At 33.0% G+C, this 144,179-nt stretch overlaps 1 protein-coding gene across 1 annotated transcript; it reads right to left on the reverse strand.

Moving 5' to 3' along the window:
• Nucleotides 1-2,209: 2,209 nt before the first annotated feature.
• Nucleotides 2,210-102,844, reverse strand: LOC129950440 (uncharacterized). The gene is made up of 2 exons (XM_056062381.1): nt 101,771-102,844; nt 2,210-2,446 (listed from the first exon to the last, which is right to left on the reverse strand). The coding sequence occupies exons 1-2, from the start codon at nt 102,842-102,844 to the stop codon at nt 2,210-2,212; spliced, it is 1,311 nt and encodes a 436-aa protein (XP_055918356.1).
• Nucleotides 102,845-144,179: the final 41,335 nt, after the last annotated feature.

Raw genomic sequence — 144,179 nt, forward strand, 5'->3', positions numbered from 1 at the left:
CAGAAGGAACAAATCAACTGAGCGACGGACATCGACAACGGCGACGGCGGAGACGGCATGGGCCTGGACTTGAGATCACTGATCGAGATCGCAAAATTTATATAAAAAATACGACCACAGAAGAGTTTGGTAGCCTGATATAAACATTAGTTCGCAATAAATATCATCATCAAAATCGCATAACACGGACTGAATTGATGTTTTTTTTTTTGTTTGAGTCTTCGACCGTCTTCTAATATTAGTTTTATATTTATGGTTGTTATGTATGGCTGATAGCCGATTTGGGGTTCTGGTCGGATGGTGATAGCGGCGGTGGTGGCGCATCAGCAGAAGAGTGGCCCTGGGACAGAATTTGATTAATTTGAATGATATTCATTTTATACCTATAAAACGCGACGTGTCTATCTATAGGTAAGGTAGACTTCTACATTATCTAAAGTCGTATACCTTTGGCGGTGTATATCAAATGAAGAGTTAAATCTACCATACCCAAGCACCTATGAATGAGAATAATATGGTATCCATGATATAGGTTCCAAGCCATATGATTCATTGACACATGAAAGGAATTTTTAAAAGGCCAAACCAAAAGACTGAAAGACTGATTATTATTATTGATACAAGATGAGTGGTGATGGTGGTGCAGAAATATCAACAAACCTGATATGACCTTGATAACGCCTGAAGCATTAACTACATATTCAAAGCTTGTCTAATCATGTCGGAGAATTTTGTTGACAAGAATACGAGATTTATATAGAATTTGTATACAAAGAAGATAATTTGTATTAATAACTATGACAGTAAAGAAAGTTGATTAATTTTTTTAGAAATTCATGGTTCGTTTAAGATAATTCCTAATCTTCAGATGAAACTTTACCCATCTTTTTGTGGATTTTTTAATTATTTTTGAATATTTCGCCTCGTTATGGCCTTCAAGCAATTAAATTTGCATCCTTGATCCAAATAGCGCATAAAGATAATAAAAGTAAAGAGAAGACAAAAGTTTGCTCCCTAGTTGTGCAGACCTTTTATGTGTAATTTCCCATTCGAGAAATTTAACTTTTTTTTTTTAATTTAACAAAATGAATTGATTACATATATCTATTCGCTTTGTTAATTACTAAAATCAATTCGTTTTGTTGAATTAAAAAAATTAGAAATCTGTCGACATTTGAAGGCCTTTAGAATCTAAATCCAGGGTTTTTAGAACGACACATATATGTACGTCTAAGTAAGGATGCTTCAAACTGAATATAGTGATAGGCAATGTTGTGACCTTTCGAGATTTGGTAATCTTTTTATACCGAATTGTAATGGTTTTCAAGACTCTGTTATTATAACCCTTTGCCGCAGGAATTATTAAATTTTTTGATTGTACAAAAACTATATAAGAACTTTCTTTATTAATATTAATTAAGTTTGTTTTAACTTAAACATACAAATTGTAACAAAAACATACTTCTAGAATTTCTTCTGTTTGTGTGAAAAATAGGATGCCACCATTTTTCAACATATCGGCCTTATCAACGAATCCCATGTTTTTGTAGTATACTGCTTTCATTTCTGGACAATTGATGGATTCCGATTACCGAAGTACCATCTTTTTGCTTTCGCATTGTGGTTGTATTTTTGGAAGGGTCCAAAAAGTTTCCTAAGATATGGACAGCCTTCGTTTCCTCAAGAATAAATGTTTTGGTTTTTCAAATCTTTTTCAAGATGTACAGAATTGAAAAGAAATGTGAAAAAACATATGGTGCCCTTTTTCTAATAATTTTTCAGTTAGGACTTTGACAACACAAGTGCCGAGATTAAAGCTTCGCATAGCAAGGAAAATAAGTTCGCTACAGTATATCGATCATTCACAGGGTTTTAAAGCCTGTTTGGTATTGTCATTCAGGTAAATGCTTCTCAGAAGCCAAAGAAATCTGTTCGTGTTCAATATCGAACTCAGATACTGATCACGAAATTCTGGCTTTGCTTCAGCTTGGCAGTTTTTTTTTTATACCCATGAACAGATTTATTGCCATAAAAATTTCGATCTCTTCACCATCCGTCGGAGTAAAAGATGAGACGCCTATACCAGCTTTTTGTACTGCAAACAAGTTAGTTTAAAAAACAAGTTAGTCAATAAGCTCTTCTGAAAAGATTTGTACACAAATCTGAGCAAGTGTTTCCAGATCACGCGAAATATTTGGTCTAGTCTCTGCTACAAAATCCTTGATATTATAGTTACAGAATCTGTTTTTTTAGTCCACACAGTATTATTCTTAATTTTCTTAGCTTCTATTTCACTAAGTAGAACTTCATTCTCAGAATCCCAATCTGATTCAGACACATTCGCAAGGCTCGAAGAATCTTCTTCATTTTCATTACCAAGACACATACACTCAGCTTGGTCATCACCATCAACATCTCCGATTTCAGAATCGAGATCAGATGGAATCTTTTCATGAAAAATTTTATCAAAAGTTGAAATTCTTGCCCTGATGAGGTTTTCGTAAAACAAAAAAAATAACTAGTTACATCCCAGTGGCTTCGCACAGAAACCACCCATAAAAATATACACAAAAGCAATACAAAAACTATTTTATCACAAAACATAAAGCATGTATACATTAAATATGATTCAAATATCTTGAAAATGAGTTTAAATATATAAAAATTGACGTGATCGGGTGCAAGTTTTAACAGGCAACAATAGACAGTCATCAGTGTTAATTGCATCCCAACCACTTCTTTTGATACTAACGGTCTTTTGAGAATTCGTGTCAAAAAAAAACGAAAAATATATCTATGTTATTTCATATTTTTAATAACAGACTGCTCTCAATCTTTCTGAAAATAATTTAGTTTATAAAAAAGCCTAGTTTAAAAATAAAACAATTTAAAAAATAGCCGAAGTAACACAAAATTAAAAAATAATCAAGGTAATAAAAGCACCAAGATTATAAAATAACCAAAGTTAAAGAATAATCAAGATAGTTAAATAACTCAAGTAAAAAATACACAGACTAAAAAATAACGCTTGTTAAAAATAAACAAGGTTAGAAAAAAATGACTTAGGTTAAAAAATATTCAAGGCTGTAAAAGAACTCAGGGTAAAAAATACCTAAGGCTAAAAACTAACACAGGTTGAAGAATATCCCAGGTTAAAAAATTCCTCAAGAAAATAGAAACTGGAAAAAATCACGAAGATTATAAAACAGAACTCAGATAAAAAACCAAGGCTTAAAAAATATCAAAATTTAAAAAATTATTCCAGGTTAAAAAATAACTCGAGTGAAAAAATTATCAAGGTAAAGGTAACCCAGGTTACAAAATAACTCTGGTTAAAAATAACCAAGTTTATAAAATAAGCAAATTAAAAAAAAAAAATAACCCGGGTTAAAAAATTTAAGAAGTTAAAAACTAATACGTATTTAAAAAAGAAAAAACAGGGTTATAAAATAATCACGGGTTAAATATTGTATAATCAAGGTATAAAATAACTCAGGTTAAAAAATAATTCAGGTTGAAAGAAAACACAGGTTAAAAATTAACTAAGTAAAATAAATAAAGGGCTTGCAAAATATTCCATGTTAAAAAAATAACTCAATTTAAAAACTAACCAAGGTTAAGAAATAATCAAGATTATAAAATATTAGGCTATAAAATAACTCAAGCTTAAATATAAATATTGTTAAACAATAACCCAGGTTAATAGATAACCAAGGCAACTAAAAAATAGCCAAGGTTAAAAATAACCCAAGTTAAAAAAGTACACCGGTTAAAATATAAACCAATTTTTAAGAACAACAATGGTTAAAACACAATCAAATTAAAAAATAACCCAGGTAAAACAACTAAGATTAAAAAATAATCCAGGCTAAGAAATAACCAAAGTAGAAAAATAACTAAGATAAAAATAATTCAGTTTAAAAAATAACTAAGGAGGAAAAGAAACAAAATCCGAACCGACTATTTTTGTTAGTAACTTTGACAAACCTATCCTCGGCAGCAGTGGACGGATTTCCTTAATTATTTTTTTTTTAATATTAAATTACAGAAAAAGAAACAAATACTTTTTTTCGTCCAAATACTCTTTGAGATTGATATACCTTAAAATAGTGACTTAAACGATGATTGATTGAAAAAAGTAGCTTTACTGAAAGAAGGACGGTAAATTTTGTTCCGTTCCTATTAATTGCCTACTGCTGTATAAATTTTCTAAATCTTCAATTTTTTTTTGATTTTCGAAAATAATGTTTGTAAATATCTTTCCTGAAGAATTTTTGATGCATTTTTTGGCCAACTTCCATTTCAGATTTCTGATGACATTTCCCACTTGTTCAAATTTTTTCAGTCTTATTTAAGTATTTGTTATTTTTGACATTTAATAAGCCTTGAAATGTACATTTAAAAAGACGTACAAATTAAAGCACCTTGATCAACAATACAAAAGTTTCAATTTAGATTAATTTAATTTATTATTCTTTCGTATCCAATAAACAACTTTAAGTAAACTTTAACGTTATAATGAATAAAGCCTCTGTCTCCTCTGAGCTGATGCCCATTTAATTCAATTCACAGTCAACATTTGTTTCCACAATTACACGTTATAACTCTCAAAGAATCCACTCAATTATAACATTCCATATCAATATCATCCCCATTGGCTATTAAAATGAAAATGAATACAAAAAGTAAAACTCAATTGACTCGTAATAATTTTTATTCTCTAAACAAATCTTTTTTATTGCTTTATATAGGAGTGCTATACGTTCCGTCCACATGTTGAACTAATTTTCCATCTTAATACCTACTTCATCGTTCATCCAAATCCCTTGGCCAACAAACTCCCACGAATTTATTGCGTTTCTATCAACATTTAAAGTGGCTCCAAATAAGCAAAGACGAAAAACTGGGTTAAAGGTTTCCACACTAATTTCCAATTAAAGCATCCCCAGGAACGTTAGCGCACTCGAGAAAAAGCACACAACACAATTATAATCCCTCATTCGAATGTTCGTTCACTCATTGCATATCCATTGGGCATTGGACTCGTAAATTAAAAGGAAAAAATATGGGCACTTAAAAGTGTCTCTAGCACATTCACATTGCGCGACAGTCGACACACAAGCTTGCCTGCCTGCCTAGTGCCTTGCCTCAATGCCTCGAAGCGTCTCGTCGTCAACGACGACGTCGTTGGTGCCATAAGTTAGGAGAGATCTGTTTAAATTAATTTTGGAGATAAAATTGATTTAGATACTCCCCCACCCATCTTGCCTTGGGGGGGATCCAAGATCCAACAGATCGCACCCAGCACCCAGGGCAGTTCAATTTGAATAAATCTCATCTCGAGAGCTCGCCAAGTTGAACTCTTAAGGGTGATGCAACTTACATAGTATAAAACACATCATCAGATCAGAGGAGGCACAGTACACACAGAGTGTAAGCTACGTCGCCTCGCAGTTGTTGGGTCCATAGAGCAACGTTACAACAAATCGCACTTGCACTCCTCTTTTTACTGCGCCTGCCCTTAAGCCTGAGCTCCAGCCCCAACCCCAGCCTCAGCTTTAACCTAAACAGAAATGGGAACGCGATCTATGTACGGTACGTGCGGTGACACGCGGGGTGAACATCAGCAACTGTAAGAGCGTGCTGCCGCAACTACGCCACGTCTCTCAAGCGAATAGTGTCACCGGAATAAATTATAGTAAATGCGATTAGAAACAATTCCAGATACTCTTAATGTTCGTTTCGGGGCTCCATGTCTCCATGTGCTTTCAATCAGCGACATTATACAAAACACTGAACGTCCAAGGCAACGATCGACGACCGACCGAAGACGACAACGACGGCGATGAACAGTAAGGAGCGGCAGCCGCGTGGGGCAGCACGGTGGCGGTAACGTTTGGTGGAACTGTATGGGGGCGGGCATGGTGAAACTCAGCTCACTGTGTCAAGTGATTCCTAATGTTTTCCTGAAAGACACTAGCAACATGGGAGCTGGAAGACATCATCGCATCTCCTCCTGTTCGGGTAGGCAGCGCTACGGGTACCTACTTGCATCTGTATCTTTATGTGACAAAGTATATATAAAAAGGCGAATTCGAAAAATAAATCACAAGATGAAACGTTCGCAATAAAACTTTAAAAATGTAAAATATACTTATACGTACTATATGGTGGGTATATGTATATGTAATTTAATGGCGCGTCCCAATTTCAGAATCATTGCATTGGGTTGATGTTGTCGTCGGTAGTTGCATGTGGCCGATAAAAAAAATGCTAGCGTATATGGGCTTTTCAACCAGGCACGCGTCTCCGATCGCCTACACTAGAATCATGCATATTATCTAAAGTAGCACTATTACAACGCGATTGCAAGATCACTTTATCTGGGGTGTGGAAATGAAGCTAGCTGAAATATGGAAGAGGTGGCAGATGAAAGTTTGGAGGCTGCACAAGAGTTGCCAAATCAATCTTAGTAATTCAAATTAGTCAACTTATGAAAAATGAAGTTTCTGGTATTCTTATGATTCCCATTTTTTTTTACTGTCACTGTTATCTGTGAGAACATTTAAAAAATTTGGTATACCGCAAGGCACTGTTTTGTTTCCGATTCTTTTAATAGTTAATGTACTCGTACAACAGACAAATGGATTTTATTAAAATTATCTCTTGGTCGGTGTTTTACATTATGCCATTTTGAGGCTATTCATTTAAAGATATTTTTGTTTATAAGTTTTAAATAAACCATTTTCGTTTCCACAAATGTTGTTTTTGTCTTACTTTCACTTCTGATGTCAAAAGAGTCGTCTGCAAAGTGTAAACAGCGTTTTGCATAAACTTTGTCTTTTAAAAATTGCAATAACTCTTGGCAACCATGTTCGTATTGAAGTAACTAACGGGAGTATAGTATAGTAAAAATAAGAGGTTAATTGCCTTATTTTCAAAATCGTAAAACTAACGACTTTTTTATATCTTCGACATCAATATGATTTACAAAGTGATGTGCAGTGTTCTATAGCAAATCACGATTTTATAAAATTGTGCGCTGGCTATCGATAAATGTTTGTCTAACTATCTAACTATAAAAATAAATAGACTTCTAAAAATTCTTGATCCAATTACTAAAAGCTTTTTTAATCTTCTATTGACTTTTAATTACTCAAGATTTTCCCAAAAAGTATTTTCAAACCTTAACAGATGATTTAAGGCCACTTTTTTTTAAGTTGCATCTTTCAAATTGGCTTTCCCTTATTTGGTCTATGTTTCCAAATTAGTATGGAGAATTATATCTAGAAAATTATAACGACCCTTATTGTTATGGTAAGTGCGCAGGATCAATAAAATAAAAAATAAATAAAAATGGAACTTAATGAGGGCCGAAAGTCATGAGTATTAAATATTATGTGTCGTTTAATTTAGTGTATCCGTATGGGGTTGTTAGTTGTACGTTATTGTTAAGTAGGCTAGTTTTATAAATTTTTGTCTAACGTTAAGATAGTAGTGCCACAGCGGCGTGATGGTAAGTTTGTGGGGCTGTCATTCCAGAGGAGGTCTTGGGTTCAATCCGTGCATGTACCATCGAAAGCAGGTACTCCAAGAGTAATTATTGTCACCAAACTTCTTTTTTGAAATAAGCCGTTTGGATTCGGCATAAGAGCTGTGGGTCCCCTCTATTTCTAATATTACTCGCACACAGGAATTTGTAAAAGTTTTTAGTCACTACGTGCTGGTTTTGTATAGACTGTTGTGTTGCGTAATTTATTCATTTTTATTAGTAAATATTCCACACGAAAAAGAAACGTTTTACATACGGGCTTCGTGCAAATTTGACAATGTAAACATCGTTTGAGACTTTTGGAACTACTTATAACTCATATATGGTTTTGATCTACAAACTTTTAAAATGTTTGTAAGCTTCCTATGAAACAAATTAAATTAACATAACTTTACAGAAACCCATAGTAATTCAGAGTAACTTCATATTTTTGTTTCAAAAACTACATATGAAACCCTTCATATCATATTGTAGCTTTTTAATACAAGAGCAAAAGGTTGTATTTTTGAATGCAACTTACCCTAAATATGTCCCGATACTACAAAGATTTATGGTTTTTATTACAAAACGCCAATTTCAAGCCTGAATTTAGTTTTAAAATAGTTTTCGCTTTCGTTTCAAAGTTTTAAATTCAGATCTTATTGACTGCTGTAGATGATTTGAGTTTTCATTATTAGTTATCGGAAGAATAAAGTAAGGGTCCAAGGACGGTTGTTTGTGGAACCCCAATTTTTATATAAAACGTGGACCGTTTAATTGGAAACTTAAAAAGGGTCTACATTTGTCATGCAGCAAGGCGAGCCATCAAGCATAAGCCAGGGGTCATATACAAATCAATGTATTGGTCAGGGTTACCTTTGGGGACACATTAACATTAACATTAGGACACCTCTTTTTAAAAATAAGTCGATTTTTAAACCTTTTATAAATCTGGCAACTTTTTGGACTCTATTTTAAGCAAAACAAACAACTTTGACAATAAGATCCAAAGTGAAGAATTGCAAATTATATACCTAGTTTCTTTCGGAAGGGATATTTTTCATCATCGGTATATGAAAACTTTGTTAAGAAAGATTTGTTTTTAATGTTAAATTACATAAAATAAACAAAAAGACTGAAACTAAATAAAAAATAAACTTGATATTTATAACAGACACGACACTGAAATGAGCATTTAAACTATAAAAATGAAAGAACAAGAAGTTCTTTTGATTGAAACAATAATTTAAAAATATTATTAAGTAATATGTGACCAAATCACAGCTAGGATTAATATTAGTGATACAAATAATATTTGTTACGTTTCTGGGACCCAGAATTTATAAAATTGGTAAATGAATTGAGTTATTTCGATTTGGTTTTAAAATTTCAAATTTTAATTATTTATAATCCATAATAATGTATAGAAAAGTTTAAGGCCTAAAAGTTAAAAGCACATAATTCTGATTTTGAGAGTATTTTCAAAATTAAAAATATAGAACAACTTTGGTGCAAAATGGGAAACTTAAAAAACCACTTAAATGAATTGACGTATCCGAATATATTCAAATTTGTATTATTGACTTTTCCGCAGTGCATGTGCGCAGAGCCTATTTTCCAAGCTTACACTCATGAAAAAAAAACTTCCTACTAAATTAAAAAATTGAAACATGACATTCAGTGCTTTCAGCTGTTTATAAGAGCCAACGATTTGGAGTTAGAGGCAAAAGCATGGGTTCCAGTAATGTTCTTATACAGAAGTATAGAGAACAAATATTAAAGAAGTCTTTTTAACTTCCCATAGGAAGTTATTGTAATAGGTCTAATTTTTCAAATTGAAAATTTTGAAATTTCTTGTTTCAAGGTCCCCAGAGTCGAAATAAAAGATTTTAAGAGAGATGCCTGTGCGTGCGTGCGTCCATAGCTCAAAAACCAGAAAAAGACATCGACTTAAAATAAATTTTGTTATACAGATAATAATGCAGAAAGATGCAGGAATAGCTTTCAAGAAAATAACGTGGCTAGTTTTTTTACCATAGCAGTTTAAAAAAAGGTGACAATTTTGGTTAACCCTAAATATCTCACGAACCAATGACGCTAAAGCCTTGAATTAGATTTTGTTTTTTAAATTTTAACGTGCTACGAAACGAGTATACTTTTGGAAAAAATCCAATAAATGTTTTTTTATAAATCAAAAAAACTGAAAAAAAATTGTCACCTCGAAAAATTTACGAATAAAACCGATTTCATCTCAAATTAATTTTGTGCAACGAAAAATAATGTTTTTAACATCCGATAAAATTTTGATAAAAATCTAATTGATAGTTTTTTTTTTACACAAAATAAAAACCTTACTCAAAGTTGGTAATAATTGTTTTTTTGCACTTTAAGATATTAGCTTTAAACTACTTTCATCTTTTAAAAACATTGTTTTCAAAATTTGCAAACATTTAGGTAAACATCGAATCGACAGTTGTTTTTACAAAAAATAAGAATCTAAACAAAAATAAATAATAATAGAAGTTGGTTACAATTGGTTTCGACTCAAATATCTTTTCAAACCGTTGAAATATTAAATTTAACTTCTTTTATGTTTAAAAAATATTGTTTTCAACATTCTCTAATATTTTGAGAAAAATCAAATTGGCACCTTTTTTACAAAAAAATTAAAATCTTAACAAAAAAATTAACAAAAGTTGGTAAAAATTGATTTTCGACTCGAATATATTTTCAAAACTTTGAGATATTGGCTTTAATTTACTTTTATCTTTCAAAAAATATTGTTGTCAACAATCAGTAAAATTTTGACGAAAATCTTAAAATCAAATCAAAAACCAATGCTAAGACTTGGTAAAAATTTACTAACCTCTCAAAAAGCTTTTGAAAATTTAAAATATTGTCTACAAAATCTTTTTATTTCACAGAAAATATCGTCTTCGACATTCAGTAATGTTTTTTATAAGAATCCAAGAGTCCGTTTTTACATACAAAAATTAAATCTAAGAAAATAGTGCGCAAATTTGGTAAAAATTGGTGTTTGGTTCTTGATATCTCTCAAATTAATTTTATTCATAGAATTTGTAAAAAATTTAGAAATGCTACTAAAATTGGTTAGCATTTTTTTCGACTAAAACTAGATTTTCAAACTTACTATTTCTTTATATGAAATATTGTTGGTAATTTTAAAATTTTAGAATAACAACTTTTTTAACCCAACTCGAAAATCTACAACTCTTAGGTAAGAAAATAGACAGTCGGGATGGGTCGCATTCGAAACTCTTTTTAAATATATTTTCTAAATAATTTTCTAGTTGTTAATCCCTTAAGCATTATTTGTTTGTTCTTAATTGTTATAAAAAAAACTTAAATTTTTCCACTCTGACAACTTTTTCTTAGGTAAAACTAGTAGATTAAGTTGTAAGCAGATTTGGATTAGTCGTTTTTCATTTTTTTTATTGTTAAAAATCGAAAATTCGGAATTTTTTAAAATCGTAATAGATTCTTACTTAATTTTCTCTGAATTTATTATTCTTAACTTCGCTTTTTTAATAAAAAATATTTTTTTAATTTTCCAGACCCTTCATAGAACCTTTATTTTGTTTTAAATTTTTTTGATTAACCAAATTAAATAATTATTTGTATGGACAAGAACTCTTATTGTCTAAATAATATTTGATGCTATATGTAAATTTTGTTTGGATTTAAAAAAATATTAATGTTGGGATCTCAAAAACGGGTCCACATTTTCTTTTTAAAATAAAATATTAAATGTAAATTAATGTATTCCAAATAACTGAAGAACAAAAATATTTTTTAATAAAAATAATAAGTTAACAAAAAAACGTCTAACGATTGTCAGAAATAAATGTGTAAAATAAAGGTTTTTTGAAAAATCAAATGGCATTTATGTTTTTGAAAACAATCTTATTTTGTAGGTATTTTTTTAAATCTTAAAATTTAAGTTTACTAAGAGACTCTTAAAACACAGGAGCAAAGTTTTGTTTGATCTATAGTCATGTTTTTTTTATTTTATGTCAAACCTGACTTCATATTGATTTCACACTCTGTTTTTAACAGTTTTTTTTTTGGATGCTTATGTAAAATTGCAAATACATGAAACAAATAAAAAAAATTAAGTAGCGCAATAGTCCGTTGAGAACTAGGGCCTTGTGACTTACAATACTCAACCATTCCTGTGTGCGAGTAATATTGTCATGGATAGAGGGGACCTACAGTTTTTAAGCCCATTCCAAACGATTAATTTGAGAAAGCACTTTTCATTACAAGAATTACTCTTGGAGGATTTGTCAATTCCTCGCAAGAGGCAGTACCCGTAAAAACGTTTTTTTTTTTTAAATAAAGGTGGCACAGGCAGCGGTTGAACCCAACAGCTCTGTCGTGACATCCCTCCTAAAACGAATCTCTGAATCTGCTAACAACATTAATTTCAAGTTTTAACTCAATCTAGTGTTTCCCCTAAACATTTTCATAAAGTGACATAAACTACTCTTGGAGCATTTGTCAATTCCTCGTAAGGGGTAGTACCTGTTAAAAAAAAACTTTAGAAGGCACTTTAGATGGTACAGGCAGGGAGCAAACCCAAAATCACAGTCCAACGCACTAACCATCATGCTACGGGCACTACCGCGGGTAAAATTAAAGATCCAAATCGAAAATTCACAGTTTACTTAAAAATTAACAAAATATGTCCCTATTTTCTGTCATATAATGGTCTACATATTTTTTAAAAAAAAGTTGGTTTATTCCCCATTATTTTGAACAGCTGTTTCATATGTGTTATTTCTATACGGCTTCCTTTTCCCGTAGAAACCGTGAATCAATACTCATCTAAATTCTTTTTTGAAGAAATGAAAAATGTTGTTCTTATTCCTTGCAATTTTTACAATTAAAAGTTTGTATATTAAGTTTTTAAAATTTTAAATTAAAAAACGTATTTTTTCTTTATTTCGGAAAACTTAACCATTGGAAAAAAAACTGCCGAATATACTTTGACAATAAACATTTATGAGATGCTTCCTCTCATCCATGCAGCATGACATTTTAAAAATGTTTACTCAAATGACGTATAGTACAGTATTACTCATGCATAATTCTAAACAAAAATTTGGTCTTCCTTCGATCTTGTATTTCAAATTGGTTATAAACGTCACTGGAACTTTTATCAGTTTCAGATTTATAATTTCATTGAACCCCATGAATCCAAAACAACAAAAACTTTATTAGTTCTAAGTCGTTAATTTTTCGTATAGAACAATAAAACTGATGCATTCAACCTATTAAAAAAAAGAAAACAGTATTTTTCAAATCAAAATCTATACCTTTACAACAAAGAAGACAAAAACCAAGCGCGTGCATCAATTATTTTTACTAGAACTGATAATTTTTTACAACTTGTATATGGCAATTATAAAAATGTTTATGGTATTTTTATGGTCAAGTGTCTATTTGTTTTATCGCTATGCGTTTTCTTGTGACTCTCTGAATATAACAAAGGAAGTATGAATGTAGGTAAGGTATAACGTAAACGCATACGCATACGCATCTCATCTAATATTCAGCTACTATCAATTCGTCACGCAGTACAGTCAAACATATAAATTTGTAAACCCAAGTTAAAGTGCAACAGCAGCCCCATCAATTCTAAAGTCTTTTTTTTATAGTAATAAAACGAAAAACCAATTCCCAAGTATTGCCTTCCGCTTTTGGATGATTATGCCCTTCACTTCATCATATAAATGCATCGTCGTCGTCGGGCGGAATCGTCGTCGTCGTTATGGTATCTCAAAATGACACAATCGATTATTCAAAAGTTAGACAGTTCCGTATTTCGTGTATCGGGCCACAGTAATTAACGCACATGCGGAGCTGTAATAAAACACTTATCTTCTAGTTCCAATACTCTACTCATAGATACTCCGTCATAGGGAAGCTCGATGGATTCCTGTTAGACATCAAATTACCGAAACTAATAACGCCCAGGGCCCATAAAAAACACGTCGTCCACAACAAACGATCGCATGGGTTCTATTCCACATCCATCTGCCCCCTGCCCTAAACTTGACGTCTTGAAAGCTCACATTTCAGGTCACATTCTGGACAAATTGGACTTCTAGATATTTTGTTTGCCTCCGATAGGAAAAGACAATCAGTGCGAGCGGTAATCCCAATTCCCAATTCCCGATATCGCCGCCCGATCATTATTTATGTTCATTAACCTTTGGCTTTCGACGAGCGTCGTCGGTCGTCGCGTCGTGGACGCACGGGCGATGGGGCGTATTTATTACGTAAACTCAATGTATAGTAAAATTCTTTATACCAAATACCTACTTTCTTGTTTCCCATTTGTTTTGGAACACACAAAAATTTGTCAACTGATAAGGGAACATTGGCCCTGGCTAATTGGGAGCACAATATACAGTTTCTGCATAATGCATAATGATGGACGTTGACTAATTTTTATTTTATTTTCTTTCTCTTTCTGTTTAATTTGTTTTCTATAGAAACATTCTCGGGCGATTATTATTTACGAGTGTAATGACCTGTGAAATTTTGTTTTAATTTATGGTGTAACTTATGGGAGAGAGATTGAGTTATCAGTACTCGAAAGCCGTAACATGTTTATGAAATTTTCTATAAATGACTTGACTGTGTTGTGGTCCTATGACAAGAGGTTCAGAAGCAATAAATTATAATTGGAAATACAAAAAACAAACGAAAAAATATATTTTTATAAAAGACATATCACATTATTATGTAAGTAGAACCTACAGAAACTAAAATTATGATTTGTTAAAGGCTTTTTCATTGACCTTTTTGTTTAAAAAAAAAAATAATATTGAGTAGGAATTAAAAAAATCTTTCTTGTAAAAGTGTTTAAAAATTAATTCCTTAACCAAACATTAATATAAAAAAATGGCTGAGATACGAAACACACTGATAACTTCTCATCCCGTCTATAGATTTGTCTTGCTTAAAAGTTTGCAGATTTTCGTGTTAAGTTAAAACAGTTGTTAGTTGAATTATTCTCAAAAATTTCAAAATTACCAACAATATTTTTCATATAAAGAAATAGTTTAGTTTGAAAATCTAGTTTTGTTAAATAGATTTTTAGTCGAAACCCAATTTTCACCAATTTTAGTAGCATTTTTATTTTTTGAAGATTTTATTTTCTTATAAATAAAAGGACTATTGGATTTTATAAAAAAAACTACTGAATATCGAAAAAAATATTTTCTGTAAAATAAAAAAAAGTTTGAAAACAATATTTTTAATTTTTAGAAATCTATTGTAGTCGAAAGTAAATTTTTACCAAGTTTAAGTATTGTTTTTTTTAGGTTTTTATTTTTTGTAAAAAAAACTCTCAATTAGATTTTGCTCAAAATTTTACTGTATGTTGAAAACAATATTTTTTTTAAAGATAAAAGTAGTTTAAAGCCAATATTTCAAGGTGTTGAAAGATATTTGAGTGGAAAGTAAATTTTTACCAACTCTAGGTAATGTTTTTTTTTTATAAAAAAATATAACAAAAAAAATGTCAATTTCGTCTTTTTCAAAATGTTACGAGGTTTTATAAACGTTATTTTTTGTTGCACAAAATAGTTTTGGAGATGAAATCAATTTTTATTCGTAAAATTTTCGAGCTAACACTTTTTTAACCTACTATGGTAAGAAAAACCACCTACATAATTTTATTGAGAGCCCTTTCCGAATCTTTTTGCCTTATTATCTTATAAAAAAAATTATTTTAAGTCGATATCTCTTTTGGTTTTTGCGCTATGAACGACGAAAAAATGTCGTGAAAGTAACGGATAGGAACCTTGAGACATCGAGAAATTTCAAAATTTTCAATTAGACAAATGGGGCCCATTACAATAATTTCCTATGGGAAGTTAATAACGTCACTATAAAGGGTTATCCATTTGGCGGTTTCAATAGTATATGGCTGAAATTCGACATCTGTGAAACTTAGTCGCTAAAACATTTTATTTTCAGTTTAAATTCTGAAATTTACGAAAATGGATTTCTTAACTATCGCACAACACATAAAAATTGTTAATACCTACTACGAAAATTGGCCACTGCCACATATCGGGCTTTAGGAGGAGATTATGGTTTACATAATCGTCCAACTCGGAGATATTTTAAGACCTGTACAAAATATCGCTGTTGCAAGTGTTGCCGAAGACCCGAATGTGTCGTTTCCTCGTTCGTTTTGAGGAATAAGGATCTACATCTACATCCATTTAAAGTCCAGTTCACACAACAACTGAAGCCAGCTGACCATTCACAACGTCGCAGAAACGTCGAATGGGTGCTTGACCAATAGGCGGTGGACGGCAATTTTTTGAACAACATTTTCTTCGTCGATGAAGCGCATTTACGCGATATGCACGTTAATAAACAAAATTGTCGTATTTAGGGTTCTGAGGACATTACATCTACAAAAAGTCACTATTTGGTGCGTTTTTTGGTACGGTCTGCTTAGACCTTACCTATTCGAAAACTTGATGGAACTACCGTCACCGTCAATTCGGAGCGTTATGATCAATTTACAACCAATTGAGTGAAAGAAATAATGCTATTTGGCCGTTTTACTTATTCATAAAACTTTAATACTTTTTAGGATTTAAATTGGAGTTTATCAAAGTAATTTTTTTTTAAGTGAACAATCAAAACTACGGATTCAATGCTGTTCTCTGCAATATTGATCGATACATTAATAGTGTTTTTTTCAAGTTTTTCTGAAAAATCAGTCTATTTATTTAAATCTGCTTTTATTGTTTATAGGCAATAAATAACCTGTGACATAGACCATTCTATTTTTATAAAGATTTTTTTTTTGAAAATGATGATGCATTATATTCTGTATTAGTGCTTAAAGTTTGTAAGAAAATGGTCAGTTAGATTTTTTTTAACCTGACTATATTTGAAAATTGACATTTTTTGTAGTGTATTTTTTTCTGAAGGTAGTATCGTGTTCTTTAAATTCCTAGTTGAAAAATAATCAATTTTCATTTTTATTATATATATATAAAGGGTGATTTTTTTGAGGTTAGGATTTTCATGCATTAGTATTTGACAGATCACGCGGGATTTCAGACATGGTGTCAAAGAGAAAGATGCTCAGTATGCTTTGACATTTCATCATGAATAGACTTACTAACGAGCAACGCTTGCAAATCATTGAATTTTATTACCAAAATCAGTGTTCGGTTCGAAATGTGTTTCGCGCTTTACGTCCGATTTATGGTCTACATAATCGACCAAGTGAGCAAACAATTAATGCGATTGTGAACAAGTTTCGCACTCAGTTTACTTTATTGGACATTAAACCAACCACACGAATGCGTACAGTGCGTACAGAAGAGAATATTGCGTCTGTTTCTGAGAGTGTTCCTGAAGACCGTGAAATGTCGATTCGTCGCCGGTCGCAGCAATTGGGTTTGTGTTATTCGACCACATGGAAGATTTTACGCAAAGATCTTGGTGTAAAACCGTATAAAATACAGTTCGTGCAAGAACTGAAGCCGAACGATCTGCCACAACGTCGAATTTTCAGTGAATGGGCCCTAGAAAAGTTGGCAGAAAATCCGCTTTTTTATCGACAAATTTTGTTCAGCGATGAGGCTCATTTCTGGTTGAATGGCTACGTAAATAAGCAAAATTGCCGCATTTGGAGTGAAGAGCAACCAGAAGCCGTTCAAGAACTGCCCATGCATTCCGAAAAATGCACTGTTTGGTGTGGTTTGTACGCTGGTGGAATCATTGGACAGTATTTTTTCAAAGATGCTGTTGGACGCAACGTTACGGTCAATGGCGATCGCTATCGTTCAATGCTAACTAACTTTTTGTTGCCAAAAATGGAAGAACTGAACTTGGTTGACATGTGGTTTCAACAAGATGGCGCTACATGCCACACAGCTCGCGATTCTATGGCCATTTTGAGGGAAAACTTCGGAGAACAATTCATCTCAAGGAATAGACCGGTAAGTTGGCCACCAAGATCATGCGATTTGACGCCTTTAGACTATTTTTTGTGGGGCTACGTCAAGTCTAAAGTCTACACAAATAAGCCAGCAACTATTCCAGCTTTGGAAGACAACATTTCCGAAGAAATTCGGGCTATTCCGGCCGAAATGCTCGAAAAAGTTACCCAAAATTGGACTTTCCGAATGGACCACCTAAGACGCAGCCGCGGTCAACATTTAAATGAAATTATCTTCAAAAAGTAAATGTCATGGACCAATCTAACGTTTCAAATAAAGAATCGATAAGATTTTGCAAATTTTATGCGTTTTTTTTTAAAGTTCTCAAGCTCTTAAAAAATCACAGTTTATATAAAAAGTTGTTAGTCGAAATTAAATTCATATCAATTATTTATTTATTTATTAACTTCATTTAATTAATTTATCATTGAAATATTGCTTAATAACATTCCTTTCTAGGCTTATATCTAAATATAATTCAAATTCATTAAATGATTTTATGCATCTTGAAATTGGTTCATTTAAACCATAATTAAATCTGTGATATGTTATATAAAACAATTGTCTTGATCTTATACATATATCTTTGATGAACATACAAATTTAATAGATTAAGTAAATCGGAGCAATATATCATGAACACACATTACAAAATTAACAATGCGCCGATTTTCTAAAGAATTCAGACAAATTAAAGCCCATAATTAAGAATTACAAAGCATTGAGTCTAAATTCCATTTAAGTTTAACTTTCTTAATACGATTTTTTGAAACTGTATAATGAGGATCCCAAGCAACTGAAAAATATTCCAAATGAGGACGTACATATAGAGACATATAGACGGATTTTATTGCATATGGATTCGAAAATTCTGCAAAATTTCTTTTAAGAAAACCCAACATTGAATTCGCCTTAGCAATAACATAACGTTTGAAATATTAATTTTTTACACAATCATTGATGTTTTTAACAGTTGCAAATATTTTAAAATCATCCGCAAATAATAGACCATTTGTCAAATTCGAGTATAATGGTAATTCGTTTATGAAAATCAAAAACAACAATGGACCAAAATTGCTCCCTTGTAGAACACCAGATGGAAAATACATTGTTTTGTTGACAGCGAGTTCAAAATTTTCACAACTTGTTTTCTATTAACCAAAAAACTTGAAATCCACTTGAGAAAAGTTGAATGAAAACCGAATCTATTGAGTTTTTGAACAAGAAGTGGTATACAAACGCTTTCTGAAAATCAGTATAAATTACATCGACCTTAAAACCAGATTCCAAGGCATTTGAAAAATGTTGAGTAAAAAGTGACAAATTAGTTGCCCATCCACATCCATGTTGACATGAAAATAAATTTTGTTTTTTTCAATCACCTCAAAAAGCTTTAGTATAGCGAAAGTTTGGTGATTGCACGATAATTCTTATTTTATGTTTTTGACCTGATCGAAAAATGGGATTTATAAACAAAAACTTCCAGTAATCTAAAAAAAACTCACTTTGGTTAAACTAAATAAAAACAGTTGTATAATTAAATAGGATCGAATACCATCCGGAGCTGGAGTTAGACTTGAATTAACATTTCAAATCCCTTCCTTAACGTCTTCTAATGCCAAGAAAAGGTGCCCTAAATTTCTCCATAAACATGCCCAAAAAATGAAGCGTTGTATTTAAATCTGAAGAATATTAAAATAACCCAGTTCTACTTCTTAGTATTTATGAAAGCCCAAAATAATTTTGGGTCTCTTGATATCTTTGATTGAGTATTCAATCTCGTCGCATCTGAAATTGTGAAGTCTTTTGTCTCTCCAAGGCAATTTTGAATTCCACCCATTTTTGCTTTTTGGAATAAATCGACAAAAACCATCAAATAAACATTCTAAAAAATATTTATAAATATCATCCAAATTTGTTTCAAAAAGTTATAATGACCAGCCCTTTGATAAAAAGTAATCATTCAAGTTTTCATATTCTCCTTTTAAAAAATTGAAATCCGTACAACGGAATTGTTTGATTGAACTAGAAACATCATTATTATACATTCTTAAACTTAAGCATATCGCTTTATGATGAATAAAATAGTTTACAATTGGAAATAAAGATTCTTTAACTTCATAATCTAGGTTATTATACGAAAAGAGCAAATCCAGATATCTTTGCATAGAATTGCTTTAACAATTTACTTGAATTAAGTTAAGAGGCAATATCGAATTAACAAATACAATTTCAAAATAATTTTTAACATTATAAGCAATCAAGTATTTATCATCTCCGGAATAGTTCCAATGAATATCACATAAATTGAAATCTCCTAAAGTACAAGACAGTAAATGTAGAATACAATTAAATTTAATAAAAAATCATTTTCTTGGATTAGGTAGTAAATTAGTAAACATTTAAAAAAAAATTAATGATTAGTTGTTTAAGTTTTTGTTCAATATGTTTTGAGTTATATTGGGAAACAGACGCAACAATGGATGTCAACTGATATATGGTCTTACAATCGTATCCTAGGACCTTAATCGGTATTTCCGTTCTAAAATATGTACACTTGTATTCAAAAATTGAAATTCAAATTTCAAGAGAACTCTATTTACGTTGCTTCCAGCATTCGAATAACAGTGTACAAGCAAAATTAGAGATGAATAGAAAGATGATTTCAAAAAAATAAACTTAATTAAAATTTGTGTTTTTAGTGACAATTTATTTCATTAAAATAATAATTTTAAAATTAGTTCAATTGTTAATAAACATGTGAACACACGTGCTACTTTACTTCTTTTGGTTCGAGTTCGTCATGGTATAAGAATAAGAACCAATTTTTTTTGGATTTAATTAAGCAATGATGGAATAGATATTAATATCGGAAATAACTTTTAAAAAATTTGTACTTTCGAATCGGATTACAGAGCTAAGCCCCTGATGCATAACTTAACTATTTCAATCAGTCCAATATGAGACATGTTTTTTTTTTTTTTGAGAAACAATAATTTTCCCTTAATTATCCTTAACCTTAAACAAAACACATATACACCACACGTTATCTATAGACGTTTTACCAATTGAGTATTTTAACCTCATGATGGATAATTTATTCAACGTGACTGATTCACGCCTAAACATCCGTTCAAACTATACTTACGAGTATACAATCATGGTGCATTATAATTCTTCTTCTTTTTTTTTTGTATTCTTCACTTGCCCTAATGGATCTTCTTCTCTAAACATTTTCTGTCTTTCACATAATATAACCTTATAAACGAACGATCCGATCTATACGAACCAAACCATCATCATCATCATCAACATCAACATCGGAACTATAAACAAACAATCTTTTACAAAAATTTAACGACAACGAAGACGACGACGACGCTGCTAGCAAAACGACAGACCGACAGTGGATGTGGTTGTGGAAATGTGGAATCAGTGAAAAGTGCATCTTTCGTGACTTACATATTCCAGCAGAATCAACAGCACCAGCAGCAGGAGAGGGGTGCATAGGATAGCGATATGTAGGAACAAAATAAAATATATAGTAGGTAACTGGAAATGGCTTCAAGGACACAAGTCCACCAAAACAATGACCTTCTGTATGGTGTTGTGATGGTGATGCCTTTTTATACTTATATAAACTAGTCATCATCCAGTAAAGCAATGAGAAGTTTGATCTGCTGGCAGAGGGCAACAGGCTGTTCAAATAGAGAACTCTGTCGCCTTAGTTAAGGTGAATATCACAAGTGCTTAGAATACTTTTTTAAACTATTTTATAGTATTAAAAAGTCGAATCTAATGAGATAAAAGTGGAAAAATCTGTCAGGATATTAAACTGTATAAAACTAAGCTAAATAGTTTGTAGATTTTGAATGATTGTTTTATTTATCTTGCCCTTTAAAGAAATTCTTAGTCATAATACATATTTTGAATGCTTAAGCAATAATAAATAAAAAACAGAATAAAACCTTAATTCGTTCAAAACTCAAACAAAACTCAAATATATGTACAGGAGCTACGAAAACAAGCTTACTTCTTGGATATAGTAGTTTAATATTATTTTTATTAGTAACATCCTTACGAAATAGGCAGTTGCAATACCCTCCCTAAGACAACGCTTCTTTAATGTTGGATCTCCATCCCACCAGTTTACTATTGATCTTAATTATAGATAAATTTTCAAGTACAGAGATTTTTTTCTTCGTCGCACATCAAGAATGTTAAGATAAGTAGAACTGGAATTTCAATAAGTAAGTAAAGTGATTTTATTTTCAAATTTAAATAATGTACAGTATAAATATTAACTAATCAAGTGTAGCATGGCAATGCCGTCTGCCAGATTAACATTTTAATTGAATTACTATAACATGTGTCTAAACTTTTTAATTATCAAAAAATTGTATTAATATAAATTTTTTCAAAGGATTTCATTGAGAATTCTGTTTCGATAAGCTTGTGCTATTTTGCAGTACATAAACAGTCACATACACCTCCATTGTATTTAGATAGGCTTTCATTTCTGCTTCAGTTAAGAAGTTGCAGCCGAAGAAGGATCGCCTAGTTTCCATTAAAACCGGACATTTCCCTAGGAAATGATAAACATCTTCTCTATCCCTGAGGTTACACAAACTACATAAGATTGGGAGATCCTCTCTGTGTGGCATATAATTCAGTTCAAGAAGTTCAGCACGCAGTCTCAACATCGTTGAAATTTCTTCCACACAATTCTCATCTCTAAAGTAGTTTTTTGGGCCTAGATTATGACAAAGTTGAGTGTAGATTACTCTGTGGTTAAAGCTGACTGCATCTTCAATGTACTTATCCCTAAGTTTCTCGTCAACGAAGGCAATAAACTCGTACAGTTTACCCCTCCATTCATTGAGATTTCCAACATGCAGGTTCAGTTCGATACCACACCATTGCACGAGCTCCTTCCATTCCTCATACCAACTGAGACTTCGGTTGATTACGTGCAAAGCTGCTTTCTTTTGAAGTCTATCATTATTCATATGTAGAACTTTTATAACATAGTATACCTGCCTTTTCAGCGTCTGAATAAAGAGTGGTGAGATACCAGTTTCTAATGCAACTACGTATTTTGGTGTGTTGGCAGGTGAAATATCCTTTTGATAAAAAATCTCAGCAACTTTTCTACTCAACCGTATTGTTTGTAACCCCATACTTGCGATGCATAAAATAGTACTGATTCCGACACTGCTTCAAATACACGAAACTTACAGCTATGTGCAATACTTTTGTTGGTAAAACACTTTTTCCATGCAGCTCCAATCGCACTCTTGGCCTTAGAGAGTTTTTCATTAAGATGTTTTTCCATACTTAATATTTTTGTAAAACATACTCCTAGGTAATTAAACTCCTTTACCACCTCAATAGAAATTGAATTAAAGAACCATCTTTCATTCTGACTATTTCCTCCACCTCCATTTCTGAAGAACAGTATTTTCGATTTGTTAGGTTCACTTAGAGTTTCCACGTAAATATATAAACGGTGATTTCTTAAGAGCTTGAGAACTTTTTTAAAAAAAAAACGCATAAAATTTGCAAAATCTCATCGATTCTTTATTTGAAACGTTAGATTGGTCCATGACATTTACTTTTTGAAGATAATTTCATTTTAATGTTGACCGCGGCTGCGTCTTAGGTGGTCCATTTGGAAAGTCCAATTTTGGGTAACTTTTTCGAGCATTTCAGCCGGAATAGCCCGAATTTCTTCGGAAAAATTGTCTTCCAAAGCTGGAATAGTTGCTGGCTTATTTGTGTAGACTTTAGACTTGACGTAACCCCACAAAAAATAGTCTAAAGGCGTCAAATCGCATGATCTTGGTGGCCAACTTACCGGTCCATTCCTTGATCCTTGTTCTCCGAAGTTTTCCCTCAAAATGGCCATAGAATCGCGAGCTGTGTGGCATGTAGCGCCATCTTGTTGAAACCACATGTCAACCAAGTTCAGTTCTTCCATTTTTGTCAACAAAAAGTTTGTTAGCATTGAACGATAGCGATCGCTATTCACCGTAACGTTGCGTCCAACAGCATCTTTGAAAAAATACGGTCCAATGATTCCACCAGCGTACAAACCACACCAAACAGTGCATTTTTCGGGATGCATGGGCAGTTCTTTAACGGCTTCTGGTTGCTCTTCACTCCTAATGCGGCAATTTTGCTTATTTACTTAGCCATTCAACCAGAAATGAGCCTCATCGCTGAACAAAATTTGTCGATAAAAAAGCGGATTTTCTGCCAACTTTTCTAGGGCCCATTCACTGAAAATTCGCAAGCGTTGCTCGTTAGTAAGTCTATTCATGATGAAATGTCAAAGCATACTGAGCATCTTTCTCTTTGACACCATGTCTGAAATCCCGCGTGATCTGTCAAATACTAATGCATGAAAATCCTAACCTCAAAAAAATCACCCTTTAGTTGGTTGATCATCAACTGAAGCGTTTGTGGTGCTGCTGATAGAAGTACTATGTCCTCAGCGTAGAAAAAAGCCTTTATAGTGGTCCCCGCAAACTCAACTCCTCCAGAAATATAATCTGTTAAATCTTCTTTAAAAAGTGCGAATAGAAGAGGGCTCAGCGTACAGCCCTGTCGAACACCTGATTCCGTTTGAAACCATTCCGAAAATTCCTCTCCATTCCAAACAGCTGCCTTTGTTTGTAAGACTTTTCCAAACTTTGAAGACATCCCCAGTGCTTAGAGTTTGTGGATAAGCGCTCGCCTATCCACAGCGTCAAAAGCTGTTTTTAAATCTACGAAAGAGCTGTACAGTTTTTTCCCGTTTTGAAGAAAAGTTTCGGCGATACTTTTTAGCACAAAGATGTGATCGATCGTAGAGTAACCAGGCCTAAAACCAGCTTAAAATTCTTTTAATAACCCGTTTTCGTTTATCCACTCATTGAGTCGTTGATGCAAAATTAACGAAAATATTTTATATGATGCATTAAGAAAGCTTATCCCACGGTAGTTCTCTGGATTTTGTGTACTTCCTTTTTTGTGAATCGGAAAAATTAAGGCCTCTTTAAACTCTTGCGGTATAATACCATGTTCCAGAATTTGGTTAAATGAAATATAAAGTTTTTCAATAAGTTCCGATGTTCCTTATTTATAAAACTCAGCTGGTATTCTGTCGGTGCCTGCCGCTTTGCAAATGTTGATAGAGCGCAGTCGATGTTAGATTTCGGTGAATCTTAAACTTATTTCCATTCAAGAATTTTACCAGACTCCAAAAATCTGTAGCATTCTTACAGTGTTTAGACTCTTCTATAAAATATTGGTTTCGTTTTTGTTTACAAAGGTCTTTGTATATCTTATTGGCTTCTAAGTATTTATCTTTGCTGTATTCATTATTGTAAACTCGAAGGGTCTTCAGCCACGTAAAAGATCTCTGTCTAGCACGCATACACTGACTATCAAACCAAGGTTCTATTGGCAACGTCTTCCTATGGTTGGTTCTAAAGGCTGGATATGCAGATCTTATGGAATTCGTGATCGATGTTATTTCGGATTCCACATTCATCAATAAAGAATTGAGGCTACTCTGATAGGAAGCTAGGTAATTAGGATTCCACTTTAATTTTGGTAACAATTGTAAACGACTGCTGCCATCCTCCTCACATCCACCGACTCGTAATTTCATAGTTGTGGGTAGATGATCCGATAATGTCACTACATCAACTTTAAAATCAAGAAAATAGTCGCTCCATGTCCCTCCTTTCATGCAATAATCTATTTCAATACTTTTTGACTACAAATAAACCAATGACCAAATTTATATTAGATTTGAAAACCCCTGTTGGCTTTTAGTCTTTAGACAAAAGATTTATTCGGGTATTGAATTAAGGTTCGGGCAAAAATTTGATTTAAAGTCTAAAACATTCAAAATTTTATATTTATTCAAAGTTCCACCTCAATTGTAGAGCATTTTGATGTTTTTAATTAATATTTTTTTTGATAACATTAAATGAGAGGGTTATCCATTTTGCGGTTGCAAAAGTAAAAGAAAACAATGAATGAATGAAAACATATAAAATATTTTGATTAAGGTATTTTTTGTTAATATAAAGTTTGAACGTTGAAATTATGTGCGAAACACTAAAATTATCGATTCTTTTGAGGTAATTTCCGACCACTTTTTGACACACATTGTTTGGTATCTCAGTCATAACTTGACGAGTGTTGGTTTTTAAGTGCTCAAAAGTTACACTATTATCTGCATAAACACAGTCTTTCGTGTAGCTCCACAATACCAAATATGTTTTCTTCAATAGCAGGCAAAACAGCGGCTATCATATGACCGTAAAGCTCCGAATTGACGTTTAAAGTGGTTTCATCGAATTGACGTTTAAAGTGGTTTCATCGTTGTTTTCGAAGAAGTAAGGTCCAATCACACATCCGGACTAAAAAGCGCACAAAACAGTGACTTTTTGTGGATGTAATATCTCTCTTCAATTACTTGAGGATTCTCAAAACCACATATACGATAATTTTGTTTATTAACATAACCACCGAGTGAGAAATGTGCTTTATCGCTGGGAAAAATTTGGTTAGAAAAATCGCCGTTCATTATACAACGTATGGTTAGGTGGCTTCAGTTGTTGTGTAAGCTGGACTTTATATGTATTTAAGTATAGCTTCAAATGCAAAATACGCCATAATGTGCCATAGAAAGTCCTAATTCCTAAGGGCGACAAGCGAATACATGATGCACAATCGTTAAAATATCTCTTTAAATTTCTTCACCAAAATCTCCTAAGGCACAATATATGGCTGTGGCAGAATCACCATTTTTGTTGTAGATTTTAACAATTTGTATGCATTGTGCGATAGTTAAGCGATCCATTTTCGTAAATTTCAGACTTTTAACTGAAAAAAATAGTTTAACAACTATGTATGTACAGATGTAGAATTAAAGCCGTATACTTTTGAAATATTAAAATGGATAACCCGTTACAAAGCAAAAAAATGTTAGTCTTCAAAAGTGTTTAACAACAAAACGTCCGTTATAATTCAAAGACTATTTTTAGAAACTCAAATGTTTTACTACTCAGAAAATATCAACCTACCAACTTATTTCAATAGACTAGAAAATTTAATTCCTATGTTCTATTATCAAAATTGATTTTTGCTCCTTCCCAAAACTGTCCTAATTGGTGAAATTCGTCTATAAAATACATGATATAGAAATAACATCTATCTAAATCGGCAACAGACCTGTCTTGGATCTGTATGTACAAATGTTGTAATTGGAGAGTTTGTTGATCCTTCGAATTGGCGACTTGAGTGATATAATTCCCTTATGGTACATGGCGTACATTGTGATAGCCTGAGAAGGCACAAGGCATCAAATAACCTCTTCTTGTTGAATAAGAGACTGTTTTCTTTTTTGTGTGCTCTTACAAAAGATATTTTATACTAAATTATTAACAAATCATGTGGATAGTTATTTAATACAAGGGAACAACATTACCATGGGTCGATGATGATTAACAAAGTAAAATAATGTATAGGTATACCTACTTTAACTCTCAAACCAAAAAATGTATATGAGGATAAAAGTGCCGTTTCTTTTCGAAATGGCTTCAAATACTGTTATTTTTTATTTTTTGGTTAAGTTGAGGGGATTTTAATATCCTTGCGTGTTAACATAAATTATGTAAATTAGTTTTTGATTCTCGGAAATAAAACGGAGCTTGATACACATATGTAAGTCTTCTTTTGATATACAGTTTATGCTTTGACCAACCCTTGATTTTGGATACCTACAAATGTGAGGGACTTCTTCATTATAATGATATACTATCTGTATCTTCATCATCATCAACGGTATTATAAGGTAGTAGGTTGGTAGGATATTAATTCACAATTTGGTAGGTAGAAAATTATGGTCGCGAGTTTAATGATTATGGACTGTGAAAACACTTTTGTTATGTCGTTGAAAGTTATAATTTTTTTGCTGGCCCCTTTTTACTCATAACATGTGTTGCGTCCTTCCCATTGTGATGTTAATACATTTTTAGGAAATTTTTAGTTAAAAAGATATCTGTGTTTTTTTTTTTTGGAGGCTTGGAAGAAAAAATAGTTTGGGATAATACCAACTAATTAATTGTTAAAAGTATTCATACGAGTTACAAATTCTACTAAATTAACACATCCCTAATTAAACAAATCAGTGTGCATGGGTATAAAAATACAGAATTTGGTAGATATTATTTTATTATAACATAATTAAAATTGATCTTTATAGGTGAGTCCCATTTAAGAAATTAAAAATTCATAAGCGCTACAGAATAAATTCATCGTTTTTATCGAAATATTTATTAAGAATCAGAAGACAAGCTTTTTCGGCTTTTAAAATAGTTCCAACTTTTGAAGAATTCTGTTTCGCTGAGTTTACGTCCATATATCCCAGTGTTGCCTTACTCTCTTACATGCATTAGTGGGATGTATGGAATTTCTTATTTGTTCTGTTACGAGTAATTATAATAGGTCTGTTCCAGACATATCTCGCACTAAAAGCTGCTCAAATGTCAAATTTGAAGAGTGCGGATAAAATACTCTCCAAAAGAAAGCAAACTGTCAAAATGTCTGGAAAGGTTATCGCACCGAAATTATTCACAGAATCGATTTTGAAACAAGAATATTTATGTTTGAAATTAGGTTTACCACAATTATGAATTGGAAAGCTAAATTGCCTACAACTCAAAGCATGAAAAAATATATTGTAATTACAGACTCGATGGCCAAATGTTTTAAAAGTCATATATTTAGTTTTTTTCACTAATTATTTACTTATGGTTAGAAAACCAAGTTCTTAGAACTTCGAAATCTTCTTCAATTAGTAAAACACAATTAAAATTCGATAATTAGAATGGTAGGTAAATGGTATATCATCAGCAAATGCCGTTGAAAGGCCATTCAAACGAAGCTTAAAAATAGAGTTAATATACACTGCCAATCACTAGGATGAGGCCACATACTTTTCAACCGATTTTCGTTCTTTATACCTGCTGGAAATTTCGTACCAATAAAAATTTACTACATTTTAGTAGGTAGATATTTTCTTTAAAAAAAGTAATAAAATTAAGGGGTTAATTAGAAAAAACTGTTGGAATTTCCCTACATCAATTAAAAAGCTACTTAAAAACAGTATGAAAAAGTGCGTCACTTGGATGAGGCCACATGAAAAATCTTATAAAATATCAAAAAAATGAAAGAAATGTTTACAGTTTTTGGTTTTCAAACATTTATTTATTAAGTTTTTCCCAATTAATAATGAGTATGCCCCCCATTTTTCGATATGACCTTTATTAGACGGTTTGGAATGGAATCATAAAGTTTTTTTAAATAGTCAAGTGAAATCTCGTCCCAGGCATCACGGATAGCTTCAATTAAGGAGTCCTTGTCTTCAAATTGTCTACCGCCTTCATAAACTAACGAGATAGCCATGCCCATAAGTTTTCGATTATGTTCAAGTCCGGTGAATAGGGTGGCCATGGCAAAAGCTCTACGTTTTCTGATAAAATCCAGCTTTTGACAACCCTGGAAGTGTGGATGGGGGCATTGTCTTGTTGGAAAATCCAACGCAGAGGTCCAAAAATATTTTTCATCTTCGGAAATGAGCGTTCCAACAAGTATTTGTAGATGTTTCCGTTCATTGTTAGAGAAAGAAACTCTAATTCGATTTTGCCATAGTAGGTGATAGCTCCCCACACCATAACACCTGATGTACGGCTGTGATGTCTTCCCAAAATTAGTTCCTCTTTTCTTAAATCATGGAAATAAAAGTTGTAACCATCGGGGCCGTCAAGGCTAAACTTTTTTTCATCCGAAAAGACGAAGCGTTTCCATTGACTGCTCCAAGAGACATGTTCTGTTGCAAAGTTCATTCGCAGCTCCTTGTGTACTTGCTTTAGAACAGGTTTCTTTTTAAGTTTTCTTCTCTGGATAGTACCATCTTTTCTTATTATCCTTCGGACTGTCGGAATACTGGCTGATACTCCGCTTTTGGACCTTATTTTAGTAGCTGATTGAGTAGAATTTGAAGCAATACGTAAAATTAAAATAGTTATTTGTAAAACGTTCTTAAACATTGTAACCCAAATTTTGAAAAAAATTGCTGATCTGAACTTCTACAACGAAATATTCGCAATGGCCTCATCCAAGTGACTCACTTTTTTATATCCTTTTTAGGTAGCTCATTCATTAATGTAGGGAAATTCCAACGGTCTTTTCTAATTAACCCTATAATTGTATCACTTTGTTTTAAGAAAATATGTACCTATTCTCATGTAGTAAAATTTTCCGGGTTAAACAAATTCCAACAGGTATCGGACCGAAAATCGGTTGAAAAATATGTGGCCTCATCCTAGTGCTTGGTAGTGTATATTAGGAAAAATAAACGACCTAGTACAGATCCCTGTGGTACTCCATTTTTTAAAAAAACGAGCGAGTTGTAGGAACGGTGGCAGCAGTTGTGTCTTTACTTGCAAGAGAGTCGGATGCAATCGAAGATGGTATAGGCTGTGTGAGTTTCGTTAATGATGTAGTTGAAGACTATTGAACTAGAGTGACATCAGAAATAGATCCTCTCCTTTCAGCCGTATAACTAGGGTATCTCCAACTTGTCTTAGAGTTTTTCATAAATTCATTATTATTTGCTGTAATTTTTGCACATTTTCCATTGAAATATTTATTGCAGTTACTGCATCTGATTTTAGCTCAGCTCTATCTACCTTTTTTTAAAAAATTCCGCACGACAATTTATTTTGATGAATTATAAAAGTTAATAAAAATGATTTGTAACTATTTTTAAAATGAAAAAAAGCTCCTGAATATGAGTGTACGCCACAACTTCCCACTGAAACTCCAATAACAAAACCCAATAACTGGATTTTTTAAGGTAGGTGCATATTGTGATGTTATTAGCTGTACAAGAATATGTGTTTGAAATCGATATTTTTACAATTTTTTAGATGTGTCAAAAGTGGCTCCTACTTTAAGGAAATTTAGTCTTCTCTTTAAAAACCATAGATTTACTTTTTAGGGACCTTAAAACGTCGAGAAATGTAAATCTTTTTGGCAACACTGGTTTAAACAGCTGAAGCATGTTTCGTGTTTTGTTTTACTGTCCAACATCTTCAGTTTGGTCTATAATTTAACCATGAATCATTTTACAAACGAACAAAGCTTGCAAAATAGTAAATTTTATTATCGAAATGAGTGCTCAGTTAAAAAAGTTCATCGCGCGCTTTTCCCAGCGAGTGACGAAAATCATTTTTGGCTCAATGGGAACGTCAACAAGCAGAATTAAAATTTTGGAGTGAATATCAGCCAGAAGAATTGCAAGAGCTACCAACGCATCCACAAAAAGTAACAGTTTGGTGCGGTTTATGGGCTGGTGGCATCATTGGACCGTACTTCTTCAAAGATGATGCGAATCGTAACGTCACTGTGAATGGTGAGCACTACCGTGAGATGATATCCAACTTTTTTTGACCAAAATGCAAGTGCTTCACTTGTATGAAAAGTGTTTTTAACAAGACGGTATGCCACATGCCACACAGAACGCACAAAAATGGACTTATTGAGAGGCACTTCTGTGAACATTTTATTTCACGTTCGGGACCGATCAATTGGCAGCCTAGAACGTGCGAATTAACGCCTTTAGACTATTTTTTGTTTGTTTGTGTAGTACCCGTGGCATGATGGTTAGTGCGTTGGACTGTGATGCCAGAGGTCTAGGGTTCGATCCCTGCCTATGCCATCTAGAGTCTTTTCACGGGTACTGCCTCTTGCGAGGAATTGAAAAATTCTCCAAGAGTAACTCTTGTCATGAAAAAGTGCTTTCTCAAATTAGCCGTTCGGATTCGGCATATAAACAGTAGGTCCCCTCCATTCCTGACAACATTACTCGCATACAGGGATGGTTCAGAGTTGTAAGTCACTAGGCCCTAGTTCGGAAAGGACTGTTGCGCCACCCAATTTATTTATTTATTTAGACTATTTTTTGCGGGGCTATTGTAAAGATCATGTCTATAAGGACAAGTCCGCTTTAATTGATGCATTGGAAGACAACATTGAAGCATTTATTCGTAAGATACCGGCCCAGAAGTGTATGTCAAAATTGGACTTACGGGATGAACTATTTGAGGCGCAGTCAAGGTCAACATTTGCATAAAATAATCTTCAAACATTTGATTCTACGGACCATACTAACGATTTAAATTAAGATTTTATGCCGTTTCCCGAATTTTATGTTTTTTTTTGAAGAAGAAGGACTTTTCTATAGCTTTTAAAAAATTACTTTTTATTAAAACTGCCATTATAGTACAAATTCAAATAAACCTTAACAACAAAAAATAAATGACTGTCTTCAGCATTAGGCCTTTATTCTGTTTCAAGCGAATATTCAAAAACGACGAAAACTTTGGACGCACCATCTTTAACAGAAAGATTGATTTTGATCGATTTTTTTAAGTTTTCCTATTTTTCTTCGATACTTTTAACGACCCAAATAGTGAAAAAACTAAGTCTTTAAGAACAGAGTAAATTTGAGAAGGTAACCACGCTCATATCGTACTTTACAATTGAAAGGTCTGTTAGAAACGAATAATAACCAAATTATTTTAATTTCTTTTATTTAATTAGCAGCCTCTTTTGAAATGAAGGCTCTATACTCCAATAGTGTCCATCTCTTACTTTGATACTTCTCAGATAAAGATAAGAGTTCACTCACTTTTCCTGCTGATTGATATCTAGAAGGTAGTTACTCATCCTTCACCTTGTCTTGTATGTTTTCTTTTTGATTTTCAAAACAATCAAAATACATAAACGTAATAAGAACATTTATCTTAACTATAGACTTTAATGGGCATGTTTCTTATGTCTTTGATCATAATTTTCTTTGAAGTTTTCTCCATCCCAAGGCTATCTGTCAAATTATAATTCTATATATATGCAACCTTTACAATTACTATTTTAGACAGCTGTATTCCTACTGAAAATATACAGCTTTATTACTGAATCATAAAATTAATTCTATAGACTGATCATAATTCAGGAGGTATTCAACTTAAGTCAAAAAATATCTTCTCTTCTTCATAACACCTTTTTTCAAATAACCCTATAACATAGCAGAGGGCCATAGATCACTCCATTCATTGTCTCACTATACGAACTCACTATGGGATGTTGCATTTTAATCATCTTGCATCTTTTATAATTTTCCAAAAGGAATCCACCAAACAATGCCCCAGCAGGCATCTTATGACTGTGTCGATCACCAAACACACAAAAAAAACAACAACAAAAGAACGCCCAGTGATCATTACAACACCGCAAGATCGATGAATAACACCCCGGGGCAGCTTCCACCAGAGGAACGGACCAGACCGGACCGCATCGATCGAGGGATACCTCTATAATACTCGTACTACATATGCAGATAGAGATACATTTTTATCTGAGCGATTTATTTAATTCATCGGGTCGGGGCAACATACGACTACGAATAAGTACGACTTGCGAGGAGTTGGTTGGTGGAAGGTTTCATAATAACTATAAGAGTACGCACCTGGAGCAGGTGGTCCTGATGCTGATGTTGTTTGGTGTGGTCAAGCTTATTCGCTTTGTAATTCTTGCTCAGTCCCAGTCTCCTTCTTCCTATAGGTACCAAAGAAAAAAAAATAAGTTACTGGAACATAATGAACAATGATATGCACAAATAAGGATCTGCTTATGCAAATGCTTATATTTTCAAGCAGGATGTATGAATTCTGGAGAAGCAAGGAGTCTGATGGCTGGATATGTGGACGTGGTGCGTCAATACCAAATTATTGCCACATCAACAATGGAACCCGAGAAGGTGTGGTACTGGGTTCAGATCTTTTTGTTAACCACAATTGGGACTACTGTTCGTGATGTAGGTACGAAACTAGGTACGAAAAAGAGAGCATTGTTCATTTCCGGCATCAATTGCACAGTCTGCAAACGATATGTTTTGTATTAAAAAATAATAATTACTGATCGCGCTATTTAATAAGGGGGAAAGTTTTTTTTATTTCGTTTGTGTAGTGTACTTTTAATGGTTGACTAATTAAATGACACTTGCGCTTTGTTCGAATTAAAGTGAACACAAGGGATACGAATAATGAATTGTACAGAAGGACAAAGCCACGAAACTTTATTTAAATTCTAGGAAGCTTTAATTAATTAGTATAACTCTTTGTCGACCCAAAAATGTCAATATATCGGTTGGTAAGTACAAGTTCGTATGAATAATAATTTGCTGTCAAAATATAATGGCACTTTTTACAAGGTAAAGTAATTTATTAGCAACAAATTTAATTAATGCGTTTTAATACAAATTATTTCGAAACAATGGAGTATTTTTATGTTCATCACAAAGGGAATGAGGGATGAGGCAAGATTCTTGTCTGTGATTGTTGACTAACAATGTTTATTTTGAACAAAAAAATTAAACTTACAAGTTCAATTATTCATCTTATTTTCAATGTATTTCAAAATTGTTTGTAAAAAAATGAAACACTTAAATATTAAAAGTACGTATACGCCCAAGTGTACCCCTATTTTGTTTTAAAAATGACCAATTTTTTTAAAGTTAGTTTTATACACATAATTCCATTTCTCTTGCACTTAATATCCAAAACTAGGTATTTTTGAAGCCTTTAAAACAACAATTGGGCATAAGATTCAAACTAAATTTATTTGTGAACGATAAATTTGACATATTTTCAAATCAATTTGCGGAAAGCGTATTGCAATGCAACGAATTCTGGCAAATTATTTGTTATGTAACGAAATTTACAACGAGCTTCAACTAAAGAACATAAAAATGATTTTAATTGTTACATTTCTATTTCCACAGAATTGCACCTTGTTCTATTTTAAAGAATATTTCAAGCCTTAATTAATTAGTGAGGTAAGTAGTTGTTAAAAAGAAATACAATGAATTGTATAAGTTTGTTGGTACTGATGTTAAAAACCATTTTTATTTCTTTTGCAGGAGGGAAACCTTATAGAGAAAAAAAACAATTATTGTGTTCTAATGTTGAACTCAAAAATCAATACTTAATTAACCGATTTTAATAAATATTATTATTTAGGTCAAAAAATCAAACATTTTGAGCATTTTATATCGCCATTTTAATCAAAAGCACATAACTAAGATATTAAATGGAGAATTAACTCAAGCTCTTAAACATTAACTACCTCGAAAATCCTAACAAACACGATATTTTCGACAGTATTTTTTTTTGTATCGTTTTTATTTCTGTTACATAAGTCGTGTATTTTTGATATTAGGTACAAAATGTGTAGCAAAATTAAATTCTAACACAGTTTACACGTCTTATGCTTAACATTATTTGTATAAGAAGGTCATTTTTTCATACAACTGTTTTTGATGAACAATATACAAAACTGAGCGTCACTTCCGCTTTCCACAAATAAGTTTATAAAGAAAATTTTTCTTTGAACGCTAATTTGCTCAGAAAAGAATGTGACTTTAAACTGTTTTTTTCAGAAGTTCAAAAGAAATATTGTTTTCTGTAAAGGCTAGAAAAATTCTGGAATTTTTGGTAACATTGTGAATAAAAATATGTCAGAAATGTTTGAGGAAAAAAACAGAAAATATAGTGTACTATAAGAAAAAAAGGCAGAACTTCATTTTATAGCATTTTTCCAAAACAATTCTGATGGAATTTTTGTATTTTTTCAGAAAAAACAAATTTTATAAAACAAACAATTCTTTTATCTTAAGCCAGAATTTTATGAAGAATTTTCATTTTTTTTCCAAAAACAAAGCGCTTTCCGGAAGTCCTTTTAATTTGTTGGCCATATACTTGTTTCTATAAAAAAAAACGGTGCTCGGTCTTCACTGCATTTAATCAATAATAATCAAATAAACATTAAAGAGGTTTTAGCATGTTATTTTATATAGATAAGGCTTTAAAAAAAATTGGGTTGTACGCAGCTTGCACAGAAATTTGATATTTGAAATATATTCTACAACTGAAAAATGTTATGAAAGTTAATAAAAACATTTGAATTAAGAAAAACTATATTTGAAGTAAAACATGAAAAAAAACCGTCATTCGATATATTTTATAATAAAAAAATTACTAGATTAAAATTACAAACTAAAGGAACTGCCAAGTTGGTTTATAAGAATTTTATAATTGAACTAGCGGCCCGTCCCGGCTTCTCACGGGTAGACATAAATAGGTACAGATATTTAAGTTATAAGCTAATTAAAACGACCATGAATCATTAAATTAGAAAAAAAATGTACGATTTTATTAAAGCCTCCCTGCACAAAAACGTATCGATTTTCAGAAGATCCTACTCGAGAAAGTGCCACATATTACCCGTGGGAAAAGCACTCTTTCCTTAAGTAGATATCAACTATGAAAAAGTTTGTCCTTGGAATTTATTTACTGTAGAACAAAGGATATTTTTAAAGGGAATTGTAAGCTTTTAAAAGATATGGGCAAATTAGTTGGTATTATCGGTATCCGCGGTAATGTGCGAGCTGACCGGCAGCGGGACCCGTAATAATAGTTGCTAAAAATACATTATCTCTTAATTCTTTGATCAATAGTTACAAACAAAATAAAAACCTTCCTTTTTAAAATAATAGTGTAGGTAGATATTGTCTAACATTTTTTGTCCTATAATTACTACTCTTCGCAGCGTGTGCGATGAAAGAATTTTTACGTTTTTAATGAAAGAGTGTTTTCTATTTAAATTAACTTGATATTTTATCTTTTATACACAAAGATTTTTCCAAAATTCAAACAAATTTATTTACCCGTATCTGAAATTTGTTAAGTATTTATTTATTTTTTAAAGATCTTTAATTGAGAGTTATTATTAAATTTCAGAAATATCTCTCACCTGTATCCAAATAAATGAATAAAATTAGAGAATGTAGCGCAATCTTAAACATTTGGTTCAAAAATTAAAAAAGCAACAACAAAAAACTATTTGCTTCGTGTTTAAAATGAAAACAATTGTATTGATTAAGAATTCAAGGAATATGCGTACTTCTACGAACACTCATCAATGCAACCCAAAGCCCCCTTTCGGACGTACTTTCAAGTAAAGAGTTTCTTTTTCCAATCGCACTTCACGAATGGGGAATTATTTTTATCATGCCCAACATTCAAACATTTAAAACCAATGTTTTTTAACTCTTTCCTACTGATTGTTCACAATGTGTTTTTTATTATTCAGGTTTTATATATCGATGTGCTACATTAAAGAGAAAATGCAATTTTTCTAACAAGATACAATCTAAACCTTTTAGTTAATTTACTAAATTTGTTGATATAATTCTAGATTTATTAAACGCGTTGGTTACAACTTTCAAAACTAAAATTTCAAAACTAATACTATTTAGAAAAATAATGATTCAGATCTAAATTACTAGAACCAAAACCCAACACACCACAATGCACTAAAACTAAATTCACTACCCAATGTAATTAGAAGTTGTATTCCCAATGGGTGCCTCAAAAAAATTAGATATGTTTTTAAAGGTATCTGTGTGTAGGGAATTTAGAATGATGGTTTTGTATTTAAATATATGGGTATTTAACAATTATATTTAAATTTGTTTCACGATAATAACATTTTGGATTTTGAAATACTTTGTTCATTAAATAATTTAGTTGCTTTATGCCTTAATGCTTTTTGTTTTATATGCCTTCCATAACTCTGAACCAAAAACAAGTTCCAGGATACAGTTCTATAATCAACTAAATTTAGAAACCTAAGCATTATCGGTCAAAGGATTGTTTAATTCAAAAATAATTTTTCTATAACCGTTTTTTTTTTTAAACTATGAGGTAACTTATCAAGGTCTTACGAACACAAATTTCAAACTATTGAAAACTATTGAGCAAATATTAACGACATAGAGTGTAGTCTTTTATATTATATACATATGTATGTATGCATAGCCCTGAATCACACTATATTTTTATATATTTTATGCCCATCTTGTTAAAGTACAACGCCTTAAATAGGTATCCCTCTCCCAATAGTGCGTGTGTTGCAAATTGCGGGCCATTACTCCATTTACGCCATAAAACAAATTAATTAAGCAAAAGACATCTCACCATAGACATGACTTTAAAAAAAGAGAGAGAGACTGTGGTCCTACTGCGATGATGTTGCTGCTGCAGTAGGAGTCTGAATATTTTATGTGGTGCACAGGGACATGTCGCCGATTTGCTATTTTTGGAAAAAGTTACAAATGCATTCCCGTTTCAAAAAACAAACTTTAAAAAAATAATAAACCAAAATAAAACAATAAACTTAAAACACTCAAACGAAAGTACCAACCATATTAGTCATCCATGTGGTAAATAGCCGCCACTATAAGAGTGTACGTTCAATGAGTGTTCCTGCAAATGCCTCCCATCACCATCTCCATCACACATTAGCCACCTCTCCCACCCAACATCCACAAACAGTCCTTTTAGAGTTTTCCATATTTAGGGTGTTCTTTAACTGCATTACATGTATCCAATCCAAGTGCAAACGAAACCAACCCGAACCATATCGGCGACAATGAACAACATTCATCTGTCTTGCGTTGTCAAATGCAATGGTATACCCAGGAGCAGGAAGGAACAGCAGCACCACCACGACCAACAACAACAGCAACTCTAGAGAGGGTGACTCCGACATCGACTTTGAGGATGCAACGCGCACATAACATGCACTGCACTGGCACTGCACAGAAAAGCACATTGCACTGCACAGAGGAGCACACATGTGGCACACAAGTTGCAAGCGATGCGTGTCGACCGACCCGAATAGCAGAAGCAGTGCCCTGACGCTGACAGTGGCTCCAGAGCTCCATAAAAATTGATTAAGAAACCTCCCTCCAAACGTCTAAGAACAGAAATGTTTTGCCTTGCCCGGCGTTTATAGCATTGCAATGTTTGTCGTGTTGCAACAAGCACCGCCACTCACATTGACGGTATCACGGAGCACGTCAATTTACTTAGCCGTAGCCGGGAATGCCTTACAAAAAAACCTTAAAATACAAAATCAGGCGGTGGATGTGGATGTGGAACTGACAGCGGTGGCGTCCGTCGGAGTCGACTTAAGTGTCACACGCCGCATAATTCGTTTTTCGTTGCACTGTGTGCTTGCTCGTGTTTATCTAATTAACACGACGAACAGGAAAAGAAAGAATTCAACACTTTGACACGCAACAGTGGCCACAAGGAAGGGCAAGGCTTGATAAAAGAACTTCCAATATCACTCTTGAAACGTCTTCAAATTAATTTGGGATTTGTTTTCAGACTTTTTTTTTGTCGAGGGTATTTTAAGGATATGTGTCCTCTTTTCCTCCTTAACTAACAAATGGAATTCAAAAAATTATTTGTATAATTTTGGGTTGCTGATTCATCACAAAAATGTGTTGAAAAAATAAAAGAAAAAGGATCCAAATGTCAATCAACAATTTTTTTTTATTCATGGAGAAAATTCACTGACCGAAAATAATTTTAAAGGAACAAATTAAAAATAGTTCTGTTAGGCTCATTTTACTTTCACTTCAACTAATATTTTTAACTGAAAATATGCTTGACGTATCCGAGTTTTTCACCTACGCATTGGAAATTACACAGAGACATACTTAGGGATGCCAAAAGCTTGTGAGATAAGTGGATTTTGCTCAAATGCTTTTGTAGAGTATTTTAATATTTTCTTCCAAAAATGTATGAGATCCTAATGAAAATTGGGCCCAAATAAGGTCAAATCTAATTTAAGGCAATATTTTAGTAGTGAAAATGATGAGATTCTTTTTAAGACGTTAAATTACATGAGCATTTTTAACCACACTTAGAAATTAAAAATAAATATCATCATAATATAATAATATTTTCTGAAATTTTATTTTAAAATTTAATTAAAAATATTTTTTTGTAAGTTACGTTTTACGAAATGAACATTTTTTTTTAATTAAAAAAACAAAATATTTCTAGGGGTTGTTATAACTTCCAATTCGTGTCTCAATGTTGATATTTCTTATGTTTTACAAAAAATTAATAACTAAATATTATTAATAAAAAGACGTTCGAATTAAAAAACATTTTTTATTAATCTAAGTTGTTTTAGTACCGTTTCGCTTTTTCGTAAAATTTGTCAACTGATATTTTCTTAAAAATTAAATAAAACTTTATAACTTATTTTGCATATGATAAAAAACAATTTTTACCAACAACAATATTGTTTAGGGTTTTAATTGTTTGTAGGAAAAGTTGTACCTTTGATTTTTCGAAAACTTAATATTTAAAACTTCTACAGCACATGCCATATATAAAAGTACGGAGTAGAGACACAACGCTTTGAGCGACTAAGAATATTTTGCTCAAAAGGTAAGACTTAAGAGTCTATCTGTATGACTTTTATAAAAGTGTATTTTTAGCTTGCAATCTTTGTTTTAAAACAATTGAGAAGAACAGTTTTCAGTAATTTACCTTTATATATACAATTATATGAATAATAAAATATAATTTAGATGAGTAGAGTATTGAATACATTTATTATTGTTCTTTGACTTAAGTAAATAAATAAATTAGGTGGCGCAACAGCCCATAGAGAACAAGGGCCTAGTTATTTACAACTCTCATTCATTCCTTTTTGTTGTTAGGGATGGAGGGGACCGCCTGTTTTAAGCTGAATCCGAACGAAATTTGAGAAAGCACGTTTCATGACAAAAATTACTCTTGAAGAATTTGTACCCATGACTAGAAAACTTTAGTTGGCACAGGCATTAACTGAACCCAACACCTCTGGTTTGACAGTCCTACACACTAACTATCACGCCACGGGTACTACTTTTGACCTAAGTGCTTTTACTAAAACAACTTTAACAGTTTTTTATTTACTAAATATCCTTAGATGTTGTTAGGTTGGTTAAACCGTTTTTGTGTTTTTTTGATTAAATTTGGTAAAACATAGTTGACATAAGCGATTTCAGTTTTTAGATTAATACTATTAACCAATGCTTCCGAACGGCAACAGGTGCGCTAAAAAAAACACCTATAATAGCACATCGAAGAGAAGCTGGTAATCTACCATTTGAACTCTTTGCTAAGAAAAGATCAATTTTACTTGCATGCAAGGCTCTGGGAAATCCCTCTCAACCTTCACACAAGGCTACGAAGAAATGGCTTAGCATAGAAAAGCCTCGCAAAGAGATGAGGTAGTTCAGAGTCATCCTCCACCTTGGAAACGAAATTTGCTCTTAATCGACACTTCCTTAGCAAGTCATAAGAAAAACAACACACTGGATCAACAATTTAAAGGACTTTATAATCAGATGATCGCTGATAAAAAAGCCGATCGTATTTTTTACACAGATGGTTCGTTTAAGGATCCAAACTCCTTTTATGCAGTAGTGGAATTAGAATCAAATGAAAATTCAAAAATGATCTACAAAGGACTTCTTCCCGATTCAATTGGAAGTTATATTTCAGAACTTACTGCAGTTCTGAAATGTTTATCTTTCACCAAGAATCTACCTGAAAAAAAAATAATTTTCACTGACAACCTCAGCATACTAAACGGCCTTAAAAGTGGTTTCAATAAATGCCAGTCCTTAGAAAACTTGAGAAGTCTCTGACACTCTTCCAAAGATACTTGTTTGGCTTGGGTACCTGGACATGTAGGCATCAAGGGCAACCAAGATGCTGACACCGCAGCTAAGGACACTTTCAACTTACCATTAACAATTGAAGTACCAAATTCATCGCTTTTAATTTAAAAGAGGCAGCAATTTTGTGGGAAGTAGTCAAACTTTCCTGTGAATGTACGAAAATCACAACAAGCGTACTCCCTACAGTAAAAACCTTACCAGAGAAAACTGCATTAAATTACTCCGTATAAGGCTGGGCAAAACACTTTTCACCAGTAGGCATTATTACACCAGAGAAACTCCAGAGAAATGCAATTTTGTAACGTCAAATTGTCAATATATCATTGTCTAATTACATGTCCTACACCAACGGTTCTTCAAGCAGTGAACAACAACTTGCGGAACTACTAGATCCTGCCAACCCTGAATCTTTGAGATACATCAAATTAGCAACAACACCTCATCATAAATTTTTCGATATTTTAAATAATTTTTTCTTATAAAAACTTGCTATTTATGTACAAACACATACTAAATTTTGTTTTTCTGCATATCTTTTTTAATAATTTTTGTATTTAATCATGATGATTCTAATCTTAACTTAAATTAATTTTTAAACTTAAAAAACGACTTCAAATGGCATTGTCGCCCTGGAGTCTTCCTTAGTAGATAATTTATAAATTAATTTTAATTGTTAATTGTTTAGAATAAAATAATAAATAAAATAATAAAATAAAATAAATAAGTTGTTTTACTTTTTATTTAACAAAAACTCATAACTTTCTTTTATGTTTTATGGAAAGACTTATAAAAAAGGGTAAAATAGAAATGTAGTTTGTAGAGAGAAAAAGGATAAATAGCTGAAACCACTTAAGTTGACTTAAGAGCCTTTACCTTTTTAGAACAGTTTATTAAGGTGATACAATACAAGACATCAATATAAGACAAAAGGACAAACTTTACAAGAAGTCAAAAACGTTTTACAATTATTTTAAAGGCAATATAATTTGTGTTCGTAGTATTCGAGGTGACAATGTTTTTGTTCAGTTTCATTTAATTTATAAAAAAAAACGTTGACTTCATTTGCCAGAATTTATACGAATTTGAAATCGCGTCACTTTAGTTATTGGTTCGAGAAATATTTGGGGATGTACCAAATTTTTAACTTTTTACTTGGAAATAATGTTTTTAAACAGATTCATGTTTAATAAGAAATTGAAAATTATAATTTTCTCTTCTCAAAAACCAACTGATTTTTATTAAATAAAACTTGGATTCTTTCAACAAAAAATATGTTGGTATTCCTCCAGAAGGGTGCTCCTCAGAAAAGCTTTATTTTAATTTTAAATTTTTTTGAGATATAATGAACCTATTTCAGTATTTTTTTTACTCAAGCTCTTCTACTGTTTTAATAATGTTTTTGATGGTCGAAAATTGTTTTTTTTTGGTTTTAGTTAAAATTTTGTCACTTAGCTGGTAAAAAAATCGACCACTCTGTGTGTTAGCTAAAAAAAATTTGACCAGCAAACCCCTATCTTCCCTAAGAGGTTTGCTGTATATTTTTTAATTTTTGGTTGAAAAAATTCCGCGTTATCCAAAAAAAATAAGACAAAATAAATTAATTTAAAAAAAAATGTTTATTTAATTAGTTGTAATAATTTCAAGTGTTTTGTGCTTTGTATGCTTTCTTTTTGTACGTTTTTTCGCTAGTTAAAAAAGCACCCGTAGCAATCAGTTAAAAATTGTATATTGAACAAGTTTTGTTTCGTTAATTTTTCAATAACTAAACGTTGATAAATTGAGTCGTTTATTCCATGTATACCTAAAGAAACTTTTGTCTAACTTAGGAAGGGAGAGACTTTGACAAAACTTATAAGAATAAAGAAATACAAGAAATGATAAAATCAAAATCATCACAACTAATTAAGTAGGTACAAATTAAGACCAAACTATCCAACCCCTAACTTTTAAATCAATAAATGTTTTTTTTTTTCATTATACAATATTTGTCCTTAAAATTTTTCAAATTTGCCCTAAATTCTTAAGATTTCATCTCAATCAAACCAATGATAATAATAAGAAACCATATGAAACAATATGTAGCCTCTAAAAATTAAAAAATTTACCAATTCAAAACAATTTTTCTACATCTCAAACACACCTGCCTGAAGCCTACATATAATATCACCCAAGCAATAGAGATAATACGTATCCAATTTCACATTTTTCCAACTACATACATAATAATTATTAAATTTTTAATTACTGCCGTTTCTCTAATGGATTTACATTCGAAATATAGAACAAGCAAAAAATTACACAATTTTCAACGCAGGGAAGAACTTTTCAAATGAATTGCATTCCAAAAACTCATCAAACTGGATCATCTCTATGTTCCTTCATCAGTACTTACCTACGTAGGTATATGCCCAGCGCACGCATAATAAATTCTACCATAGCTACCTTAAAAATTCCATCACTCATACTTGCAGAGCAATTATTTAATCCTTCTTCTGCGCAAAAAATTAAATGAAAAAGAATGAACGAAGAAACAAAACAACCATTACAAGAGGAGAAATCTTAAGGAAAACGACAAAAATTCCATTCTACCAGATGCTTGGAAATTATGTCAAAAAACCAAGTTGAAAAAAAACCTACAACAACAACAAAAAAGTCCTGCAATGAACAAAAACCGCATCGAACGTATTAACCATGCGGTGCGGTCGGTGGTGGTATCCACTCAACCGCCAAACGTCCTTCAGGCTTCTTTCAATACTTAGTGATAGGTTAGGTACCTTTTTCTATACCTACCAACAACGTGTACTCCTTATGTTTTGGTGCTTCATCATCTCAACTTGGTCTTTGTGGCGGCTGCTGCTGTTGCTTCGTGCTGCTGCCCCTGATTCTCCCCTTGGCGATGTTGCCATGGCACTAAACACATCCCTACTTTGGCTGCTGTTTTTGCGGTGTTCACAAATGATGATTAAATGCATATTTCCTGTTCTTCTGTGGTAATTTTTGTCGGCACTGCCATCACTGGCCGAAGTCAGTTTCTGATAGGTTTTTATTTTTGTTTCCTTTTTTTGTAAGACTTCTTTCTGAGAGAAGTCTGAGTCCATTTATATTGCAGTTGCATTAACATCAAGCAACCTTTCCTGAGAAGCATCATTTAGTCAACAACTGCCTCTTCTTTACTCTCGTATCATTGTATGATGGTTTTCTTGTGAAAAATAGTTTATTAAACAAGACCACACTATACACAGGTTCCCTAGGGCTAGAGCTTTAAAAATACACTTTCACAAGGTATCCGCAAACTTGAATTTAACTAGATACCAGGTCATTGGATTAGTTTGCCGAGTTAAAAAGAGCACATACCTTACCTACCCACAAGCTTTGAAGTATAATTCGATTCGTTTCGTATGTTAAGCAACCGACTATTAGGTGCTATTACACCACCCACTTCTAGCCGGGCAGTAGCGCAAATTACAGATTCAAGTCATTATGATAATGGATGTAATATGTAGTTATGGTCCTACCTACATGTCTTTTTGCATATCATCTCGGTTTATAGGGTGGAGGAAAATAACTATCGTTAATCACAGTGACGGACTCACGCTTCAAATGACAGGGAACACTTTTAAAATAGTCAGAGTTTGAAAACAAAGCTTCTATTTTAAGATTTGGTTTGTTTCAAACTGGTTTTAAAGACATTGGCCTATTTTACATTATTTCCAATAAGTTTTGTAAAAAAAACTGAATCACTGAAAAAATGGGCCTTACTCGAGTTTAAGCTGAGCTATTTATTCAATTCAGCCCTGTCTTTTTGTTTACACTGCAGGTTCATGAATGCAAAATAACACTTATCAGCTGATGGTTGCTGTGCTCACAGCAAACTGTTGCTAATTTTTCACTTTGCCCTATAATCGATTTCATTTTTGATCTTCATGTGCAAAAGAGAATTAAGCCAATTTGGAGGTAGCATAAAATTAAAAACAATATACATTCATATTTATATGTATTTATAAATATAACCCGGTGCAAGAATCTTGAAATTTGCTTCCAAGTAGTTACCTAAAATTATTTCTAGCATTTCTTTAGTCTTGAACAAGAACTGTCGAAACCAATTGCCTATTATAAAGTAAGTAGAATACTTTTTATTTTCGACCAAACAATATTTTTTTTAATCTGCAAAACTAAACATTCCACACCTTTCATTCTCTAGCTTTGCCATCCTGAAATTACTCAGAATAAAAGAAGTAATTTATCTAATTTAATTATTATTAGTACCGGAAAACTAATTTAAACAAGGGAAATATTTTTAATGTTGAAAACGCTCTATTTAATATTTTAAGAACTATCTCGATACCTTGGAATCTCTAGTTCTCCTTTGATATTTTAAATCCTCCCTTTTTTGGAGACCTCCCTTGAAATTTCTAGACGTCGTCGCATGATATTTTTAGACTTCCCTTGAAATCTCCATACTTTCATGAACAATGTAAGACATCTCTTGAAATCTCTAAATCTCCCTTGAAATATCTACACCTCTCTTAGCATTTTAAAATCTCTTTCGATATTTTTAGTGCTCGCTTGAAATCCACAGACCTCCTTTAATATTTTAAGACTCCTGCAATCTCCAGACCTCTCTTTATATTTTAAACTCTCCTCAATATTTTAAACCCTATCTTTTTTTTTTTCAGACCTCTCCTGAAATCTACAATCCTCACTTAATATTTTTTAGAACTCCGTTGAAATCTTCAGACCTTCCTTGATATTTTGAAACCTACCTTGTTTTTTTTTAAAATTAGCGAACAGTAAAAGGGTTTTGTACACCTTTAAGACGCCAGAGACACAGTGTGAGCATTAGGAAGAGGAGAGAAGGTTTGGATAGGAGGTGTCGATGTGCATTGATTTTAAATTTCTGAACATTGCAATGACAGGGAAAGATAGAGCGTGGCAAGGCGTTCCACATTCGCGTAGTACGGCTAAAAAATGAATCTCTGTACTTCATAGTACGACCGAAGTTGGGCTCAAACAGGCAAGAAACATTGCGTCGATTTTCGAGTGACGTAAACGAGTAAAGTAAACAAATTTCTTGCAACGTCTCAAAAAACCTAGACTTCTTGCGACATTTTTGGCAAAAAGGTGGTTGCTGTTGTACATTCCGAGGATGTCGAGATTTTCTGTTTCGTTAATGCAAGTGCCACTCATAGATAGTGGCAAAGAGGGTTTATCTCGCTTTAACGATACAATACAGCGTTGCGTTTTAGAAGCATTAAATTCCACACGATTTTTTATTCCCCAATTTTTATTGTACAATGCTGTGTAGGTCAGAATTTAATGAGCTAATCATATTTTTCCGTTGCAGTTCCATATCCGGAGAGGAGGGTTCTGAGTCTGGAAACGAATACGAAATGATAAGAGTGCTATCGTCAGCAAACCAATATATTTGATTAGAAGTAGCAGAAAAGAGATCATTTATAAAAATGAGGAAGAGGGTCGGAGACAGAACGGAGCCCTGAGGCACACCAGCATTTTCTTATGAGTTTCAGACTTAAATCCGACCAAAAAAACTTGTATTGAACGGTTCGAAAGAAAATTTCTAATCCAACGAAGAAGAGATTCCTCGATACCGAAAGAACGCATTTTCGATAAGAGAGCAGGATGCCAGAAATATCAAGTGCAATAATCTTACTTTCCCCAAAACAATGCAAAGATTTGTTACACTGTTCGGTGAGATGAACCATGAGATCACCAGTGGACCTATTGCTATGAAAGACGTATTGCCGGTCATTAAGAAGCTTCCGTTCCTCAAGATATTTCTTACGCTGATAATTAATCAGCGTTTCCATGACCTTAGAAAGAAGGGACGTGAGTGCTTTCGGTCGGTAATTTGTGGGAGAAGAAGATTCGCCTTTTTTTGGGATTGGCTGAACAAATGCAGTTTTCCAACTACTCGGAACGAGCCCAGACGGATATGATAGATGGAAAAGCTTACGCAGTGGTTTTGCTAGCGTGGAGGAACACCTCTTCAGAATAATAGCCTGGATACCATCTGGGCCAGCATATTTATGAATGTTGAGATCTTTAAGAACTCTCGGCACAGTTCGAGTACGAAAAAACATTGGCCCTATAGAATCATTTTCACTCTCAAGAACTGGGGGAGTCATGGCACTATCTGTTTAGGTGGAATTTTTGGCGAACTGTCTTGCAATTAAGTTGGCTTTATCAATAGAGCTTAATAAAGGAGTGTCATTGACAACAAACGTAGGAACCGAGGAAAATGAAAAATGCCACATGTTTTTTAGGAATGACCCAAAATTCTTACTGCCTTTGGGACATTGCAGTATTTTTCAGTTGTTTTACAACACTTCTCCTGAAGTTTCTAGAGCTCCTTTGATAGTTAGATAGTTAGTCCTGCCTTGAAATCTCCAGACCTCTCTTAATATTTAAAGACCTCTAAAAACAAAATAGCGTACACGATTAAGTTTGGTACCGAAAACCTTTCAAAATCTTGTACGAGAAAGCTGAGAAGTTGTAGTTAAATTTAGGTAAAAAAAAACATTTCTCTTTTTCGTCGACAAAACTAGTTTTTTTCTTCCAAGATGCATTTATTATGAGATTCTGACATTTAATGATATTGTTAAATTTTTTAATAAATAGACTCATGTGTTCCTGAACAACGTTTGCAATTTTTTTAACAAAACAATTGTTCAGAACGCAACTCGCAACGAAATAATCAATTTATCGAAGGAAACTTTTTGTGAGCGCACTATCTCACGGCATGGGCCTATTGCGTGGTCTCCAAGATCGTTCGATTTATTACCGCTGGACTATTTACTGTGGAGTTATATAAAGTCACTTGTCTACGCTGATAAGCCAAAGACAATTGACGCCTTGAAAGAGAATGTTAGACACGGTATTGACATAGGGCCGTAATTGCTCGAAAAGTGGTCAAATATTGTGCTATTCAGTATAAAGATATTTAAATGGAACAGTTCTTATAAACGTCTTTTTTAGTGATGCTTTTCTTAGGCCAATATCTTTTTAAATACAGTGATGACATATATCTTTCTTGACCCCTTACTTGAAGGTCTCTGAATTGATGAATTGATATATAATTTAACTTTACATTTTCAAATTGTTTGCTTGTAATACAAATATTTTTTTTTTTTTCAAAATGTACCTGCGGGGAAGACAGAAATCATAAGATTGATCTTCAAGTTTTGCATTTATCAATGTTGAGAAGAAGACAAATACACCAATCAAAAAGTGAGTCAGGATCAGATTGCAATTCTTCACAATCAAGGAAACTTGAAACAATTTTGAAAATCGACTAAGAGAAAACAGACGAGAAATCGTTCATAAATAAAATTAAGAGATAAAATTAAATAACTACCTTGTGGAACTTGTTTGATTCGCGACCATTGAAAAATATGAAGTATGACCTATCTAATATATACATTTTGAGAATTTGTTAAACGTTTACTGAAGTCAGTTAAATTACAACTCAATTGTTTTTTACTTGTTTCTTTACTTTATAAACTTTTAATTTCACGATCGTATCAATCTGTAACAAAAGATCTTGATTTTACAATTTTAAGAGCGTCAAAACTAGGACAATAATTTAAAGCAGACCAATTTACATATGAAAATTACGAATTAAGTCTAACAAAATCAGTTTTTTATTTAATTGTCGAAATAGCATTATTACAACTATTAAAGTTTTTTGAAAGTGAACAAAATGACATTAATACGAAAACTATCAGAATTTCTTACAAAAAGCTAGAATTATTTATCATTATTTTGTTTTAAATTTGTCATCCAAGGTGTTCCTATAATACAAAAAAGACAAAAACATCTTTGAATAAATTTTAGACATTTGAATGTAAGAAAGGTATAACGATTTGTTCGTGTACACTTTTGACCAGAAACGAGCAATACCCTTTAATTACAACAAAAAAAATTCATTCAACCATTCAAAAACCCAGTGGCCACCATACAAATTTTCTCCTGCCTTTTTTTCAGTTATGACCTACTTTAACCTTAAAGATAAAACTAAAGGTACTCTTATAATGTACACATAAAATGAATTCACTCAATTATCTCAACAATTAAAACTTCTAAACAAACTTAATTACCAATTTTGTATGTTTTGCCAGAAGTTTTTTTCATGCAAATATTTAAATTAACAAAAATATTAAAAATTCTTAGAAACAAAAACTTAATAAAGCTTGAAACATCCATCAGTGGTTATAAATAGTGAACCAACGCAAATGCTAATTCAATTAAGTGATATTTAAAGCCATGATTATCTTTTGAATGTTTTACAATGCAAATATATAATTCCAGTTTAAAACAAAGTTTTGAATATAATAATTTGCATAAACAACCATCTGAAGTAGTTAAGAAAAAAATAAAAACAATAAATTTAACCTTAAATAGAAATATCACAATCGTTAATCACTCTCAGGTCAATCGGGGAATCATTACAATAAATATACAAGAGTATAACGTCAATATAAATAACACTCCCCTTTGATTAGAAAGTGATCAAAGACTAGATCTTAATTTATTATTATGATGATGTTCTTTGATGAACTTATAGTTAGTCCAAGAAGTGAACAGGTACTAAGTTACCATAATTGGAAATGAGGATAAATATTTAAAGATTTTTCTTTAGAAATGAGATATTTTTAAATTTATCTCAATAATTTTAATTTTATGAATATTTCTGAAGGATATTCCATCATTTATGCCAAATGGACCTGATATCACAAGCAATTTAACAAATTGTCACTTGAGGGATGTGAATAGCCGAGACCCCTCGCCAGCCGCTGCTTCTTCCCAATTCATGAAAGCGCCTGATGGCATTTATATTTTAGGATATGCTTCACATGATAAACAATAAAGATTCTGTTCCTATGGGGGTGGACATGACATGAAATGGAATGGACGCATATGCAACCTACAAAATTGCGTTCCAATTTATTACCCCCATTCCACGTCAATTTGCATAAAGGAGGGGGTAAGGGAGGTGGTTGGAAAATAACCCCACGATGCTGTATGTTGTATGGGGTAGAAGCCTCCCCACGTTTCACAATATAATTTGAGAGGTCATTTCACTTTGGCTCAGCCTCACTCACATTGCTTCTGCTGCAGTGTTTTTTAAATTTTTATTTTTATTTTTTTGAATGAATGAAATTAATTTTTTAACACGAAAATTATACCTACGTACTTTTTGTATTTAATTTTTTATTATTATTAATCCTTTTTCTTTGCAAAGAGAGAAAATGAATGGTTAAATGAAAAATTAATTTCACTCGAATAATAAATGATGACAGTTTTAATTGTCACTTTGGTATTTTTGGAATCCCACAGATAAACAAATTTGTATGGGAAAAAATATTAAATATGTGATTTTATTTGTTTGTATTTTTTTCAAAAAATTATTATTTATGCAAAAATATGTATCTAGTAGTAGAATTGAATAAGCATACATTAAATATATATTTATATGCGAAAAAAGGCTTTTAAATAAAAAATAAAAAAATAACGCCCTCTATTGGTTTTTCGAACTATCTTTATGTTTTTCCGAAAGCGACCAAAACGATGACGACGAAAATAAGTATTTGTACGTCTTTAAAAGTTTATTGGCCATTTACATTGACAACAACAGCAATAACAGAGCGCGGCGTCTTCGTCGTTGATGATGGACGAATTCGTGTTCACTTTTAAACAATTAATTAAAAGAAGATTTAAGATGCGAATGCGTTAATTTATGAGCAAGATGTGTGAGAAATTAACAATTTTGAGGAGGGTGGTTTCTGGTTTATTTGCAGAATATATTGTTATTTTTTAATTTCTTTTCTTTTAATTCGAGATTCTGGGAGGTTTTATGATGATTTATTTTTGTTTGACCGTTCATTAACCTACATATATATAATATTGAACAAATAACATTTTGTGTGTGTTTTTCTGGTAGAAGATTGAACCTTATAGGACAATGGTCCCAGCAAAGCTAATTTTCGATTGTTGCATAATACAATTCTACATAGACAAATTTCTGTAAGGTATTTGAACTTGGTGGTGATTCCTTCAGTTAGATGTTATTGAACTTTATTATAACGTTTGCGTGCATATCAGTTTCAATCAATAATGTATATGGTCTTTCGAGCAGAAGTGACTTAACCTCAAATTCATAGAAGTGGAACAAAAGATTTAGAGGAAAGATCAAAACTTCCAAAGAACTTTGAACTGTCACTATTTCGTACACAAAGTTGAATTGTAATCAACGGCACTGTGCTAGGAAAATAAAAACAAACTTTCTGTTAAAATAAGCATTTAGGTATGATGTTATTTAAAAAAAGCTCTTAAACCTCGAAAAATGTAAGTAATATAAAAAAACACACATTTCTTTTAAGATAGTATGACAGTTTGTAATTTGTTTTTTATTCAGAGTTTTGAACACAAAAATATATACTTTTAAAAATTCAACTTTTTTGATGAAATATTTTCATTCAATATTTTGAATTTTAATTTAAATGTAATGGGTCCGATTTGCCAAATTGAAAATTTTGACATTTCTCGACGTTTCAAGGTCGCTAGAGTCGAAATAAAAGATTTTTAGAAAGATGTCTGTGCGTGCTTGTCCGTAAGTCCGCACGTTCGCGACGTTTTTTTGTCGTACTTAGCTCAAGAACCAATAGAGATATCGATTTCAAATAAATTTTGTTATACAGATGATAGTGCAATAAGATGAAGAAAGGGCTCTCAAGAAAATTTTGTGGGTGGTTTTAAAAAAAACGTGAACATTTTGGTTAACCCTAAATATCTCAAGAACAAAAAATAGAGACTTGAATATATTTTCGATTTAAATATCTTTTCAAAAATTTGAGACATTAGCTTTAAACTAATTTTATTAAAAAAAAAATATTGTTCTAAAAAATCTTTAGTTCTTCAGTTCTTTATTTAAAAGGAATAGCATTACACAGTAGATACAATATCTTCTTTATAGCCCAAGCTTTATATACAAATTCGAATTCGTTTGCTACTTTCGGAGTGATTTAACAAAGCAAAATTTGAGAAATTTTAATTATTTAATGTTATACATACGTAACTCAAAAACCGTACTCAAAAATAAACTAAAATGTTATTAAAAAAATATTTATTTAAAAAGTATAGTATTTGGAAAATAAACAAAAGAATATTTAATTTAATTTAATAGGTACTAATTAAAATATATATCATTTAACATCCATCTTAATTAGGTGTCCCTAGATATTTTTTAAGCCTTAGTTTGAACATGGCTGAGCAGCTTATTAATCTAACAAAACAGGGTAAGTGATTCCATTGACGGATGGCATTTATTAAAAAATGACGCTCAGATATTAAGAAAGTATATCGTTCGGGTATGAGATCACATGATCTCGTACACTGTGGAAAACGGATTCTATTGTTAAGGTAGGAGGGTTGATGTGTTTGCATGATATTATGAAGCAGAATAAAAGTCCTAAACTTGAAAAGATTTTCTAAAGTGAGGCCACATATTGATTTAGCGAATGATGAAACATGTTCTCTTCTTTTCAGTCCGTAGATATATCGTGTAATACAGTTATAGGCGACATTGAGTTTTCGTTTTTGCTCATAACTACAATTCGAAAATAGTTCACAGCCAAACAGCAATATCGGAATTAGTAATGTTTTTGCGAGAATCATCCTAGTTCTAACTGGTGTTATCTTCTGTGTGACGTAAAGCATTCGGAGACCCTCATATGTTTTACCCAGAATTGATTTTATGTGATTGTCCCAATTAAGCTGCTTCTTAAATATAATTCCAAGATTTGTTGCCGTGTCGACTATTTCAATATGATTTTCATTTAGAGCAATTTGAGAGAAGCCTGATATATCAATAGGCCTACGGGATATTATTTAACATTTTGATTTTTTTGGGTTTAAGCAGAGTACATTTATTTCTGACCAGTGTAAAATTCGATTGAGATTATCATTTAGTTCGCTTATTCCATTCTCTACAAGACCTAAAGAACAACTTTTCCGCAATTGGACATCATCAGCATACATATAAATGGAGCAGTTTACAAGACATGAGGGAAGCTCATTAATGTACATAACAAAGAGTAGTGGTCCCATAATTGATCCCTGTGGGACACCCCTGCTTAAAGGCAAGCAGTCAGAAATACAATCACCAACTGGAACTGCTTGAGATCTACCTTGAATGTATGAGTTAATCAGCATTTCTGACATTGATGAGAACTTGAACTGCTCTTTAAGTTTCTTGCATAATATACTATGGTTCACAGTATCAAAAATCTAATAATGTGAGTAAAGCAATGTTGTCACTATCTACCGATTGTCTAATATCTTCTACACTATGCCTTGGACGATGGCCAGACTGGTTTAGGCAAAGTAACTGATTTGTATGAAGAAATTTTCGTATCTGTCCATTCATAATTTTTTCAAATACTTTTGATAAGGAGGGTAAAATAGCAATAGGCCTGAATTCATCTTTGTTCTTGGGAACAAATAACGTCTAAAAAATCTCGTTAACAAAAATAATTTTGAAATCAAACTATCTCATCATATGCAAAATATTGAGTTGGAGTTATCAGGAAGGGGTCGCATCCCAGCTTTTTTTTAATGGTATTGAACACAATCTTTTGTCCATTCTGTGATTTACTTGCGCTATTAGTTTGAAGCGCTGTAATTTTTCAAGTGAATTTTCAAAACAGTATGTGAACAAAGTTTTAAGTTTTCAAAATACAAATATACTTCATGACTTAGTTATAAAATCGGTCAAAAAATTAAAATTAAACTCTTAATCTATAAAATTCTAATCACAAAATTAAAAACTTAGTATTTTAAGAATGGTTTGATATTTTCGAGGTGTACAAAATTATTTAAGTACTGTAAAACTAGCTACATAGTAAAATGTACAAACTTTGCTAGGTAAAATATTACAGGCAGTGTAATTGAAGTTCAAGATATTTTCTGTCAATATAGTCTTTTAACCATTTAAGTTTTTCTTATATTTTGGAAAACAAAATCAATAGGGTTCAATAAAAGCATTGCCATTTCATGAATAATATTTGGGCGACATCATTGTTTTCCAAATATTTAAAATGAGCATTTTTTACTATTTTCTTGAAGTTTTTTTAAAAACACTATCAATTTTTTTATTTTTAAATTCTACACAAAATTGAGTAAATAGTTTTTAAGATTCAAGTAACTACTAATGGAAAAAAAATAGGCTAGGATGCGACCCACACTGATAACTTTCCATCCGGTCTGTCGATTTGTGTTGTTTTGAAAAAGTTGTCATTTGAATTGTTCTTAAAAGTTTCAAAATTACCAAAATATGTTTCAAATAAAGGAATAGATTAGTTTAAAAATCAAGTTTTGTTAAATAGACTTTTTGTCAAAAACATATTTTTACCAATTTTAGTAGCATTTCTTAAATTTGTACAAATTGGATGAATGAAATTAATTTGAGAGATATCAAGAACCAAACATCATTGTTTACCAAATTTCCGTACTATTTCTTGTAGATTTGATTTTTTATGAAAAAACTACTGAATAACGAAACAATATTTTCTGTGGAATAAAAAAAGTTTGAAGACAATATTTTTAGTTTTGGAAAATTTATATGAGTCGAAAGTAAATTTTTTACCAAATTTTTGTATTGTTTTTTTTTTAGGTTTTTATTTTTTGTACGAAAACTGTCAACTTGATTTCTCTTAAATTTTTGCCGAATTTTGAAAACAATATTTCTTATAAGTGAAAATTAGTTGGAAGCCATAATCTCAAACTTTTGAAAAGGTGTTTGAGTCGAAAGAGAGCCTCTTCTGCATCTTTCTGCATATTATTATCTGTATAACACAATTTATTTGAAGTCGATATCTTTTCTGGTTCTTGAACTATTAAAAGTCGAGAAATGTCAAAATTTTCAATTCGACAAATCGGACTCATTACAATAACTTCCTTTGGGAAGTTAATAATACTACCCCAGGCATAGTTTCATATTTTTTTTTTCTATCTGATGGAAATCTTTACAAGATTCAAGAGTGTAGGCCTCTTTTTTTCGCACTAAAACAACTAGTCTATGAAAGATCGACAAACTATCTGTCTCTTTTAGTTTATAATCCATTCAAGGGGAAGTTCCTTCACAAAGCTCTCAAAACATTTTTTCGTACATTAATGATAGTCTCCATTTCGGGGTTGATATGACGTTGATTATGGGATATAGAGTGTTTTAATTACTTTTGTACCATTTTAATTAAAAAAAATGTTTTGGAATGTTTGGTTTGTTAACATTAGTTTAGACATTAGTTATGAATAGACAGGTCAGAGCTCTTGGGAAAATTAAACATTTATTTTATATGCTTAGAATTTCAACTTGGGTGGAATCGCGTTAGGTAATAGTTGATTGTTGACCATCAAAATGGATAATTTTGCTCCACGTAAGGTGATTATCAAATTGACTATCACTTTGTAGCTGTGGTTTGTTAGTGACAGCTATTTAGGTGCCACTTTTATATATTGTGATTAATTTTTTGTGAGAAAGATAATTTGTGTGAACTTCAACACCATTATATATTTAACATTCTGTGAAAAAAGTGAAAAGATATCAAAGTTAAAATAAAAATAAGTGAAGTATAATTCAATGCAAATTTTCTATCAGAGCACCAGAATGAAAAATGACTACAAAAAAGTTCAATTGCTGAGAATCAATTTAAGGAATAAATCAAATATTTTGGAACTTCCTTAAAACTATCAATTTTATTGACTAAGGTGGCGTATAATTTTGGAAGAAAGAAAGTTAAGTTACAAGCCGATAAAAGTAGTGGAAGTGATTAATGTATGTGCTGCATTGCACAACATAGCAGCTCTCGCAATGTGCCGCATCCTGAACCAGATCGTAATGTTCCTTAAAATCATGGGCTTTATTTACCTTCAGCTGAAGGTAACCTCGCAGTACAGCAACCAAAAGAATCCGTGATGGTTAAAGGGATTATTTGTATACGAACAATTAGTTCAATAAAAATGTCGCTACGGGAAATAAATAAATAAATAAAAAAACAATGTCAATGCTAAGAAGCAAACAATAAACAAACTTTAAAATACAAAACAAAACAAAAAAAAACATTATGAACACAACATAAAAAAATATCCCAATAAAAAACAACAGCTGGTCGAAATAACATTTAAGTCTGTTTGGTGGCTTGAAAATTTCACCAAATCATCATATTACTTAAACTTGCAAAAAAAATTGCACAAAATTTCATGTGACCGAACATTCCAATAATAATATGTAACTACTACCAAGCAATTATAAACTTTTAGTGATCACTTAAGCAGTACAAAAGAAGAGTTGATAATCGAAATTGGCTATCAAAACAGTGACAGTCAACTATCGCCTTCGCGATTTAACCCCTGCATTTAGCAATTTTTCGTGAATCTTTTGTTACAGATTTATCCCGCACCAATACTGCAGTGTTATCAACAACGGTGGCCATGATAGCATTGATATTTACTGATAAAAGGCTGGCCCTAGGGCACTTCCTTGCGGTACACCGACTTTATTTTACTTCCAGGTACTTTTCGTTTGTGGAGAGGTCCTTATGTGGTTTGTGATCATGTCTCAAATTCCAAACCTAGTCAAAAGCTAGAAAAACATCTAAGAATTTAAACGTACTTGTTTTTCCCTTTTCCACTGCACCCGTGATTCAATTGTATTGTTCCAAAACTCCAAATTCATAGTTCAGAATAAGTCTTCTTTCTTCTTTTGTTTTCCTGAGCCTTTTCAATATAAATTTTTCAAAAACTTTTGTACAAGCGATATTGATCTATAAGACGTTGATTCTGTTGGTGCGACTTACCTTGACGTCTGCAATTTTCCAATGTTATTTTACATATCTTAGTTTAAGGCACTCGTTTATTATAAATTTGAGTTTTTAAAGGCTATTGAAAATTTCACATTCTTCGTTCGTACCAAAAAATTGTAAGGAACCTGTAGACGTATTTACTGGTATTTTTTGTCAACATTTTATAATTTTTTTGGAAAAAAATATGACCTATTATTTAAATATATCATTTGTTATTCTTGTCTCGTTTCGGTATCTTCCCAGTCTAGTTCAACTGTTTCTTACCTTTTTTTAAATTACTATAGTATATGATTTCTATACTGGAAATATTGTTAAAAAATGCGTTGAAACCATAAAGACCTAAAAGATTGACGCTTTTCGGATATTAGAACAAGAAATTGTTCGTCTCGTGGTCAGTTCTTAATATAGTTGTTCAATAAGTCGAATGCTTTCCCTTTTTTCTAAAAACTCTCATGTTGGTTTCGTAAGCTGTCTTGACACTTAATCGAAAAAAAGAACAAAATCTAATAATCCGTCCAAGAGAAGGTATTTTACGCACACTTGAAATGTGTGTTAATTAAAATAAGAAACATCACTACTTCTGCCCTGAAATTAAAGTCTGTTTTTATTTCGTAGTTTTTTTTTATAATGTGTTTATACAAGAAATTACATTACAAAAAAAAACGCAGTTTATTGACCTCTAAACATAGAAATAATTAATAAATACCGCATAAAGTTATTTTTTACCACTCGGACTGATTCATTCGAATTTGATTGCTGTGGTCGTGCTATTGGCGCCAACATTCATTAAAAGCAATGAAATATTCTCCAACTTAACGCATTAAATTGTTATCAAATCCACACAGGAACATGCAGTCTACAAGTTATCCAATATGGATAACTACGAATTAAATAAAAATTCACATGACTAATATTAAAGAAACGAAATGAAAAAAGTTATCAGACAGTATAAAGACCTTACGGAGAGCCCAGCGGCTGGAGGAAGTGCGGCAAGCGACATGACTCGACGTCGGAAAAAAAATGTAAAAAGTTTTCCTCATTCGATTATAACGTTCTTTGATATGTAAAAGCGTAACAAATTTTACTCTTTACAATGTAAATGTAACGACATAATATACATAAGCTTCTCTATAACATGTAAATACATATGTAGACATAGAGGCACATAAATTTGCCCCACATAAGTAATATTTTCTTTTATGACGAATTACGAATAATTCCCATGAACATATTCAATTTACTCATACGCCTTCTCGGAAAGCTTTTCATTTGTATGTATATTGAATAAAATCCTTTTTAATCCTTTGACGGATATCAACCCGCACCCAACTACCCCCACACACAAACAACCAAAACCCTTAGTTCCAAGTTCCAACCATGTGAATCAACAAATGAAATACAAGTTTGTCTGAGTGGAAGTGACGGAGTGTTAACCCACAAAGTGCAAAAAAAAAGGTTGTGTAATTTTGTTTTTCTACTTTTTGTACCTATTTTTTTTTTTTTTTTTGAAGACCTACTGCAGCAGAGTAGTCAAGGACTATTGAAATATTACAAAGAAAAAAGTTTGCTTTGATAAGAAAATATACAGCTTTGAGCTCAAAGGAAACAAATATCTCTTAAACCGCAAGAACTTACAACTATGGTGGATTTTTTAGAGCAAGCAAAAAGGATTTGGTTGATTAATTAAAATGTGTATATGTATAATATATCCTTAAAAATAAAAACATTTCAGTGGTTTAAATTCGACGAGGTTTAACGAGAAAGGGATTATGTGGTACTCATTAAATTAGTATATGACATAAACATAAAGTTCTGTCTGAGGTTCTGATGAAGTCTAAAGATGTGCAGAGTTCATCCTTAGAGCATGGTTTGCAAAAATATACATCTTTCTAATTAAAGAGATCATCTTTGATAGAGTGTATAAATGGTAACAAAAAATAAAAGAGGGAATAAAATTTAAAAGTATGTTCTAACTTTGAAATTAAGTTGAAACTCGATTAACCTTTTAAAAAATACTTTGCACTACGAATTGACTCACCGAATGAAATTATAAATTTGGATAGTTACGCAAACATAAAATTAACATCTACAGTTAAAAGTTTATCACGAGATGGGAAAATTGACTATTCAGTCTAATTTCTCATTACTTTTTGTTCTCAAAGTTCAAGGCCAATATCACTTTTACGATCTCATAATATTTCTTAGACAACTAAATCATTGCCATATTATGGAGAAAAGAATGAATTTTTGATTTTCATAGTATGTATTAAAAAATTAAGCATTTTAAAAGCAATAAATCATTTTTTTATGAACCAAACATAAAATTTAATATATATTTTCAGAATTTGACCAAAACAACAAATTTCAAACGCAAACCTTTGATGGGGGATCACGATTTTCAAAGGCGCTTAATCCACTACAAACCATTTACCAGAGTTGTATAAGGTAATACAATTAAACATAATACAACCAAAATATTGTATTCTTTATTAACAGAATCGTGTTGGATGTACTTGTTGTAGTAATTAATTAAATTTGAGACAATTGAAGAAAATTTAAACTATAGTGCAAAACAAGTTCAAAGTTTAAACCAAAGATTTATGCAGAGTTCTGGCAGACGATTCGTTAGTAGAGGAACACCGCAAGGTGTTCACACGAGGCTAAGTACCTGGGTCTTATTTTAGATAAAAAACTAAATTGGAAACCAATGTACAGGAAAGAGTAAAAAAGCTGCTATAGCACTCTTTTCTTGCAAAAAACTTATTGGTAATATATGGGGCTTACAAACCCAGGATCTCGCATTGGCTATATGCACATCGCTAATTAGACCGATTTTTATGTACGGTGTGGCAGCATGTGGCACTGCTTTAGGGAAAGCTATAAACCGCTACAAATTTAATAAAGTCTAACGTTCAGCTTGCCTATGTTTAAGCGGATCGCGTCGAACGACCCCATCTGCGGCACTTGATACCTTACTCTACGTAACACCTCTTGACATATTTAGCAAACAAATAGATGAAAGCTCTGCTATTCGCCTCAAAGCTTCATCGTAGTGGACTAACAACAATATTGGCCATTCCGTAATTCTTAGGTATTTAGAATCAATTCTAAAGCACACAGACTACACCATCCCAAACTGCAATTCGACAGAAATTTCCAGATTTCTATACCTCCCAGATCTTTTTGGGAGGATAGGACATTCTTGGAGGATGGGTCAATCCATTTTTATACGGATGGTTCAAAAACAAAAGAAGGGGTTGGTGGAGGTGTGTACTCTGAACGATTGAAATTAAGTCTCTCATTCCGTCTTCCCAACCATTAAAGCGTGATCAAGGCGGAACTTTTGGCGATAAAAGAAGTCTTGGCCTGGCTTAAAGAAAACGTGATATCGACATCTGATATCTGTATCTTCTAAGATAGTCAGTCCGCTATTACATCTCTGGACTCTATCTCTACAAACTCTATAACAGTCCATAACTGTCGGCACAACAGTTTAATATTCACCTTTACTGGGTACCGAGCCAAAGAGACATTCCAAGTAACTGTAAGGCAGATGAACTCGCCAGGAACGGTACAGTACAGCCCTTTCTACCACATTTTGCAAATGTTGACTTACCAATCGCTTCATGTAAACTATTGGTAATGCAGGACGCTATGAAGAAGACAAACACTAGGTGGAACAACATCACCACGTGTCAGGTCACAAAAAACATCTGGCCAACACTAGATTTAAAGCGATCAAGGTGCTTGCTATCTCTAAGCAGATCGCATATAAGCTCGATAATAGGTGCCATGACCAGACACTGTCTAATAGGGAAGCACTCCACGCGGCTAGGCGTATTCTCAAATGACTTTTGAAGAAGCTGTATGGACGAGGAAGAGGATTAAACAGTTCTTCACCTTCTCTGTACATGCCCTGCTCTAGCTCAAAAACGCAAAAATTACCTATTGCATTGAGCTTAGGAGGAAGCCTCATGAATTATGTGGTATCACAATGGGAAATTAAACTGGCCTAAGTGTGTCTTATTCCGACATGGACAGCCACTTTAACCTAACCTAACCTAGCCTCAGTAGAATACAGTGTTGACCATTCAACGTTTCTGAACCTAACTTCGGTCTTACAATGAAATTCTAAGCTTACAAATATTACAACTCAGTTATTTCAAATTTGACTCAAACAATCGGATGTACATTCAAAATTCAACAAAATTGGGTCTTTGAACAAAGAATAAGCCTTCAAAAAACAAATTAAAACCCGGAAAAACAGGGTTCTTCCCAAAAACGTTAAAAACCATGGGGTTTTGTAACCAAATTTATTTTTGTTTATATTGTAAAAATAAAAGGCTTAGAACCTTTATAGCACGGTATTTCATGTAGTTTTTTTTAGTTAGTTAGTTTAATTGACTTCGAAGTATACAAGAACAAAACAATGTATTCTTAATTGTAAGATTACACAAGTCTTTAAATGGTTTGGCCAAAGGCCGTCTACCATACTGATTTTTTTTATTTATGTATATTAAGCTAATTAGATACAATTTGATAAAATACTCTTTATAATTTTCAAACTTTAAAACCTTAAAAAGCTTAAAAAATTTCCTCAACTATTCCAGTTCTATAGCGAAGAACATTCAATGAGCATTCATATAGAAGGTCCCAAACTAGTTCTCCATTCAAGATGTTGATCGTTTCTTCTAAACCGAGTATATCTCTCCAAAAATAGCGCTTTCGGAACTCCTTGAGTATTGGACAAACTCCTAGGAAATTAAATACATCTTCGGCATCTTTGGGATTGCATAAATCGCAGAATATTGGCAGTTCTAGACGGTGAGGAACGTAGTTCAAATTGATGAGTTCACCTCTCACTTTAAATAATAAGCTGATTTTTTGTGTACTGTTTTTTGCCAAGAAGTAGGTGTTGTGGCTCAAGAAATGGTTACCTTTACTGTAGTAAGATCTGCAAATAGATGCTTCAGCTTTAGTCATTAACTTATCGTACATCATGTTGCCGACTTTTTTCAGCAAGTCATCAAAATCAACTTAAGCACTTTGATTTTTTTGTCTGCTGATATTGAAAAGGTAGTTAAGCATTAAATTGCAAGTTTCTTATGCACGAAACTTCAGAATTGATAGCTTGTGTGAGTATTATTCGCGAAATTCTTTCGCCATAAGTAATTTAAGTATGTCTAAAAAGAGGGCGTCAATACTATCCAATAGGCTTAAGTAAGTTGCGGGAGCACCAGCCCAGATATGGGAGTTATACTCAAGCTTTGGACGTATATAAGTCTTGTAGATAACAGCCAGATTAGAGGGGGAGAAAAACTTCTCGCATCGCCTAAGAAAACCCAAACATATTTAGGTATTTTGGGCGACATCGCGTACGTCATTTATTTATGGATAATGGCAAGGGGGGTATACTTCGCTTTAACGATACAAGACAGCATTGCGTTTTCGAAGCATTAAATTCCACGCGGTTTCTTATTCCCCATAAAATGCTGTTTAGGTCGGAATTTAATGAGCTTATCATATTTTGTCGTTGCAGTTCCACATCCGAAGAAGAGGGGTGTGAATCAGAAAACGAATATGAAAAGCTAAGAGTACTATCGTCAGCGAAATAATGTATTAAATTAGATGTTGCAGACAGAAGATCATTAGTAAAAATGAGAAAGAGTGTTGGAGATAGAACAGAGCCCTTGGGCACACCAGCATTTATTTTGTGGTTTTCAGACTTGAATCCATCCAATACAACTTGTATTGAACGATTCGAAAGGTAATTACTAATCCAATGAAGGAGGGATTCATGAAAACCGAATGCACGCGATTTCGATTAGAGAGCCTGATGCCAAACCCTATCAAATATCAAGTGCAATAATCTTACTTTCTCCAAAACTATGTAAAGATTTGTTCCTATGTTCGGTGAGATGAACCATGAGATCACCAGTGGACCTATTGCAATGAAAGCCGTATTGTCGGTCATTAAGAAGCTTTCGATCTTCAAGATATTTCTTGAGCTGATAATTAATCAGCGTTTCCATGACCTTGGAAAGGAGGGACGTAAGTGCAATCGGTCGGTAATTAGAGGGTGAGGAAGATTCGCCTTTCTTGGGAATAGGCTGAACAAATGCAGTTTTCCATCCGCTCGGAACGAGATCCTATTAGCTGGCTTTGCCAGCGATTACGAACACCTCTTCAGAACAATAGCGGGGATACCATCCAGACCAGCAGATTTATGTATGTTAAGATCTTTTAGGACTCCTGCCACAGTACGAGTGCGAAAAAAGATTTGCCCCATAGAATCATTAACTCGCTCAAGTACAGGCGGAGTCATAACACTCACTGGTAGCTTTGAATTGGCGGCGAACTGCCTAGCAAAGAGATTTGCTTTCTCTAAGGAGCTAACAAATGGAGTATCATTTACAACGAGCGTTGGAACCGAGGAAGAGGAAGAATTCCTCATATTTTTTACAAATCACCAAAAATTTTTACTGCCTTTGGGACATTGCAGTATTTTTTGCCGTAATTTTTGGTCATGTTAAAATTTGGTCCATCGAATATGGGCGTTGCAGGCCTTCCTGGCTTGCTTGAACTTATTTCGATTTTTCTCAGTTGGATTGGCTTTAAAACAATGGAAACTTACCTTCTTGAACCTAATAACCTCTTTACAGCTCGCATCAAACCATGCGTTTTCCTTTGGTCTGATGTTTTTAACCCTATTCGGGATAAAAGTTCTCATTGCCAGGAGTATCAAACTTGTGATCATATCAGCGCTGGCGTCAACGTCACTATCGAGGAAGCATAGTAACCAGTTAAAGATCCTAAAATAATTATTAAGACCATCCCAGTTGGCTTTCTCGTATTGCCAAACGGTTCTCTTAGGAGCTCTTTCTTTAACTGGAGAGTTTTTACACGAGAAATTTGCTGATATGACACAATGGTCAGATGAGCCTAGAAGAGATAGAACACTAATAGTGTACTTACCAGGGTCAGAAGTAAGAAACAAGTCAAGAGTATTTTCTGCTCGACCTACCACGTCCGATATTCGAGTGGGCTCGTTGACCAGCTGAGTTATGTGGTTTAACTCAGCAAAGATCTCAGCACACACTCCTTCTGGTGTTGACTGGCCCGAATGTTGAAGCCATGAAGAATTGTGTACATTGAAATCGCTCGTAACAACGATTTCAGTGCGAGGATAGGACGAAACAATTCTTTGGATGGAATCAGACAAAGCATCAAATTCACGAGAAGTTGACACTCTGTCAAGATTGGGGCTTCGATAAAGGAAGCAATAGTGAATGATTTGCTTATTCACGGAAAATTTAAACCACATAAAATTGAAAAAAGAATTGGTGCAGAGACCATATTGTGGCAAAAACTGATAAGCGACATCATTCCTAATGTATATGACGAGACCATGATGGGAAAGTTGAAGCCTATTTGTCATTAGCTGCATCTCGTATATAGGAAAACTATATCGTCCGCAAACATCAGTCCTGTGATATTTTTTCTCCTCTTATATCAATACTTCCTTTCACCGAATCAGTTATGTCATTTATGTATAAGATAAAGAGAAGAGTATTTAAAACGCTTTCTTACTTGACGCCCATTGACGTACCGAACTCATCTGAAAGAGAATTTCCATCCCAAACTCGTGCGACATTTTTGTACAAGTTTAGTTGAGATTCCATTTTTATAAAGCTTGTAAAAAAGTGCTTCCCAAGGAATTGAATCGAAGGCTGCTTGAAAATCCACAAAAAAGCGTAAAGCTTTTTTAATTTATAAATATCAGCAATATTTATTAATGAACAAATGTGTTCAATTGTCGAGTAGTTTTTCCTAAAGCTAGCTTGGAATTCGTTTGATATTTGCTCAGATCCGAGCCAGTCGTTAAGTCGATTATATAATACCGAGCCAAGGATCTTTACTGCTGTATTTAAAAATGAAATGCCTCTATAATTTGATGGATCTTCAAAATTGCCTTTTTTATGTAGCGGAAAAATAATTGACTTTCGAAAACTCTCGAGGACGTCAGCGGTGTTGAAAATTCTGTTGTACTTCAAAGTTAGAAGCCATAAGAAATCTGGAGTAATATTTTTCAAATATTCATACGCTATTCTATCTTCCCCTTGTGCTTTATCTTTTTTTGCTTTTTCAATAACTCAATATTTTTACCTCATTTTGGGATATAGGCGCATCCAGAAACTCATCAGTTATTAAATTTATTTATTTTTTATAATTATTTTTTTATAGCGGTACAGATAATGGGGTATGTATGTCTCTAATTGATGTAGGGTAGTAGTAGGTGGAGAAAGACGCTATGTCTGTCCGGGTAACTCTTAAACAGTGCCAACGTACCTAGGTCTTCTCCGTCATTCATTTAGAAATAGTGAATGGCTGAGTAAATAGTTATAAGCTTCTTTCGTACACGTAGCAGCAAATTTGGTTAGGACTGCATTCCCTGATCCTAGCAGCAATCTAGATAATAATCATTCACCATAAACATTGTACTTCGTACATTTAGAAGAAGTGGACAGCGAAACAAACGAGGGGAAGAAAAATGGGATTCAAAAATTACGGTACGATCCTCTACTTGAGGTATTAACTTTACTTAGGAATCCTTCCTTTTAGTGTTCTCGAGACTAATACCAAAACTATCGAAAAGGCTGAAGACATATGCAATGTTCTGAGAAAAGTCAATGAATTCAAAACAAGTGAATAGCAAAATCTCAATGCCAAATATATAGAGGAGTTAAATTTTAAGGGCCGATGTTGATTTTGATTTCATTTCTTTTTCTTATGGCAATATTGGTATGGTTCAGTTATGTATGCAACAAAATACTTGCCAAAAGGCCCCCTTGACCACAGCATCACAACTCCATTCGATGATCTAAGTATTCGATGATGCTAAGCCAAAATTGAGGTCATATGCCATTAATGTAATGAACTATCTCATTCCTAAGCTCTTGAAACACCTTTCTATCAAATAACCCCAATGAAACAAGTCCAAAGTTGTCAAATCAGATGATCATGGTGGCCAATTGACCTAACATTGGTTTTTTCACTGAAATACATTTTGGAAAAAATACGGCCCGATTATGTTGTTAGCCCATAAACTGCATCAAACAGTCACTCTTTGTGAGTGCATTAAATTGTTTTTTTGACAATCACTTTAAGATTATCATTCGCCCAAATGCGGAAATTCTGCTTATTGACTATTCGACTGAGGTAAAAATTTCTTGCCACCATTCTGACCATTGAAAACGCTTGAAATGGTCGAGAGGCTTTAGTTGTTGAGTCAAATGCACCTTGTTTATCAACGTCTAGCGTCAGAGTTGCAATTTTTGGGTTCGACGACGGAGTTGAGGTGGTTGGCTTTTCAGCCACGCTATTTTTGGGTTCGACGTACAGCAGCAATATTTCCAACAGTACGAGCATGCATTGGTGTTTTCACATCTGCTACAAACCCGGTTTACTCAAATTTGCACGATTTTTCCGAACGTACGCACATTTGGACGAATAAATTGACTGAAAAAATCACTTAGTGCACAATATGCATTTTGATTTGAACGCCCATTTTCAAAAGTAGCCTGAATAAGTTGAATGTGTTGCTCGATTGTTTAACTTTACATGGTTCAAATTGAATTACCTGAAATTAAGAAAATGTGAAATAAAATGCAGACAAAACTTGATGTTAAGGTGTGGTTTGCATTCAGCATCGGCCTTAATTTAACCACCCTTTATTCTCTCAGCATCTTTATTTTAACGCTTTGTTACAATCCCTAATTCCAAAAATTAATTAATTAAATCTTACTTGTCAGCATCAAACGTGACAAATACTTAAATAACGGCCTATTTATAGTGAAACCCCTTATTAGAAAACCAATTATATCAGAATTAAATTACTGATATGTGAACAATTGGGCTAAAGTTGGCCATCAACTTTTTCAGATGCGTTATTTTATAATATTAAATTAAAATCTAATATTTTTTCAATGAAACACATACTTTACCATTTAAGAGGAAAAGTAAAAAATGGATTTATGTTTTCTGTTTTTGCTTTCAAAATTATAATCTTCATTTAAGATTAAACACTTGTGACATTTGTGATTGAACATTTATTATAATTTATAATTCAAAAATACAAACAAGCTATAAAAAAAATAAACAACCTCACAAAAAATTCTAAGAATCACTGCCCCCAAAAAAAAAAACCGCTGCTACCAATTTGATTTGTTTGAACAAATGCGCCACACCATTTCTTTGAGTTCCAATTTTTTGAGGTTTAAAAATATTAAATAATAAACAAACAATAAATTTATTTGGTTTATTATCGATGTGAGTGTGCTCATCAACGCCAAAATAAATCGTTTATTATATTGTACAAATATATTCACACATACGGCAGCTTTATATTATATTTTTAGCGGAAATTTGTTTGATGCTCGAGGTGATCTGGTTTGATTTGTTTTGGTAGTGATTTTTATTTTGTTCTTGTTTACTTGAAAGAACATACATTTTGAAAAATTCCTTACTATCATTTCGAAGAAAATTAGTAATTTAATGAATGGCATAGAATTCAAGATGAGGTACAAATCCTAATACTTAATTTGTGGCCTCGAAATTGATTCAGTAGTTCCAAAAATATGTAAACAATGCTAATTGCCCATAACAATATTCATAGAGGAAACTAGAAGACTAATTCCTGAATTTTCTTGAAAGCTTTTTTACTATTTTGTTCAGTTTTTTTGGTAAAACTTTCTCCACCATACTTAAAACTATATTCCATACATCAGACTCTGTGACTTCCTGAGGAAGAACCACTCAATTCTTATGAAAAATTCCGAAACTAGTAAAACGCGTTGATACCCCATGCGTTGCTTATAAAGAAAAACATGAAAAATTCTAACAAAATTGCATCAATATCTGCCAAAAAGGAACGTTTTAAGTTTATTTCATCAATTTCCGTCGAAATAAAAGACGACGTCCAGAAAAAAAAACAAATTTCAACAGGAAAGACTTTCAAAATAATAACCAAATCTAACCCAAAAAAAAAATAAAAACAAAAATAGAAAAGAAGACAATTTCGAACCAATCTCATCAACTTAAGCGAGAACAGTTTGAGGAAATTGTTAAAAATATAAAAAACAGGAAAAAAACATGAATATAATAACGCTTCGTAAAATACCCAACGACTTTCTTTATATATACGAGTACATCAAGGACGAACGAACTAACCGATTATCATAAATATCTTGACGCAAACGCTTTTTCCCATAGTTAAAATCGATGGTGCGAAATGTCTGCAATATTAATTTGATTTGCTGATGGCGATAGCGACGGCGGCAATGGTGATGGGCGAGGAGAATTTTTCACGCAAAAATTGTGGAGTTGAGTGCCTCCATTTCAACGACACGAACAAATTCCCAAGAAAACTTTCATTTCAACCCAAAAACCATAAGACGACCGAACAGAACAAGAATATTTGCAAAATATCCTTTTAACATCCTGAAGTCTCAAATATAATATAAAACGTTACCATTCCAGGATGTCTGGCTTGGTTGGGTTGGCTTGCCTTGGCCTTAGAGCAAGCACAAGCATAGCCTGGTCTAATGGAAAAGATGGGTTATATGCAACAGAACATCAACCCGTTTTGTCGAACTATGAACGTACATAGGTACATGGCTTCTGGCTTATGGCTATGGCTCCTCCCAATCCCAATTGTGTTGTTCATTCGACTTTTAATTTAAATAATTGATTCTTAGGATGGACGTTCGCCCGCATCCCCAATTCGCTCACAGCAGCAGACCGAGTCCCGCGTCCACCACAACTCTTAGCCGACTTTACCAGGACACCACCACAAAGTTTCTTCTTCCTATTTATCCGCACCAGAAAACCTAAAGAACCCGGTCCCGGACGTAATGTAATACAATAAATTAGGTGATTGTTTCCTTCCTCTTGCTGAATGTTGGTGAATTGGTATGGATTGGTGGCTGGTGTGGGTCTTGGGTTCTGGGTTTTGAAGAAATTCAAACTATACGGAAAAGGATAATTTCGACAGCAAATTTGCATTATAAAGATGATGGTTGTTTTTGCAGCGAATTTAGTTCCATGACAATATCCACGGAAATAACATTTTGATGTTCCATTACGAAAATTAATTGTATCGACTGTCAAACTGTGTGTGACTAAATGATCAATGAACCCATCAGTGGCATCCTTTTTCCTGTCACTTAGCAGGAAGAACACAAACGAATACGATATAAAGCGATATGGATGGTGGCGGCGAAGCGGTGATACGAGCGACGACGATTTATACTCTATACAAGTTGACGTACCTTTTTATTCTTGCAGTGCGTTTGATTTTGAAAGCTACCGAAACCGTTCCGAAACCATGATTTGTCTGGCATGACTGGTAGCAGGATATCATTCCGGTCATAGACATCTTGTTTTTTTTTTCTTTTTTATGTTTGGGGAAAAAGGGGGAAATATCCCGATTCATGGGTTCGGTTATAACGAGATAATAAAATCGAAGTGAAAAGGAAACTAAACTCTGACAGAAAGGATATCAACACCCAGCTAAAGGGAATCCTGAACAAATAAAGACGGAGGCGCTTTTGTAGGTATGGTGGTGGGTGGAATTTTTCTTCTAAGGACGACGACGACGAAAGAGTGAATCGCAATTGAACGAATGTGGAAAAGTGCACATAGCATATACCATCATCATCGATAGATAGGTAGACAGCCAGGCGCGGCGTATTGTGTACAGTGCAGTGCTTGTCGAAGGATGTAGAATGGATGTCGTGCGTGGTTGAATATAGTTTGACAGGTATATCGGTTGGAATTAGATACGTTGGATCTGTCAAAGTAAAAAACATCCAAACTTTGATTCAAACGAATCGACAAAGCCGTTTTCGGCAGACGAAAGGGAACGGCAGACGCGCGATGAGTTGCAACTTGCATATATTGCCGAATCCAAAATGTCGAGGATATTAAATTGATCAAGCTGAGGTAGGTATTAGGTACCTTTACTCGAAGTCGTAGTAGCTTTTTCAAGGAATGTGCGCTTCGTTTTCAAAAGCTTTTGACATATGCTATTAACATCAGAAAAATCGAATTGGTATTTTTTGTTGGTGTTCTTCATATCGTTGTTGTTGAGGATGTTAAGGGAAGGTATAAAGTTAAAAGGAAAGTATTTTGTATTGAATTGCACAAAAATGCTAGACTGGAAATTAAATAAAATGTGTCAAAGTCAATCTATGTGTAGCTTTTTTGAACGAAAAGTAGATTGATGTATCAATGTTTCGGATATCACGTTTTATATGATGTGACTATATTTATTGATTTTGTTTTTTATTGGTTAAAGGAAATAGGAGAAAATTGAAGAGGGAATTTAATTTATTTTTTGTAAAAGTCAAACAAATCAAAAAGAAAGGTGAAGACTACAGTGCATGTAAGTTGAATCTTCTAAGCGATTATGGAAACACATTTCTTCCAGAGAAGCACAATACTTAGAGAGAAAAAAAACAATAACTTTACGATTTTTAACTATGTGTCTTCAAGTTAGGAATTTTTAAAACAAAGTGTAATTAGGGAAAAAATAAGCTCATTTCGGCAGTGTCAAAAAATGTGGGATTATGTATTTTAGAAAAACAGTTCTACGTGATTTTTCAATTAAAAAAAAAACAATATTCCATTTTCTACATTTACTACTCATTATTGTACATAACCTGTTTTTTCTTACAAAGATGGTTTTAAGACTATCAAAATGTCACTAATATTTATAAAACCATGGCTATTTTTTTTTTTTTTTTTTGAGTCTTTCCATCTCCCATTTATCTTTCCCTTGATATTGCATCTTTTGATAAAATATTGTATGAAAATCGTAGAATCTTGTAGGGTCTCACTCAACAAACTTCTCCATTTATTTTCATTGAGTTTGGCATCAAGGTTTCTTATCGAAAATTCGTGCTTTTGGTATTCTTGAATCTCTTCCTCTTTGGATTATAAACTACCTTTCGAACCGTTGAATACAAGTTTTTTTAGATAAATTCAAATCTGAAACTCATTAAATAAATGCTGGTGTTTCCCAGGGCTCCGTTTTGTCTCCGACTCTCTTCCTAATATTCATAACCGATCCCTTGTCTGCCACTTATAATCTATTAAACTGTTTCTCTGACAAAAGTATCCTCAGCTTTTCATATTCGTTTCTAGATTCACAATCTTGTCCTTCAGATGTGGAACTTCAACGGCAGCAAATTATAAGCTCATTAAATTCTGATCCCGACAGCAATGTACAATGGAGAATTAAGAACTGTGTATAATTTAATGCTTCAAAAACTCAATGCTTATTAATGTCGTTGAAACGTAACCCACACCCGATGCCGCTATCCATGAGCGGCACTTGCATCCAAGAAACTGATCAACTTGCAGTACTCGGTATGTGTATCACAGATCACCTCTTATGAAATGATCAGATATTCGATATCGCTTAGGAAATGATATTCCCTTGGGGGCCTGTATGTTATTAAAAACCGTACAGCTCTGCGTTTCATCTTCTCCACCAATCACCTTCTAAGAATACGGGACCGTAGATCACCCGAAAAACATTGGTTGTTCGAGAAAGAGCTTTACTACTCAAGCACTTTCTTAGTCCAAAGAAGCAGTGGTTAGCAAAATTAATCATCACTTTACAAATTCTCCAAGAGTAATTCTTGTCATGAAAAGTGCTTTCTCAAATTAGCTGTTCGGAATCGGCTTAAAACAGTACTCAAACACAGGAATTGTTGAATGGCCACCCAATTTTAATTATTTAAAAGTTGGTAAAAATTGATTTACGACTCAAATTTGAATTTGAAAAATTCGAGACTATGGCTTCAAAGTAAAAGAGAAAAATCGAATTGATACTTGTTTTCTATAAAAATAAAACCCTAAAAAAAAGCATTACCAAAAGATGGTAAAAAATTACTTTGGACTCAAATATCGTTTAAAAATTACAAATATTGGCTTCAAACTAATTTTATCGCACCGAAAATATTGTTTTAGACATTTAGTAAATTGTTTATAAAAATCCAACAGTCAGTATTTTTATAAAATAAAAATCTTCAAAAAATAGTACGAAAATTTGGTAAAAATTGATGTTCGGTTCTTGATATCTCGTGAACAATGGAAGATATTGACTTCAAATTATGAAATTAGTTTTCGGCTAAAAATCTCGTTTACAAAAAAAAATTTGAAATAAAATTATTTCACTATATCAAAAATATTGTTGGTAATTTTTAAGAATAATTCGTCTGACAACTTTCTTAGAAAAACATGAAAATCTACAATCTTTTAAGCAAATAAGTAGAAAGAAGGGATGGGAAGTTATAAGGAAAAAATTAGGACTAAAATTGAGCATGGAAACCGTGTTTTGACAAGATATAAATGATGTTCTGTAAACGCTAATTTTAGCGGATAGAACACAATTTTGAATTAGGAAACCATTAACTTTAGTTTAAAATTGGAAATTAGTTGAAAATTTTGGTTGAAAGGTGAGATACCATTTGAGCAAAAAAAAAAGATGGCAAAATAATTTAATTTTCAAAATGTCTTTAAATTCTAAACTGTCGATTTAAGAAAACAAATCAATGTTAAATCTACACTTTTTCAACACAACATTACCAACTGGTTCAAACACCCTTAGCTCGTAGGAATTTATAATTTAAAAAAAAAATGAAACATTAGTCAAACGCAAACAGTGAACCTACGTCAAAATAGAAGGTTTCTTTTTAAACAAAATGTTTATCCTGTCCTTGGAACCCCATTTTCTATTTTCATTCTTCTTGTCAAAAAAGCAAAAAAAAAACTACAAAATATTATTAATGAACAAATTCGTTATTTTAAATACCTTTTCTTGTCCCACACAAACACAATCACCAAAATCATTTATCCCCCGTTTAATAAATGAACCTGAGTAACAAAACTCTCGCTAAGTGCTGCTGATAAACAATTTCTTATGGTTTTTGATATCGTGCCGCAAGCAGAATTTAGTTCATTGAACACCTGAATGTGTCTAAATCTGCAATTTACTTATAGGTTATGCATAGGTACCTTACCTTTACCTATAATCGACTTGTACAAACACAACGTCCTTTTCCACTCAATAACTAAGATTAATGAATCGCAGTCAGCAAATCGTTTACCCACCGTTCATTTTGTGTGCTTAAACTCTATCCAATATTCAATATAAGTATATCCAGCTTTAGGTCGACTATAAGGAGATTGCTATAGCATATCTAGACCTACCCACCTAAAATGTATCCGAGAGAAACAGAAGTCATAAACTTTACGCAAAATACACAATAGCTGCCACCACCATCGCCGCTGCCACCGCTGCCGTACGTCGCGTCCGTCCCTTCTAATGGCATTCGGTTTCGGAATTTTTTCGATAGACTACGAGCTGAGTAAATAACACCTACTCCTAGACCTAAATACAAAAGTTATACATCGATAGAGGTTGAAACCTATTTAAAACCTTTTCCTACCATTAAACCATTTTCGTATCATTTCATTGATTTCATTTATCATCAACTTCTCTCTCTAGCTTTATCTTATACTGAGGTCCGGGTCCTGCACCAAAGACCAAAGAATCAAACCACACTACTGCTGACGCTGCTGCCACCACAATTTGCCGACAACCAAAGCCATAGCCAACCACTCCGGATCCAAAAACCAAAGGGACTCGAAACCAGATGGCGAAAATGTGTCGCGCCTTATCTATACGCATTGACCAAGTGCAATGACACCTTCCAATGACAAGAACATTTTATCTCCGGCCAACCAAGGTAAGGTAAGGTATACGCACAACAACGCAACTACTCTGCTGGATACGCATCTGCTTCGTCCACATTTTAAAATGCATTGTAGGAGCTTCTAAAACATGAACCTTTACGTTCTTTTAGATTTTGTATCAGTTTTAGCTCCTGTGGCGGCGCTCGTCGTTAATAGGCTTAGATTCCGATCAATTTTTAAGTTTCAAATTAATTCTTTGTTATACGAGGTTTGTTATTGTAAGGCTTTTGTACCATTGTGTTATATCGTACAGAAGGAGAATAAGATACTTTATCTCGAAAAATTGTTTGACAAAGCTGAAATTTGTGGGAAAGCTTCGATTGATCGTTAAATTTTTGCAAGTTGCTTAAAAACTATACCACATTTCGTTAGAATAATTTTGTCGACTTTACAATTAACAATACAATTATATTATTGGTTTTCTAATAAGATATTTTATTTGAACTGAACGCATTGAAATAATTAAAATGGTGAACATTTGGAAATATCAGTTCGCAAAACTTAAACACTTTTTCGTGAAGATATTACTTGAAAGTCAATAGTTAAACTAATGGGAAAATGTGAACTGATGGGAGAAGTTGGCTATGTATAAAATCGAAACTGTGTGCGTCACTCAAAAATAAATGAAAATATTGTTGATTTAGACCGTAACATTACGAAAGCCTAGGTTTTCCGATTACACATTACAATTTTAAATGAGGCATTTGAAAAACAACTTTAAATTATACGATGAATATAACTTGCGTAAAAGACCTTTAAAGTTCAGTTAACACAAGAACTGATACCGGCCGATACCCAGCTTCTAATTATGTATGGGATTCTTGAAATCAAAACCATTTCGTCGAAAAATTATCTTGAGTCTTTAAACCTTTTACGTTTCACTGTTTGTTTTCTGCTGGGCGGTGTGATTAGACATAAAGTATTTGAAAATGTAACTGTCAAAAACCCTGTAGAATATATTTTTCTACATTCGAAATTTTGTTTAAGCAGGAAATACCACAGCCGTGTCTCCAAGTTCTAAAGATGCTCTAATTACGGTTTGGTTCAAAAACCCCTTTCCTTCAAACTAGTGGTGTTCCTAACGTGACGCTAAGCTGAAAACACAACTAAAGGTTGAAAAACAGGCTGGGATGCGACCCATAGTGATAACTTAGTATCCCGTCTGTCAATTTGTCTTTCTGAAGCGTTTGTAGGTTTTCTTGTTGGGTTAAAAAAACTTTTCAGTTGAATTATTCTTTTAAAAAAATTAAAATTAGCAACAATATTTTTCATATAAAAGAATACTTAAGTTTCAAAATCTAGTTTTGTTAAATATGTTTGTTTTCGAAAACTATTTCTTTATAAATTTTCTTAAATTTTTACAAATTGGATGAATGAAATTAATTTGAGAGATATCAAGAACCAAACATCATTTCTTTAACAAATTTGCGTAACTTTTTGGAGATTTTATTTTTTTATGAACAAACGGACTGTTGGATTTTTATAAAAAACACTATTGAATATCGAAAGCAATATTTTATATGAAATAAAAAGAGTTTTATGACAATATCTTTAATTTTTGAAAAGCTATTTCAGTCGAAAGTAAATTTTTACCAAGTTTTAGTATTGTTCTTTTTGAGGTTTTTATTTTAAAATCATGAAAATAAATTTTTTTTAAATTAAAAATCATGAAAATGAATAAAAATAAAACAGCATAGGTGTTCTTATATGCGGTTCGCCCCGATGTTGGGCTCATCAGAAGATGACCATTACATCTTGTCTTGACGCATATTTTTTCGAGTAAATCGAGACTCTATATAATCCGAGCTAAATAGCGCTACTGTGAATTATATAGCTCCGATTATATGAAGTCTCGATTTATTCGAGAAAATATGCGAACTACATGAACTTTATGAAAAAGAGAGGTTTTAACTGTTTTACAAAATGATCTATAAAATCATTTAAGTAAGCCAATATATAAGTCAACTTCAGAACGTTTCGAAATGTTTGTAACTTTCTTTTGGCGGTCTTAACATTTTGTAAAAACTACAAAGTCTGCGTCCTAAGTTAAGGAACATATGAATTCCTCGTTTTAGAACGCTGAACTATTTTAAAGATAGACGACACGAAGTAAAATTAAATTAAAATTTTTTGAAGCCACACCGGTTACAGAAAACGATAAATGGACTTTCTAAAGAAATGTCAATTTCAAGCGGATTCAGTAGTTTTCATGAGCTATTTTGGAGATTTCTTTAAAAAATTTTCTGCAGCAATGACGTATAATCTTAAAATATGACTTGGAGCTTAAAAGAATTAGCGGATTAATGCAATTAGCATTAAAAAAAAAAAAAGTTTGCTCAGTAAAACATTTAAAAGTACAATAAAGTGCCTTACCTACACAAACACAAAACCTTGACGTGAATTTTGAAATTTAAGCCCAATTAGAGGTATTTGTGGTTTGATTTTGAGAAAGGGGTAGGGTTTTAAAAAATATTGTTGTTGAGTTCGTATTATTTGGGAAAAAAAATTCTTCTTTTATAGTTAGAAAACTTTTTTGCCCAATGTCAATTCTGATCAAGGAGGTCAAATCACAGAATAAAAGAAGGGGTTGTTGGAGGTGTGTACTCTGAACAACTGAAATTAAGTCTCTCATTCCGCCTTCCCAATCATTGTATCGTGTTTCAGGCGGAAATTTTAGCGATAAAGGAAGTCTTGTCCTGGCTTAAAGAAAACGTGATATCGACATCTGATACCCGTATTTTCTCTGATAGCTAGGCCGCTATTAAATCACTGGACTCTGTTTCTGTTTCTACAAACTCTATAACAGTCGATAACTGTCGATCATCTCTAATGGAGATGAAGTTTAGTATATACATTCACTGGGTGCCGGGCCATAGAGACATTCCAGAACTATAAGGCAGATGAACTCACCAGGAACTGTACAGTACAGGCCATTCTACCACATTTGGCAAATGCTGGCATACCAATCGCTACTTGTAAACTATTGATAATGCAAGACGCTATTAAGAAGGCAAACACCAGGTGGAACAACATCAACACGTGTCAGGTCACAAGAAACATCTGGCCAACACTAGATTTAAAGCGATCAAGATGCTTGCTATCTCTAAGCAGATCGCTATAAGCTCGATAATAGGTGCATGAACCAGACACTGTCTAATAGAAAAGCACGCCACGTGACTAGGCGTATTCTCAAATGACTTTTGCAGACGCTGAATAGACGAGGAAGAGTAGGAAACAGGTCTACACCCTGCTCTAACTCAAGAACGCAAGAATTACCTAGGAGAATTCTTCTTTAACGATCTAAACGATCTAAATCATATCAGCATAATCAGCCTCTCACGTTTCGTAAGGGACTCAAACTGGTTCCACTGAGCAAGCCTCAATATTCATGTGGTATCACAATAGGACATTAAAATGGCCAACCTAACTTATGGAGGTCAAAGAATTTGAAACAACGACAAATCTAGAACAAGTTTCAAAATTTCAAAAAAAAAAAGGATGAGCAGTTTAAAATAAGTTTTTGAGGAGTAAGACCACCGTGTTTGGGTTTAAAAAAAAAGGTCTTGAACACAATTCTTCACCAACCGGAAACTATTTGGTGCAACTTTCACAAATAGGAAAGTCAAACAAAGTTCGGATAAATTCACGCACTCATTTTTGAGTCGTAGACAGTTTTGGAAATTTGAAAATAGTTTCCGTGTAGAACTTCTGTTGACTTATCTAACTGTACGAATAACTTATTTTCTCATTTTTGCATTTCGACAAATATTTTTCATTTAAAAATTTAAGCATCCATCAGTTTTTGTCTCAGTTCACAAAATTTTAGTCCTCTTTAAATGTTTAGGTATACCTTTACGAGTACGATAAATAAAAGCTGAACATTTCCTTCCATTGTATATAAAGACCAATTTTATATTTACTGCTCAATCTTTTTAAATCCAACTCACAATTCACAAATCCTACCTATAACTATAAAATATAAAACAGTAAAATATAAGCTCCATCCTTGATCTTAGAATCTTAAAGGCATCTTTTGCCTTTTAATTGGCTAATTAACTGACATTATTGTACTCTGTTGAAAGTTTTTTGTTTCCAAAGAAGTCTTTTCCTCAGTTTCAAGTTGTTCATTTCAGAGACCTCTATATATACGTAGCATTCAGAAAGAATGGAGAAAAAAAGTCGCGTCGGTCGTCTCAGGACTTTGTATTGTTTTTATTTAGTAAACTTTTTATTCTTGTACTTTTGTGTTCTCATCTCATCAACATCTTTTCAAATGCAATTTACGGCAAATCGATGTCCATTTTGTGCCATGAATCTTTGGCGCCCTTTAACACACGCTGCCTTGTAATCTGGTAATTCGTGTTGTAAAATTTACACATAATAATAATTTTTTTCCAACTATATGTAGGTACATATGTTACGTACCAAAACGAACGACGACGACGGACTCGACGGACAAAATCCAAGTCGTAGTATTCACAAAACGTCTTATAAGTCTTCTTGTTGCTGTTGTAGACCATATCGGTCTACGACTTTGTAAGTATAGAGGTATATATGTAACTCTGTTTTGTCCTCAACAAGCTCCGCACATAAATTTACAAGGGTTGCCTTCCAAACTCCTTTCTCCCTTGGCCCTACGCTAAGCCCCCACTTCTTGTCAAATTATCCCCACGATAGATTAATGACTTGCTGTCCTTGTTGCCTGTTGTTGTCTAACATGCAATTGGTCGGTGTAAACATTAAAGGACTTGTTTGGCCATTTTTGCCGTCTGCTTTAGGGGTTTTAATTAATGTTAGACATCCGGGTGAAAATTATTGAACAAAAACTTGGAGCAACAAACGACAGACTACGGACGACTTACGATTTGAGTGCGAAGGGTTGAAGAGAGGAAAATCTTTTATACAAAAAAAAAAAAACAATTCATTTATGTAGATTGTTGCTTGTTTATTCAGAGATTCAAGTCAATTCAAATAAATTTAAATATTTTTATGACTCATAAAAAAATAAAACAACAACTTTGGTTTTCTCTTCGTCTCCGTCTGTTAATTGTTGCAGTTCGGTTCGGTTATTGCTGTCTTGAGAAAACAGCTAAGTCTTGATCAGGAAAAACCATACCGTATATCTACAATTTGTCCCGGTAATGAAGCCGCCGACAGTAAAAATTAAAGCTTGCCTGCGCTCTGTTGCAATATGTTTGTTGCATCGTAAATAAAGTAAATCTTTATTTTTTTCGTTGTGTCTTATTCAATGTTGGTCAATTAAATTTTAACAAATTTACAGTTTTTAGCGATTGGTTCCAGCACAATTTTGTTGGTAGGTCGTATTTTAGTGTTGAATCATTGTGTTTGTAAGGGAAATATACCTACATTCGTCTATACATACATCCATAACACAGAAAGAGTGAAATTTTTAAATTTTATGTTTTCTTTTTAATTATAGTATTTTTCTGAAGAAACCAAAAACCCATAAAAGCAATAGCTAATTAGGCGATGAAAGGTGTTTTTATTACAGTGCTAATTAAATTACAATAATTGTGTCAGTTTTGATTGCGCATTGTGGAAGCAATACCACAGTTTATTTTGTAAGAGAAAGAATTTCTATATACCTATGTAGAATTTTGTACAATGGGACATTCAGGATCAAGTTGTTTTCTTTTGTGGAGGGGGAGGGGGGTTGAGATTAATAAATTAACTGGCAATTTGTTTCAGAATCACTTTATTTGAATTTTATTATGGTCTTTGTACGTTGTACCAACTTTTATATTGCTTTAAATGTCCCAATTTCAAAAATGACAGATTTATGCGGAAGTCGTTTTTGAGTGTTTATAAATTTTACATATGTGCATTTTATTTCATACAGGAATGTTTCGGATGATTGAAATGTGCGGTTTGGCACACAAAAAAGAAAGCAATTCAAATGTGTGTTATTTTGAAGGAGGTATACGTACCTTTAAATACTGTATTGAAATATGTGTGTATATGTATATTCAACAATTGATAAGGATCTGACATTTATTTAAAAAATTATTTGCGTCATAAGCTTCTGGTAATTGTTTTTGACAGGTTTGCTGTTGATTACAAATGTTAAATCTGCGGTTTTGACAATCATGAAAAAGTCGTAAAAGATTGTATTTTTTAGGTTAAATGCCATGAATAAAAATAATAATTATTATTGTTGTTAAAATGGTGCATAAGAATTCGGATATAGGTTATGCTGAAATTGGTTTATTTTGTATCATGATTTTGTTTACCGGAAGATATTATGGGAATATTTAAAGGAGGTTAAAAAGTGATATTCAAAAGATGGTCTTTCCTAGTAAAATTCTTAGTAAAAGTCAAGATATTTCCAATACAACTTATCTGCATACATCTAAGTTAAACACTATACTATTGGGTGGTGCAACAGTCCGTTGTGAACCAGGACCTAGTGACTTACAACTCTCAACCATTCCTCTGTGCGAGTAATGTTTTCAGGAATGGAGGGGACCTACAGTTTATATGCAGAATCCGAACGGCTAATTTTTGAGAAAGCACTTTTTCATTACAAGATTTACTCTTGAAGGATTTGTCAATTCCTCGCAAGAGGCAGTACCCGCGCATATTAATTTTTTTTCATTAAGCAGGGATTGAACCCAAGACCTCTTGCATGACAGTCCAACGCACTAACCATCATGCCACGGGTACGGGTTAAACACAGAGTTGGAAAATAATGATTACTTTTTGTTTTCAATTACATTTATGCACGCTTTTCAATTACGTGTTATTAATACTTGAAATTCTTCCATTCCATTTTAAAATAATTGAAAAAGTGTATGGAGAATTTAGTTACAAGTAATTGTGATTGAATGTTTTGGTTAAATTTTTTCGAAACTCTTGTTAGACATGACTAGTTTGCAGGTTTTCGAATTGATGGAGGGGACCTAAAGTTTCCGAATCGGAACGGATAAATTGAGAAAGCACTTTTCATGAGAAGAACTACTCTTGAAAAATTTGTCAATTAATCTTAAGAGGCAGTACCCGTGAAAAAAAATGTTTAATTCATTTTTATTAATTCAATCTTAAACCTATCTTTAAGCTAGACAAAAATTCATAAAGCTAGCCTAAATATCCATAAATTAAACCTAACTAACTGGTCTCATACGTACACTCTAAGTTAAAATTTAACACTTAATACAAATGCCTTTCGGCCCTAAGATCTATTTAACTTCAATTCAATTTTATTTATTTTGTATTCATTAGAAAATTAAAAAAAATAATATTATGAATATTATTATTTTTACTTAAAAACTACTTAAATAAAACTTAAAACTAACTTAAACTACCTATTCTACCTATAAACTTCTTAAAAGTAAAACAACCACAGCAACCAATATAACTATCTAACATTTTTTGTTTTTCATATTTTGTTGTCCTTTTTTTCTTAATCCAAGTTTTTTATTTTTTTTTTTTTAGTTTGTATATGTATATTTTTTTTCAATTGCCTATTGTACTTAAAACTAAACCCTAAAACCATAAAACAAGTAAGTAAGCCGGCCAAGGCTTAAAACCCCATCCCGACTACTCACTATAAAGTGCGGATTGAAGCCACCAAAAATGGTTCTCCTGCTTCACCCTATCATTTCGGTCCCGTTCGGACACAGCCCTACTGAACCGATGAAGGAGATCTACTCCGCCTTGTGCCATGACGTCCCGATTGTACAGGAGTCACCTATCTACGGTTCGTCGTCTTACGTATACCACGTATTGCGGAACTGCCAATCTATCCTGTATCAGACCGCATCTATCTAAAAAGAGGAATGCCTCTGGTGGAATGAAGCCGCTCAAGCGTGCACTCTCAAAATACTCATAGTTCGGATAGAATGCCCCTAAAATTAAATTGTTGGTCGAAGACATAGCTCTTGCAATGTGATCTCGAACGAGTTATATCACAAAATTGTCAATTCTGTTGATTCGAGAACCGTTGATAGGACCTCGTTGGAAAAGTAATGCACATAAAAAGATTCGGCTGTTCGATATAACAAGGTACAGCGTCGTAAACACTGCCGCTCAAACATCCGAAACTTCTCCATCTGGGAAGGGGCAACGTTGAACCACACAGGACAACTATAAACGATCATGAGGGCCATGTAGCAAATTACCTTCACTCTAGGGTCAAGCCGACTGCTGTAAAACAGCCGTTTCGTCAGAGAGAAGGCTCCTCTGGCCCTGGTCGGAGCAGCATTTATATGTCTGTCGAAATATAAATACTGATCTTACCGGATACCGAGGTATTTCACCACACTTTTGCTGCCCGTGAAGCGGTCTTCCAATGCACTGGATAATATGCATTATTCAAGAGTGTGGTATAAATGTCAATTGACCCCATCGGTTAATGTCTTGTTGGATACACCATCGACACCTGCTGACTTTTTGTTTTTTATTGAATTAAAGATGAGCTGAAGCTCAACCTGCGTCACTAACAAAGGAATTGGTCCCGTTTGCTCGGCAATTACGGCATTTGCCAAGGTCATTATCGTTCTTTTTCCTGAATATCCTGAATATCTTGTTGATTTTAGAGAACATACTAGGGTCACTGGATTTAACTAATTGGATTTTGCGGTGATAACCTGTAGTTCTCTTAAATCAACAGATTGATATTTTTTATTGACGATTTCAGTGTCCTAACCTCCAAGTCGTGTGGGTCTGTAAGCCGTCTGTACAAGTTTTTGAGTCTTGACAGTAAGCCACTCTCGTGCCTACGTAGTTCTTTGTACTTTGTTATTGTCCGTTCCATCGTTCATTTTATTGTTACGTCCACCTGTTTTAATTGTTGGTCAATTTCTGTATTTGTTAGATTTCTGTTGTTTGGTGGGGCTAGCAACTTCAAATAAATTGGGTCTTATTTATGACAGTATCATAATGTGTGGCAAAGTCTATCATCAGAAAAAGGCTGATATGCGTATTGAAAACTTTCCTTTGGTGCCTAAGAAAATTGACATTCAAAAATATGCAACTAAAAGATTCAATTTTAAGCTACCTTTGACCAATTAAGTAGCAATGGCATTTAATATAAAGGCTATGTCTAGTATTTGACACATGTCAAGACCAGCTGTCATTTGAAGTAATAAAATATTAGTTGAATGTTTCCCACTAACTAATGGTGGATTAGGAATCAAACAACACTTCAAAATTGTTAAAACTTACTAAAAAAAAGTTATTACTAAACGCGTAGCCACTTTTCGGGCATTTAATTGAATTTACTTGTACCTGCATCTGTAAAATTCACAAAAGTAGAGGGTACATAATATGTCAACACCCAAAAGTGAGAAAGTGACAGTACAGTGTTGCTTTCACGAATGTGTACTGAAATAAATTAAAAAAGAAGCTGGGATGCGACCCACACTACTAGCTTCCCAGTCCTGTCGATTAGTCTTGTTGGTTTTCATCTTATGTTAAAAAAGTTGTCAGTTTAATTATTCTTAAAAATTTCAAAATTACCAACAATATTTGGCATATAATGAAATAGTTTTATTTTAAAATCTAGTTTTGTTGTCGAAAACCAATTTTTACCAATTTTAGTAGCATTTCCTAAAAGTTTTTGTTGCTTTTATAAATAAATACAATTTGGATGAATGAAATTAATTTGAGAGATCTCGAAAACCGAACATCAATTTTACCAAATTTTTAGTACTATTTTTTGTAGATTTTATTTTTGTATGAAAAAACGGACTGTTGGATTCCTATTAAAAAAATTAGAATAATCGAAAACAATATTATCTGTGAGATAAAATAAGTTTGAAGCCAATATTTTTAATTTTAGAAAAGCTATTTGAATCAAAGCAAATATTTACCAACTTTTAGTATTGTTTTTTTTTTAAGTTTTTATTTTTTCAAAAAAAAAACTGTCAATTCGATTTTTCTCAAAATTTTGCAGAATGTTAAAATAATATTTCTGATAAGTTAAGCTATAATCCTAAATTTTTGAAAAGGTATTTGTGCCGAAAATAAATTTTTAACTACTTTTATTAATTTTTTTCAGGGCTTTCATTATTTTGTTAAGAAAACGGTCAATTCGATTTTTTTTTCAAAATTTTGTTGAATGTTGACAACAATATTTTCAAAAGATAAAATTAGTTCAAAGCCATTACTTCAAAGTTTTGAAGAGATATTTGAGTCAAAATCAATTTATACCAATTTTTATTAATTTACAAAAAAACGTTATAGGAAGTTAAAAAAAGCATTAAAAAAGTTAAAAAATAGTAAGAAAATCATAAACTATTTTTGGACAACCAGAAAACATTGCTTTAAAAAAGTGTAATGTAACACAGACACAAGATTTAAAAATTAAAAATGAAATTTAAAGCTCTTGTTACACTGCACAAATGAATAGCTTATGCATTTTAGTCTTTTCTCTTTTTCTAAAATGTATATGTAGGATCCCAACAAGCCACGCAACATGACTAATTGTGTCTTTATTGCGAAGGAGGAAAAATGTTACGTTTGGCGATGGCAATTGGCCAAACGCTTACGCAAATACTTCCTGGATTCTAAATGCATTAAGAATGGGTTGGGATAGAATTCCAATAACTGATAACCGAAATCTTGAAATCCGAGATCCTGAAAATTCAAAATCTCAAAACCCATTATCCACAAAATGTATCACTCACAATTTTTGGGACATTTAGTCAAGATTTTAAAACCTGCTTAACCATGCTAATGGTTAGGGACAAAAACAGTATTTTTCATTTATAAAATTTGATATCCCAGCGAGAACTTGTCATATCGAACTTTTTGAGGCAGGAAAAAAACTGAAAGTCTCCAAAAGGCGAATATTTTAATGATATTTACGTTTTAAAAGTTTTCATCTTTAATGAATAGCTAAGTGCGTTTTATTAAGCTTTTATTTCGAAGCCGAAAAACGAATTATCCTTATCAAGACGACCGAGTATGGTAACTATTCAAAGAGTCCTAATAATTTGTAGTTTACCATAAATTCAAATTAAATTTTTGACTAACCAACAAGAGCATAAGAATTCAAAGTTCATTAATTAGCAGTAATAACATTTAGAAGATAAGGTCGTAAACGAGCTAACAGCGAAACGTAGTAATTGAAGCTTATCCTCTGTGTTTGTATATAAACTCATGCTGCTAGCGATTATAATTAAAGCATCAGTAAACTCTTTATAAACTTTCTCCATTACAACAAACTGTTCGTATACAAAACAAACACAAAAAACAAAACACCACTTTTCCAAACACGTGTTACTTAAAAAAAATCTCACTCTATAATCGTATTCATGTCCACGATAATTTAATTCAAGGACACAACAATTCCTCTATCAACAAACTATGAAACAGAAAAATATATAAACCACCATTAAAGCCAAAGCTCTTCTTAACCATTACCATGTCATCATCAGTTCTATACTAGATAGATAAAACTTGTAATACGTAGTGGAAATTCCCTCTGACACAGAAAACTAACCCTCTCTCTCTGTTTGTAGGTTAACCTTGACCTAGTTTTATCAGTGGCCGGGGCCGTACAAAGCTTTCCAGAGCATAACTAACTAACTAACTTACCACTTACCACTTACCACTGACACCAAAACCAACCCACTCTATTTTCCATTGAAAATTATATATTCCTTTAACAATCGATAAGGGAAATTGGGATTTTTTTCTTCTTCACTTCTTTATTGCACATAGAAAACACACACTCTCCACACATTAGAGCAGTAGGTTCTTGGTATAAAGATTGCTTAAGTCCCTGAAGGAGTTGCCCATCATTGAAGTGTTGTGTTCCGGTCTAATATCGTGCTGTGAGAACTGAGAAAAAAGAACCGCACATCCTTACATCGAAACAAAAACTGATGTGCTTATGGAATGATGATGATGGTATGACGACCTTGAGCGAGGACCAAGGAAATAAAATGATCCTTCATTGGGTTCCTCCAAAAAGAAAGAAATAAAGACCAGAGAGGGGTTATATTTTCTAACATCATATCTAATGGCCAATCTGCTCGGCAGGATGTGAAACGGATTGCGTGTTTTTCCCGAGGGGGAATCAATTACACAAACCCTCTGATGTGATGGTCTCTGATGCGAGTGGGTGGACGCAATACATTTTCACTTTGACAGAGTGTGTTCTCACTGCGTACATATTCCCAAGGTCAGTTTTTGAGATCTTTGTATGTTATAAAATCTTCATTTCTTGTGTTGCTTGTTGTTGGGTGAACGTGAAGTGAAGGAAGTTCCGCTTGGTAATGGTTCCCGACATCATTGATTATGTGCGCACCCCAATTGCAGGAAACTTTTTTAAACTATGACTTTGAGTTTTATAGATGAAGGTTGCATTCAAGGTGACTATTAATAATGCCATTTCTAGTCTCTATATCCTTTGGTCTTTCATAACATATACATACTTACAGAAATGGGGTGAAGAAAATTGATGTAAAAGACCATCAAGGTCAAACAAATGAGAATATACCAAAGGGGACAGCATTTTAAAAGTTTTACACTTTTTCAAAATTCAATTTGTTACATTTGTTTTTCAAGTTCACCGCTTGAAACTGCTTTACTCTACACTCATACCTTGAAGGATTGTCAAGTCATTTGGATATGACGCACTATCACTGGATTACTTTGATCTAGAATAAGGGCAAATGCGACCATGAAAATTGAAGGTTAAAAGGGGAGAAAAACGTGTTTGGGAATATCTCTTGTTGCATTTGACGATAACTTAAAGTTTATGGTAGAAATTTAAATGGTTTTAAAAGACATTGTTCTATATTGGATAAGGGAACAAGAAAAAGCATCTTTGATCATTGTTCAATAGCGTTATGACCATTGTTTGAAATGAGCTCTGGGAATTCAAAGAAAGTCGTCAGGAACATATGACGATGTTAAATTGAAGGACAATCTAACAATTCCACAATCTAAATAAATATTTATATTCTTTAATGTATCCAATTCAAAATTAACTGACCTTTAAGAAGTTTGGTGTAAAAATCGAATACATTTTTCTATGTTTTCAATGTTTTGATTTTTTTAGACATAGAAGCTTATTGCTAACTGATATTTATAATTTCCTGATTTAATTTCTCTGTGTTTTTAAAATGTCTGTGTCCGTGTGGAATAAGAAAAAAAAATAGCATCTATTCGGAAATGGATAAAATAAAAATTGTGATAGATTAAAAACATAGCAAACATCGCAGAAGTTAATTTGAACTGGCACTTTTAGTCAGCGTCTAAATTCCGACATGTTATGGAATAACATCACTAAATCTGATGGTTTGGTGTCCTTTTTATGTTAGTGGAATAATTGGTCCGTAATTTTTAAAAATCGATAGGGACAGAACCTTAAAGTTGATGACTTTTTAGTTCATCAATTAAACAATCACAATGTCCACGTTGTGAAGTTTCAACAAAACAGTACAACATGTCACACAGCACCTGCTACAACTGATTTATTAAAAAAAAACGTTTGGTAACCGAACGTAACGGACCCGTGAATTAGCCTTCAACATCGTGTGATTGAACGAAACTTAAATATTTTCTGTGGTTTCATGTGAAGTCGTTAGTGTAAACCATTAAGTCCACTGACAACATGGAGGACAACATTCGTTTTTTCCGATATACTGAAAAAGTCACGGAAAGTTGGAACTCCTGACAAGACTACGTTTGAGCAGACCGCCAGTGTCATGAATCAGATATCACATTTAAATTTGATGCCAGAAGATTATTTTCAAATTGTAGATTTCATTTCAATTTAAGAAAAAAACTCAATTTTTACTTGCGACATATAGGAACTATATGGCAAGTTTTGCATTCGTGCAAAATTTCGAACTCGAGATTTTAATCAAACATGATATTACGATGGTAGAGAAGCCGAAAAAAGTGGGTCCCGCGATTCCGTCCGGTCGGTTTTGTCTGTCTGTCCACGCTCCTACAGCCTAAACCATTGGGTCGATTGACTTCAAACTTGGAAGTTAAGGTTTTCAGCAGATTCGCGTTAGGCGTTTTTTTCTTTTTTTTTAAGACCAAAACTAACAGTGGCCCCCATACAATTTTTTTGGTCAAAAAACGATAATTCGCATTTTCTCAAAAACAAACCGATAGATTTTTCTTAAATTTTCTCTAAAATTTTATTTTTTAACTTGGCTTCATTTAATAAGAAAAACATATTTTTGTATTGCTCAGGAATGGTACCGCTCATAGAACCGTTATTTTGTTTTTTAATTTTCTCAGCAACTCATGAATTGATTTCAATAATTTTTTTTCTGAGTAAGCTCTTATATTGCCTTAACAATATGTGATTATCAAAAGTGCAATTTTTAATTGTTTGAATTTTTAAAAAAACATTGAAAATTTTTTTTTCAAAACTCAATATCTCAAAAACAGGTCAACATTTTTTTACAAAATTCAAATGTAAGGCGTATATTTTTAATCTCTAAACAACTGCATACCAAAAATAATTTTAGAACAAAATTGAAAAATTTTATAAACAAAAAATTAATTTAAAAAAAAACCGCTCTAACGATTTTCAAAAAAATAATTTGGAAAATCAACGGTTTTTTTATTTATAAAATGGCATTTGAATTTTTGAAGACAAACTTATTTTTCAGGTAAAATTTTGAATCTTAAAAAAATTTTTTTTAATTATTTTTACTGTATTTAAAGTAAATTATTTTGACAAAATTTTAATTACATTCCTATCTTTTATCCAAATTAATGCATTTGGTTATAAATGTATTTTTATAACTATAACTATTGTAAATACCAACTATGGCCGTGTAGCGCCACTGCATCGGATTAACGAATATGATATGTTTAATCAACAATCTATTTTAAAGTGTCTATCAAGAAGTAATATCTTGGTACTTTTGTATACCTATATGATTTTAAAATATTATTCTTTTGATTGCCTCCGCCTAAATAAAAGAATATATACTTAGTACAAGTTAAAGAAACGGGCCAGAAGAGTATTTTCTATTAGAATCACTTTTTCAACGTGTACACATTATACCTACCTACTTATAAAGGTATTACGTACATACAACTTCTACAACTACTGCTTACGTATCACTTCATAACTAAAATCCAAAACGTCCAAGAGCCTGACTGTAAACATCACATGAATAGCAATTTCTTCTACCTGTTCCTATACTTGTTTCTTTTAAACTTTAACGAAAAAAATAAACTTAACTTAATAACTCCATGTTTGCGCTGAAAACTTATAGGAAATGAGAAATGGGATTGGATTGTAGTAAGAACCTTCCAATTACCAATAACATTCCTTCATTATCATCATAAACATGGCTTTATCTATCTAACCTAACTACCTAACTACACAACCAATAGGAGGCGATCGTTTTACAATTTAAACATTCATGGTATGCCTCTTTCTTATCTTATTTATTTTCCATCCTGGTTCTTCTTATATGAAATTACACTAAAGCTATCTAAAGGAAAAAAGCTTTGAAGGAACAAGTTTACTTTATACATAATAGAAGCCATTTTTATATACAAAGATCGTACCCAAGTAAAAGCAGACTTATGAATGTAAATAGAAACAAATATGGGTAAAAGATCCTAAACAGCTGACGTAAGCATGCAAAAGTTTGTTTCATCCCCTTTTTAGATACAATTTTAAGCCATTTTGTTTGTTATATAAAGTGCATTGATATAAATAAAACAAAAACAAATTCATCAACCTTCATATGGAAGCTCTTTATGTGAAAATATATACAAGGATAGACTCAAGTAGAATGAAATAAATTGTGTAGACTTTTTGGGTCAAAAATTAATTATCTCCCTTATTCTGCTGGCTGCTTATGGGAATGGAAATATTATTTTTCTCTCGCTCCCGCTGAATTTCTCCACTTTCGATACTAACGCCAACGACTCGGTATCGGACACCAGTATCTTATCGTCCTAAAAGTTTCGGCTCATGAGAGTACTATGGTTTTCATATACAAAGATCGTGCGTTTTTTTTGACAATTCAAATGGCGTTTATATCTTTGAAGACAAACTTATTTTACAGGAATATTTTAAAATCTTATATAAGTACTTTCTTAAACATACTTTTAGCATACAGGAGCAAGTTCGTGCGACACAGTCGTGCATTTTATTTTTATATTCTGCGCGCACTCAAGAGGATATGAAAACCCTTATAATGATTATACACAGTGCAAGCGATTAGAAAAGGAGAATAGGATTGGAAAGGAGATACCGATGCACATTGGTTTTGAATGCCTGCACATTGTAATGAATGGGAAATATTGAGTCTGGTAAAGCATTCCACATTCGTGTAGTGCGACTAAAAAAAGAATCTCTGTAGGTCTGAAATTGGACTCAAGGGTAAACTGATGGACATTTCTAAAAAAATAGGTATAACGGTAAAATTGTTTGAGGGGAGGAATGCAACTGACAATTTTTACTAGAACGTTGTTTATAAAAATAGCGATAAAATAATGACAGACATGAAACCTTATGGAGTTGCTCAAGAGATACAAAAGTTTCAGTTAAACAAAGGTAACCTATCAATTTAAGAGCTTTTTTTTAAATTCTGTTTAAGAGACTCAAATGTGTTATTGGAGCACCTGCCCAGATATTAGAATTGTACTCGAGTTGCGGACGAATATAAGCTTTATAGATTGTAGCCGTATCAGAAGGGGTAAAAACTTCTTGGATCTAAGGAGAAAACCTAAATACCTAGCACCATTTTTAACGGAGTCAACAAGTGGTTTCTAATGCACATAGGACTCAAAGCTGTTCCGTCTCCTCAATGCAAATACCATCCATGGATAGTGTCATTGGGGGAGGGTTACGTTTTTGTGACAGTAGACAGCATTGAATTTTCGAAGCATTAAATTGTACACGGTTTTTGATTCCCCATTGGACAATGCTGTCAAGATCAGAATTTAATGAGCTTATAATACGCTGCCATTGTTAGTCCACATCCGAAGCACAAGAATGCGAATTTCAAAACGAATATAAGAAGCTGAGAATACTGTCATCAGCGAAACAATTAAATGGGTTAGAAGATTCAGACAAAAAATCATTTATAAAAATAAGGAAAAGTGTCGGAGACAAAACGGAGCCTTGGGGCATACCAGCGTTTATTTCAGATTTGAACCCGTCCAATACTACTTGATTTGAACGGTCCGAAAGGTGATTTCCAACAAAACGAAGAAGGGATTCATCAATACCAAATTCACTCATTTTCGATAAGAGAGCTTGGTGCCAAACTCTATCAAATACTTTTGAAATGTCAAGTGCAATAAACTTTATTTCTCCAAAACGATGTAAAGATTTGTTCCACTGTTTGGTGAGGTAAACCATGAGATCACCAGTGGATCTATCGCAACGAAAGCCGTACTGCCGGTCATTAAGAAGCTTCCGCTCTTCAAGATATTTCTTAAGCTGAACATTGATAAGCGTTTCCATGACCTTGAAAAGAAGGGACGTAAGTGCTATTGGACGATACTTAGATGGTGAGGAAGATTCGCCTTTTTCAGGAAGAGGCCTGAAAAAATGCAGTTTTTCATCCACTCGGGAAGAGACTAGTAGAATTATAGGACAGATGGAAAAGCTTACGCATTGGTTTTGCCAGCGTTGAAGAACACTTCTTCAGAACAATAGCGGGGATACTATCCGGGCCAGCGGATTTGTGTATGTCAAGATTCTTAAGAACTCTAGTAACTGAACGTGCACAAACGAAGATTCGTCCCATAGAATCGTTTACGCTTTAAACTACAGGAGGAGTCATGTCACTCATTGGCACCGTCGAATTGAATGCAAACTGTGCTGCAAGCAAATTGGCTTTATCAATCGAGCTTACATAGGAAGTGTCTTTGTGGACGAGCGTCGGAACCGATAAAGACGTAGTGTTAAATGATCAGAAATTTGTACTACCCTTGGGACATTGTAGTATTTTTTGCCGTAATTTCTGGTCATGCAAAAATGTAATGCGTTCTATATGTTCGGAACAGGTCTTTCTTGCTTGTTGCAATTGGTAGACTCATTTCACTTTTTGATATTCACCACATCCATTTCAATGCTGGTTAAGGAGCATCAACATATAAATGACTTTTGACGTTCTACAGATCATTTGTTAATACCTCGATTCTACGAAGTTATTGTGGAAGGATTCAAAGGGAAACGAATGCGAAAAGTTGTAGAGATGTGGTAAAGGGTTTAAAAAATACGCTTTTAAATGAAAATAGATTAATTCTTCTATTACAGTTGAACAATCCTCATTTCGAATAGATAAGGTCTGTTCACACCGAAAGCCCGAAAACCAAACCAATCTAGTTAAACGATGAGAAAAGAGAAAATTTTCAATTTGTTTTTTAATTTTTTGGAGTTGTTGCGTTGGTAAAGAATGTATCGTTATATTTTAAACTTAGTTATTATAAAGGGTCCGATTTTTCAAATTGAAAATTTTGCTATTTCTCGACGTTTCAGGGCCCCTAGAGTCGCCATAAAAGATTTTTAGATTGATGTTTGTGAGTAGTTTTTTACCATAGCAGTTTAAAAAAAGATAAACATTTTGGTTAACCCTAAATATCTCCCGAACAAATAGCGCTAGAGACTTGAATTAAATTTTATACAATAAACTGCAACGTAATATCAATTAAGTATATTTAAAAAAGAAAAATATAATTAACGGTTTTTTTATAAATAAAAAACTGAAGGAAAATCTCCAAAATTTTACGAATAAAAAATGATTTTATCTCCAAAAAAAATGTTGTGCAACGAAAAATAACGTTTTTAACATTTAGTAAAATTTTGAGAAAAATAGAATTGACAGTTTTTTTATAAGAAATAAAAGCCTAAAAAACATAACTCAAAGTTGGTAAAAATTTATTTTCGACTCAAATATCTTTTCAAATCTTTGAGATATTGGCTTTAAACTACTTTTATCTTTTGAAGAATATTGTTGTCAACATTTAGATAAATTTTAAGAAAAATCTTATCGACAGTTTTTTTACAAAATATTAAAACCTAAAAAAAATAAAATAACCTAAAACTTGGAAAAAATTTACTTTTGATTTAAATAGCTTTTCAAAAATTAAAAATATTGTCTTCAAACTTTTTTATTTCACAGAAAATATTGTTTTCGATATTCAGTAGTTTTTTTTTATAAAAATCCAACAGTCCGTTTTTTTCATAAAAAGATAAAATCTTCAAGAAATAGTACACAAATTTGATAAAAATTGATGTTTGCCCTTTGATATCTTTCAAATTAAATTCATTCATCCAATTTGTAAAAATTTAGGAAATGCTATTTAAATTGGTAAAAATTTGTTTTCGGCTTAAAATCTATTTAACAAAACTAGATTTTCAAACTAATCTATTTCTTATATGAAAAATATTTGTTGGTAATTTTTATTTTTTTAAGAATAATTCAACTGACGACTTTCTTAACCCAACACGAAAACCTACAAACTTTTAGGCAAAACAAATCGACAGACGGGATGGGAAGTTATCAGTGTGGGTCGCATCGCAGCCTCTTTTTAGTAATGTCTTATTTTTTACTTGTTTAATGTCAAATTTTGACAGTTTTAAAAGCTACAGCTATCCAAGCAGTGATCTATTTAAAATTATACCTCTTAATTGAATATTGCTTATTTTTTGCAAGACCGATTATGTTGCAAGTTGATTGCCTTGGTCCCACGGTCCTACGATCTTAAAAGTACCGTTTTAATGGGTATTAACTTTTACACATTAATGAAAAGGTAATCAAAATACGCTTTACAATAATTCACGATAAAGACTATTCCGTTCGAAATACTAATTTTGTAAGATTCAGTCTCTCAATTACTTGTTCATAATGTCAAACCCTCTTCTAACAGCTGACATCCTAGCCTCTTTCTATCAAATAGTAGGTATATACAACACAATCAAAATCATATTCATAGTTTGTATAAGTTATAACCAAAAACCATTTTAGAATTCTTCATTCATCATTCGGTTAGTGACCTTGCATGTCTGGCACCAATAACCACTTTTTCAATCTTTTCGATCACCTGAGTTAAACCTCAACAGCTGATTTCTTCTAAAAATAAATGAAGAAAAAAAAACATTTTATGCTTACAAATTCCTGGTGCCACCTTTCTACAGGAAACTCAATAGGTAGAGGTACCTACATATATGAATTTTGTTCTGTGTTCTGTAATTTTTTGTTTTGCATTTAAGTCTCCTGTTTCCCTATAGGATTTCAAAACTCAGCTCAAGTGGACGAAAAAACCTTTTGGAACAAGAACTCTCTGGCTACCTGCACGTAACTGCGCACTGTGGAGGTATTTCAATCATGATCCGTCTATGTACGTACATGTGTCTGGTGCGTTGTATATCTATAGAAATTCTCCAGACAGATCCCCAATTATTATTATGTGTCAGAGAAATACTAAAAAGACAATGAAGATGTCGTAAGGATTTCCTCATGATCAAAAATCAATATACATATATGTAAATATTTATAATTCTTATGATTTCACCAATAAACTTAATTAGTTAACTAAGATTCTACGACCTCGAACTGGATCATTTACACTTTTGACACGATCAAACGCAAGAACGTATGAATTTGAGCCAAAATAATGAGATCTTTTTTTACGAACCCAATACACGTCCCTTTAGAGATTTTAGTAAAATCAGATCCTTAATTCATTCGGAAAGGAATTTTTATAATTTTAGCTTCCAGAACATGGAGTGATGGAGGAACAAGCATAAAAGAGAAGTTTTTTTGTCTTGTATAGGTTTATTTTATTTTTCAAGTGAATTATAAAAATTTTATGGCAACAGCTGTTTCCTACTGATGGACTGGTTTTAAATCATTGGAACGAAGAATTTAAAAAAGAAACTCACTTGAGTTCAATGTCGTTCTTCTTAATTTTGTGTGTTTCTCCATTTTTTGCAAAAGAATTGAATTAAGGTAGGGATCTAAATTAATTGAGATATAAGGTCAAAAATATATCTAATGGAAAAAGGTTGGAATTTATCCGAGCAATTTCTTTAAACAAAAGTACCAAGTTCTCAATTTCCGAAAACAAATCTAGAATCAGTTTAAGAAATTTGCTCAAAGAATTATAAAAACTGTTTTAAGATCAAAAGCAATAAGCGAAAATAGCTTCTTACGTTTTTTTTTCAAATGAAAATATACTCAGGAACCCATGATTTTCTTCCGGTTTCACATTCTCTAGACTATCAACCACATTTATGTGTCTTTAAGTCTAATCGCATTAACGTAATTTTCAAAATATCGTGAAAATGTTATACTTAAAACATATTACAACCCTTATAATTATGCTATAGATGTACACCAAAATTTTATTACCTTAAAATTTTGGAGTTTAAAGTGATTCATTCAAGCCACATTTTACGGTGTAATCACTTAGCATTATTCAAAAAACCTTTCAAGACCCGTATCTTTAAACATACATTTAGCCGAACGAAGAAACGAACATAATGCCTGAAAAATAAGTATGTAGCTAGCCTAGATGAGAGAAATAAAGTGAAAAATTAATGACCGAATAGAATTTAAGTATTAGTATATTTGTGCAGTAAAAATGTTCCTTGATGTTTTTTCTCTTTGCTTTAACTCGGGTCGTAAATGTTTATAAAACATTCTTTTTCTTTTTTTTATTGCAGATGGATGATACGCTTATTGTTGCATGTGCACTGCACATAATAAAATAACAGACAATTGGAAATAAAACGCAATTTTACGGCCACCAGCAGGATTTAACCGTAATTAAAGCTTGCGACCGACGTAGATGTCAAAGAGAGGTTTTGAAGACGAGAGTGATAAGAAAACTTCGAATATAAATCTAAAAATTATCAAGTCAATTTTATCAAAATCTTTTTGGGGGAATATCTTAAATGTAGTCTGGTGGTATTCTAATTGTTAATTGTTGTAATTTTAGAATGGAAATTAAATTGCATAATAGAAAATAATTTAGTCAGACAACCTAATTAAATACCTACATGTTCTTAGGTATTCTCCACTTAATTTCACCTGTTTTTTTTTTCAATTTTCTAATTAACTGCTAGAAAAATAAAGTCCGGAAATTTCTCAGGTACGGTGGCTTAAGAGGTATTTAACTTTCATGATATTTAACATGATAAACAAATAAGCATCTGCGGCTGCACTTTTTGAAATGAGCCATCTTGTCGGTCCAAACTTTCAATGCTTTTTCGAAACTGACTTGGTATAGTTTCGTCAATATTTAGCCAAATGGTGTCTTTTAAATCATCAATCGTAGTTGATATTTAGACTAGCCCTACAAAAAGTAGTGAACATTTGTTATTAAAGGAACTTCTAAAATTAGCGATCAATAAGACCTGTCAACAAACTAAGTTATTTTCAGCCACACTTAGGTAAGGTCTTAGGCATTCGAGATACCGCAGAAAGATGCCAAGTTTTCTTCCATTTAGAACGCTAGAACATGAGAACGAATTTTATTAGTTGTGTTGCTTGCAGGTTGCTAGCAGTTAAGGAGTTTTTAAAAAACATGCAAACATAATACCCTTTTTAGCAGAATACAGCTGTGAAACTTGGTTTGCTAAAAAAAGTATTCGTTCAGGAATAAAAATTTAAAAAAAAAGTAAAAACGCAAGAATAAAACCACTACACCAAAATACTTGTAGACCCTTTTTATCCAAATTATCAACTTGACAAAAACAAGTCTTTAACTCTTGAAAAAACTCGACTTCTTAGGGATGTTAAGAGAAGGAAAGTCTTCTGCGAATTTCATATATTTTTTTATTTAACACTTTCCAAAATGCTTTTCAGGCGACGGAGTAGTTTAAAAGAACGAACAAATAACTGTATACCGTTTCGCTTTTTTCAGTTAAAAACCGTTGTAGTATAAATATTTCAGAGTTGATTTAAAGCTTATATCTGATGGTGAAGACGAACAACTGATTTCGTGAAAGACATTCAAAACGTTGTAAATACATATAATTTAATAAAAAGTCAGGGCCGCTTTTAGAGATGCAGAGGCCTCGGGGCAATGAAGGAGCGGGGACCCCCTCGCCCAAATTATTTACAAAACAAAGTAAACAATTTTTTACTCGAGTTTTGCAATTAATAATTTATTGTGAAACCAAGTAGATTCCTTTAGTATTGAACAAACACATTTAAATAGAAACGGAAAAAAGAATTATCTGAAAATAAATTTTAGGGCTAACGAACGGAAATATCCGACCTTTTTTCGCCGAAAATTCGTTGATGATTTCGTGGAAATCCAGTTCTCTGAGTAAATCGCTTTCAATGCTCAGGAGAGAAAGCTTTGATAGACGGTTTTATCCCATTGTGGTTCGAAGCCTATTTTTTATAATTTTCATTTTTGAAAATGAGTGCAATTTGTTACCATCAAAACCAAATACATTTTCAATGCAATTTCGAGGTTTAGGAATGTAGCTCTGAAATTTTGATTTCTGGCGAGAGATCTGTTTTATAGTCGTTTTCCTTTTTGTATGAGCCAATCAAAGACACAAATTAAACCAACTCATTAACAAGACTAGGCTCTAAATCTTCCATGTGCTTTCCCTTAATCGAGCGAATTCAACATAACATTTCTCGTTCTGGTAGATTCCACGAATGATTTCAATGATTCTAGTGCACGCATTGGCGATTCAAGAATAATTTGTTGTTGTTTACCAGTATTTACTTTGTTGGAATTTGAAACAAAAAAGTTTCGAAGTCTCTATTGTGACAGGCCCTCGTTTGTGAAGGCATTGGAGCTTCCGCCCGATTGCCCTCCCCTCAATTCGGCCCTGTAAATAGTTGTATCGCCTGAAGGTTATTCTTAAATCAATTTTTGAACAATTTTTGGGAGTTAATGTGCAAAATATTAATTTTAAGTTGGTGGTGTTCCCTCACTCAGAAACTTCCAAATAAAAAAATATTTTTCGAGAAATAAAACAGTCATAAAAAAGTCCCCACAGTTTTGATTTAATACACTACGCCAAAATATTTGTGAACTCTTTACTTCAAATCTATCAACTTGACAAGAAAAAAGTGAAAACATCTTTTTAGTGTAGAATTATCTGAGATAAAAGTGGTATCTTCAAAAAAAAAAAACAAAGTTATTTTAGTTTAATTTGGAAAAAAGAGTACTTGAACCCCTTTCAACTCCCTACAATTTGAAGGTCTGGGCCAACATGAATAAAACTTTTAGCAAACATGTTAATGTTAATGGTATACAAAGCTGCATTTGCACTAAAATGTTGCTGTATCGGAATTTTAAGAATTGAATACGCAATTTGCTTGGACTTAACATGCATATATAAAGTTTTGAAAAACCTTTAATGTTATTCTTTCATACTGATTCCGAAATTTGATCTAAGCTTTATGTTCAACTTTATCGATTTTCAACATTTCTTTTATATTTTGTATTCAACATATTTCTAAAAAGGTGGTCAGGCGACAAAGTATTTTTAAGAACAAAACATAATTGTATATTGCTTTGCGTTTTGCAGTTAAACAAATTTAAAACATTAATGTTTCAGTATTCGGGAAGACTAACAACTGATTGCATTTAAATCATTCAAAACATTTAACCATTTAGTTGTATATTTGGATGTTTTATAAAAACTGTTCATTGGACTTTTTTTTAAGATATTACCAGACTTTTTTGTCACTCTTCCAAGGATAAAATTACGTTTTGTTTACTAATTCTGTATGACGTGACAATGAATAAACATAAACATTTACTCCTTCTTAAGATCCCAAACTTGCTCAACATAAGCACAAGCAGTAATTTTTGTTTAAATTGGATTTGAATTCTAAGGGTGTTGAGACGTGAAGAACTGGTCATTTTTTCAATTTATCAATTCGAAACTGTATAAGTTCCAAAAGAAAGTTGAGTACATTAGGATCCGAGTTGAAATCGGACCCACACTGATAACTTGCAATTCGTGCCCGTTTTTGAATGATATTTAAATGTTTACTAAATATTAAAAAGAGGCTGGGACGCGCCCTACACTGATAACTTCCCATCCCGTCTGTCGATTTGTCTTGCTTAAAAGTTTGTAGGGTTATGTTAAAAACGTTTTTAGTTGAATTATTCTTAAAATTTTTAAAACTACAAACAATATTTTCATATAAAGAAATACTTTAGTTTAAAAATCTAGTTTTGTTAAATAGATTTTTAGTCGAAAACAAAATTTTACCAATTTAAGTAGCATTTCTTAAGTTTTTAAAAATTGGATGAATGAAATTAATTTGAGAGATATCAAGAACCAAACCAAAGGTTTTAATTTTTGTAAGCAAAATGTTAATTCTATTTTTCTCAAAATTGTATTGAATGTTGGAAACAATATTTCTTATAAGATAAAATTATTTGGAAGCCATAATTTTAAATAATTGAAAAGATATTTTTTGTCGAAAATCAATTTTTACCAACTTTTTTTAAATTTTCTTTTAGTTTTTATTTTTTGTAAAAAAAAACTGCCAGTTTTATTTTTCTCAAAATTTAACCAGATGCTAAAAACATAATTTCTTATTGCCCAAAATTATTTTCTAGATAAAATCATTTTTTCTGATTTATAAAAAAAACGTTAATTGGATTTTTTTAAGCTATATTTGTTTGGTACCACGTTACAATATATTGTATAAAATTTTATTTAAGTCTGTAGCGTTCTGTTCACATTTTTTTAAAGTGCTATGGTAGAATAACCACAAACGCAATTTTCTTGAGTGCCCTTTCTGCATCTTACTGCCTTATTATCTGTATAACAACATTATTTGAAGTCGATATCTCTTCTGGTTTTTGAGCTATGGACGACAAAAAAACGTCGCGAACGTACGGACGTACGAACCTATGTACGTAAACACGCACGTACAGACATCTTTCTAAAAATCTTTTGTATCTACTCTAGGGACCTTTAAACGCCGAGAAATGTCAAAATTTTCAATTTGAAAAATAGTTAATAAACACATTTTGTGTAAGATAAACAAGTTTGAAGTTAATATCTTTCCTCGGTCTCAATATACTTTAATTAAATGCCAATTTCTAAAAATTTTAAGTTTTTATTGTAGGTTTAAGTTTTTTTTGTATAAAAAATGTGTCTATTGGATTTTTTTGAGAAACTAACATAAAGTTAACAACAACATTCTTCATATGATAAAACAAGTTTGACTTCAATTTTTGGTTTTGTTTCTGAGATATTTAAGTAAAAAAATTTTTTTTAAATTGTCAAAAATTAGATTTAACCCCCCTTTTAGTGTATGTGTAAATTTGTTTAAAATTAATCTTAAGACAATATTTTTGATTGTTGCTAGATATTTTAGTCAAAAATAAGTTTTTACCAACTTCAAGTAGTATTTTTTTGTTTAAGTATTAATTTTATTTAAAAAACTGTCACTGTTTTATACAACGAAGAATAACATTTTTAATACTCGTTAAATTTTGGAGATCAATCGAATTAACAGTTTTTTTACAAACAAAGAAAAACCTAAACAAATTACTGAAAGTTGGTAAGAATTGATTTTCGACTTAAATATCTTTTAATTTATTGTCATCTTAGAAAAACACAGTTTTTAAAATTTAGTAATATTTTGAGAAAAATTGGATTGATATTTGTTTTTTACAAAAAAAAATTAAAAATATTACAAAAACTTTGTAAGAACTGATTTTTAATATCTTTTTAAAACTAAAAATGACATCCTACAAAAAATAATGGCGCAAAATTTTAAACAACCTATTATTAAGGCCTTAGCACGATACTAGTTAACAATTTACTATATACATAGTAATCTACTAACTTTTCACTAATTTAAAAACTTTTTATTGTTTTGCTAACTAGTACCATGCTAAAAACCATTTTATTAAAAAAAAAAACATGAACATGTCTAAATAATGACAAATTGTGGAGCAAACAAAACAAACATACCTTAATATTTTTGCAAATGTCAAAGTGAAAACATTGAATTTGTATTTTCTTTTTTCATTAATTTTGTTTTCATAACTTGTGTTAAAGATTAAGTTCGTTGCAACTATTTTGGATATTAACACCGAATAATATTAAAAATGTATTGTACCAGGTGAAAGAATTATTGTTTAGTAAAAAAGTTTAAATGAAATTTGCATTCAATTATGAATATCTGCGATAGATCTATTCCCCGTGAAGCATCTTCAATACCCAGAAGCAGCTACACTGCTATAACTGTTGGCTTCGGTGTGAAGATTGGTGGCAGTGGTTGTGGGTACTCAAGAGTGTATCTAAGGTTGCAACAATAAAGACAAGTATTGTCCAGAAAAGGAGCGTGTTGTTCTTGGCAGTCCAACCAAATGCAAAAGTGACCTTTTTTGGTGTGATTGATTTCTTCGACGAAGTAAGATGTTATGCTATATTTTTGGTTATATTATTGTAAATTTTTTTGTCTTCAGTCAATTGAGAAAAATGACATATGTCATAAAGATTTAGTACGATACTAAAAAGATAAAGTAGCCATTTGGTGATTTTAACTTAAAAGATAATGTATTGACCAATGAATATATACTTATGTGTATAGGAAAAATTAAGTTTTCCTTCGGCTTTTTTGGCCACTTTGATCGTGGCAATGAAACAAGGTTGTTACATTAACTTTTCCCGACGTTTCGGCAGGGGTTGCTGCCTTCCTCAGGGGAACTTTATTAAACATGAAATATAAAACACATAGTACAATATTGTGGACAACAAGAATAAGAAAAAACTTACAATTTAACAATTAAATTTAAAAACAGTGTAAAAAAACACTTCTAATTAAGAAGTTCAGTCTATAACTACAAAAAAACGAAGAGAAAACTCTTATGAGGAAACAAGTGAGCAGTATACAGATGATATACACTGTGTGTCTTGCTTGCGATTCATATTGTTTTTGTTGTTCAGGATATGGAGCGTTTCGAGTGTATATCGCTTAGAAGTATGTTTTTCCGTTTGAAGAACTTTAACACCATCGAAATCCGGAAAATGACCTTTGTCTATTGAATGGGCCGCCAATGCGGTTTTAGCCAGGTTATTGTTTTTGATGTCAGATTTGTGGTTGGACAATCTTTGGCGCAAGAATTGTTTGGTGGTTCCGATGTAGCAAAGGTTACATGTTTCGTCAGGTTTACCTTTGCAGTTTATTTTATAAATCACATCAGTGCGTTTATCTCTGTCTATTTTGGTCTTTAGTTTGGTGAAAAGATGTCTAATTGTCTGGTTAGATTTAAAAGCCAATCGGACATCTTGGATGTTTTTGGTGACAACTTGCTTAAAACTCTCAGCCAGTTTTGGAACGTAAACAATGCTTTTGAAGTATCCTTTGTTGTTATCCTCACTTTGTTGTTTAGCGCGTCTGCATTGTTGTTGTAAAATTAAGCCACGAATAATTGCTGGCGGGAAACCGTTGTCGCTTAAAATTTTGGTCACTTTGATTATATTAGAATGGTGGAATCTTTCGTCACTTAACGTAAAAACTTTGTTAATTAAATTGGAAGCTGTGTTGAAGATTATGTGTTTGGCTTGGTTGGAACGGAAGTTGATCAGACGTCCTGATGCTGTTGGTTTTTGAAACCAATCAAACGACAATTGAGTGTCCATACGGTGGATTTTGACATCAAGGAACGATATAGAACTGTTATTTTCGTTTTCAACAGTGAACTGTAGTTTGGAGTGGAATCCGTTCAGGATCAATAATAAGTCTGCGACTTTATATTTGTCCATAACCGCAAATATGTCATCAACATATTTCACTATAAAATTTGGCTTTGCATTACATCCAGTTAAGCATTCGTCAAGTAAATGGTCCATTACCAAATCAGCAATAGTGGGCGAAAGAGGGTTACCCATTGGCATTCCAAAAATTTGTTTGTAGATAATGTCCTTAAACTGCAAATAGTTGTTGTCTTTTAAGCAAAAATCCATGATTTCAACAAATTTAGTTTGGCTGATTATGGTATGTCTGCTAATCTTATTCTTGTTGTCCACAATATTGTACTATGTGTTTTATATTTCATGTTTAATAAAGTTCCCCTGAGGAAGGCAGCAACCCCTGCCGAAACGTCGGGAAAAGTTAATGTAACAACCTTGTTTCATTGCCACGATCAAAGTGACCAAAAAAGCCGAAGGAAAACTTAATTTTTCCTATACACATAATTTTAACTTTAGTAAAATGTTAAGAAGATATTAAGATACTAAACTCGTTTAAAATTATCAAAATCCTTTAACCTAGTATCATACTAAAAATGATTTAACATCGTACTAAATCGTCTAAAATTTTGCGCCAATGTTTTTTACATTCAGTGCAATTTTTATAAGAAGACAACAGTAATTTTTTTCATAAGAATCAAAATCTATACTAAATAGTACCACGCAAAATTGGTAAAAATTGATGTATTGAAGGCATTGTTTATACAAGAAATACCAATTTTCAAGAAATGGTACTAAAATTCATAACAATTTGTTTTCGACTGAAGATCTCCTTCACGAAAATAGATTTCGAAATCAAATTATTTAATCATATGCAAAATCTTGATGGTAAGTTTTAGTTATTTTCTTAGAAAAATTCAACAAAAAAAAAACCAAAACTGATAATCACTGGTTTCTGACTCGAGTTTTAGGAAAACAAAGAAATATATCGACTTCAAATTATTTATCTCACACAAAATTTTGTTATGAATATTTTGTTGAAGTCTAAGGCAAGATAAATTGAGAGACGGAATGGGAAGTTAGTAGTGTGGGTCGCATCCCAGCCTTTTATTAATTCTTCAAATCGGACCGATTGCAATTACTTCCTCTTGAAAGTTAAAAATTAGTATCTACACGGCCCCAGGTTAACAATTTTTGCTCTTACTATTAAGGAGTATAGTATTTCTAAGATATTCATTCATTCAAGAGGAATAATAAATTAATACAAAAAGAAGTTGAATGGTTTACTTATATAACACTCGAGAAATAAAAGTTGGGGACATGAGTCGTTGTTAACAAAATTTATTAAAAGGTTGTGCAGACTCTTGTATTTTCGAACTTTTTCCATTTTTTTGTTTTGATAGTAATATCGTAAGAGATTTATTATAAACCTTTAAACTTATCCCTATTGGAAGATCTACTAGCATAAGAAAATAAAACAACATTCGTTATGATTTTATTTTAATACAAACAATTCTTAATTAGCTTGGTTGTAGATAAATTATAAAACAAAACCAAAACCTCACTGATACGTGACAATAACAGGTTTAAAAACCCATTTTCACTATCAAGGTGCATTCGGCGTAAAATTAGCAGTCATCAGACAAACACAGTCTGGCCCACCACCAGCCACCACCTGTTCCAAAGTACCTATAACCTAATACAAACTCCTACCTCCACATAGTGTGAGTATTAAGTTGTGCTGTTGGCTGGCCTGAGCTGGGATATAAAATAAAATCTAGCAGAACAATTAAGAACCAAATTAGACTCCATTTGGATGACAATTTAGCGACAATTAGTGAGCAGAAAATAATGTAAAAGGCTGAAGGCAAACACGGCCGGCTTAGAAAAGTGGTGCTAGCGGGGCTGCCGGCCGGCGTGAATCGTGAGGGTGCGGCTCTCGTTTGTCACCATCATCATCATAGTACCTAACCTTACCTACTGCTAAAAAAGACCAACATCAACAGCAAGACTTGGGGGCAACTCCATCTGCTGGGTAGGTAATCGTATAATACGCCTTTTGTGTAAAGTAATTTACGTTGATTTTTTTATTAATATTACTTTTTTTAATCTATTTAATTTTCATTACATTTAGTGGAATCTATTGTTGTTTTTTTTGTGTTTCTTTAAATTAATCATCGGTGGAAAACGATTGTGAGAGGACATTTTTGTATTGTAGCTTTTTTGTTGTTGCAACCTATTCAGAAATAAAATGTAAGTGCGGGACTTAAGGCAATTATTGCGCTTTGCGGAAACAACTGCGGTGGTTGTTGCATTGACTGCAATATAATTAATGATCCGTGATAGTTGGTAATAAATTTTATTCCTTATTTGGTCTTAAATGAATGGAGACGAAATAGGTGACATGTGTGGTATATTGTGTGACAGTGTGTTATTGTAATAATGGAGTGCGGTGTCGGTGTGGAAGGAGGGTTATGCCGCTTATAAAGTGTGAAAGTAAAATGTTGTTGTAACAAATGTGATATGGAACTTTTTTTCTCGAGGAGCTGTGTTATTGATAGTTAGAGAACAGGCTAACCATGGGGTCTTAAAATGGTTTATGTTATAGTGAAGAACCCTGTTTAATTCACTTAAGTTTTATACAGTTACCAATTTTTATGTGGATTGGGTGTTTACCGTCTTAAAGATTGGATTTCTAAAATATTCTTATTATTCTAAAGATAATTGATTTAAAGAATGAAAATTACTAGGATAAACGCTTTGTGCTTTGAAACTACAATTCTTATTCTCCACTTTAATAGGTGATAAAATTTGAGCCGGATCTAATTTCTACATATTCCACGATGCCTACATTATGTCTAAGACTAATGATATCATAAAAAAGACTCTATACATTCTTCGAACATTCATTTTTAATGACTCCATTAACATCACCTAAAATATTGACCATAAACCCTTCCACACGAATTTCCATCAGTCGTCTCCTGATGATATTCAAAACGATAAACTACTGGTCACGTTCGTTTGAGTGTTAAAGGGTGAATTCAATTTAACGAGTAATCCGCTACATATAACTATACAAAAACCCGAGCCAAACGTTGACGACTTTTCCTCATAAAAATAAACCTAAAAGATGACCATAAAAAATAAGAAGTGAAAGATGAATATCCGTTCTGAGAAGAAGTTAATCTCTATATGGAAATACCTTATAGTATGTATGATGTCTGTGATGTCTAGAGAACAAAAAAATATCAACAAAAGTCACACTTAAGGTCACACAAAAATAATTACAAAATTTACTATCGGATCAACGTAAATCACTTGCATCTTACGCGTTTTCTTGTTGATGATCTCGCGCGTTTGACTTTTGTAAATCGCTTAAGTTAATAACTGTGTACACACCTGAATGTAAAAAAGGACAAAATTATAAGAAAATATAAATATTTATAGGATTTGAACTCTATATGATCTAAATGATAACTGAAATTAAGTCACGTACTTTTTGTCGCCTCATAACCAAGAATTAGAATAAAAAGAAGAACATTGGGACAACATGCGGTCAAAATGAAACAAAAACAATCGTAAAATAAAAGGACCATCGTAGTTAAACTTTAAATATTAAATATATAAATGTTAAATATTTTGGAAACTTGAGTTTTTTAAGCCGTTTTTACTAAAAATAATGATACTTTTTTTTATCATATGTAACAGTTACAACAGTCTCATTTTCGAAAACGTAAGGATCAATCACACCGTCATAACCATAATCAGTCCAAAAACCTTACCAAACAGTGAAAAACTTAAGTCTTAATGCAAAATACGGTATAATGTACTCAAATCTTTTCAGGCGTTTTTGACGCGTCTATTATAATAATTTTAATAATGTCGTAGTTTTCACTCGTTAAATTTCAAAAAAACTATAGTCTAACTGCGGACTTTTTAAAATGAAACTTCTAACTCGAAAATCCATTACTAACTTCTCATAGGAATTTATTGGAACCGGTCCGATTTGACGAACTGAAATTTTTTATATTTATCGACTTTTTAAGGTCCCAATAATCTAAATCAAAGGTTTTTGGAGGGATGTCTATGTCTGTACGTCCGTACGTTTAAGATTCCCTTTGTTCGTGGGATACATCTCAAGAACGTATGTACTTCAAAAAAAAGATTTTTATACAAATATAACATCGAAAGATGCAGTAAAGACTTTGAAGAAAATTTATTGAGTAGTTTTTTTACTATAGAAATTTAAAGAAAAAACAAAAAAATGTGGTTGATCATAAATATTTCTGAACCCAGTAAAGCTACCGACAGACTAAAGTGTTATAAGTTCAAAAAAACATTCACCGTTTTTTTTAGAAATAAAAAAAAAACTGAGGAAAAATATTTGTCACCTCAATGTTGTGCGAACCCAAAACAATATAACCTTCAAAATATTTGCATACATCGTTGAATAAAGTTTTTGACATCTCCAAATTTTGTATACAAAAACCGAAGTGACCCGCACTGATAACTTCACATCCCGTCTGTCGATTTGTCTTGCTTAAAAGTTTGTCTACATGTACTCCCATCAATTTTTACCAAATTTGCGTACTATTTTTTGTAGATTTTATTTTTTATGAAAAAACGGACTGTTGGATTTTTAAATAAAAATTACTGAATATCGAAAACAATATTTTCTGTAAAATTAAATAAGTTTGAAGCCAATGTTTTTAATTTTTGAAAAGCTATTTGAGTCCAAAAAAAAATGTTTACCTAGTTGTAGTATTGTTATTTCTTATAAGTAAAAACTAAAAAGAAGCTATTATCACAAATTATTGAAAAGATATTTGGGTCGAAAATCATTTTTTACCAACTTTTATTATTTTTTTTTTTGGGTTTTTAACTTTTTGTAAAAAAAACTGTCAATTCGATTATTTTTCAAAATTCTACTGAATGTTGACAATATTTTTTGAAAGATAAAAGTAAATTAAAGCCAATATCTCAAGCTTTTGAAAAGATATTTGAATCGTTATTCAATTTTGCCAACTTTGAGTAATGTTTTTTTTTTAGATTTTTATTTTTATAAAAAAAACTGTCAATTCGATTTTTCTCAAAATTTTATTAGATGTCAAAAACATTATTCTTCGTTGCACAAAATGTTTTTGGAGATGAAATCATATTTAAGACAAAAAATTTTGGAGGTGACACATTTTTTTCAGTTTTTTTGATTTATAAAAAAACCGTTAAATGGATTTTTTTTAAATATACTTCTTTGATATCACGTTCCAATATATTGTAAAAAATTTAATTCACGTCTCATGCGTTTTTGGTTCGTAAGATATTTAGGGTTAACCAAAATGTTCACCTTTTTTTCAAACTGCTATGGTAAAAAAAAACCACCCACGCAATTTTCTTGAGGGCCCTTTCTGCATCTTTCTGCCTTATTATCTGTATATGAAAATTTATTTGAAGTTGATATCTCTTCTGGTTCTTGAGCTATGGAGGACGAAAAAAACGTCGCGAACGTACGGACGTACGAACGTACGGACAGAGGATTATGTCGAGGTTGAGAATCTGGACAAAAATTCCAGCGCATTTTTCAAAACACATTTTTTGTGAAACGGATCTGAACTTTCTCAATTCTGTCCGAAAATGTTTGTTGGAAAGGGTTCCATATGACATCAGCATACTCAAGTAATGATCTAACTAATGAGTTACATAGAGATTTAAGCGTTCCAAAGCGATTAATGGAACCGAAAAGTCAGTTAAGTTTTTTTTACTGACACCAATCATAGAGTGGGCTTTAGCGACAATAACATTCATGTTCGGAATAAATGTAAGCTTGGAATCAAAGGAGGCACCCAAATCCTTTACTGTAGCGGTTCTCTGAAGAGGGATACGATCAAGAGAATACGCAAGCTCGTAAATTGAATGATTTCAAGAGACAGAAATAGCGAAGCATTTCTTGACATAAAGTTTAAAACAGTTAACCACACCAGTTTGATAAATGATCGAGGTCTATTTGGAAATTAAAGCAATCATAAATTCACTTTTAAAAATAATTTAAGATCATCAGCATAAATGAGACATTGGCTGAATTTTATGTTTTTGCAAATATCATCGATAAAGATTATAAATAAAAGTGGGCCAAGATGACTACCCTGAGGAACTCCTGAGGTACATTTAATAGATCTCGAGTTTTAATTGTCAAGTTTTACTTTTTATACCCTATCAGTTAAAAAAAATTAAATGCACTGAAGGAGATTAGAGCGAATCCCAAAGATATGAAGCTAACGAAGCAGAATGTTGTAGCACACAGAATCAAATGCCTTTCTAAAGTCCGTGTAGATAGCGTCTACTTGACTTTGACTTTCAATACAATTAATAACGAAAGAGGAAAAACATGCGAGTTTAGTAATAGTTGATCTACCCGATATAAACCCATGATGGGAATCACTTACATGTTCTTTACAAAAAATCCAGTTTGGTCTTTACTAAACTTTCGAGCAATTTAGGAATTGTGTACGGCTTACAAAAGCTTCTGTAATTTTCAACGTTATTTTTCGAACCAGACATATAAATTGTGATCAAAAAAGAAGATTTTCATTCGTCCATAAATATTCCGGACGATAAAAATAAGTTCAATATAATTTGCAATGAAAAGCATACAGAACAAGAGCATTTTTTAAGACAAGAGCAGGAATGCCATCGACACCAGGAATGTGATTGGATTTGAGATTTTGAAGTACATTTAACCCTCCAATATCTACTTTAGGGGTAATATCTGAAAGAAAATCCAAGTTTCCTTGTGAAGTTGAGTAAACTGATTAAACAAAATTGAGCAAAAAGATCAAGAGTTTTATTAATGTCAGTAGAATTATCCCCTCTAAAATTCATCGCAGTTAGAATGCCAATTGATTTCCTTTTAGAATTAATAAAACTCTAGAATCTTTTCGGATCACTTTTCAAATTAAGCTCCATATTCGAAATATAATTCCTGTGCAAGAATTTGCTGAGAACCGTGAATTCTTTACGAAGTTTACAAAATGAATGTTTGTCATCTAAAGGTTTTGACATTTTATACAAATAATTTATTTTTAAAATTAGCCAACCTTTTGTTATACCACGGAGGTTTTGAGAATTTAACTGACAGTTTTTTTTAATAAAAATACAAACCTAAAAAAAAATACTACAAATAATTGGTAAAAACTGATTATCGACTCGAATATTTCGAAAATAAGTGAAGGTATTGACTTTGGACACGAATGGGGGTCGCATTCCAACCTCTTTTGTCAGCAACGGACATGGTTTCAATTATTCACTTCAGTAAATTGCCCCAGAAGATTAAATCTTTTCATCAGTTCCACTATTGCCGTCTGAGAATGTTCACAATTTTTGCAGTGAGTTTGCAGTATTTCAACATTTTTTTTCAAGTGTGAGTCGGTCAATTTTAAGGAATGATATAGTTTTTACTTGTGAAATGTTCAAAGATGATAGCTTCTAAAGTGATAGCTAACAAAGTAGCAGGATTTTAAAAAACAAAACGGCTTATTGGAAACCCCATTATTTAGTATTGAATTTATTTTTTCCTTATTCTAAATTATAAAAAACCCACTGTGTATTTTGACATTGCAGTTATACATTTGTGTGTTCAACTTGTTTCTGAAATTATTTCATACTCAGAGTTTATCATCGGGATTAAGTCATATTGACAAAAGAAGGCCTAATTTTAAGTTTGATTCAAAAAAAAAAAAAAATAATGACTACGATTAAATAAAGTGTTGCGCTCTGTGGTTATCTTCTTTAAGTATATTTATACCTACCTCACGGTAGTGCGGAGCGCGATCATTATAATAATGAAAGGAAGGCTTATGTTTTCTTTGGTTTGGGTTTATTTTTGGTTTTAACAGAGATTTATTAAAGGATGGCATCAGAGAAAAGGTGATTAATCTGTGATGGGATAGCAGCTTCCTGCATTCCAGATGTTGCATCATTCAGGTGAAAATTATGTATTTAATTTAATATATGCAAAAGTACGAGTATATGCAATATGCATCATCAAGATAGTTTTGTTGAATCACCGAAATTATAATGATTCAAAATGCAGATGTGATGATTTAATGCGCTCAAAGTGATGCAGCTTCATTTATTGTTCAACACAAACCAAAGTCGTAAAGACAATTTAGACTTTGATATAGTTTGCTTTTGAAGTTTGAGGAGACTCTTTAACAATTTACAAAAGGGCTTCGAGCTCCATGCTCTGTCCATTTTGATTTCTTTACAATATTTATGATAGCAAATGACATTCAATAATTTTGGTTTTTTTTAAGTTTTTTCTATTCATTTAGTAAGCAAATGCTTTTATAAATTGACTTCATAGACTTTACCATATAAGCTTCTTCCTTGAAAAACTTTATGTTGACATAAATCTGTCTTGAATAGTTTATATTACGATTCGTCAGATAGCACCATCAAAATTGTAATAAAATTTTAAAAGATCGTTAGATAGTCCCAGCTCGCAGATATACTGTTAAATCATTGACTTAACAACTTGCTATTTGTTGTTGTTGTTTTATTATTCAAGTTACAGGGAAAATCTCACACTATCCATCAATTAGTGTAAATAAACGGGTCGATAGACCCATTAATACAAAACAACTATCCTCTCTCACTCTCAGAACCCCATTGTTACATCAGAGCATATCCTCGTATAAAGAAGACCCATCTAAATTTTAGCTGACTATACTCGTATATTTTATAACCCATTATCTAATTTCTAATCGTAAAAATGTGTAATTAAACTGTTTTACAGTCTTTTCTCTCCCATTTGTAAGATACAATTCCAATGAATCACTGCTTGTCCCGTGTCCGAATCCGAATCCAAATCACAATCCGAATAATTCTCGAGGTTTAGGGATTTTCTTGATACTTTTTTATGGTTGTTTTCTTCATTCTGATAGTCGTTTTTGTATGACTGTGTAGTTTTTGTACTTGGTTGGATGCATTTGTTTGTGTAATAAACATACAAGTGTATACAAATTTGAAATTATTTTTAACGATTTGAAAATCTGTGAATTCGTAGTTGAAAATTTTCTAAAAATAAAAATAACATCCATCAGATTATATGGACAATAAAAACCAACTAAGTGTTTGTACGCGTCATGCAATTAAAATGTTAAGTATTTTGGTTTGAACAATTGAGCTGGCGACATTTAGACAATAATTGGGGTTTTGTTGTAATTTAAGAATAGTTAAGGACATCTTGCAATGAAACGTTGCCCTTTACTTTAAGTCAAGATAACAGGGAGTAGCTATTTAAATGCTATTTATTGAAAAGAGTGTAGATTTGTATACAAATCTTTACATACAAAACTCACAAGGATTTTAAAGTTTCAATTCAATAACTTTTTATATAAACATTTACTAATTTAGATTTTTAAAAAGTGGCCATTATTTTCAATATTTTAAATCTTTAAGTGTATCTTGAAATTAACAAAAGATTTGATTTATAAAATTTTGATTTCGTTTGTAAGTCTAAGTCTTAGTTTGAAAAGGAAAAGAATTTTCCGTAGAACATGTAAATTGTATTTTTATTGAATATTCATTTATAATTTTTAAACAATTTTACTCTTTATTATAACAAAGATGTAAAATAATGGAAAAATAAAATATCAAAAGAAATGGTTTGTGTGGAACGAACTAACTAATCGAATACACAAACCATTTCCTTCGATAAGTTAATTTCCTAGTATTTTGTATTATTTTGAAACGAGTTCTTTTTTAAATTATAAGCGGTCTTAGGATAAGATGAGTCAGTGTATGAGCCGTGCGGAATGTGTACCTGAGAAACGCCTCATACCGGAAACAAAAACTCATTCCAACAAAAATGTTAAACTACTAATAAATAAATATATCCTATTCCCGTTTGGGTTGATTCAATTTATTTTTAAACGTTTCTATATGGTCTAATTAGAAACTCACACTCAAGGGGATATTACTACCCTTATTATGCAAAGGCACAGTGTGAGCACTAGGAAGAGGAGAGAGAGTTTAAAAGGAGCTGTCGGTGCACATTGGTTTTGAATTCCTGAATATTGCAATGACTAGGAAAGACAGAGTGTGGTAAGGCATTCCACATCCGCGTAGTACGGCTAAAGAACGAATCTCTGTATTTGACAGTACGACCCAAGTTGGGCTCGAGGGTATACTAATGAGCATTCCTAGAAGCGCGAGTATTGCGGTTGAACTGTTTAAGGGGAGGAATGCAACTGGCTATTTCACTAGAGCATAAGCCATACAAATAACGGTAAAAAAGTGTCACCCAAGAGACCTTACGACGATGTTCAAGCGAAGTAAATGTACTTATGATTATATTATCATCTATCAATTTAAATGCTCTATGTTCAATACTTTCCAAGAGGCTTAAGTAGGTTGCAGGAGCACCAGCCCAGAGATGGGAGTTATACTCAAGCTTTGGACGTATGTAAGTCTTGTAGATAACAGCCAGATCAAAAGGTGTGAAATATTTCTTGCATCGCCTATGTATGTGATGATTCCACAAGAGGTGGTTGGTGACACACATACCGAGAATATCGAGGTGTTCATTCTCATTGATACAAGTGCCATCCATTGATAATGGCAATGGGGATATATCTCGCTTTATCGATACAAGACAGCATTGGGTTTTCGAAGCATTAAATTCCACGCAATTTTGTATTCCCCATTGAACAAAGCTGTTTAGTTCGGAATTTAATGAGCTTATCATATTTTGTCGTTGCAGTTCCACATCCTAAGAAGATGGATGTGAGTCTGAAAACAAATATGAAAAGCTAAGAGTACTATCGTCAGCGAAACAATGTATTGGATTAAATGTTGCAGACAGGAGATTATTAATAAAAATGAGAAAGAGTGTTGGAGATAAAACAGAGCCCTGGGGCACACCAGCATTTATTTTATGGTTTTTAGACTTGAATTAATCCAATACTACTTGTATTGAACGATCCGAAAGGTAATCACTAATCCAATGAAGCAGGGATTCATGAAAACCGAATTCACGCATTTTCGAAATGAGAACCTGATACCAAACCCTATCAAATGGTTTTGAAATATCAAGTGAAATAATCATACTTTCTCGAAAACGATGTAAGGATTTGCTCCACTGTTTGGTGAGATGAACCATGAGATCACCAGTGGACCTATTGCTACGAAAACCGTATTGCAGGTCATTAAGAAGCTTTCGAACCTGAAGATATTTCTTGAGCTGATAATTAATCAGCGTTTCCATGACCTTGGAAAGAAGGGACGTAAGTGCAATCGGTCGGTAGTTAGAGGGTGAGGAAGATTTGCCTTTTTTGGGAATAGGCTGGACAAATGCCGTTTTCCATCCGCTCGGAACGAGACCTGAGGAGTAGGACAGATGAAAAAGCTTAAGCAGTGGTTTTGCCAGCGTTAAAGAACACCTCTTCAGAACAATAGCGGGGATACCATCCGGATCAGCGGATTTATGTGTGTTTAGATATCTTAGGACTCTTGCCACAGTACAAGTGCGAAAAAAGATTGGTCCCATAGAATCACTAACTCACTCAAGAACAGGCGGAGTCATAACACTCACTGGTAGCGTAGAATTGGTGGCAAAGAAATTAGCTTTCTATTAAGGGCTAACAAAAGGAATGTCATTGACAACGAGCGTAGGAACAGAAGAAGAGAAAGAATTCCTCAAGTCTTTTACAAATGACCAACAATTTTTACTGCCTTTGGGACATTGCAGTATTTTTTGCCTTAACTTTTGGTCGTGTAAAATTTGGTCCGTCGAATAAGGGCGTTGCAGGACTTCCTGGCTTGTTTGAACTTTTTCCGGCTTTCCTCAGTAGGGTTGGCTTAATAGCAATGGAAACTTACCTTGTTGGCCCTAATAACCTCTTTACAGCTTGCATTGAACCATGCGTTTTCCTTGGGTCTGATACTTTTAACCCTGTTCGGTATAAAAGTTCCAAAAGTTGGCTTTCTCGTGTTGCCAAACGGTTCTCTTAGGAGCTCTTTCTTTAACTGAACAGTTTTGACCCGAGAAATTTGCTGATATAACACAATTATCAGATGTGCTTAAAGGAGATAGAACATTAACAGTGTACTTATCAGGGTCAGTGGTAAGAAACAAGTCAAGAGTGTTTTCTGCTCGACCTTCAACGTAAGATATTCGGGTGGGCTCGTTGACTACCTGAGGTTCAACTTAGCGAAGATTTCTTTTTTTTCATGAAGAATTGTGTACATTGAAATCGCCCGTAACAACGATTTCAGTGCGAGGATAGGACGAAACAATTCTTAGGATGGAATCAGACAAAACATCAAATTCATAAGAAGTTGATACTCTGTCTAAATTTGAGCTTTGATAAAGGAAGCAGTAGTGTATGATTTGCTTAATTACGGAGAATTTAAACCACATATAATTAAAAAAGGAATTGGTGCAAAGACCATATTGTGGTAAGAGCTGACAAGAAACATCATTCCTAATGTATATGGCGAGGCCATGTTGGGAAAAGAATAAAGGCACCAAGCTATACCCATGAATAAAAAATTCAGCAGGTATGCCAACAAAGAATTTGCCCTTAGCCCACGAATATTACAATAATCTATTCTAAAAACTTAATAAAAAGGCAAGCAAAAAAAGTTTGCATTTTGCTATTAAGCCTAGTACGCTGCTGATGCGAAACGAAATTTTTCGGTGGTCTCCAAGTGTAGAGCGAAATTAAAACGAAAACCACAACGGAAAAATATTTGTGTAGAGTTCTGTCAGCTGTGGAAAACAAAAAACAAAAACACCGAAAGTCACGAGTAAACAATTTTCAATTTATAATTATTGAATATAAGAATGAAACAACAACAACTTGTGTGTGCTACCACCAAGTTCATAGGCTGGAGTTATAGCTATTTCACGGGGGCCAACCCGATCATCAGACTCCTTTAGTGGTGCTTAATCGCTTTTTGTTCAATTTAATTTTTGAAGAACTTTTGCCCGAGCTGGGCTTGAACAAGCGATCTAGCGTGTGAGGAGCTAGTGCACTACGCACTACGCCACCGCACCCACATGAAATTTTCAATTTAGATTTGTAAACAATTTTTTCCAATAAATAAATTAAACGTCAAAATTTCGCAAGCAATTAATATACCGGGCAATTAAATTGAGAACGAAAAGAGTGGAGAATTGTACTAAAAAATCAAGTACAGCTATCCACTAAAATGACACATTTCGTTGTTCAGCAGCGTACTGAAAAACGAAAAGCACAGCGAAATTTTTCGTTTATGATTTCGTCATGTCATTTTTTTATGGGAAATTTCGTTTCGCATCAGCAGCGTACTAGGCTTTAAGTGTGAAAAATAATACATTCAAATGGTCAGGAAGATTTTCATCATGCGATTCATTTGATGCGATTTTAAAGCACTTTTTCACACACTTCGGGTAGTATCTGTCCTGGATTCAAGGAGCCAAAAAAGGTCCTCGACTACACTTTTAATTGCTTGGAGCACCACGTCCAAAAATTGATTAGGATCATCACATCGGAACCACTTGCACATCAGTAACGCCTGAACTCTCTTCAAATGTCTTCACAATTTATGTGAATAAATATGATTTTAGCCAGTTGTTCGATTGTAAAGTAATCTATTATCGTATATGGCAAACATTTAACCAAAATGATGACACTCGAAATGATAGTTGAGTCTGACAGAAGTCAAATGTCAGCTCTACCAGCTTTAAACTAATAATGGAATGATTACCTATACTTAAATTTCAGTCTTATCTAGGAACTTACACCTTACACCTAAAATACGTTGTTATCTCTTTGTGTCTTCCTCTAAAATGTCAGCTGTCATTTTTTCTTTGTATTTTATTTGTGCTACAATTGTACAAGGCAGCTCAAAAACCATTTATCCATGGTTCGATTGAATGGCATTTACAAAAAGAGGCTGGACTGCGAACCACACTGATAACTTCCCATCCCGTCTGTAGATTTGTCTAACTCAAAAGTTTGTAGGTTTGCATGTTGGGTTAAAAAAGTTTTCAGTTGAATTATTCTTAAAAATTTTAAACTTACCAAATTTTTTGTTCATATATTGACAAATAGATTAAATAGATTTTTCGTCCAAAACAAATTTTTACCGATTTAAATAGCATTTCTAAAATTTTTACAAATTCGATGAATGAAATTAATTTGAGAGATTTCAAGAACCGAACATCAATGTCTACCAAATTTGGGTACTAATTCTTGTAGATTTTATTTTTTTATATAAAAAAACGACTGAATATCGAAAACAATATTTTCTGTGAAATAAAAAAAAGTTTGAAGACAATATTTTTAGTTTTTGAAAAGCTATTTGAGTCAAAAGTAAATTTTTACCAAGTTTTAGTATTGTTTTTTTTTTTTGTAAGGTTTTCAATTCGATTTTCCTCAAAATTTTACCGAACGTTGAAATTAATATTTCTTAAAAGTAAAAATTAGTTGGAAGCCATAATCTCAAATGCTTAAAAAAATATTTGTGTCCAAAACCAATTTTTACCAACTTTTGTTAAATTTTGTTTAAGTTTTAAGTGTTTTGTAAGAAAAATGTCCATTCGATTTTTCTCAAAATTTTACCAAATGTTGAAAACAATATTTGTTATAAGATAAAATACGTTTGAAGCCATAATCTCAAGATTTTGAAAAGATATTTAAGTCGAAATTCCATGTTTACCAACTTTGAGTAATGTTTTTTTAGGTTTTCATTTTTCTAATAAAAGCTGTCAATTAGATTTTTTTCAAATGTTTTTCAGATGTCAAAAAAATTTGTCTTCGTTGCACAAAATTGTTTTTGAGATGAAATCATATTTAAGTCGTAAAATTTTCGAGATGACAAATGCAGATGCTTATCTGAAAAAAAGATATTTGTAGGGAACTGTCATTTTTTTTATTTGTGTAGTGCTGCCAAGTTACACAAGTCACTAGACTACGATTACTTGCAAATTATTGATCTTAAATTCATTTTCAGGTTTGAGTACAAACCTAACTTTTCCATACATGACATTGTTTAAATAATGTAAACTTATTTGAAAATTACTGACAAAACCAAAAGTTTTCTGACGTACATGCAGAAATATGGTGTAAGTCTTCCGGATTATATTATATGTACCTGTAACACGCTTTTACTGTAATATACAGATACAAGCACAACCTACCCTCAATATAACCTCTAGACATCCTCGGTCGTGGGGATTAAATTGCATATATGTAGGTACACATGTCCAGAATTTATACATATTTAGATACATAGCTAAGTACATGACTTCAAATAATCCACCTATTTTGTAGAATATATGCGAATATGACACGCGATCTAAAAAAAATGCAAACTATACTAAACATACACTGCACACACTAATGTATGAACAAAATATCCTTAACTTTGCAGGACTATGAAACAAAACAACAATAACAACAAAAGCTGAAACAGAAACATCTAAGTTCAAGAAATCCATTGTTGAGCCAAGAAATTGAATTATTCAACTAAATCATCTTTTTTAATTTTTCTAATAGCCTTTTTGCTTTGGCTGCAAAAAAAAAATAAAAGAAAAATAAATCCTACAATAAAATCATGCAATCCTCATATAATATTTTCATATGACTAAGAATAAGAAGACCATCAGCCATCAGAGTCAAGGACCCTGTGTTTGAATTTTTATTTTCAACACTCCCAATTTTATATATTTTTTTTTAAATGTTAAGATCTGAAAATATTTAGCACAAAAGTGCAACAAACTTTTAAACATGAATAAGGCATTGTTCACACGGGTTAAGAGGACCAAAGAGGGTTGTGGTGGATAGCCTTTATTAAATCAAATTCTTTGGGATTTCTGGAGCCATAAACCAATTGAAAACAACATTTCGAAATAAAGGCAAAACCTAACCGAATATAACGGGATTAATAAGTTCCATACGTAATATATTATACAAAAGCAACGGAGAGCTGTCACCGTAGCTCAACAGGAGGTGAATTTTTGTTCAAATTTTTCAAATCAGTGATGACAATTGATAACAAAAAAATAGTATTAAGATTCAGTTTTTAAAAAATGTCAGAATTCATAAGTATTTTTCATTAGCACTTGCCACAAAATGGATTTAAGAAAAGTGTAACACACAATTAAGCAATTTTTTATCACTTTGAAAACAACTTGTTGCACTTTTGGGAATTTTATACCTTAAAGGTTTATTTTCATTCGTTCAATATTTTAATATAAAACATATTTTTCCAATTAATTAAGAATGAAACAAAAAGTGTCATCACTGACAATTGCAAGATCTTATGCACATTTTTTTTTTAAATGCGGATAAAGATGAAGATGCTCCCATCATATTGTCACACCCACAACATATGAAATTTCTGGTACATATCGTCTTATAGCTCGTATAGCCTGTCGTCCCGTGGTAATATTGCATTAGTGACTAATTTCCTTGGCCTGTCCTCCATGGCACCGCAAGTCGTAAGTCCTTGGGGGTATAAATGATAACCTTTAACTATAGTGATCCAGGGACGGTGTTGTCAATAATTCCTCTCTAACCCTTCCTTTTCCCCTTTTTGTTGAAAGATTTTATTTTGAATTGGATTTACATTTTCAATGAGATGTTCGTTTTATAGCCGCCCGCCGTCACCACCGCACCGTAGCCGCCGCCATTGTTAAGCAGCAGAGAATTACAGCCATGCGAAGATGTGTGCCAAGCTAAGTCAAGCCATGTATATAGTGAATGTCTTTAGAGTTTAAAGCTCAAAGAAAGACCTTGCTGCAAAAAAAAAAAACGAAGCAACAAAACAAGAAAACGTCATTGAATCTGGCCAAGGAAATAAATTTACCAAAGATTTATATCCACTTAAACCAAAAAATTTGCCATAACTTTTGGATGATGTGGCAGTTGCAGTAGCAGCATCAATGGCAACCACCGCGGCAACGATGATGGTGTTGTCTACCAAAAGAATTAAGTTCCTTGTTTCATTTGTATGCAAAAAAAAACATGGGTCTTCGTATAATATTCAACAATTCTCTTTTTATGGCTATAAATGGAATAGAAAAACAGAAATGAAATGAATTTTGAATGTCTTGAATAAAATTGGTGTTTGCTTTAAATTAATTAGAAAAGAACTCCTGGAACTGAAACATCAAAAAGCCAAACATGAATTCATTTTAAATGGAGATTCGTAAAAAGTTCATAGTGTGTTAATTTTGTCTTACCCACTTTAAATTTTTAACTTATCAGGAAAAAAAATGATACCGAAATATTTTTTTTTAAGACCGAAAACAGTTAACAAAAATCAACAACCCACTGCACAGTAAATAAACGCATATAAATCCGTCTGTTTTGAATGAACCATACCATTGTATGCAAATAAATTCACTCCCTCATCTGTCACCGAAGCGTCACCATCATTCGTTTGTCTAAAAGCAAACAATCAATCGTCTATGGGTCTGAACTCTGAAGTTCTTTACCACAAAGTCAATCGACTCAAAAGCAACAACAAGAAAAATCCTCCGACATCATCATAGACCAGAATTTCAATGACCAAACAAAATATCCGTTTTCAAATGCAAAACATTTCCCAATCAGTTTTATATCTACATACAACCTACTTTGAACTTGCCTTCAACTCTTGACTTGGATTGGTGGAACCCCATCTGTATGGAATCGTTAATCTGGCCCAGAACTTGAAAAAAAGCTAACAGTCACTTGTTAAGGGATCAATCGAAGACAAACAACCAACATGGCTCGTTCATTATTTTGGCCTTCAGGGCGCAACAACGTGCTATTGATGGTATAGTCGTACTTATACAGTGGGGCCTTAACCAGGGATCCAATTTGTGCTACCGAAAACGTATTACCTTATGCAGATACCGAGGTTGTTGTGCCTTATAACCAACCAGTGTCTTATAGTCGTAGTTGAGCAAGGATTTGTCGGAAATTGTTATCCCATGGGATACAAGTACCATAGATACTTTTCTGGATAGGTATGCGTAATGTTGAATTGATAGTGAGTATTTTTATACATTATTTATAATTACAAACAAATCAAAAACTCGATTCAACTTTGATCCTTTTTAAATGCGGACATACAGAAATTAATAGTGTTAATTTATTTAACAACCAACTTAGATTATATTATTTGGACTTCAGAGTACTCTGTCATACATTAACGAAGCTCTGAACCTGCTAAAACGGTTTTCGATAAATAAAAAGTAACTTTTCATTCTGATAACAAACCTATTTCAAAACAAGGCTACTACGTAAAGTTTTGAAAACATATTGAAAAAATATAAAGTAATATGAAAAACTGGTATTTGAGCTTAAAGCTAAAAAATTATTTCGGATTCAAAATCAGCATTCAAAACTATTTCAAAAGTATTTTTTTCTTTGAAGAACACAGGCATAAGATTCAAGGTTTTGCAAATCTCCATATTTATCAAGATTCAAATGAAGTTCCAAACTAATTCCAAGACATTTATACATTCTAACAATTTTATACATTTTTTTTTAAGAACTATGTTTTATTTGACCTTAGCCTTAAAAGCAAGTTATTAAGAATTTTTGACATTATAAAGGTTATGGGAAAACCGTTGTATATCTCACTTTAAAGATACAAGACAGCATTGGGTTTTCCACTCAGTTTCTGATTCCCCAAAGTACAATACTGTATAGGTCGGAATTTAATGAAGATTAAGAATGGGAGTCCTTAAATCTAAGAGCGAAACACTGAATTGGATTAGAAGTTGCAGAAAAAACAGAGCCCTGGGGCACACTAGCATTTATATTTTGGGTGTTTCAGGCTTGAATCCGTCCGTAACAAGTTATATTGGAGGATCAGAAAGAAAATTTATAATCCACCTAATAAGAATTTCTTCAATACCAAAAGCATTTGTAAATGGATCAATTTTCTACAAAAAAGCTGGTTGCAAGTTTATCAAATGCCTTTAAAATATCTTACTTTCTTTAAAACTACATTAAAATGTATTGCCCTGTTCGGTGAGATGGTCAAACAGATTGACTATATTGCGATCGACGCCAGACACGCTTCCAGAATCATGGATGTACGAACTTTCCGAGGAGCTAACATCGACTCGGACCACTACCTCTTTGTAGCCAAGGTAGCACTTTGGGTTTCGAAACCCAAGGAAAAACAAGGAAATGCTGGGAGAAGGTACAACATCAAACGGCTACAATCGCTAGAGATCACCAAATCCTTCTCCGACCGAGTTACAAGAAACCTAGGTTTTAAGCAACCACCAACAATAAACCCCTGGTTTCGATGAGGAATGTCGGAAGGCAAGTGCAGCCGCAAAGCGGGGCTGCATAAAAGGACGAAAGCTGCTCATAAGCTCTATGAGCAGAAGAGGCGAGAGGAACACCGACTTCCCAGAAGGAAAAAGATAGAGCATGAGAAGCGTGAGGTCAAAGATGTTGAGAGGCTTAAAAGCAGGAATGAAGTTCGAAAGTTTTATGAACAGGTGAAATGAAATTCACAAGTACATAAACATAGAACCGAAGGCTGGAAAAACAAAAGTGAAAAAATCATAGTGGAACCGCAGTCAATGCTGAGGATATGGAAGGACCACTTCTGCAGCGACGACAAACTTAATTCCGCTGTCAGACAGATTGATCCATTCAACATAGACGACGAAAACCAACAATCCCGTCCTCCCGACTTAGACGAAGTAAAGATTGCCATATCCAAGCTGAAGTCCAATAAAGCCGCTGGAGCAGATGGCTTGATTGCTGAGCTCTTTAAAGCACCTGGAGATAAGTTGGTTAGGAGCATTCAAAAACTAATCTGTAAGATATGGTCGGAAGAAAGCATGCCCGATGGAACATCTGTATTGTTTGCCCGATCCTGAAAAAAGGAGACCCTCTAAACTGCACCAACTATAGAAGAATCAGTCTATTTAACATCGCCTATAAAATCTTCTCTGCCGTAATATGTGAACGTCTAAAGCTGATCGTCAACAACCTGATAGGTCCTTATCATTGTGGTTTTAGACCAGGAAAGTCCACAATTGATCAAATATTCACATTACGGCAGATCCTGGAAAAAAAACCAAGAACACCAAATCGACACCCACCATCATTCCATTTGTTGGGTGAGACCCTTGTTCACACAGGACTGTAGCGCGACCTTAAGTAAGTAAGTAAGCCTTTATTTTTTTCAACAAAAAGAAGTATAACTTTGTAGTGGATCGCTGGCTTAAGTCTGGATCCTTGAAAAAAAAAAACAAGTAATGCTCCGCAAAAGCACCCGAACCTGCCGAGAAATCACCAACTGACGGGTATCTCCAAGCAAAACCATTATTTACGTAAAAAAGTAATCCCCGGTTAATAACTTTTGCTTTTTAAGCATTTAACCTCACAAAATGATTTCAATAATTTTATTTTGTTTCTTCAATTTCGGTTTTCCATAAACTTATTTTTGTGCGAAGGAAAATGCCCCAAAAGAGACATCAGCGTTAGAGATTTCTGAAGGTTTTGAGTTTGATAGTTTGCCTAGTACTAGTTCCACGTTCATTAATGTTACAGAAAAAAAATAATTTAAAAGAAAATACCACGAATAATATTTGAATTTTTGATTTGCTGAGACAAGTGACAACAAACCTCAATTCGTAATTTACGGCAAAGTGTTGCAGACCAGTGCAATGTTTCCACAAAAATAGTGGAGAATGAAGAAGCTACTTTACTTTTACGAATAAAAGTCACAAAATTTGCGCTGGAAATGGATCAACGGATGTTGCAGGGTTAGCTATTTTAATAGTATTTGTGCGCTACCAATATCTGCATTCCTTTCAAGAAGATCCGCTCTTCTGCAAGCCGTTGCCAACTACTACAACTGGTGCTGAAATTTTGAATTTGATTGACAATTTTTTATTGTAAATGACATACCATGGATTAACTGCGTGGATGTATGCACGGACAGTGCCAAGTCCATGACTGGAAAAACGTCCGGTGCCGTCGCAAGAATAAAGCAAATTGTTAAAGGATGCACCGGTAGCCATTGCGTTACACACCGCCATACTCTCATAATGAAAAAAATGCCGGTCTCCCTTGAAGAGGTGGTGGACAAAAGCATGAAAATAATTAACTTTATTAAATACAAGACTTTTTAAAGTATTGTGTGATGACGTGGTCTTTACTTCTTCACGTAGAAGTAAGGTGGCTTTCTCGCGGAAAAACACTGACGCCGCTTTTCGAAATGAAAGTTGAAGTTAGAACCTTACTCATTGACGACAACTTTGTATTGGGGGACATGTTGTGTAATGAGCGTTGGTTATTGAATTTGGCGTATCTGTCAGATATATTAAAAAAAAAAAATGATTTGAGTGTATCACTTTAGGGAAAGTCCATAGGTAACTGTTTTCGATGCCAGTGATAAAATAGAATCATATAAAAATAAAATCAAGTTTTGGGCTGAATCTATACAAAATTGAAACTTAGACAGCTTCCCACTGCTCAAAGAATTTTAAGAAGACATAGATTTGGACATTCCCGATGATTTTTTAAAGAGGTTCATATCCACCTAGTAGATTTGCTTGATAGCTTCCCCCATTATTTTCCTGAGGAATTCCACTTGAATATTATGGAAAACGTTTTCTGTCGCGTTGGAAAAACCACCTTCCCTGACATCACTACAGTTTGAGTGCTTGATTGACCTGTCATCAGATTTTTCGATAAGATAACTTTTTGAAACAAAGAAGTCTTTATCAAAGTTCTGGTGTTTGTTGAAAGACGAGTTCAGTTTACTGTTAGAGAAAGCTAAAATAATTCTTCTGCCGTTCGCAACAACATGCATGTGCGAATCAGGGATCTCTGCATATGTTGGAACCAAAACAAAATATAGATTAAATCTCGATGCAGAGCCTGATATAAGGTTGTCCCAAATTCAACCAGATATTTCAGCCTTATGCAAAAATAAACACGCACATTATTCCCACTAAAAAGAAACTCCATATAATTACAATGCATTTAATATAATTATGTAATTTCTTGTTAAGTTAAGTTTTCTTGTGTTTTTTTTTTGTAGAAACTGTTTCCTGAATTCAATAAAACAAACGAAATTAAAAAAAAAAAAACGTATTTAATTTGCTACATGTAACTGTGAAAAATTGCATATGCGCAACGAAGTTCCCCGCGTGAAATTTCTCACGCAAAAAGTGCTCCGTGGCTAAAAAAGATTGGGAACCGCTGGTTTAAACTTATCATAAACCGCATTAAAAATAAAATAAATTGGGTGGCGCAACAGTCCGTTGTGAACCAGGGCCTAGTGACTTACAACTCTCAACCATTCCTGTGTGCGAGTGCTGTTGTCAGGAATTGAAGGGACCTACAATTTTAGGCCGAATCCGAACGGCTAATTTGAGAAAGCACTTTTTCATGACAAGAATTACACTTGAAGGATTTGTCAATTCCTAAAAGAGGCACCCGCGAAAATTATTTTTTTTAAATTAAGGTGGCAGAGGCAGCGATTGAACCCAAGACCCCTTGCATGACAGTCCAACGCACTAACCATCATGCCACGGGTACATAAACCGCATTAGGCTTAATTCAATTGAATTCAGTTTTAAAAAGCCTTTTTCAATAAATGTATTTCTTTGTTTAAATTTATCTTTTTAAAGCTAAATCGAGAAGTTAGTTAAATTTGTTTTTAATTTTCTCTGGCATTATCCTTATAAAATATATTTTTAGTCAGCATTCATTATAGAAAATCATTACAAAGTATATTACTGGTTTCTTTTGCAGCAGAGTCTTAACATCAGCCTTCAAGTTAATTAAGAACCACAGGTGGTCGTAGGAATAGGTATAACATTCGGTTTAAAAAGTGTTGTATGCAATGTTTGCAAATTACCTTCACTGACTTATTGCTCAAAACATTAAAATAAAAAAATAAAAAAAATAATCATCACGGTAGGTAGTCATCAAGAAGGTCATAGAACCATGTCAACCATCAGCTTCAGTTTCAGCATCAGGCGTCAAACCATCAGGGCTTCTGATTCTTAGCCAACAAACTTCACGCCCTTAAACACCCCATTAATGTCATTAGGTAAGCTCTATCTGCTTCTGACAACGCATCAGACAGCCATCACTGAATCTGATATTCATACCTTATATGAACTAAAAAAAGAAAACACATCTGAATATCTGATGTAGGTAAACACGAGTATCTGAAATATGTAAAAAAAAACATCTAAAGCAAGTAATAACTCATTAAACAACAAAGCAAAATGAGTCTGTTGTTTTTTTTTTTGTTACTCTGATGATGACTGCATTAATTTTGATTTGCTTGACTTAAATAAATACATATTTTGTATACTTGTTTTTTAATTCAGTGATTTCTCGGAAATGAAGTTGTGATGTATAATTTGCTATCCAGATCCAGACTTCATGTTGCATGTGGGTGGAGGTATAGGAGATGAAAAAGGTTTGTATTATGTCTTTTATTATGACTTGGATATATTACAACAACATCAACAAAACAAAAAGGAAAACATTCATAAATGGATATTATCCAAAACAGAACCGAACAATCAAATGCAATTCCCGGAAATTCCCGGCTTATTAATGCATTCCTCGGCTGAATTATTCAAATTTTCGGTTAATTTCGCACGGTTCGGTGCGTTGGAAGTTGGGAACATCCATCGGTCGCTCGCCCTGTATACGGTAATTAGGGAAATTTTCAGTTTTCAAAATAAACACACAACGACGACGGGCGTTTTGAATGATACATACGTTGCTTTGAAGTTGTCATCAGGCGTTTTCATGTATGATGCCCTTCTAAGAATGATATTTTGTATAGCGTGTATAATTTGTATCATGAAAATAAGAACAGTATCAAAAATTGTCAAAATGTCATTTTTTCAACAACAGCAACAACAACGAAACTCATTTTGCAATCCTTCTTCTTGAAATTGGAGTCGCATAAGTTGTTTATTTAAAACAAAAGGAACAAAAGATTTATACCTACATACTTAATGATATACTATAAAAGTTCAATGACCATTGAACACGATTTTCATTTTAGTACTAAAACAACAACAACAAACGAGGTTAATTCATTAAGAGTTGATAAATATTAACCGTACTCTATAATTCTATAAGGGTAGCTTTGTTGATAAGTCATTAAATCACTCATCATGATCAAAACTGAAATGCGCCATATAATAACTCAGTATTGTTTTTCTTTCTTCATTTCTCATTTTGCAATATGAATCATTAAAGTTTTTGTCTTTGTGTCGAACATTTAAAAAAGTATGTCATGCAACAAGGAGGACGTGAGACAAAAGGAAATTCAATCCATTGCCATTTTTTCTTTTTGAAAGATGAAGTTGCACCCTCTATCTTTCGAGAATATAGAGATACTTATAATATACCATAGATACTTTCGTAGAAAATTTATTCTGCTTTATGAAGGATACGTGCAAAGAAAAAGTTGAGTGTTATGCCCTTGAATCAAGGTCGTTGTATGTTTTGAAAACAAAACACAAAAACATCTATTTTTGTTATTTGAAGAATGATGATAGGGTGGATAGTTTTTTGTTTCTTTTTCAAATAAAAGTTTTAGGAAAATCATTTCGAAATGGATGGGTTTTAGCTACAGTCAAAAGGACAAATAGTGCGATATTAAAATTTTTGTTCAACAAAAAATAAAACACGAAATCGTTGTGGAGTTTTCCGTCGTTAAACTTAAAGTTTAATACAAAACTATTTTTTTGTGACCAATGGAACACAATTGAAATTGATTTTTTTTAATATTGTGTTGGTACTCTTAATGTTAAATGTCAAATAAAAATAAAATTTTTGCATCATCCTATTCAAAAGAGCAAGAATATTTAAACAATCGAACAAAAATTTAAGTCAAAAAGACAGTTTGAAATTTTATATTGTAAGTGTTAATGCAAGAAACTATTAATGGCTAAAAAACAAGTACATTTATAACGCATCTTTAAAGTGAAGATAGTTCTCTTTTGCAATCAATTATTAACTTCCCATAGGAAGTGATTGTGATGGGTCCGATTTGTCAAACTAAAAATTTTGACATTTCTCTACGTTTCAAGGTCCCTAGAGTCGAAATAAAAGATTTTTGGAAAGATGTTTGTTTTTGCGTGTGTACGTATGTGCGTTCGTACGTCGTGTCGTCCGTACGTTCGCGACGCTTTTTTCGTCGTCCATAGCTCAAGAACCAGAAGAGATGGCTCCCTGAAATTACGCCATAGGAAATTACGCCACAAAAATAAAATGGAAAAAACGCCAAAAATTCTCCATACAATTTTTTGGCTTTTTTTCCTAGGAAAAAGAACCCAAAGAGTTTGGTGTTAATTCCGGATTTTTTGGCTATTTTTTCCGAAAATTTCTTGGCGTTTTTTCCTTTTAGAATAATGAAAAAAAGCCAAACAATTTTTGTTTGGAAAAAACGCCAAAAATTTGCTTTTGGACTTTTTTTCCAAACAAAAAAGGAAAAAACGACCAAAAATAAACTTTTTAGTTTTTTTCCAAATCTTAAAGCAAAAAACGCCACAAACAAACTTTTTGGCTTTTTTTTCCTAATCAAATAAGGATAAAAAGCCAGAAAATTAACCGTTTATTCTTCCAAATCAAAAACAAAAAAGTACATGTTTGTCGAATGTATTCATATGGTATACAAAATTATATAACGGCAAATAACAGTATTTTACATGTTTTTCACGAATTTTGAAGAGCATATTTTAGGTTAAATTTTTTAACGTGATCAGTAGTGATTGATAGTTTGTTGTTTCCATACCGTTAGTAGAAGAGCATTTTGATAAAGCGATGGACAAAATGGAAAGTTTTGATTATGAAATTATAAGTGGTAAACAAAAAAATAGCAAACTTTTGTACGTAACAGAACAAAAACAAATACACAAAAAAAATGTGTGTATAAAAAAGATGTTCTTTACATTTGTTATATTAACAATTGTGGTGCTAAAATGAAAGTAAAAAGTGATGGATTGTGTGTAAAAGCAAAGAACTTCATTGACCAATGTCCGTGTTGTCGGGAAAATGTGGCAGATGTCCTTCAGGTTTACATTTAATACCTATACAAAAATTGACAAATTGAAATAAACAAAGTTATAAGAAAACGTGTTCTACAAAACAAAGGCACAAGTACCTATGATATAATCAACGGCGGGGGAGGCAGCGCGTACGCGTCGCGTTCGCCGTTGCGGCGCGACGCGCGCGGCGCCGCGCCACGCGGGTTGCACCGCGCCGCTCCATGTTACGTCGTACGTTCAGATTCTTTTATAGACTTTTTGGGCTTTAATTCCAAATTAATTTTGGAAATTAAGCCAGAAAAAGCTCTGTTCATTCTTTAAAGGCTTAATTTCCAATACTAATTTGGAAATTACACCAAAAAGTTTTTATTTTTTTGGCGTTTTTTCCATTTTAGTATTTTGGCTCTTTTTCCAAAAGTTTGGCGTAATTTCCACACTTTTTGGCGTATTTTCCTCTTTGTTTTTGGGCGCTTTTTCCTATTTTTTTACGCCAAAATTGTTTGGGCTTTTTTTCCAAAACAGTTTTTGGCGTAATTTCCTATGGCGTAATTTCAGGGAGCCGAAGAGATATCGACTACAAATAAATTTTGTTATACAGATAATAAAGTTGAAAGGTTCAGAAAGAGCTCTCAAGAAAATTGCGTGGGCGGTTTCTTTTTACCATAGCAGTTTAAAAAAAGGTGAACAGTTTGTTTAGCCCTAAATATCTTACAAACCAAAAACGCTAGAGACTTGAATTAAATTTTATATAATATATTGTAACGTGATACCAAACAAAAATCCAATTAACGGTTTTTTTTTTATAAATATTTAATATCTGTTAAAATTTTGAGAAAAATCGAATTGACAGTTTTTTTACTAAAAATAAAAACCCAAAAAAAAACATTACTCAAAGTTGGTAAAAATTGAATTTCTACTCAAATTTCTTTTAAAAAATTTGAGATTATGGATTCCCACTAATTGTAGCTTATAAGAAATATTGTTTTCAACATTCACAACAATTTTGAGAAAAATCGAATTGACAGATTTTTTACAAAAAATAAAAACGTAAACAACAAAACTAATAAAAGTTGATAAAAATTGACTCAAATATCTTTTCAAAACTTTGAGGTATTGGGTTTAAACTAATTTTATCTTTTAACAAATATTGTTGTCAATATTCAATTAAATTTTAAGAAAAATCGAATTAAATTTTTTTTTTCAAAAAATAAAAACCTTCAGAAAAAATTATACTAAAACTTAGTAAAAATTTGCTTTCGACTGAAATAGCTTTTCAAAATTTTATTTCTTTATATGAACAATATTGTTGGTAATTTTAAAATTTTCCAACACAAAAACCTACAAACTTTTAAGCAAGACAAATCGACAGACGGCATGGGAACTTATCAGTGTGGGTCGCATTACAGCCTCTTTTTAATTTATTTTTTCGTCTTTAAAGTTACGCACTCATTAAGACTAATAATTATGATACATAACATAAAAATAAAATACATAATTTAGTTATAGCATTATAACAAATTTATTGCAAAATCATATTCATTGCGATAGGATTATACTTATCTTAACTAGTACTGTGGTAAGGAACGTTTAAAAACGCCAAGTTTCTAGAAGGCGCATAAATAAAAAACATAGATAACAAAACTGGACATTAAATATTAAAATTCAAGACATTAAAAGCAAAAAGTATTGAGTTTAAGTATCTTCTCTGAGCAAGAGGTTTTAGATAAATTAAAATACACCTCGTCTCATAAGATGAACATTTGAATAACCAAATATTTTTCGTAAGGCAAACTTTGTGAACCTTTTTCGAACTTTACTAGACGCTGTAAAAGGGCTGCATATAATATTACAATATTCTAAATGTGGTCGGACGAGACTAGAATAAAGAGTTTTTAATGTATAGGGGTCTTCGAAATCTGTTGATTTTCGAAAAACAAACCCTAGCATAGAGTTAGCTTTTGAGTTCGCATGGCCTATGTGATTTAAAAAATTCATTTTAGAATCGAAGATTACGCCTAGATCCTTATGGCTATCAAGTCTCTGTAAAATAGCATTTTCAAGTTTATAATTATAAAATAATAGATCGTGAGTTCTAGAAAATGTCACAACGCAACATTTCTTATTGTTAATATATAGCTCAATTTGAACTTTTTTGCATCGTTAAGTGAATTTATGGAATGAATATTTTCAAATAGTCAGCAAATATAAGACATTTAGAAAAAGTAAGATGGAATGGTAAGTCGTTAGTAAAAATGATAAAAAGAAGTGATCCAAGGTGACTACCTTGAGGAACACTCGAAATATGTATAATTTCCTCAGACATTATCAACTTTTCACCCTGTTTTCTACCTACTAAATACCTCTTTATCCATATAAGGAGCTAAGAGTGAAATCCATAGTTTTTTTAAGAGAACACTATGTTGAAAGCCTTTGAAAAATCAGTGTTAATAGTGTCGACTTGAGAACGCATTTCCATCTGTGTTAGACAAAAATTTGAAAATATTGTTAAATTTGTAGTAGTGGATCTACCTTTTAAGACCCAAACTACCTTTTGTATAGATTTGGGACAGATATTAATTGATTTTTGATAGAAAATACTCTAGAAAACTGTTGGGTTTTCGTTTGACTAAGCATATTTCTTCAGATCAAGCTATGAATTTAAGAGTTTACCACTAAAAAGGTTTAAATGTAAAATTTCAACGGTTGAAATTCAATGGCTCAAATTTTTAAACAGCTAATTGTTGTTGATTATACTTTTCTTAATTAGAACATTTCTAGGAATTCAAAAATTGAATCAATTTGATAATTAGAAAAATATGAATTCCCCGTTATTAAAAGCAGGGCGGAAAAAAACTAAAACAAAATATAGCAAAAAGAAACCTTCAATTGGGGACTTAACCTTTAAAAGATGTGCCAAATATATAAGTTTCTCTTAAGAAAAAGAATCAGAAAACTGTTCCAAGGCAAAAAATTGTCATCACCAAGACCATGAAGTATAAATATAAGACAGTCTGCATTATCCTATATTAACCAGAACATGTCTTTAGTTCCATTAAAAAAAATCGGTTAAATGTCTCCAAAGCGTCCACCGATGACAGAATCCCATTACTATTTTCAAAGACAATGGTCCAATGTCAATTTCTCTGAGGATGAATAAGCTTCTCTAAGAATTATAGTATTTGATTTTAACTCAAAGAAAATTTAATTTTTCAAATATGTATTTCTTCGTACAACGCAAGTCTCGATTTCTTAATGAACTCGCTTCATAAAGTTTTTCAACCTCTTTAAAGCTGTAACAATCATTTTGACCTAAAATGTAGTGTAACTACAATTTTGATTTTGATTTGAATTTGATGTTGCAATATGACCTCGAACGAGTTTTATCACGAAATTGTCAGTTCAGTTGATTCGTTGTATAGGACCTCTCTGGAATAGTAATGCACGTAAAAAGACTTAGCTGTTCGATATAAGCCGGTACAGCGTCGTAAACACTGCCGCTCGAACACCCGAAACTACTCCATCTGGGAAGGGGCAACGTTAAACCAAAGAGGACAACGTTAACGATAATGGGCCGTATGAGGGCCATGTAGTAAATTACCTTCACTCTGGGGTCAAGCCGACTGCTAAAAAACAGCCGTTTCGTCAGAGCGAAGGCTCCTCTGGCCCTGGTCAGAGCAGCATTTATATGTCTGTCGAAATAAAGGGTGATTTTTTTGAGGTTAGGATTTTCATGCATTAGTATTTGACAGATCACGCGGGATTTCAGACATGGTGTCAAAGAGAAAGATGCTCAGTATGCTTTGGCATTTCATCATGAATAGACTTACTAACGAACAACGCTTTGAAATCATTGAATTTTATTACCAAAATCAGTGTTCGGTTCGAAATTTTTGTTTCGACAAATTTTGTTCAGCGATGAGGCTCATTTCTGGTTGAATGGCTACGTAAATAAGCAAAATTGCCGCATTTGGAGTGAAGAGCAACCAGAAACCGTTCAAGAACTGCCCATGCATCCCGAAAAATGCACTGTTTGGTGTGGTTTGTACGCTGGTGGAATCATTGGACCGTATTTTTTCAAAGATGCTGTTGGACGCAACGTTACGGTGAATGGCGATCGCTATCGTTCAATGCTACAAACTTTTTGTTGCAAAAATGGAAGAACTGAACTTGGTTGACATGTGGTTTCAACAAGATGGCGCTACATGCCACACAGCTCGCGATTCTATGGCCATTTTGAGGGAAAACTTCGGAGAACAATTCATCTCAAGGAATGGACCGGTAAGTTGGCCACCAAGATCATGCGATTTGACGCCTTTAGACTATTTTTTGTGGGGCTACGTCAAGTCTAAAGTCTACACAAATAAGCCAGCAACTATTCCAGCTTTGGAAGACAACATTTCCGAAGAAATTCGGGCTATTCCGGCCGAAATGCTCGAAAAAGTTACCCAAAATTGGACTTTCCAAATGGACCACCTAAGACGCAGCAGCGGTCAACATTTAAATGAAATTATCTTCAAAAAGTAAATGTCATGGACCAATCTAACGTTTCAAATAAAGAATCGATGAGATTTTGCAAATTTTATGCGTTTTTTTTTGCGCCAATTCTTGCACGTATCCCTCATGGCTCTAGCCAACGGAGTCCTGAACAAAATTGTCTCCGACTTCTGGACACTTATATTCAGTTTCCAGTCGTCGCAATATCGCTGAATCGTGTCGAAATCACGCTGCAAGAGAATTCTAATAACCTCAAATTTTCGTACCGTTCGATCGTCGGCGTACGCAATTGCCTTTGTAAAACTACCTATCAGATCGTGGTGTAAATGCTGAAGAGAATCGGTGAATTCACCGCTGCCTGTTGAAGACCATTTTTAATTAAGAATGTTGTGGTAGAAGTAACATTGCCACTTTTGACAACAAACTTTCTGCCGTTAAGCATATCATAAAGTATATACAACAATGGTTTGCTTATGCCAAGCCTGCTCAGTTTTAGGTAAAGACCCTCTAACCATACGATGTCAAAGGCATGTGCATTGGATATCAGAAACGAATTTGGACGCAGCATGAATTGTGTCGTGGCCCGCTTTGAACCCGAACTGTTTATCCGGAATTATTTTGTTGTCCGCAGCCCACTTAGTCAGAGCCCTATTGATGATCTTTTCGAAAACTTTGCTGATGCTCGGAAGAAGACTTAACGACCGAAGATTTGAACAAAGCTTTTCATTATATTTACGTAAGGATTTAGTTCATTGTACGAAACTAAAATGGTTTGAATATTTCACAAAGATTTAAAATTTTTGGAAATGAAAATCACTTATATGAAAAATATTAAGAACATTTTTTTATCAAAAACAATGTTGTAATAGTTTAATCAAAAGTTTTGACCAATTTTGTATGTAAATTGCAAAATATGGCCACTCCTAATATTTGTTTATCTTAATTCTTGTGAATCTTCTTAGAAACACAACACAACAAAACGATTAAATCTTAAGTGTTCTTGATGATTGACTATTAGTTCAATTTGGTGCTTCCGAAAAAATTCTTATCAATACCATAAATTTCTCAAACTCTTAAGTCTTCTATAATACTTAATGCGTTGGAGTTTTTATCTTATTCTTCATTCATTTTCTTATATATCTATAAGTATGTTCTTATTCTAAGTAATCCCTAATGAAGATATTGAGCTTATACAAATTTTCCTTTCAACATCCTTCGTTTATTTATACAATATATACCTAAAGATTCTGTCATTCACAGTTAACTTATCCAAATTATTCGATATCTTAGCTATAATGTTGTGGGAGTACGGGTCTAAGTTAAACACTTCGTTTCATTTAAGATGGGCAAGGAAAACAATCTATGTATTTATTATACGTGTATCTTATTTATGGGTTAAGTTTCCATTCATACAAAAGTTTACTCTTGATTTGTCATCTACTTGAACAAACTCAATATCATTTTGACCGGCTCTAAGTAATCTAATATATAAATAACCCTTAAAAGTGTCAAAATATTTCCCTTTCAATATAGAAGGACACTATAACTACAACTACCTATGCACACATAGGACATACTTCAGCTTCTTGACACCAAGTTAGTTATGGGTATACCTACCCAGAACCCCATATTCGATGGAATGGAATCATGTTCTATTCAGTTCAGACTGTCCGGTTCGTCCTTACAATGCATAGGATATCTGTAGCTATAGCTAACCTACTCAAATATTTATAAACAAAATTGGATACTTTACCCAAAAACTAGCTCCCCCGTCAGGTCATCGAGAAGAACGACGACACGATGGGTGAGTTTATTAATCAGCTTCGTCATACATTCTTCAGAACTTTTTCTAATTAAACGAAAGCTGAACGAAAAGAAGGAAAAAAAATTAAAGAAAACCGTTGGACTGACGACAATGAGAATGAGAATGACGATGTCGATGACGCGACGACGACACCGGCGTGCAAGGATAAACTTTACTCAAGCTTGTACAGATATACGAGTAGAAGGTCGAAAGGGAACCGACATATAACATCATTTCGTACTTCTAGCTAGCCCTTAAATGCTTAAAGACTTTTTTCGTTCATATTTTGTAAGTCTTTCAGCGTTCTTACGAAGGAATGCTTAACATAAAGAGAAGGGGGATTAGACGTTAAAGGACAGTTACAGTTAAATGCAGCTCTTCATTGCAACGAAAATACCAAAGCTCCATACCTAGGTATGTATCTTGGTGAATGCATAAAGGGAGGTGAAACTATTTGCTTAATTACTGAAAAGGCATTTTGTATAACATATGTACCTTTCTATATGCATCTAGATATTTACTCTCTCACCAAACTTACATAGAAACACCCTTTATCTAAGTGGACTGACTCTGACAGGTATATATGCAGGTATATCTTTGTATCAGTATTTTTTCCGTCCCCTACAACATTTTTCCATATGAAACGAAGATGGAAAGAAAATTCCATTTCATCGTATTACTTAAAAAGGGGAGCAAATAATAACGACGGCGACGATTTCACCGGGAGTTGAAAATAAAGATACAGCTCTACATTTGGCTGTTTTTAAGAGAAAACCGTTTGGTGGTTCCGAATGGATATATTTTCTGTCTACCTTTTTGGAAATTAGGCATGAATAACAACAAATAAAACACAAACAGAAAAACTCTAATAAAACGAGAGTAAAACGTAATACACCTACTTTTTAACTCAGTTAAAAACAAAGGTTAAATTATTGTGTTTCTGTGAAAATTATAATATCGAGTTAGAAACATTCTGAAAAAATTCTTTATTAAATTTTTTTAAACATCAATAATGCTTCAAAATACCCGGATAATTTTGGATATCCTGAGCGAGAAATGCATATATCCGAATAGTGTTTAATAACCGGATAGTATAATCCTTTCCATTTTCGTTATCCGTGTTTACCAATTACACAGATACAAGATCGGATAATAAACTATCCTGATAGTGTTCTATGAACAAAAATATAAATACGAGAGCTAGATTCCGTACAAATCCTGCTTCAAATAATCTGGTTACTCATTGGATATGAATATACCCGAAATAAATCCGGATTCAGAGATGGGTACTCATTGCCTAATAGAATTTATATAAACAGTGTCGAAAGTTTGATATTCACATTTTTAAAATAGACATTAATGGTCTTTTACTCCCTGACCTTCAAAATATGTCCGTATTTCCAATACAGATATCCGAATCAGGTAACTATGTAACTACCGGATGAATGCTTAATATCCAGGAAGTTATAAAAAATAGTTGGGTTCCTAAAATTTTAGAGATAATTATAGGAGATCCTTAAATACAAAGCAGATAATATTAATAAATACATCTATTCGAACTTCTGGATTGATGATTGTCAAATCAAGTTACTTTGGGAAGGTGCACCAGCCTATTGTTTGCTCCCCATGATTCTTACTTCCTTAGTTAGCTTTATTTGATATTTACAAGCTGTTCGATTGTTGAAATTAAATAATAACGGGTGTTTTCTAAGAAGTGTAGTTTGCAATCTGACAAGACTCTTATCGGAATTGTTCTGTTTGGCAGCTGTCACTTGATTTATATGTTCAGTTGGCTTTGCAATTTTAAACAACGGTTGAAAACCATCCAAATTTATTACGAAAGTATAGTACGGTTCGCGTGACGCAACGAACTTATCAACTTATTAATGGATTATTTTCGAAGTGTATTATTTTTGTGGGGTTATTTGAAGTTACTTGTCTACGCCAATAAGCCCGAGACGATTCACGCCTCGGAAGAGAATACTGGGCTTTTCATTAACATACGGCCCCAATTGCTGTGAAAAGTTGTCGAAAATTGAGTCTCTCGTCAAAACCCCTATCTTCATAGTGAAACTAAATTCTTATTTACTAGTACTGTGTCTTCTCGATTAGAGGAAGCGCTTATTTGAATGTGGTTTTGCTAAGTCAAAGAGTTTTAAGCTTTCGGGAAGTAAGCGAAAGAGTGACGACAATCCGCATTAAGGCCAAATTCCACCATCTGAGCCTTACCAGTGCGATGATCAAACATGCAACCAAATCGATCATGTTGCTATTGACGGAAGACACTCTTCTAGCATACTTGGCGTTCGTACGTACAGATCAGCCAACATAGATTTCGACCACTACCAAGTTAATGCTAAACTGCGCTTACGAATATCCATGGAAGCTCTCAACGTTGGAAGACCGCAGAAGGAGGATACCGCCAATGTCTTTACCTATCGAGTATCCCTAGAACTTGCGAGAAACCCTACAACGGACGAGATGTGCCCAGAGACCCACTAGCAGCTTTGCAAACAAACCATCAGGAATGCTGCAGAAGAGGTGCTAGGTTTATCACAGCCGCCACCAAGGAACCAAGCTCAGACAAACAAATCCAAAACGGAGGCAACAGATTGTGGCAGCAAAGGAGGACACAATCTTCCAGCCAGCTCTACGTTGACAAGAAAAGGGATGAGAATCGCTTGCCCAGAAGAAAGAAAAACACCATAAGCGTGAAGTCGAGGATATTCAGAGATGTTTTTTAACCAGAAACAGCTGCGGAGCTTTTATAAAAGAGTCAAAAAGAAAACAACGGGATTCACTAGCCGCCCTTAAGCCTGCAAATATAAGAAGGGGAATACCGTAGTCGAGACACAGTCAATGCTAAAAATCTGGAGAGATCATTTCAACCAGCTGCTTAATGATGATGAAGTCAACGATTCCGCCAGCGAGCAGCCACGTCAAATCCATTTGGATGACGATCTAGAGTTCCACCCACCCGACCAGAGGGAGATCAAACAAGCCATCACCAGGCTGAAGTCGAACAAAGCGACTGGTGATGACGGTCTGCAGGCGGAGCTTTTTAAGTACGCTGGAGCTTTTTAAGTAAGGAGCATGCACCAGCTAGTTACTAATATTTGGTCGAAAGAAAGCATTCTCGACGAGTGGAACTTAAGCGCCATATGCCCGATCCATAAAAAAGGTGATCGCCTTCTCTGCGCCAACTACACAGGCATAATCCTCTGTACGCCATAAGCGTAGAAGATCTTGTCCAGCGTATTATGTAAACGCCTGAAGCCATTTACTGACGAACTAATTGGCCCTTACCAGTGTGGCTTCAGGCCTGGATAATCTACCATCGACCAAATTTTCACTCTACCCCAAATCCTGGAAAAGACCCAAGAACATAACATCGAAACACACCATCTTTTCATCGATTTAAAAGCAGCTTATAACAGTGTAGACAGCAACGAACTATACCGTGCCATGTTGAGTTTTGGTATCCTTACCAAACTGATACGACTTATCAGGATGACGCTGGAAAATGCTCGTTGCTGCGCCAAAATTGAAAGATACTCCACTGAAACCTTCAAAACCACCAGAGGATTTCGACAAGGCGATGCGCTGTCATGTAGCTGCTTCAATATTGTTCTTGAAAGAGAGGTGCGCAACACCAATGCCAATACAAGTGGCACCATCTTTCCTAAATCCACACAGTATCTTGGATACGCAGATGACATCGACATTATGGGAAGAACCAAACGAGCAGTGACGGGTGCTTTCTTTAATGCCAAGTCTGAGGCGAAGAAAATGGGTCTTGACGTTAACGAGGACAAAACGAAGTATTTACTGTCGTCAAATAGAGTCGATTCACACAGTAGACTTGGTCAAAATGTGACAATTGACAGGTACAACTTTGAGGTGGTAAACGAATTTGTTTATCTGGGCACTGATGTTAATTCTGCGAATGACATCAGCGCAGAGATCAAACGCAGAATTACTCTTGCTAATCGCTGTTTCTTTGGCCTAGGTAAGCAGTTGAGGAATAAGGCCCTATCACGAAGTACCAAAGAGACACTGTACAAAACTTTAATCATCCCAGTCTTGCTGTATGGTGCAGAAGCATGGACCCTCTCCCAGGCGGATAAAGGTATCTTTGAGAGGAAGGTTCTGCGTACGATATTTGGTCCGGTTTGTGTCGACAGGCAAAGTAACATCTGGCTGAGAAGATTTAATCAGGAGTTAAACGAGCTGTACAGCGACTTGCCACTGGTCAAAAAACTGCGTGTACAACGCTTAAGATGGCTAGGGCATGTCGAGCGAATGAACATCGAAGCTCCATCCCGTAAGGTATTCAACGCCAAACCTGAGGGAACAAGAATCAGATTCAGGCCTCATCTCCGATGGAGTGAACAAGTAAAGGCTGGTGCACGTCAACTTGGTATACGAAACTGGAGGCAGCAAGCTAGAGATCGAGTAAGCTGGCGAAAGTATTTACTTGAGGCCCAGGAGCACAATGCGCTGTAGCACCAATTCAAGTAAAGTACGTACATTCTTATTGTATGCGTATTATTTAACCACAAATGACAGCTGGATTTGACAGGCGTCAAATGATAGTGCTACCATCTTAAAGAACAAAATAAATGACTATCACTTTTTAAATGAATTATGGTTTGAAGTTTTTATCCATCGTTCACCGGTCCTTTGGTCGGATTTTCACTTATGCGCTCATTCGATTTGTTTTTAAAAATTATGTCACTTTTTTGAAACTGTTTTTGTTAAGTTACTTCAAAGTTAAGTTATTATTCAAAAATAACCTTTCCTATCACTACCTACGTGATTTTCTGATTCTATTTTGTTACAAAACGCCTACAAAATGTAATCTTACCCTAAGCTCATATATTGCTTCAAAACAAACCAAACAAAATAATATAAACCCCAGACAAAACAACACACATGTCTGGAATATTGTATAGACATTTGGTAAACACCACCAATAAATGTATATACATCCCTACTCATAGACATCTAAGGTAGGAGGAATATGGATATAAGTGTATAGATACATATCGTATCGAATTTTTGGGGGTTGTGTTTGAATACTCCCTTTTGTTAAAGTGGTCGGCTGATGCCCGCCTTACCTAATTGCTCTCTTCCGGCAAGTATCATATTTTCAAATTAATCCTCATCGAAAAACAAATGGTAAACGATAGAACAGAAAAAAGGACTTTTAACAGGAAACGTATAGTAAGCAAGCTAAATAGCAATAGGATTACAACAACCGTTGTATGTATACAGAGATACGTACGTTAAGTTTGTCGATATTGCCCAAAAGGAGGACATGAGACACTTTCTGAAATGTACCTTATCCTTTAACAATTTACGATAGATACTCGTTTGTAGGTATATCGGTATACTACACACGCATCAGTTTGAGACTGTGAGTTGTTAAAGGGGAGCTACATATATGAATTGAACTTCTATCGTAGGTATGTGTATAATGGTTTCTTCCTTTCTTTTTGTTTCTTCTATTTCATTAGTTTCTAGTCATTCAGGAGACGATAATTCCCAAACCAAATGGTCTGACAGGATTTCTATTGATCTAGGTACGTATAAACTAAATTGGTTATGGTCAAACAGGATGTGGAATTGATATTGTATTTTAGAAACTATGTACAGTATGCAAAGGAATTCGCATGTTTGTTTGTGATAGTTAGATTTGCTCGTTAGAATATACTTTAAGCTTTTCAGCTAAAAGACTTTTCTAAGGTTTATTCTTATATAAGAGGACCAGATATCGTGAGTACTGGTGATTGCTTTTGATCTTTATTTAAATTGGTGGTATTAGGTTAGAGTTCATATGAGTTTGGGGTAAAAAAACACGAGTATCTTCATAGTTATTTTGTGCACACATACAAACGTAGGTTTTTTTAGATTTCTAAGATAGGTTCTTAAGTTTTTCTTTTCCTCTCAGCTATAAAATTTTAATTACATGCTTCATCAGTTTTTGAGAACTCAACAAAAACATACACTAAATGAATCTTTAACAAAATCCAAACAAAGATATATCTCCTTGCATTATACATAGCTATAGAAGAGAGATCAAAATCACCCAGTTTTAAAATCGAAAACTAACTAGATAAGTGTAGCCTGTAGCCCCTTTAGCATCATCCATAGAGATATGTACGTGCACAGCACACAATACCTCCTCTACTTGCCAGTTGAATATCTACTACCTAAACAAAACATAAAACTCACTTGAAAACAATCATGCTCCAACTCCAGTACAATAAAGTGTACATTGTACAGTGCATATATACTCTATACACAAATCCAATAAAAAAAGCACTTGCAGCAATCTTCACTCTTCTTGTTTTGGAGAGCATTCTTTTTCTAGATATATATTTTCAGGATTCTCATTTTATTTTTCTTTATTATTATCATTGAAATGAAATCCGGACTAAGATAAGAGCATAAGAGAGGTACTCAACAAAAGCAACAGCTAAAACATAAGCCTCTATTTGACTTAAGAAAGAAGCTCTGAAAATCAAATCGTATATGCCAAATATTTGTGCAGATAGATATGTAAAAAAAAGAAATCTTAAGAGTTTTCAATTCATATAGGGTATAACTGTATAAGGTACATGTCAAGATTTTCAACATTTATGCAAGGACACAATTTTAACAATGAAAGAAAAATAATTTAAATATAATGAAATAATTTGATGAAAATACCGACAGTTCTTAAATTGTTCTACATATGTATGTATATTAAGGGTTTTCCAATAAATGGCTTAGTTTTGAATAGCCCGCTATTTTGAAAGCTGTCACTTTTAAAGCTGTCACCTTTTGACATTTGACAACAGAAACATATGCCACACAACCAATTTTGCGAGAAAAAACTTCCTGATCGTTTCACTTGGCGTTCTTCTGCTTTAGTTCAGAACACAGCCTTAATTTTCAAACGAAAAATCGTGTTTCTTTTTTCGTTCTAAGACCTCAGAATAAAGCAGAACTATGAATTGAGAACAGACCGAGTTGAGTGCTGCGTTTGAGAGATAAAATTAATATCTGAAAAACGAAGTATTCAGATGTGTATTAAAAAAAAGAGGCTGGGATGCAACCCACACTAATAACTTCCCATCTTGTCTGTCGACTTGTCTTGCTTAAAAGTTTGAAGGTTTTCGTGTTGTGTTAAAAAAGTTGTCAGTTGATTTATTCTTAAAAATTTTAAAACTACCAACAATGTTTTTCATATAAAGAAATGGTTTAGTTTGAAAATCTAGTTTTATTAAATAGATTTTTAGTTGAGGACAAATTTTTAGCTAATGTGCGTACTATTTTTTGTAGATTTTATTTTTGTATGAAAAAACGGACTGTTCGATTTTTATAAAAAAAAACTACTGAATATCGAAAACAATATTTTCTGTGAAATAAAAAAGTTTGAAGACAATATTTTTAATTTTCGAAAAGATATTCGAGTCGAAACTAAAAAACTTTCAATTCGATTTTTCTCAAAATTTAAAGACTGAAACCATAATTTCTTGTTTTTGATAAGATATTTGAGACGAAATTCAATTTTTACCAACTTTTGTCAGATTCTTTTTAAGGTTTTTAGTTTTTTGTAAAAAAAACTTACAGTTCGATTTTTCTCAAAATTTTACCGAATGTTGGAAACAACATTACTTATAAGTTAAAATTAGTTGAAAGCCATAATCTCAAGTTTTTGAAAATATATTTGAGTCGAATTTCAATTTTTACCAACTTTTAGTAATGCCTTTAGCTTAACATGCTTACTCTTAGGGAAAACCAGTAGAATCAGCACTTTACTCGCTGGTACGTATTATTGAACATTCCCTCGAACACAAAGAATATAACTTAGTAGCGTTCCTAGATATTGGAGGAGCTTTCAACAACGTCAGTTACCAGGCGATCACAACAGCAATGGATAAGCTGAAATTAGAGAAATCACTCATAGATCTTATAAGTCTCATGCTCAAAAGCAGGACAACAATTTCTAACATGAGAAATTTTACTACCACCAGATCGGTGAATTGAGGCACTCCCCAAGGTGGAGTCCTTTCGCCTCTTTTATGGAACATGGTAGTAAACGACCTACTTACATCATTGGAAGCAGAGGGTTTCAAGGTGATTGCCTATGCTGACGACGTTGCAATATCCGTATCTGGGAAGCACCCCCAAGTTCTCTCGGAACTCCTACAAAATGCTTTAAACAGGCTAACTAAATGGGCTAAGCAATGTGGATTGGACGTCAATCCACACAAAACAGAATTAATACTCTTTTCGAGAAGATATAAAATTCCTCAGATTAGCCCACCCAAGATTAGAGGAATACCATTAAGCTTTTCCGATCAAGCTAAATATTTGGGCCTCATTTTAGACAAAAAACTAAATTGGAAGGCAAATATTGATGAAAGAGTCTAAAGGCTACTGTAGCGCTTCTTACTTGTAAAAAGGCCATAGGATCAAAATGGGGCTTCTCCCCAAAAATAACCCATTGGCTATACACTTCGGTAATCAGACCGATACTCATTTATGGAGCTGTCGTATAGTGGACCGCACTGGACAAGATGGTAAATCTAAATAAGCTCATCAAAGTCCAGCGGTCAGCAGGTATGTGCATCACAGGAGCACTTCGCTCAACACCAACCGCAGCACTGGAAGTGCTTTTAAACCTAACACCACTTGACATCTTCTCCAAAAAGGTGTCAGCCAACTCATGTGTAAGGCTTAGAGCCACCTCTCAATCGACCAGTAACAATACTGGACATACTACTATTCTAGACAGTTTCAGATCTATCCCAGATCGCTTAGACTATACCACCCCAAAAATGGTATTCAGTAAAAGCTTCCATGTGTCCATCCCTTCAAGATCCTCCTGGGAAGAAGAGAGACCCCTGGAAGACGATGCGATACACTTCTAAACAGACGGTTCAAGGACCGATCACGGAGTTGGAAGTGGTATCTTTTAGGAACAACTGAATCTCAGTCTATCCTATAGGTTTCCCAATCAATGCAGTGTATTCCAGGCCGAAGTAATGGCGATTAAAGAAACACTATCCTGGCTCAAAGAAAACCTTATATTTTGTAAGGATATACGAATCTTCTCGGACAGCCAGGCCGCTCTTAAATCTCTCGCGTCTGTCTACACAAACTCTCAAACAGTTCACGATTGTCGATCATCTCTGAATAAGATGACGGAACAGTTTAACATTCACCTGATTTCTTATTAAAATTTGATTTCTCTTAAAATTTTACCACATGTTATT

The sequence above is a fragment of the Eupeodes corollae genome, chromosome 3 (assembly GCF_945859685.1).
Source record: "Eupeodes corollae chromosome 3, idEupCoro1.1, whole genome shotgun sequence".
In the NCBI taxonomy this organism is placed as follows: domain Eukaryota; kingdom Metazoa; phylum Arthropoda; class Insecta; order Diptera; family Syrphidae; genus Eupeodes; species Eupeodes corollae.

Coding starts and splice junctions, on each gene's coding strand:
- LOC129950440 (XM_056062381.1), bottom strand. CDS start 102,844: ATGGATTTTTGCTTAAAAGACAACAACTATTTGCAGTTTAAGGACATT. Junction 2,447..101,770: donor ACACACAGTGTATATCATCT/GTATACTGCTCA, acceptor TTTCATGAAAAG/ATTCCATCTGATCTCGATTC.